Source organism: Meleagris gallopavo, chromosome 8, assembly GCF_905368555.1.
Source record: "Meleagris gallopavo chromosome 8, MGAL_WU_HG_1.1, whole genome shotgun sequence".
Lineage (NCBI taxonomy): Eukaryota > Metazoa > Chordata > Aves > Galliformes > Phasianidae > Meleagris > Meleagris gallopavo.
The window spans coordinates 30,201,229-30,341,386 of record NC_139411.1 but is presented as its reverse complement, the minus strand read 5'-3'; the positions used below and the strand labels follow the sequence as shown (position 1 = coordinate 30,341,386).

The following is a 140,158-nucleotide window of genomic DNA, read 5'->3' as shown; positions in this document are numbered from 1 at the left end:
ATCTGCCAGCAGTTTCACACAGGGCTCTGACAACGGCTTTCATTTATTCTCTCACTTCTCCCTGAAATAAGCTGAACTTTGAATGGTGGTGGATTATTCTCCCCAGCTCTGCTTCCTGGCATGGATCTTTGCGCATTGTCACCTCTCTGGCATTACAGCTCTCCATGGGCCCTGAGCCTGCAACGTTGTCTGTATTTTGTTTGTATTTTGCATCTTTCAAAGGTTATTTTTTTTAAGTCCTTTTTAAAAATTATTATTATTTTTTAAATTTTATTTTATTTTAGACAGCTTAGACCCTTCCACTGAGTTTTTGACCATAGCTTCTCTGAGCACGGGGCAGGCTGGTGAGGGTGAGAGCAGCACGGGGGCAGGGCTGGGGCCTGGTGCTGGGCTGGTGAGGGGCAGGTAAAAATTTGGTGCCAGAGGAACTGTTTCTGGAGAGAAATGGTCACATTCAGCTCCAAGAGAGGGGACGTGCCCTCAGAACTAAGCCCAGCTGTGGGGCAGCCCCAGGAGGTGCCTCAGGATCACAGCGTTACCAGGTGCCCCTAATGGAGGGTGGGTGAACCTGGCGATGGTCACCTGTGAAGTGCAGTCTGCTACGTGGAGCTGTGGAGGCTGCAAAGCAGGGAGAGGAGCAGCTTGGGGATGGTCTGCAGATCTGGCTAATGAGGGCAATAAAACAGGATTACCTGCTGGCCCTCGGCTGGTGATTGTGGCAACTGCCAGATACTTTGCTTCTCCTTTGTGAGTAAATGAAGGTGATGGCAAGTGGAAATTACTTTTCGAGGCTAATTAGCCGGGAGTTAAAGTCTCATCAGGTGCTTAACCTATCAGGTAAGTACAAGCTGCAGCCCCCACGCATTGCTTGTCCCATTGGTACCTGTCACCATAAATTACTGAATTCCCCCTTCAGTGCTTCAAATGCTTGCTTTCAGGTTGGTCTTTACCTATTTCAGATACTGCCAGAATGCATCAGGAGCTTTCCTAGCAAGAAGGAGATGTGCTTCCTGCTCCATGGGCTGCATGATGTGAAGGTAAGAGATTCAGAGAGAGTTTAGTCAGGACAGCGTGTTGATACATCTTGGCTATAACTATACAGTGTGGCTGGGAGGTTTTGAGCAGGAGAACAACCCCACCTTTGGAAGGGTTGTATTTGCAGGTTCGGATCTCACAAGGTGACTGGGAGCATGGTAAAGAAACCAGTGACTGGGGAATACTTTATTAGAGCTGATTCAGATGTTCTTGCCCTATCTTGAATTGCCCTACGTTTGCTTTTACTGCCAGTGTCTTCTTTCTGGCTGCTGTGCCTCCTCTGATATGTTTGTGGCACAAATGGTCCTCTCATGATTTCTGTGCACATCCTCTCACAAATATGTTCCTCCAGGAGAGCCTTGCTCTAGGTGATGTCTTGGCGATCTAGTTTGCAATGCTAGGTGACGCTAGTTTGGAATGAGCATTAATTGGAGAAAGCAGCAAAGAAGTGGGCTGGCACGTGAAAATCCTTCTCTTGATCTCCCTGTGCTTATCTTTAATACAGTTAAGCTTACAATATCAAAATAAGTAATTAAGGTAGCATTTCTGTGGTCAGATTGAGAGTGCTCGCTTGGCTCACAGCTCAGCACAGCTGCTCAGCTGACATGTCAGCAAGCATTGCCGTGCAGCGCATATGTGGCATGCTGCAGTCCTGGCGGCTGAGCGCAGGAGTTTATTTTGCAAACTGCTAATAGCTTTGTTTGCACATGTATTCCCTTTGCTGAGTGAGAGTTCCTACGATAAGAAGCTGTTTCGGGGGAAAGCAGGTCTTAGTGCTTTGGACACCCTTTGATAAAGCCTTCAGCCCATCCACTCAGAGGGAAGCATGATGTCGTTTGCAGCTGGGCTCCATAGGCTGGGTGATGTTTGCTAGGGTAAATATTTAGAAGTTAGGAATTTAGGAATACAAATAGACTAATGCACAGGGTTATTCAGGGCACTGGATTGCTCATCTTGAGGGTCTGGTTCTGGAGCCAGCCCCAGCTGTGCCAAGAATGCCTTAAGCTGATTTCTGAAGGAAATGGGGCAGTGTGCCTTTCTCCCAGCTTCTCTGTGCAAAGTGCCCAACTCTCAGGTACCAAAGGAGAAGGGGAATTAATGAGCCATCCCCACAATGTGTTCTTGTAGCTGTGTTTAAAAGGTGGTCTGAAGACAGACAGACACACACCCAAAGGTTTAAATATTAATGAAATATTAATATATGAAGCAAACTATAAATTGTGTTTGTTCTTTATTTTGGCACTGCATATAGAGTGTGTTGTATTGCCTTCATAAATTAGCCCAAAACAGTTAGCTCTGATTGCAAGTTTTAGTAACACTGATTCCCATATATATCTCCAGCTTCTATTAGTAAGAGAAGCTTACTTATCTGAATGATAATTGAGAAGAGGGAAAGCTGAATTATGATGGCATTTTAACTGAAAATCTTATTTAATTTTTTTAATTTGTTTTGTTGGTCAGATAGACAGCTTGTAAGTGCTCAGTTTAAAAAGGAAAAAAAAAACAGTGCTCATGGATTTTATTTTTTAATGTCTTTTTTGGATTGTGCAAATAATAATATATAAAATCAGGCATATTTCCATAGCTGCCATTATCAAGTGAACAAAGCTTGTTATCAGATGTCCAGTTTGTCTGATTTCAAACTGCAGCAGGGGAATAGTGGCTTGGCATTGTCTAAAGCAATGCCAGCCCAAGCTCCTCTATGGAAACTAGAAAAACTCAGGGCATTCACAAGCAGCAATATTCACTCTTAATAAACTTAAGTATATAATCATTTTTGGTCGCATATGCTCAATTTTTCCACTTTTTGGTTATTTGAAAAAGTGCAGGTTTTCTTAGACATGGAAACAATACTAGAAAATCCATACTTGTCTTACACAAATGATTTTGTTTATATTTCCCACAATAAGTAAGCATTATGTACCCTCTAGTGTGAGAGGAATCTTGCCTACAGCTGTTGCTGTAGAGAGGCATTACTTCAACAGATGATGGAGAAAATACAGAGAACTTTGCTGATGGGTACAGAAGTAGTGAGAATAGGACAGGGAGCAGGAACTGTGAATTGAACTCAGTTCCTTGAATCCTGAAAGGTCTCTAAGTACAACACTGAGCTGATCCCTATTGAACAAATAATGTAGGTGTCTATTTACGTTTTATTGGCTTCAGTAGGGCTTGCACGTGTTCAGTGACATATTATAATAAGTGTTTGGATGAACTGGGGCTCCAGCTGTGGTTTCTAAATTATGGATAATTGTATTTGTCCAGCTTATCCTGATAGGTACAAATAAGACTACTTTGTCTTCAAAGCGGTATTATCCATGCTTGAAAATGGGAGAGAAATAACCAAAGTTGGGTTATTACTCTTGGGTTCCCTATTGTCACTGCCAGCGCTTCTCACGTGGAAGTGTGGTTCGTTAAAAGATCTGCCACCTCCCTGTGTTAAGATAGCCCATCCTTGGTGTGAAGATATCTCCTGGTCTCAGTACAAACTCTGGTATGAAGCAGCATTTCACTGGTATTGCTGAGAAGCCACCAACCGTATGGGGTCTGAAATGAGGGCAGACCAATGTCACATAGGCTAAGAATGTAAACTCTCTCTCTTGCTAATGCTCCGTAAATTAATCAAGGAGGCATCTCTTCCCACAGCTGTGAAAAACGCCAGACCATAGAAAGCAGGGCAGATCCTCCCAGCCGCTTGATGCTGCCATGACTCAGCTAGGAGGGCCTGGCAGGTCACTGCTGGGACAGGGGAACAGCAATCTTCTGGGACATTGGCACTCTTTGTTCCTTAATTCCCCACTCACTATGGTGCATAGGATGCTCAAAGTCACACACAGCAGCAACAAGTTCAGCCAAGACCAGCGTGGCCCAAGACATCCTGGCTCTGCCTCTTTCCAGCAGCAGCAGGAAGTGGTTTCAGAGCTCCGAGTTTGGGATCGTGCCACTGAAACAGGGATATTTTTCTGGTAAATAAAGAATGCGTGCAGCTTACTTTACCTCGGTAAACACAGTGTGAGGGTATGTGTAAGCTCGATGCTAGCACAGAGTTCATGACTTTGGCAGGCTGGAAGCCAGGGAGCTACTGGCAACCACAGTCTGGTCCTTGGGTTTCACAAGCAAACAAGGCAGTATCGATGCCACTGGATAGAGCAGCACATCAAGCAGGATCTTCCATGGAGGGACAGGCTGGGATGGGCACAGAGCCCTGCCAGGCTGCCAAATGCTAAGTCTCAGTATGCCAAGTAATGGGGAAACCAATGAGAAGGGCAGATGGAGTGCAGTATGCCAGTGGTTAAACCACGCTGTTAGGTGATGCAATTCATCCGTGGTACTGTAGTGTAGCAATGAATCCATGCCTGATCTTCTAATTCTGGAAGAAGCAGCTTGGCTAGGAACTTTAAGGAAAGGGTAGTTGTAGTACTTACGGGCATGGTTTAGTGAGCAATACTGGTGATGAGTGGGTGATTGCACTAGATGATCTTAGAGGTCTTTCTCCTTTCCTGTTCCCTAATGATTCTATGAACTATAAAGGGTCTCTTACCTGGATTGTGAATACAGCACGTAGCAGAGTTGGTTTCACTTCAGGAATGAGAGCCTGTAGCACACACAGCAGAGTGGGGCTTCTCAGTCACTCAGTTGTTTTTTCTAATGGCTGGCAGCCACCACTTGGATTTTCCTGACTAACCACATTCTGCTCAAATATATTTTTCTCCTTAATCAATTTGCTATGGAAAAGAGATTGCAAACTTTATGCACAGAAATTCCTTGTCATCACTGTAAATTCGTGTTTCCCTCATGAAACCACCACTTAGGGATGTTTGTGGTGTCTTCAAGTGTCTTTTTCTCATGGACAGCTTCGAGGTTAATAGCTGCTAGTAGCAGTTTTCTGAGAGCTTCGCATCAGACACAGTAACTAATATTTTATTCTTTATTAGTTTGCTGTCTGGGGGAAATTTCACTTTTTTTTTTTTCATCCAGGCAAGCATTAATGTGAGGTAAAAGACTTCTGTAAGCAGAACTATGTTCAGTGTTTCCACTTCCAAGCAATTCTCAGCCCTCTCATTCCATCAGTGTGGGATTTCTGCTAGGTTTTGGTGTGATGTTTTCGCTCTCTGTATACGAGCAGGGAGCAGCCCTGCCATTGCTACTGCCAGGCTGCATGCATTGCTCCTCATCTCTGCTTAATTCTGTATGATACTCTGTTTGTCTGAAGATAGGTGCAGTTTTCACACACTTCCATTCCTTCTACAGACCTTTTTTTGATGTGTTTAGATTATTTGTCAGCAAACGTGTAACTGGCAGTGACAAATGGACCCTGAACTCTATCATCACGTTCTGCAAGGGAATATTCAGGAGCAGACCAGCAGCGTTAAAGGTGGGGACAGAGAAAGATAATATGGCCCCAATGAGGCAAATTGGAAAAGCTCCCATAAAGTTCAACAGGATTAGGATTTAATCTCTGCTATTTGGCAGTAGGACAATGCTACATGGGGGAGAAGCTTGGAGGGAAAAAAAAAAAAGCACCAAAAAACAAACCACCAACTCCTTATTATTAAATAACAGTTGTGATCTCATGTGCCAAATTCATTTAATTATGATTTTTCCAGTATCTCTACAGAATTTAGAGACACTGAGTGGGACCTTCTTTTCTGTTTGCAAAATACTTTGCCCATTGTGGGCACTATGGGAGGAAAAAATTGAAATAAGCTGTCTTCAATTGCAATGTAATGGAAATGTAATACAATGGGAGAGGGCCGAGACCCACAGGGAAGCCAATGGCACAACTCCCACTGACCTTAATGGGAGCTGGACCACATCCCACACGGCCTCGGAGACATTGGTGGGAAAAAAAAGTCTACTGTAAAACTGAAAGATGAGAATGAAGAAATGCATGGATTTCAAAACTTTGCGGCTCGAGTGGGAGCAGCGCCAAAACCTGGTGAAGCAAACACAGAGGCAACGGTCAGACTGACTTTGACTCGCTTCTGTCTGCCTTTGTTGTCTGGAAAGGTCTGTCAGCTCACTAGCTGCTACTGCTGGAAAATACCTGTTCATCAGGTGGACAATGCCTCACCAGCACTTTTCCTTTCTTATGCTTTGTGTAACAGATACGCTGGCTCTTAAACAAAATTGTAGCACAGAGGATATTTGTGCATTTGCAGCCCATGCTGATGAAGTCCATAAGAGCCAGCACCGTGAGTTCTGCTCTCTGGCATGCCCACTTGGAGATTCTTGTTGATGGCTAGCACATGGTGTGACATCTGTGGCCAAGGCTGGTCACCTCGCAGTGTGGGGACAGCTGGCAAAAAGGGCCCTTGCAATGGCAGGGTCTTCATCATAGTGAGACAGGCTGCGGTGGTATGTGGATGCTGGCTTCTCACTGGCTTTAGGGCCAGCAGCTAATCAGGGAGGAATTATCCTTAACAAATTTTCTAGGTTTGAGATGTAGTTGAGGAAATGCTTAATGCTGGTTAATTTGCTTTATGTAGGAGACAAGGAACTCCTAAAGGGCTGCAGGAAGGAGCTGAAAATGTCTTCTATGTTGACAGCTTAGGGTTAGCCGACACCAGAAGGCCTTCATGCTGCTGTTGTCTGCTTACCATTTTGGCAACGTATAGAAAAAATGCCCAGTTTTTCTGGCATTTCTGAAGCCCAGTGCTTCAGTTGATAGTAATCAGGTGTCTAACCTACCAGTGTGGACAGTGGGAGCTGAAGATCATATGAACATAGAGCCCAACCTTAGGTACCGGGCATGCTTTGCTCTGTGTCTCTGAGCACGCAATTCCACAAACTATATGAAACCTTTTTTTCCCAGTTTTCAGAAACTTGAATAAAGCAGTGCTTGCCAGCACCAGCTTTGTAAGGAACCCTGCTCCAAGCAGCTCTCACGGGCAAAGCCTGGTTATCAAGACTGAGCAGCAGGCAGAGGAGAGCCTGGCTCCTGAGCAAAGGGTTGCTTGTGCCTTCAGAAGAACATGCTAGAAGCCACGATGTGCCTTGGAAGGAACGGGGATCGTATTTCAGCTTCAGATTTTAGGCACACGTTGTGACAGCCCGCGGCAGACATGCCAGGAACTTCATTCCATAAATCACATTTCTTGCAAAGGAGGCCTCTGTGCTCGGTAGTAGTAGCGTTTGTTTCTTCTTTTTCTTGGCTGCTTTGCTTGGAAGTGGTGTAAAGACTTAACCCTGGTGAGAAGGACCTGCAGTGAAATAATGGAGTATGTGAGAGCTCCGGCTTTTGCCTTGTTAAATGAAACTCAGTCTATATAAACACCCTTGAAAAAACCCACTGGTAACGCTGCAAACACAGGATTCAGCAGTGGGCTGTTTTCATTTAGATTTTTGGCAGCATTTTTAACAAGAATATGTTTTTTTTGTGACTTTCAAACCAGACACATCATCTTGGATGAACTATAATGGTAATAAAAGCATTGCAAATATCTCTATTTCTAACCCAGGTTTTGCTGGAAACATCTTAATGCTTAGAGGAGCAATGGAGCCTTCTTGTGTAGTAAGAACTTGCTTAGCAGTGAGAGCATCCCAAAGTGCATTCCTGGTTTTATTCACACCCCAGCTTCACTCCTACTGTCCCTCCCTTGGTTTGCTCAGTGCCTGCCACACCATCTTGTTATGGATGGCTTCTCCTTTCATCTACCCTACTGCAGAAACTTCAGAAACTTGTGCCCTGGTGTACCTTGCCTTTTCCTTCTGAAGTACGTGGTGTGTTTGCAATGAGAGTGTTTCGTATACACTGTGACTTGTTGGAGGAGGAAAGTCTTTCAGGCAGCTGCTGAGGATGAGGAAGGTCGTAGCTGCTAGGATAGATGATGTTGCAGTCTGGAGCAAGCTCTGCTTTGAACAGGGCTGTAAAAATATTTTGCAAATAACAGCGTGTATATATAGAAGTACATTGTTCAGCTTGACTATAGTGGCAATCCTAAAAAATAAATAAAAAATAATGAAATAGTGGTGGAGGGAGTGGGTGCTCCTGTTAAATAAACCTGTTTGATGGTGACTGATGCGTGCAGCAGATATGAGTGGCTGCAGTTCAAAGTTCCTGCTGAACCCACCAGCTCTCCCAGCTGCCTGCTGCAGCCCTCGGCACGTAGATCTGGCTCTGCAGCCAGGGTGGGAACTGAAGAGCAAGCTTCTGGGGGCTCTCCTTTTTGACTCCATGCTGACAACTTGCCTCCAGGCTCAGTGGTATCTCAACTTACCTGTGCCTCTCTGCTGGACTCTGCCTGTTCTTCTGCCCAAAAGATGGTGAAGGCCACCTGTGCCTGGGGGTGCAAGTCCTGGTTTGTTCAAGCACAGCGTTCTTCTACCCCCAGTTACTGAGCAGCCTACAGAAAGGCAGTGAGGGTGGGTCACTGGATTTAGTGTGGGCAAATTCTGAGTTACTGCGATTCGTTTATTCTACACAGTACTGAAAGAATATAAAGAAGCGCTGATGAAAAGTCCCCATTTCCAGAGTAAGATATACTCCCTTGCTGTAGAAATGAGAAAAATAAGCAAGTCTTCTCTGCCTAAAAATAACTGAGAATGGACCAGAACTAGCCGAATGGGGAGAATGGGAGCATGTCTTAGGTAAGGCAACAGCTCATACCCAACCAGTAAGGCCAGTGTTTTATAGTGCCTGGAGGTGGCTGAAATATGTTGCAATCCTCTTCCACTCTTTGACACGTGAGAAGCAGTCTCTGTAGTGCAATGCCAAGAAGTACATCTTCTTAATATGAAAATGATTAGAAAATGCAGAACTCTTGGTTCCACAGCTGTCTGAGAGCCAAACACATTTGCTTGTTGTCAGCCTTAATAATCACGAGCTGGAAAATAAATTGCATCTTTCACAAAAATGTTGGGATTATAAGAATTATAGCTAAAGGCATAATAATCATCAGGATCTCGCCAGTACCTCAGATATCTTCCCTTAACTAAAGCAGAGGCTTGCTCTCTGTGATGGTCCAGATTCAGTATCTCATCATACAGCTGCTTGTTACCAGCGCGTGGCTCTCAAGTGGTGATGAATCACAGACTGCTGCAGCGTCTTTGAGTGTCACAACATGAGGAAGGAATGGGAGTGCACTAAGGTTGTTGTACCCGTCGCTATTTCACCCTGCACAGCGTGTCACGGGGCACACAGGGAGTTAACTTTGCGCTGTGCTCTCACTCAGAGTTGCAAGGCAGCAGCTCTGCATGGCTGCTACCCAACGTCGAGCTGCAACATGCAGGAGGCACCCAGGCATACCTCTTCGCCTCCCCTTTCACCTCTCGTTGCCTTAGTGCTCAAGTATTGAATGGAAAATAACGATCAGGTACTGCGTTGTTTATTTTCAGATTTTCTGTGCCAAGCACAATAAGCATTCCCCGTGCTGTGAAGCAGAGGTGGTCACAGAATCAGCCTGCTCACACTGTGTTTTTTCTGCTGGTCTGTGACTATGCTTGGCTCTGTCTTTGTGCACTTTGGGCCCATGGTGAAGACAGCAGCTCCGTACCTGTGTGCTGTGCTGTGGGGCTTCAGCATCACTTTCATCTTGTTTAATAGTGTTTGGTGTGATGTGGTCTGTTGGAAGGTGGGATGGGGGCTCTTGCAGGGGCTGTTGCTGATAGTCCTAGCATAGTGCTGGTGCAGGGTGTTGCTGGAACACAACTTCCCTCTGCATGCTGTTGGTACAACTTTGTGTCTGCTTCTGTAACCGTTTGCTGCAAATCACCTCCTTCCTAAACCCACTGGGTTGTTTAATTAAAAAAGAAAATTGCTGCAGTAATGCTATGCTGGTTCAGTGATAGGTGACAGGATGAGGGAAAATGGCCTCAGGTCGCACCAGAGTAAGTTTAGGTTGGATATCAGGAAAAGCTTCTTTACAGAAAGGGTTGTTAAGCACTGGAATGGGCTGCCCAGGGAGGTGGTTGAGTCGCCATCCCTGGATGTGTTTAAAAACCGTCTGGATGTGGTGCTCAGGGACGTGATTTAGCAGAGGGTTGTTAGAGTTAGGATAGTATGGTTAGGTCCTGGTTGGACTTGATGATCTTTAAGGTCTTTTCCAACCTGAGTGATTCTATGATTCAACTCCAGGCTTTGTTGGGAGAGATGGAGAGGGTTACAGTGTATGGAGGTAACTTCTGAGAACAAGGGCTCAGTGGTGGGAACAAGTCCCATCAGCACTGCTCTGTGTGGGGTGAGGGGCTGCAGTGCTGCTCCCACCTGGCACTGTGAGCCTGAAGCTACCAGCAGATTTGGGGCTGTGTTGTAGCTGCCGTCAGTCAGGTGGAATAGCTGGTATGTGCTGGGAGCATGCTTACCCCACTAACCATGGGTTAGTTTCTTCCAAATGTCAACTTGGTCTAGAGAAAAAAACTGACCATCATTTTGGTTACTTGGGAAATCACTCTGGAGTAAACTTATACTGCGTCTTATTCTGTGCAATATGTCAGCTTGAGTGTCACCCCAATTTTTTCTCTGTGTGGACGCACCATTTGTTCAAGGCTGCCTGTGTGGGGAAAGGGCTCTTTAATGAACCAATGTTATAATGAGGTTCTGTGGCTGAAAGCTAAAGCTGAAGAATTCAGGCCAGTAATAAGGTGTGCATTCTTGGCCACTGGAGAATTTAATATCTGAAAAAATTTGCCTAGGGACATGATGAATTCTCTCTTTGAAAACTTAAATTAAGATGGGGTTATTTTTTTTCTAAACAATCTGGTTGAACCAGAAGTTATCGTCTTGGTGCCGGAGCTACTGGGAGCAAGTATATGACCCAGGCAGTGTAAGAGTTCAGACTAGACCCTGCAAGCCTCCACTTGGGTGACATACAACATTAGAATGGTGTATTAAAGCATTGCTTACCTTAGTGTTTTGTATTTTAGCTAACTTGACCTCTCCTTTAAGAAGGGGGGATGGGGGCGAATAGGGGAGGGGAAAGAGAAGAAATGACATTGTCTGAATTTTCATGTGGGATGCATTTTTACTTCTTCTTTGCCTGTTCCTCCAATAACTGCATTGACATTTAATGAGTTTGATCTAAAAGTCACTGGATCACCTTTGTAACAGCTTTCAGACTTTTTTCCTTGTCTTGGGGAATGGGATATTGCTTACCTGGTAGAATAACAGAGCAAAGGGATAATTTACCAGGAAATACCCCAGGCCAAGCAGTGAACTGCACAGTACAGCAGCCTTCTTTCTACTCATTTTCCTGCAAAAACAATCCATGTGTTTAAGTATTTCAGGAATGCAAAATAAAGTAATGGTAATGACTTTGAGCCATTAAGAAGTATATTTTTCTACTCTTCCCTTAGCGTACCACTGCACAGAAGGGAGCTTCACAAAAGCCCTTGTGTCTGGTGTGGCTCAGAACTCCCTGGCCCCAGTGCTGCTCCTTGGGCCATCTTTGCCGTCCTTTCTCCTCCCAGCTCCCCACAGAGCAGCTGTAGCTGCGTTCAGACCTGTGCCCCAGCAGTTCCTTGTATCCATGGTTGACTGCAGCTTAGCCAGGACCACTATGGCCACAACTGGAGATGATAGTGGGCTACTGGAAATGCCTTGGGGTGGGGTCAGGAGTGAGCAGTGTCAGTACCACAGCTGTGCCGAATGGTTAGCATTGGATTTTTGATGAGAAAGAAGGAAGAGGAGAGAGAGAACATGGTCTTTGTTTGTTATAACCCTACAGGGGCATCACCTGCAACCCATGGGTACTCTGCATACTCTTGGCACTGTACAGATCTGCTAAATTAATTTGATAATGATGCTCTAGATGAACCCTTGTGCTATTACTGATAATACTGAACTAGGAGGAGCTGCTGACGCCCCTGTCGGTAGAGGGGCCTCGCAGAGGGGTCTTGACAGACCGGAGGGTGGGCAGTTGCCAACTGCAGTGAGTTTCACAGGAGCTGGTGCTGGATTCTGCACTTGGGTGGAGCAGCCCTGGCTAGATGTACAGACTGGGGGACAAGAGGCTGGAAAACAGCCCTGTGGAATGGGATCTGGGGGTTTTGGTTGACAGACAGCAAGTTGAATCTGAGCTGGCAGTATGCCCTGACAGCCAACAGGGCCACCCATAGCCTGAGGTACACTATGCCCAGCGCTGCAACTGGGGTAAGGGAAGGGGTTGTCCTGCTCTGTGCCAGAGCTCAAGGAGTGTTGGAATGCTGCTCTCAGACATTGGGTTTGGGTGGTGCTGTATGGAGCCAGGGGTTGGGCTCAGTGCTCCTTGCCTTCCAACTCAGGATGTCTATGATTATTTTAGCTGTTCCCTCATGAGAACCCTGAAGAAAAAGGAGAAGATAGGCCCATTTGCATGGTTTATTTGACTCTCCTCTGTCACTAATGATAGCGGTGAATGAGCGCATGCAGGAGCTGTGGACTGCAAAACTCGATTGTCTTGTATGTAAATTGAGGAGTCTTTTGTTAACACTCTACAATTAGTACGTAAATCAGGTTAAATCTATGAAGTTATTTGAATATGTCCCATGATTTTACATTTTAAATTTTTTTCTGTTGGCTGGCTTGACTAGCACTCAAATCATGTCACTGCAGCTCTATCAGACTCCTGTTGTAATTCAGGAAACTAATTAATGTGGATTATTTTAAAATTCTTTTTCTATAAAAATTTAAAAATTAGAGAAGTGAGTTAGCTGTTTACTTCAGGTGATGTTGTATGAAAAGCAGGTAATGCTCTAGGGTTTAGACACTGGAAAATTATTCTTTGATTATTATTATTTTTTTAATAAAGTGAAAGTCAGGAGGCATCATTTTGCCTATAGTAAATTATTCTTCGTTACATATAATGCAACTTCACAAATTCATATGGGTTTTTAAAGCTTACTGTCCAACATTCATTGAAAGTAACAGAAGTACAGACCTGGGAGCTCTGTTGGTTGGGATCCCTGGCTGAAGCTCCAGGCTGGCAGCTGGGAACATCCTTATATTCTGTCTCTGTGTCTTTCATCAACAGAGAGCAGCAGGATGGCTTTTAAAGGTTGTAGCTCACCTGGAGGCACATGCTAATTTGGGAGAAAACCCTAAAGACATGCAAGGCATTGATTTACACAATGAAGTTCAAAACATTGAATTGAGAACTTCACATAGACCATCTTTGCTGGGCAAATGTTTCCAAATTGGCCTGAGACAGACTCTGCTGCTTGGTCAGTAATTATTTAATGGAACAAACAAACAGTTGATCCTTATTGTCCCAGCCTTGACTTTGGCTCTCCGTTCTTCAGGCTTCCCTCCAGAGCAAATCTTTCTGCTGACGAGTTCTCTGTAATGTTTCACATTTTTGTCATGGTCCAACATATTTCTTCAAAGAATACATTTTTTTCCCCTTTGTATCAAAAGAGGAATATTCACCTAAAGAGAAACGGAATGAGAGATGGGGATTTTTATGTACATTCTCTCAGGTTAAGAAATTATCCTTGTTTGAGTCTGGAAAGATTTTATTGACTTTTAAACAAAACGAAAATACTCTTGATAAGGAGAAGAGCCCAGAGTAGACCTGACAAATATCTGTATATTTCTAACTTAAGTTTTTAACAATTAAGGGAATCATTTAACTTCCAGTAGATAAGGTGCATGCAATGGCAAGAAACCTTCAACGAGGGCACAGTAGATGTATTGCCAAATGGCTGCCGACCGATGGCTTCTTTTAGTGTTTTTGTAAGATGTAGAGGGCCTGGGTGCTGGATACGTGCCAACACTGTTAGAGATAGCCCCATCTCAAAGCAGTCTTTAGTGCCCCCAGTCCAGATATGGCACTGTAGAGAGCTGTGGCTCTGGCATTAGACTCAAAGTCACGTCGGTTGTTTTTGCCAGAGATGGCAAGCAGGGTCATCAACTGGAACATCCATCAGGTGTGACCCTCTTGGGATATGAGCTCCTTTGTGATGAAGAGCTTGTCACATATAACCTCTCCATGCATTGGTGCTGCTGCTAAATACTCTGCCTTGTACTGATGCTGTATGAGTAAATGAAGTCATGGTTCTGAGGGGCTCCATAGCAGCAGGGTCCACTCAGTAGGAAGAGGCCAAAACAAATGCACGTAACCGAGCCCTCCTTCCTGTGTGTGATATTTTGAGTGGAAATCTGATCTCAGGGAGATCAGACACTCTGCCCTCACAAGGAAAAAATTTCCATTGCTTATCTGTGAACCCCTCTGCAGTATGGATGAGCCGAAGTCAAATATTACACTTTAAAAGACAATTACGTGTCCTTCACTTCCTCGAACCCCTCAAAAGCCAAACAGCACTATCTAATCTAAACCACCCCAGCTCTTCTCCAGCCCCTCAGACATATGCTGCACATTATGTTTCTACAGAAATCTATTGCAATCTGGCTCAGCAATCCCTTTGAAGTCCTCGGGAGCTTATCTGTACTCCAGTGAGACAAGGTGTGTCTCCCGGGCAGCTTGCATGCGGCCGCAAAGCAGCAATCTACCCAGAGGCCACAGGTGCCTGGGTTTTGTTTTGTTTTTCTGATTATCGAGAAATCCCCAGAATCCATCCCAGAATGAAGGGCTGCATCCTGAGGCTGTCGATTTGCTGAGGGTGCTGTATGAGAAGGGCTACAGCGTGGGGCACATCACCGTGTCCTGCAGGCTGAGGCACCGTGTGCTGCCTTACACAGGGCAAGGAGGGGAAGTGAGCTGCAGATGCTTTGTGCCCACCCGGCTGTGGGTTCCCTGTCCTGGTCTCCACAGATCCCTCCCAAAAAGTGATGGATGGTTCACTGCCACAGCTCAGCAGAAAAAAATGTATCAGACATCAATCTTTAGATGGAGATGGCCAAGCAGGTCTGTTTATGTAGGTTTAGGGCTGTTCTTGTTATCTCGTAATCCATCTGAATTACAGCCTGTGACATTTTAAGCTAATTTTCAATCCTGCTGCATTTGACTGTTCTTTCCCTCTGGCCTCCCTGTATGTGCAGGAGAATGCACATTGTTTTTTGAATCCCCTGAATGTCTGAGGACTATGCATTAACAAATGGAGACAGGGCCCTCCTTGAGAACAGAAATTTGGAGGGGGCTGATAAGACCTTCCTGAAAGGTGACAGCTTTACCGTGCTGGTCTTGGGGTGGATGAGGGCTCAGCTGAGCAGCACTCCTGCTTATTTTCTGACTGATTTGAGTGAATGCATGTCTCTATCTGTGTTTAGAGAGTGGCAGCACTGACAATGGTGTTTATTTATCCACAAGATATGCATCATGCAAACAGCTGCTTCTCCCCACAGCTCTGCCTTCAGCCCCAGCAGACCACCCCTGGCACCCAGCGGGCACAGCCCCCTCCCTGGGAGGCCGCAGCAATCTGTGCTGCCTCTCCTCAAGCAAGAAGCACACTGTTAGGCATCTCTGCTGCATGAAGCAGAAGGATGTTCTGCCAACCATGCACTTTCTGTTAAGTGTCCAAACACTTCTTTGGCTTGCCAGCCAGCACCTTCCTGGGTGTAAACAGACGGGCAAATCTGACTTGCACCACATGTCCCAAAGCCTTTTCTGCAGTGTCCATTTGCTGCTCAAATGACATATTTTAAAAAGCAACAATAGTCCTACCCGCCTCTGAAGGACCCAGAACTGCTTCTGGCTATGAACATTTCCCATTGCTGGAGTTCTGTGCAGCAAGCAAGAACAAGCTTTTGGAAGATTCTTTTTTTTCTATACTGACTTTAATTTCCTTCTCTCACCATTAATAGGAGAACTTCAAATGGCTAACAGCTTTGTCAGGTCTTGTGCAAGCCATAGGGAGCTTTCTCCTGGGTCTGTTTGGTGACCGTCTCAGCATCTCATCCCTGAAACGTGGATGTGACATCTGAGGAGTGAGCAGATTTTCCTAGAGGATGAAGCAGCCATTCAGGTGGCTATTAATCTCTTCTGAGGAAGACTGGCAATGCAGTGGCACTGCTGCCCAGGGAGTGGTGGGGTTACCATCCCTGGAGGTATTGAAGAACCACAGAGATGGGGCACTGAAGGACATGGTTAATGGGCAAGGTGAGAATGAGTCGATGGCTGGATTTGATGATCTTCATGGTCTTTTCCAACCTTAGCGATTCTATCATTTGGATCTCTCTCGTGTGATGGAATCACAGCATGATTTTCCAATGGGATCTTTTGTAAACCATCTGTCTGCAGCAGATGGGGTTAACCAAAGGGATAACAGAGCATCCTCTGCTTTAGAAGAGCCAAGGACACATTCTCATTCCTGGTGAACTTTTTGTCGCTTCCTTTTGACTGCTATAAGAACCATCACTTGCAACTCTCCCAAGCTCTCTTTTCCTTCTTAAGCAAGATCCAAACCTGCGCTTCTACCCTGCATGGAAATAAAACCCTCTGGACATTAACCTGCCTAGGCAGTTACTGGCATTGCTACACCATGCTGTTTCCATGCACATAATTTTAAGTTCACATGAATCTAATGCCGACTATTGCTTGTAGTTACTGGTGTCTCTTTGAGGAGGCAGGGTTAAACAGTGCATTATTCCTTATCTGTAAGTAAAGTTTTCCCTACTGAGCACAATTCCAAATGCAGCTCCTTTGCTTTTGGTTTAATTTTTCACTGTTTGCTCTCCCCCTCCCCACTCCCTCTTAGTTGTACTGTGCAGATCACAGTAGTTTCTATTTAAAACATTTCAGCCTCTCTGTTTTCCAGACTTTAATTGGGAGCCTGTTGCTACATGCTGAGCAGGGTAAGGCTAAGAGTCTTTTTTTTTTTTCCCCCCCCCTCCCATCAGAAAATAGATCGCTGAACGTAAAGCTTCAGGGAATAACATTTAAAGGAGAGCAATTGCCTTGTGTGTTTTTACTGTATAGACACCTCGTTGGCCAGCACAGCGTTCCACCCTTTGCATGCCATGGAAAGCTGTTGTTAGCACTGATGCTTTCTGAAACTGAGTGTGCAATTGTCCAGCTCTGCAAAGGAAGCTCTGTGGAGGATCAGGCAGATGCTTTGCCTCTGTCTGTGCTCTCAGGTCCTGCTCTTTCCAAGCAGCACAGGGTCGGAAGCACTGCTCCTGCCTTACAGGGCCAGCTGGAAGGCAGCACGCAGTGAGGTCCCTTGGTACTCACTCTTCACTCAACACCTCCCAGCCAAGGGGAAAGCGTGTGCTGCAAGGTGGGAGAAGCAGGAGCCAGATGAGCTGTGACCCAGCCACCACCTTGCCATGGCTGGGCTGGGGGGGAAGACTGTGTGACTTTCTCAGCCTCAGAGCTTTTGTGCAGCTTGCTCTCACTGATTATTTCAGATTGAGTGAGCAACAGACCTAAGACTTTAGGCACCTTGTCTCTGACATTCCTTTTGCCTAAAATGCTCGTGTTGCCAAATGCAAGGTCATCAGATAATCAAGCCCCTTTGGCTCTGCAAGGCTCCATTTGACAAATTAACCCTAACAAAGAAGAAGAGCTAGCAGAAGAGTTTCTGCACATCTACCAGACCTGCCATATTCCTTCCACTAGAGGACGGCAACTCTTCTATGCAGCTTTCAGCAGCATTTTACAACAGAAGCTAGGATAAAACAGCCCAACCCTTCCTGTAGAAACACGTTCCTTTCTAGTGGTTTTCACATAATGAATTCCAGTGAATATTTAACTAAGTCTCCCCTGTAATCAAGTTTCTGTCCTCCTCGCTTCCATCCACAATGTAAGACGTTTCCTGATCGATTGCACTTAGCAGCCCAGAAAATCTCCCCCTATGTCTGTTTCTCTGCTCAGCTGGCTCCAGAAGAGCCATGTTTGATTGTTTTTGGGTTTCCTCACCCAGCAAGCACTGATACAAACTGCTCTACCTGGTAAGGGATGGAAAGGATCTTTAGGACCTCACTTTGGCCATCTAAATCAAAAGCAGGCCTTCTCAGAAGCCCTGAAATGCTACTGTACGTTCATACATATATGCATGCCCATTGCTTTGGGCATGAATATTCAGCAATCCAATTCTGGATTTCATGCAAACTGAGCTGTCCTGCAACCCTCCCTTTAAAATACAGGAATGTGAAGAGAAAAGGTGCATGTCTGGGTCTGTGTGAGGGTGGGGTGGGCTTGTAGTGGCATGGGAAATTTTTCTGTGATAAAACCTATGGCCTTTGCTTAAGGAACTTCATGTATATGTAACAAACAGTTCTGTTTGTGCTTGGCCTTTGTCTGCTGGACAATTACCTTTTAGTCCCAGTTACGGATGGCAGCTTATAAATGTAGTTACAGAGTCAACCAGCACGGGCTGTTAAACCTCGAGGCACCTCTGTTTACATGGAGGTAGAATGCTGGCTTCACTCCAGGGCACTCCAGCTTCTCAAATGCAGTTGTGGGCACCTCAATCACCTGGCAAAGTGGGCAAGGAGGTCTTCCCTCCCACGTGGGGACTGGTGAGAGTAAGGGCATGATTTTCACTGGGGGAGACAAATCAAAGTCCTGTGAGAACTCTACTAGGAGACAGAGATTGTGTGCAAAAGATGGGGAGTACATGTAGTGTGAAGGGCTTGCAGAAGTTTGAGGGCTGAGAAGAACGAGAAAGGATGTTAGTTGTAGACATTTAATACTTTATTACCAACGTATGCTCCAGGGTTATAGAAAGTTAAAAAAAAAAAAATGACTTTATCTTGCTTTTGTGACTATTTCATCTGCTAAGCCTAGCTGATGTTTGCAGATGGGCCTCCATGGTGAAGCTGGAGATAGAACCATTGAGAAAAGACCTCTGAGATCCCCAAGCCCACAACCACCAGTCCGTCTGCTTGGACTGCAGAGCTTTAGTGAAACAAACCTGCACCTATTGATCAACTGGCCACAGAAATGAAAAGCGTGCTGGCCAGCAAAGATTCAAGAGCTGCAGTGGAATGACAAATGGTCTTGGCAACCTTTGTCTCCTTGTTTTCATAAGTCTGCCTCTGTCTTGCTCAGCACTGAGATTTTTATTCATTTTATTTCTGCTTGGAGGATTCAATGCTCAAAGACATTCACCAATGGGTGCTGCTTTCCTCTGTTTTAGAAGAGATGCTGTTCCCCAGCAGCCGGGAGTGCTCTGCAGGACAATGTGTAACAAATTCTTTATGAGGGAATACATAATAAATTGAGGATTTTCTTTTATTTTGATAATTTAGTGCTCAATATCTGCATTATGGAAGTGCCTGGAGGTTCCAGCTGAGCTCAGTGTCTTATTGTTCTAAGCCGTGCATAAAAGCATTGTCTGAGATGAGGAGCTTACCATCTAAATAGATGAGATGAATAAAGGGTGGGAGACAGGAAATAGCCATTATCCTCATTTCATAGCTGGAAAGTTTGGACATGAGCAAATTAAGTGACTTTCCTAGGGGTTGTATAGGAAAGCTGATGTAGAAAGGCAGAAAGCACCAAATGGCCACTACCCAGGGTAATACCCTGACCGAAACATGCCACGTTTCCTGTTTCAATATATCTCACAGCATTGAATAATCACAACTGTTATGTTTTGACTTTTTACCTTAGGACATAAAACTGAGTAGTACTGAAGAGGTTATATGGCTACAAGGCATAACAATCTGGAGGTAGTGCTAGTACTCAAGTGCACAGTGGTGAAGAACTCTTTTCTCCATCTGCCTGGCATTTCTCTCAGATTCTGTTGTGCACAATGGAGAGGGAGATCAAACCAAAATGAGTTTGGTTGTTGTAAAACAGTTCCTTTATGAAAACTCTGTTCCCATACAAGTTTTGCTGCAAAAGAACTTGGGAGCCAATGGTTTACACTTTCATGGGTAATTACTGGGTCTATTTACTTTAAATAAATCTTTGTTTTTTCATTTAGCAGCATCTTGAAATAACAGCAGCAAGGATTGGTGATGGAAGTGGCAGTTTTTAACATTAGAATGGACTCATTTTTACAACAGCATGAAATTATTTTCCCCCAAGTCTCTGACAAACGCGTGGAGCAACTTCGCCTACCTTTGAAAAGAATGTGAGCTACTGAGCCCAGATTTTCAGAAGTGGTTTGTTTTGGCATCCTAAAAAACTGTTTGCTGGTACCAGGGAAGGGCCCAGAGAGGTTGTGGATGCCCTGTCTCTGGAGGTGTTCAAGGCCAGCTTGGATGGGGCCTTGGACAGCCTGGTCTAGTGTTAGATATGGAGGTTGATGGCCCTGCCTGTGGCAGGGGTTTGGAATGTAGTGATCCTTGGAGTTCCAACCCAAGCCATTCTGTGAGTCTGTGAAATACTTTGTAAAACCAGGTAAATATTTTAGCTGCCAAAGTTTGGGTTTGGGCACTTAGCTGTAGAAGAACTTCAAAGAAAATATATCTTGGACAAATATTTACTTGTATCCAGCAGGGTCAAGAAGAAATTTTAGAGTGGACCAAAATAACAGGGAAGAAATGTTGCTTTCCCATTGTCCTCTGTGGAGTAGCTGAGCCCTCGATCATGTGCATGGCTCGGTTGGGTTGCAGGTGATTTTTCCCTGTAATCCTGTAGAGCTTTAATGTGTGGCCTTTTCTTCTTTCTTTTTTTTTTTTTTTTTTTTTTTTTTACTTTATTCGTCTTCCTCTCTTCTTTCTTTTTATTTTTTTCTTGGTTGGATTCCCTTTTTCTTTGTTCTCTGTACTATTTCTGTTTCCATCCGATAGAGACGTGGCACGTAGCGAGCCTGGAGGGCGGGTTGGTATTGGAGGAGCGCTCGCTGCGCTGCGCGGAGCCGTGCCTTGCGCTTCACTGCAGCTCCGTGGAGGAGCACATCTCCTGACTTCACCTCTCAGGGAGGCTGCGAAGAGCCGAGCAGAGGAGCTCTCAGCAGCTTTGCCTTGCGCTTCTTTCTAAGGTGGCTTTTCCCACGTTGCTCCACGGAATTAGCCTCCTGCCTCACCTCACCTCTCAACAGACACAAGTTCTTTGTTTTCCGCTTCGGTTCCGTTCTAGAGTTGGGCTCCGGCACCACGGAGTCCGGCACGTTCCCAGCGCGGGGCCGCACCGTGTGAGAGCATCCCCGGCTCTCCGGCCCGGCTGTGCCCCGCAGCTGGGAGCGCCGCGCTGCCCCGCACCGCCGCTGCCTTCGGGTGGGACCCGCGGCCCAGCTGACAGCGGTGACAAAGGGCTGGCAGCTCTGAAAGATTCAATTTAACTTGCTTTCTCCTCCCCCCCCCCCCGCCTCCGTGTGCGCGGGGACGGCACCGCTGGCGCTTTTGAAAGTAGCGGCGCAAAGGAGCATTGGTGTCCTCATTTTCCTTCCTCCCTATTGATGTATCATTGCCAGGATGAAAAAGGACGTCTCAAGAGCTTTTGAAAAAAGGGGTGACTACTCAAGACATTTTATAAAGGAGGAAGAATGGGGAAGAAAATAGAACTCGGTAGGGGGTAGAAGGAGTCTGAATGCGCGCCTTGTCTGTCCTTTCTTTCGCCTGAAACCTGGAGCTGTTGTTCCTATTCCAGTTCAAACTGTCACCTTTAGTTCGTGATGGCTTTACTGCCCTTGCTCCTGAACCTCAACAGATTGGGGCTTATTTACCTATTCACACTCCTCTGTGGAACCTCATTAATAGGCTTATTAGCCACACCATTCACGTGCAGGAGGGCTCACAAAAAGGATCCCAGCCACTTTGAGAGGAGGAGGAAAAAACTGTAAAGAGATTATGCCCTCATTCAGCGGCCTCGCTGCTGTGAAAGGCTCCCTGGGCCCACTGAGATCTCTTGAAGCCTAAATATGATGACAGAATTGATCCCCCCTGCACCCCCCCCCCCCCCCTTTTTAATTCCAAACATGCTTCTGCTTTTCTCAGATGGAGGACTCCGGCCGCTGTGGGCCACTTTAGGAGAATGAGGCTCCTTGGAGAGAATAGGGTGCCATTGATAGACTGCTATCTTTTCATCCCGAAAAAGAATAAATTCTGACAAGTGCTTCCAGACATTGGGGATAGGTGTTCTGATTTGTCATTTTTAGTGGAATGCTTCCTTTTCTTTCAGAGCATGCAAAGATACCGATGAATGGGGAAAGGTATTGCAGCTTCCTGTGTCGGGCAATAATTTATGTGAGAATGCATTAAAGGGTGTTTTCAAAGGGCAGTGGACATGCCTGGAGCTGGGGTAAAAAAAAAAAAAGAGATCTGGACTGTGACATTGCAGCTCCTCAACTAGAACATTGAAATGTCTCTTGCTTTAGGAACAGCAGCAACAAAATAAGAATGAAAGCTGTGCTTCTAATGGGCTACAAATTCATCTGCTGCCCCTCGCTGCTGCTGGTGGCAGTGGGAAAGCACTATTTGGGAGGTAAGCACACGGTGCACACAAAACTTGTTTTCAGCTTTCGGTGCTTGAAAGTGTGTAAATACAGAGCAGCACTGCTGTGCGGCGGCAGTCCACGAGAGCCTCCAATCAATATTGCACAGAACAGATCCAGTGGACAGCAGAGCTGCGCTCACATAAAGTAACGTTACATTGATCAGCACTGATTTAATTTGAGGCGAGCAGCATTTATCGATTCAGTTGTCAGGCTGATTCTAAAGAGCAACCTTTTAGTTAATGGTATCTAAAGTAAAAGCTTTATTAAGTCATGCTCAATTTTAGATACCGATATTATGCACCGCCTTAAATAAGTGTGTGCAGAACTACCCGACAGCCGTCCTTCTGCGGGCACCGCCGCTGCTCTCGAACATCACCCACACGCACAGCCGACCCCACGCTGTGCATACAGGCGGTGTTTGCTGGGTGTCACCAGTAACCCCTCAGGATCCCCAAACCCTGCCGGGTACCACCCTCGCAGTCAGGTGGCGGCGGTGGTACCGGGAGGAGTGCGGGTGTCGGCAGGGCGTGAGGGCTGCGTGCGGGCTGGGGGCGGCCGCCTCGCCCTCCCCGCCGGGCCGAGCAATGCCCGCGACCGGAGCCGGGCAGGAGCCGGGACCGAGGGCGCAGCGCTGCGGGCCGGGTTGGGCGGCGGGGGCAGGGGCTCCGTACCGCGGCCGCAGCGATTGGCAGAGCCGAGCAGCGCCGTCCAGGAAACGGCTCGGGTTGCAGTGGGGGGAGTGACCAGGGGAGGAGGGAGGAAGGAGTCGGAGGAGCGTGTGGAGTGAGAGAGAGGGAGGGAGGCAGGCAGGGAGGGAGGAGGAAAAAGAGGGGAAAAAAAAAAAAAAAAAAAGGAGGGGGGTTGTCGACTTGACAAAGCTGCGGCGGCACGGGGAGGGCGGCTGGATGGAGCGGAGCGGGACCCGCGGCGATGCCCGCGCGGGGGAGGAGGCTGCTGGCGCCGGGCACGGCGGGCTCGCCCCTGTGAGGCGGTAGCGCCGCAGCGCAGCGAGGGGACGGGACGGGACGCCGGGCGGGCTCCTGCCTCGCCGCCCCGCCGCCGCCAGCCCCGCGCCCCGCGGGGGATGCGCCGCGCTGCCCTGCGGGGCCCCCAGCCCGCCCCGCCGGGGCTACCCGCCGAGTGAGCGCGGCCGCGGAGCGCTTCGTTCCCCCCCGGTCCCGCGGAGCCGCCGCTCGGCGCCTCGCCTCGGCGGAGCCTTCCCGCGGAGTCCTTCGGCTGCAGGTAATGGCACGGCCGGGGTGGGGAGGAGGGGGAGATGGGGTGAAGGCGAGGAGGCGAGGGCTCGCGGCGCTCCCGACGGGACGGGGAGGCTCGGGATGCTGCGCTCCCCCCGCGGCTCGGACTGCGGTCCCGTCCGGTGCGGCGAAACCTTTAGGGGACGGTGACAGCGGGTCTGAGGGCAGAGGCCCTCTCGGGAGCTCCCCACGGAGCGATGCTCGGCGGAACCGCCCCCGTCCCGCACCGGGAAAGAAAAAAAAAAAAGAAATCCTCGGTGATATATAGGTTTAAATGCAAAACGGCGCGTTCAAACAGTGAGCCATTATGCGGTCGGTGTGAAACGCTATCAACATTTAAAACTTCATTGTCTCCTTTGTACCAAATCCCTGTAAATCTTCCACTAGCCTTTACTCATTTTCATCTGAAAAGCCTGTTTGGGCTGAATAGACAGCAATCAACAGCCTCTGGACTTCTCTCTCTCTCTCTGGAATGTCAATTAAAATGCAGATTTTTTTTTCCCCCCTCCTCATCTCTTAGTGGTAAAAGACTTGAGAAAAACAGGATAGTCTTGGAAAGCGAATGAAAGAAGTTCAAACAATGCGAAAGTACGGAGGCTGCCAGCCGGTTCCCATTAGTCGTCCAGAATTAATGTTTAATAGCTGTGATGCTCAGATTTGCGCGGGGATGGAGACGCGTGCGTACGTATGGCTGCATCTCTGTATAAATAGGTGTCGGTATTTAAACGCATCGGCGCTGGTCGGGGAGCTCGGTGTGCATGGATGGTTGTGGGCAAGGCTGCTGGGTGCTGGCACTGGGGGAAGGTCCGTATTTCATTCAGATTTCGCTATTCCCCACCTAATAGAGAGCACTGCTAAGAGCTGCCCGATGAGCAGCGTATTGATTTGGTTAACATGCTCTACAAATTGGACTCTCCCTGGGGAGTGATAAACATCTTATAAACAACAATGGGAGTAGATTAAAAAGAACGCTGAGCGTTGAATTTAATTAATGCCACTGCTGAACAAGAACTACTTGTTTGTGCGCGAGTGTGCTCGAAGTGGAGGAGAGCTTGGAGGAATTTGGTTGGGCTCCCAAACCAGTCTGCGTTCCCATGCTCGTCAGTTTGGCACAGAAATTTGGGCAGGTATGTGACGAGGTGAAAATTGACTTGATGAGCGAGTGGCAAGGAGAGCCATCAATCATTGGGGGCTGACAACTCCTCCCCGAAGTGTAGGCTGAGAGGAGAGACAGAGTTCCCTTTCAAGGGGAAAAATAAACACTACGTGTGGCTTTCACTGAGTCTGAGACTCCAGGAGGGATTATGGTATTGTAGTCAGGAAGCCAGAATTGTGGAGGCCAAAAAGCATGCTGGGGCTGTGTTCCAAACATTGAGATAGAGGTACATAATTACCCAGCACAGGAGGTCCTTCCAGGGATCCGTCCCCTGGTGACTGTGGCTATCAAACTATGAAAAGAATTTGGGTTCGTTTTGTCTTCGTTGGACTCTGCTCGATTTGGGAACGGGCAGCACTCGACCTGTGATTGTAGAGTTGGGTTCTGTGGATGGACCGTTGCTTTGCTGCACTATTTTGAGCCTCTGCTTTGAATTTGGTGTTGCCCTGCGGAGGAAGAGTCCCTCCGTGCTGCTGTTGGATGCTCAGTGCAGGAGCTGGCAGCCGCCTCCAGGTGAGCAGTACTGTCAGGTGGCCTTGGGCTGCCATTCGGGATGGGCGCTGGGGCAGGACCAGGCACACTCTCTAAATGGCATTGAATGCAGCCTGAAAGTCCTGTGCTGCTGAATTGTAGGTGGGATTAACGCTGTTTAGAAAAAAGTCTGGGATGTATGCTAGCGTTCTGGTATGTTTTCTTTTTGCAAAAATATGGTTAAGCTTTGCATTTATATACATAGCCTTTAATCAGGCTTTACAGGATGATTTATGGAAATTAAATTAGCTTTACCTCCAGCCTGTTAATTAGGATTTATACCTGCTTTACAGCTGGATAAACTGAGCTGCAGAGCTGGGGCCGTGGGGCTGTGAGTCAGAGGCTGGGACCCGTCCTGGGGGCAGAACTTCAGCTCCACACCTGCATTGCCCTCTCATAGGAAGGTGCTCTGTGGGCTCTTCTCCAGTGTCTGTGAAGTGGTCTGGTGGTGGTTCAGCTGGAGGTGGAACAGTTGCGCGCTTGTGGTCTCATGCTCTGCTTCAATCTCTGAAGGACCAACGGCGCATTGAGCTGGGATGGGAAAAGATTGCCCCAGAGCGTCAGAGGTTCATCTGAAATGCTGTGTATGAACCGTTTCCCCAACTTGATCTCTTCTAAAATCTGCTTCTGCTGACCCTGGGAGTTCCAAGGGTGCCCTGCAGAATGCCTGTCCTCCGTGCTGGGAGCTGGGGTTGGGTTCCAGCCCTGAGCTAGAGGTTGAAGAAGTCTGAATTCACTCCTTAATGCTGGACTCCATAAAGGGAGAAGGTTTGTTTTTGTTTGTTTTGCTGAGTTCTGCACGCTGTGGTACTGCAGCTCAGGCTTCTTTTTTCCTCCTCTATTTAAGGATGGGGGCGGGAGGGGACAAAAGAGGTTTTATGCTATTCTTTCCCCAAGACCAGTGCTTCTAAGCTTCAGTTGTGTCTCATTACTTCTGAGATGAATTGTTGGCTGATTTGAACGGCTTGCTTGATTTATCCATTGACAGTGGTGTACCACCTTGTACTTTTTGGGGGGAGAATACAGTGTAGTTGTCAGGGTGAGCTGTTGGGTCACCCTGTGAGGATGATCTTGGTGTGGTGCTTGTGAGGTCCCCAAAGTATCTTTGGCACTGCTTCTCATCTCTCTTCCATCAGCCCATGGCAGTGCTAACAAAATAGTCAGCTCCATCTATTGAAATTCATTTAGCTTCACCTATTGAAATTAATTTTACGGGAATGAAATGAACTTCTATCTGAAACATGTATTAATGAAGACCTTTGAAAAGAGGATGCTTGTGTTCGTGTGTGTGTGTGCTGTACAGTTGAGCATGTGTAATTGATGCTGGGGAGGTCTTGTGTGCAATTCCTGCCCAGGTTTATATGGCTTTCAATTGCTGGAACGCAGCGTAGTTAACCAGTACCTCTGTGAAGATGGGTCCCTGTTACCTGCATGGGGCGCTCAGATGTTAAAAGGCACTGAACTGAGGTGGAATAGGGTACACCTATAGGAGAGCTGGAATTGTTGAGGCAAAGTGAGGTTTTATGGGCTGTCTGAGCCTACGGAGTGTTTTTCAACTGTTATTATAGTGGAAAACTACTGAATTATTGAAACTTCAGCTGCCTGCAGAGCTGCCTCGGTGAGGGAATGAAAAAACTTACATAAACCTTCAAACAATAACAAGAATATAATTTGTATAATTGTGGTAATTTTGCAGCATTACAGGTTATGTGTCTGTACATGTGTGCGCCTTTATTATTTTTTTTAAACTGTATATTTTTTCTGTCAGTAAAATAGCTCTCTAAATACGTGCTGAGAAGTGATTTTGTGAAAACAAGGAGGACTTGGTTACACCTCGGGTGATGATGGAAACTGCTAACAGAAAATGAAAAGTCACTCACTTTTCACATATACTTGAAGCTGGAAAAGTATTTTTCCCATCCTCCTCCTCCTCCTCCCCTCTTCTCCTCAGCTCTGTTTGGGGCTTTGTGGGGTTTTTCGGTTTGCATGTAGGATGGTTTTGCTGACAGCATTTAATCTCTCTCCCTGCAGCCGCCGCCGTTCCCGGTGAGGAGGGATTGCCCTGGCCGAAGGCACTGCGTTCTGTCCATGCTCCTGTAGAGGTGCTCAGATGGGATTAAAGTCCACATGGAGATATGGAAACGGACCAGGAACTTGCTCTAAAAAGATGGTCAGCTGGGATTTGGGTTGCCTTATCTGCCTGGTGGTGGTCACCATGGCTGGACTTTCCCTGGCTCGACCGTCATTTAACTTAGTTGTTGAAGATGCCACTTTGGAACCCGAAGGTAAATCATTCTAGAGTACTTAATTCTGCAAAAGGAGTTAATTTTAAATACGTCAACATCTGAAATTGAAGTTAACAGCTTTACGTGCGTTGGTAAATAGAAGGCAAGTAACAGATTTGCCCTCAAGAGTTATGTTTTCCAACTTTCCCTATTCACATGCAGACTGTGTTCATGCAAGCATGTGTTTATTTAATCTTGGGCAAGCAGTAGTGTCAATGATTTCACTTGGGACTGTCATCGCGTTGTATAATCACAGTGTACAGCTGAAAGCTTTCAGGAATGGGTCTTTAAGGAAACCTGCTGCGCTTATGTACCTGTTAGGTATTGCTCAAGAAAGGACACTGCTGGGTAGCTGTACGTCACTGTGATTTGAACTACCTGGAAAGCTGGGAGGAAAAAGAAACGCCAGTTGTTTTTAATCACGCGCCCTGATTGTTTAGCTTTGCAGGGCACTCTGCAAAGGCAGGTGTCACAGCCCTATTGGTGTTTGTGGCTGGTTGCTATAAATTTCCCTATTGTTGTTAATGTCCAAGAACAATCAGTACGCTGTCTGGATCGCAGGGTCTGAAAGTGCACATGAGATCTGAATAGCAAGGAGAGATTATTGCTGTGAAAGCAAAAACTAATTGAAACCTTTGCACTGAAAGAGAGGTTCCGATAAAATCTCCTACTTTGAGCCTGCACCTGTTGGTATGTTCTTTTAGGTTATCCCACCCTCAAACTTCCCAAAGTGTTTTTCTTTATAGAGCTAAGGAAGGGCTGCTTTTCTTCTTGTCCTGAGCTGCTTGTACTGTGATTTTATGAGAGTATAGGATCGTTTCTGCCCGCTGAACGCCCCGGAGAAAAGCAAGGCTTCCTTCTTAGAGTTTTATTTGTCATTTGGAGAGCTGATTGCATTTCTATTAGCTGTCAAAACAATGTAATAACCCATAAACCATATTTCATCCGGCAAACTTTCTGGGGGGAATTTGGCCTATACGCGTCCTGCTACCCATGTCCAGGGATACAGCCTTGTTTTTATTTAATCTACTTTCATGCAAAACGTATTTGTTTCTATCCACTGCCTCTAAAAATAGACGTCACCAGCTAACGCATTTCTAGAATCTCTTCCAAGTACATTTTTATTGATGGCAGGGGAAAAATTATTTAGAGACGATGAGCCCTCCTCCCTAGCAAGCATTCCTGAAAAAAAAATTAATGCAGTGTAGCAATATTGTCATCTGTCATGGACAGAGACTGTTGATAGCAAAGCCTCTTTGGTTCATCCCTTCCCCTTTTGTAGGTAACATGAGAATTTGAGAAAGCTCAACTCTCATCACCACTTACTGTATGATTTGTTAATTGCACATCTGGTGCCTTTTTGGCTTTTCAGAGGAGAGACAAAATAGGGATGATTCTGGTTTCAGATGAGCTGTTTATAGGGAAGTCCACTAGTTTTAGGGGTAAATGGGTAAGAATGTGATTGCATGAATCATGCGGGGAGAAGGATTAAAGTTTTTGACTTATGCCTTAACAGCTTTCTTTTAAAAATATGCTTCTTCCATGAGGAATACCCAGTGGGTGAGAATCGAAGTGTAAATTGCTAAAAACTGCTGAAAACTTCTTCCCTGGGCAGGAATGTTAACTTACATGAGATGATCTTAGACGTAAGAACTTGAATCATTACCAGAAAGGGGGAAAAAGAGCTTCTCAGTTAATGGTATAATATTAATGGTATAATAAGAGCTTTTATGCTGTAGAATACAGGCAATTGTGTGGGATTTATATCTGAGATTTGGGAAATAAAACCTCTTTTATGTACTTTGTTAAACCCTTCTCTAAAAAAAAAAAAGTACCCACTCTTTACTGAATCACCTTCATTGGTTCCATCACTGCCACCCACAAGCTCTCCGTGCTGAAAGGAGAACAAAACGCTCTTTTAAAAAATCTCTTCAAAGACAAAGCTGACTTTTATTGTTACTATTTTTTTAATTTAGTGAATGCCAAACTTTTTGGTCACAGCTAATTTGAGGCAGTCAGGTGCTCCAAAAACGTATGCTTTTGGTTGGGTTGCTGACTGAGCAGTCATTAGAGCAGTGACATTTTGGACCAGCTGAGAAGGTCGCCAGGGCTGTGACCTTTTGTGACATACTTTGATCTGTTCCTTAGTCTTCCTTCGTGGACATGCCCTGGATTTTGTCTTTTTTTGGTGCTAAGTGCTTGTATTGTTGTTCTTTATTGTCTTAGTGACTCAGAATATTCAAGAAGCTGCATGCAATGTTAACAGGAATTGAGATTGTGGCTTTTGTTCTTTTGGCTGTAATAAATAACCCCTGGTTGAAATACAGTCATCTCCTAGCTAAACACAACTTTAGGGACATTGCAACCACTTTCTTCAGGGTCTGTAGTTAAATACGTGCTTTAGCACAAGCAGTATTCATCTCTCGGGGGATTCAGCTGCATAGCTGTGTGTACACATGCACGGAGGTGCTTTGCTTTGTTACCTGCAGTATATCTGATCCCTTTGGTAGCACCCTTCTCAGAGCTGCTTTCATACAGCGTCGGGCTCTGGATCTGATCTGTGCCCATTCGCTGTTACTCTGGGACACGTAAAGATGCTCATGCTGAGAGGGAATCTTGAGCCATAGTAAACTATATTGTCAATATTGATATCATGGATGCCCACTAAGGACTGGGTCCTGGGTCTCTTTATCATTGGTTGCAGTGCTTGCTTTCTTATTCTGTGATGGCAAGATCAAGGCTGAGGTGGTGTAAGCAGAAGCAGGACCTGTAGGAGCTGGTTTGGAGACTGTCAGCAATCGATTTCTGCCTTGTATCAAGTGTTTACAGATATGTTTTTTTATCCCGGGGAGCACAAAGACTTTCTGCTTCTAAATATTTAGAAATGAGTCTGCCCCAGTGTGCATAAAGGAGCCATTCTCTTTCTGTGTACCCAGCCCGTGAAGGCCTTTGACAGCCAGTGTTACAAAAGGGCTTTGACCGCACACATGGCTTGAAGGGTTACTTTGTGAACTGAATAATTAGTTTAGACATAAATTTGATAAATAGCAAGCTCTCCCTTGACCTTTCCTTGCCCAGGCTGTGTGTTATCGTTCTGCTGGGCAGCTAATTTAGCCTCTTCCCCATGCAGTGATGCTAGCCTTGGAGTGCCCGCTCGGAGCCCTCGCCTGGTGCAACAACAGCGTGTTTCAGTTCTTTTAATTTAGGTCAAATTTCAAAGGACTGATTTAAGCTTTCCACAAGGGACAGCCTAATTCTGTGTCCTGTGAAAAAAACAAAAAACAAAAAACAAAAAACAAAAAAACCCCCCACAAAAACATCATAGCTTAAAATGGCCCTGAATGCTTGTTTGGGTATCTGCTAGGAGCCGTGGTGAGCGATGCCTTCTGTGGACTCCAGAGCGACCAAAGATTTGTCACCTGAGCTCTGTCTCAGTTCATGGACACTGAACAGCATCCAAACACATTCAGTGTGGTACCCAGAAGAGTATGGAGCTTTTTGTAAGCACACTGCTTTATCCGCAGGCTTGAAGGGTCGCGTTGCAGGCAGTCACAGCGTGGTGAGCTGATTGGGGTTGCTTCGTTAAGTGTTGTGCCCCACCTGATGAGGCCATGGGGTCCTGCAGGGTGTCTCTCAGGAACCATTCTATGATGATTCTATGACCATGCAGCAGATGGAAGGAGGGCTGCATGGCAGTGGGATGTCTGCTGTCACCCAGAGCAGTGTGCACACTCGGTGCAGCTGGCCCTCTCTATGCTATGGGCTCTAAGGCCTGGATGCACCTCTGGGTCAGGTAGGGAAAATAAAGCAAAAGCATCCAACCAGAATTCCCTTGCAATGTTGCAATTTTCAGAAGATAAGCGCTTGTAAGTTGTGATTAACACTTCAAACTGATTAGTTAAATCTGGGGGTAATTACTGCAGGCCGTTACAGGGGGATGTTCCATCCCCACAGATTCAGGTGTGGGTTGGATGTCCTTTTACAGATCCAGTTCCGTAAGTTATTTGGCCCAGTGTAGGAAATTACTAGGTGAGATTCTGGGGAATTGGACAGGTAATCAGATTTAATTGGTTTTAGTGCTTCCATTCTGCCCTGAAAATCCACTGTCCATCAGCAGCACCGCGGCCTGGAGCTGCAGGCAGATGGGCTGCAGGCATGGCTGCTATTTATGTTTGGTGTTGGTAGTCATTGCAAACTGGTAATGGGTCAGCATGGCAACTGTTTTGCAAAGCAGCACAAATAATTGGATATTTCAAACTTAACTGCCAATTTAGAAGTCATATTTTTTTGGTGCGTGTTTTTGTAGGGGGGAGGGCTAATTTTCTGGAATTTGATTCCTTCAGTGTTTTTTTGGAGCCAGAAGGTTTTCAAACATGCTGAGCTTTTTTTTCTTTTTTTCTTCCTTTGACTGACTCCAATGGCAACACAGTTTTAATTTTGAAATAGTTGTTCCTTGGCAGAGGATGTGCAGTGAATTTCAGGCTATCGTAATTTTTTACAGGCAAGTTGCAAGCCTTTGAGAGCAGCGTTTACAATGGAAATGCTGACAGCCCTGGTTATGCAAGGTTGTGTATGCATGAGATGATGGACTATTGTGGTGTTGCAATAACAACTGTCGTATAGCCCTTAATGAGTGTATGGCTATATCCAGCTTCAGCATGAATGATTGCTTGCCTTTTAGGAAATAAGTTCAAAGACCTTTTTTTTTTCTTTTTTTTCTTAGTGTGAATATCAAATTTAGGTAGAGAAGGAAATGTGAGAAAAATACATAGCAACCCTTAACTGTCAGATTTTAATCTGTGAAGCATTTTGTGAGTCCTTATGATTGAAGCTTTACAGTGAAAGCAGAGACTTTCCCTTTTGGAGGCAGCACTCTTTAGTGATACAAATCCATATTTTTTCAAAAGAACCATCATTCACTTAGGCAAGTTGCATCTTGTCTGCTTGCAGTAGCACACCTGGCTTACCTAAAAGAGAGAGCTTATTTCAGTGCAGTTAAATGCAAAATCTGTGCTGAAAATTTGCCAGAAACCCCAAGCAAGTCTGAAAAGATGAGACGTGTTGCAGCAGTGTGACCTTATTCCCTGTTTTTTGCCCAGGCCTGGACAGATACGAGCGTTTTTTGGTCGGAGCGTGGTAATTTGTGCTTGGAATGGCTGTGGGGAGCAGGGCAGTGCTCAGCACAGAGCCTGTGGGGTAAACTTAGTGAGTAATGTTCATCTTCAGTGCGTCCTGTCTCATCTCTTAACTATCACTGGTGTTTTTATAAGATGAACCCCTGTTTTGTAGGAACACTGAGCGCTGGCTTCCTGCTTTAGAGGATCAGAGCATCCAGCACCTAGCACAGAGATGTGCCCCATGGATTTCAGTTTGTGCTGGCTCAGGTCCTTGCACTGCTTGTGGCCTCACAAATGACATTATCCATATCAAGGAGAGGGACAGAAGGGCAAGCTCAGTGCTGGCAGAATTCTACTGTGCAGCTTCCATGCTATTTTTATTTTAATTGTATTTTTAAAATTACTGTAGTGAAAGCATTTGGTGAACCTCAGAGAAGCCGAGGAGCTCGGAGATGTGACCTACTTTAATTCCCTTCCTCACATGCCATTGCAAGTTCTGTGTAATTATTGCTTTTCCTCCCCCACAAAAGAACTGGCTCATCAGTTTGGGACATTGACTGATTTCGAGCTGCCTCGCCTCACAAGCTGAGAGGAAAGGAAAATCAGTTTGTACAAGGGGAAAATAGCATCGTTTTGGAAAGTTTAATGGGGTAGGCAGTGTCGTGTGCTGGGGGATTGGTGAGGAGGAAAGGGAGAGGATGAGACGTTGGTTGAGGAGGAGAAAATCGTGTTTTTTTTTTTTTTTCCCCCCACTGTTTTCTCTCCCTCTTAGTTTTGTTTGGAACAGGGTTCTGTGACATCGGAGTTATCATTTCAGACTTTCTCCCGGGGGGGCTTGTCCAAATTGTGGCCAAGTTTAAATGGGATTTGAGGCTGGATGCTGTAGCAGTCTGTGCTATGCAGGATGTGTCCGTAGGAGGTTAAATCGCGGTTGGGTGGAAGAGAAGTGGATCAGAACACCGTGCTACGACTCAGTTCTTGCACGTAATAAAATGATGCGGTATAGAAAGAAAACAACAACTACGTAAGGTTCACTATATTCTTTAGGATGGCCTGGAGGAGCCCACTGGGCCGAGGTGAGCAGCTGGCAAGACGGGACAGCCGGGCATCCAACCAGCTCTGCCAGTTTGCAAAGTGCCCTGCTCAGTGTCTGTGTTGCAATGTTTAATTTGTTTCAAGAAAAGCAACATTTATAATTGTGAAGGCTGCTTTAGGCCACCCAGCTGTTTTTAATAATTATTTAAAGGGGGGAAAAAAAAAAAAGTTTAAATGTTGAGGAGTTCCTGAGCTTGGTTGCGTTAAGCATTGTTTAATCACAAAAAAATAGCTGTGCTTAGATCCTATGGTGTTGAAGTACCCAGGTTCAGCTGATGTTGTTTACTCAGCCGGGGAGCACAGGTATTTCAGCCGTGCGGGATTAGCACGGAGGCATTGTAATAAATCTGCGGTGCGTGGCTGCTCGCTAATAGCCCTTCTACTAACAATTCAGAAACATTCGAACCATCTTCCATTAGTATGGCACAGTGCCCAGGAGTGGCTGCTACAATAACGAGTGACCCTGGTGCCTGCAAGTTCAGAATAACCCTTTGTGGGGCACCTGGAAGGGCAGCCCTCCAGCCCGGCTTTGATTCTGGGGCTTGCTCAGCGCTCCTCCTTGCTGCCAGCTACGTGGTTCGTACTTTGCAGAGCTCCACTGCCTGCTGATTAAATACTACCATCAGTTAAGAGTCTTTTTTTTTTTTTTTTTTTCTCCAAATCCCACCTTAGGAAGTGGGGAAGATGAATTTCAGTGGCAGAGCGGGGAATAAACGAGATGAGACTTCCAGACGAGCTGCTGAAATTAAAGAGGATTTGTATAGTCAAGTAAAAATGGGATTGTGTACAAAAGAAACAACTGCTGACTTGCTTATAGGGAATCTGAATAGATGTTCTCAGCCTCCAGAACTAGTGCTCGAAGGTGAAATTGTGCAATTTTTAACTTCTTGGTTGTAATTTACTACTTTTACATGTTGAATAGTAATAGTCCCAAGCACAGCCTTTGGCAAACCTGGAAAAGAAGTAGGGTTGTGTTTTTATTGTCTGGATTTATACTGTGTTCTGTTTTGTTTTTATGCTGCTCTTGAAATGCAAATAAGGGACCTGGAGAAAAGCTGTAGATGAGAATGGATGCAAGAAAATATGGAAAACAGTAAAACTCTATTCAACTAAATATATATGCTCATACCTTTTGCCTAGGCTGTCTGTAATAAACAGCCTTTCCCAAGCAAACTCTAGCACTAAGCTGGACAATGAAGTTGGTTAAATTGCTTTGCTAACTTGGTTGTATGTAGAATATGGGAAGATTTCTTATTCTGCTGTTGCTGAAAGTAAAAACACCGAGCAAATGATCCCAGCCTCTTCCTGAATTTTACTTTAATGATATAGAAGTTTCTTCTTTTTTTTTTTTTTCTCTCCCCTGTTCTTCATTTGAGATTCTGGAAAAAGGTGATCCGTTTCCTTCCCCTTTGTATTGTGTGATAGATGAGAAGATTCTTCTGTAATGACTCTTCAGTAGTTAATTATTTTTGAGATTGCGTTACAGATATATTACATTCATATTGTACTTCCCAGTACTCTCAGTTAGCTTAGGGACCAGAACTCTGTTGCTTTGTGCATCTAATGGAGTTTTTGTCTTGAAGTGCAATTTGATGCATGGAACCAAAGGTTCAAATCCTGAAGGTGACCTGTAGCTTCTCATCATGTCAGTGACATACTGAAAGGCAGTGTAATCATTTGAGGGTTTTTGGTGTGGCGATTCAAGCTTGGGGGTGATTTCTCTCTCCCTTGTTATCAAGCCTTTGTGCAGAAGACATACTAATGCTGATGTTTTACTGCCTCTTACTTTGTCCCTTGTCTGGAACCATGTCTTGCACTGGCTATTGTATAAAGAAGTCTTCATCCTGTAAGGAGCAGACCGTGAAGAACTGGGACAAACAGGAAGAAATCACAGGGCCGTTCCCAGCAGCAGGAGGTGGCCTCGCTGGTCTCTCTGCTGTTTACTTTGAACTTGGCATGCTCCATGTCTTCCCTGGCTTGGCTTCCAGAAACATGAAGCACACAGCCAAGCCCATGAGCATGTGATAGTTGGCATTTTTGATGTGTGTTATGTGGTTGTGCAGCCGTAACTCAACGATCACAACCATAAAGACAGGTAGGAGCAAGCAGGCTACAAGTTGTAGGAATCTTAATCTCAGTACAAAGCCTGGACACGTACAGTTTTTTTTTTTTCTTTTTCTGCTTCTGAGGAGCAGTCTGCTTGCTTTAAACACGGATATGGGGTGTGAAGTGTCAGCATGACTGCTTTGCAGCCATGACAGCTGGGCTGTAACAACTCAAGAACCTTGGGCACCACAGGAAAATGGGGCTGAGGTCCAGTTTATCCCCACAGCTCAGTCCAGCTGGGCCTGACACAGGTCCTTGGGGTTCAATTTCCCCGAGGGTGCTGCAGTTCTGAAACTGCTGGCATGCTACGGAACACGATGCATAGCAGCTAGATGTATTCATCTGTTGATAACTTTTTGGTGCATCTTTGCTCTTGGCCCAGGGATCTGCAAGTGATGGAACTCTGCTGATCACCAGAATTATTTGTTTTTCTAAGTCTTCGAAGCTTAGGAAAACAAGTTAGGGCCACGTAATATTTTCCCTTAGCAGTGATGACATTGGCAAGTATTTCAATTGGAGCCAATTCTTTTATTTCATTTTTCTTAATGATCTTGGTATATGTAACCCTCAGTAGGATATTGGCACAGTGCTGTGGGTTCAGAGCAGGTCAGGGTGGCTGGAAGCTCTACGCTTGCTGGGATACCCTGCATGTATAACATGGCAATGCTTGCTTCATTTTGCAAGTCTTCACTTCCAGAGCAAAAGGATTCTCTCTGCACTTCACATTTTCACCCCAACCCAACTTTTGCCTGGCTTTATCTCCCATGCAACCATCGGATGACTCGATCCTTATAGAGCAGGGATAATAGGGTTAAAGAAGATGCCAGGAGAAACACCTCGGTTTATTTTGGAGTCTGCTGCATGATGTTTTTGGAAGTTGCTGTGTTTTCAAATAGAACATCCCAGGAGCTTGTTTTAAAGCAAGAAGGGAAGACTTAGGCCCTGCCACTTCTTTATGTTTGTAGCTGTGACATGTATCCCCTGTTTGTTGGTGCTGTGCATTTGGTGAAGGTTTCTATAAGGCCTGTATGGTTTCTATCAGATTTGAACAATTACTATTTTTAAACAGTGAAGGGGAGAAAAAATGATTTGCGCTCTTTAGAGTGCTGTTCATAATGACAGGAGATGTTTTTATGTTTTAAAATTATGAAAGGAAGATGAACAGCTTTGAAAGGAAAGTATTTTATCAGAGCACAGAGACTTCCTGATTTCCTGGCCGAGGCAGAGCCTGGCATAGCTGGCAGCTAGCTGGCATAAGCACGGCACAAATAGGACAGCAGGGAATCCAGTGACTTCAGAGAAAAAGATGGATGAATTGCAAACACTGTGTTGTCCCCCTTTGTGTAAGGAGACGTGCTCAGCCTTTGTGACTTCGGTTCCCTGTTGGCTAACAGCAGTTAGTCACAGCTGCCAGGGGCCACTCTGCTAAGTGGCCATTGCTTTTGTAAGTTGAGTTTGCTATCTGTCATCCTATGAGAAGAAGTCATGGAGCTGCTGTTAACATTAGCCTGGCACCTTGTACCATAGGCTTGTACCAGGGAGATGAGAAGGTTGCAAACCTGGTTGATACCTGGGCTTTCATTAGCTCCAGAGGCTACCTCCTGCAGAGAAGCAGGAAGTTTTGGTGTTTGTCTCAGTCGCTGGGGTCTTTGGCTATTCTGCTTCAGGCATAGTTCAGTGTTTCCATTCCATGTAGCTCACCCAGAGTGGTTTTGGATCTTCTGCAATTGTCAGAAGAACAGCAGGGCAGGAGAAGCAGCGGGAGGAGTGTTTGCCAGCCTGGCATCTCCCATGGGGACATTCAATTTTGCAATGAACCTCTTGGATTCGTGACAGGTCAGGTCTGTTGACCCTTCTGGGCATGCTGTAGTGAGTGTTTAGTTATTTACTAAAGCTTTTGAAGCGAAAGTGGCTTGATGGGATCTAAGGCTTTTGTGTTATGGAGAGTTGTGTGAGAATCTTTGCTGGGGTTAGCTATTAGCTGATTGTTTAATTATTTGGCTCTGTAACTAAGTAACTAAATGCCTTGAGCTTTAAGATAAGCAGCTCTTTGTTAACGTTTTAATAAATGGAGACAATTAATAATTATTTAAAATCTAAGGAAGTATAAATCTCTCGTTTCAGTGACCAGTCTTGAATAGAAATGTGACTTGGAATAGAATTCTGCACCTCATAATAATATTTAATGGGGCTTTCAGAATGTTCTCAGTCCTCCGTTGTGGTCGTGGCTTTCATACAAACAGTATTTACTCCATTTGATGGCTGGATTGCGTGAACCATGCTGTGACCATGTGTGAGCAGGTGAACAAAAAGTTCCCATCATGTGTTTATTTATCAGGGACTTAGTTTTCCATGGGGTGCTGTTCAGTGGCTCCACCTATAAAGTTTCAATATGCTTACGTTGATTGCAGCACTATTACAAATAAGGATGTAGCTGGGAGTAAACAATAGCAGAAGCAGTGTTCCTTGCCTTGTCCTCCAGTGCTTTAGAATGTCAACAGAAATGTTACACATCCTTTTGTTTGTTTGTTTTTTAAGGGTGACAGGCAGGTGTTAAAGCACCTTTGCAGTGGGAACTGATGCCACAATTATAGGATTTGCAGGTGAAGTCCCTAAAAGAGGAATCCTGGGCTGTGCAGAGCTCACCAAACGAAGTGTTGGGTGATGACTAGCAGTTTATGGGGATGGCTCAGGGATAGAGTTTTAGGCAGAAGGAGCATCAACGCGTTACGGAGTCATCAGATGTGATGCCAGGTCATCAAGCCTTGCTTGGCAGCTCGTGCTCTCCTGGGCCATTTCCTCCCTCCTCCTGCCTGAGATGTAGCTGGTTCTTTTTGCTTAGGATCTTTAGGTTTGGAAGAACTGCAGAAGACAGTGCCCCAAACAGCAGAGGATGGGTGCAAGTGAAGGCTGAGCGTGGCTCATTTCTTTGGTACGCTGCAAAGATGTGCAAGTGGGGAAATAATCCTCGTGTGATCCTCAGGGGCGGCATTGCTGTGATTATTATACAGTGTGCAAATGTGTCCCTAAATCTTAGAGCAGTGTACAAATGGCTTGTGAAGGGGTGGTGTCCCGGGGGAGTTGACTTTGCAGGGTATGGCTGTTTATGCACTGCTGGGAATTTGTTAACAGTTTGAACCCATCAATTTTCATTGTGAAGCTATTGGACAGGCTAATAATGCCTCTGAATCCCACCTGTTCTCTGTTTGCATTTGGGCACCATTTCAAACCCACACTGGAAAAGTTTATAGGCAAACATTATAAAAAGTGACAGTCTTAAGTGCTGCTACATTCTAGTTTGGCAACACAAAGGCTCACCTGAAAGAGCTCACTATTTCCAAACATGACTTCATTACTTCATGACAACGCTCGGTGATGGATCTTCTCTGATACTCTGATGAGAGAGACATGCAGCAAGATTGCATTTACTAAACTCTAATTCCTTAATACCTACTTTTTTTTTTTCTTCTTTTTTTTTAATGTTTTGCTGCTAGTTTTCCTTTTAAAACTGTATTTGAGTTTGGATTTGTGTTGGAAGAGTTGAATTAAATTGGGGATAGTCATTTTAGAAATCAAGGATGAGAAGTAGAAAATGATTTTTCTTGCAACCTGTGTGAGCATCCTGCAAGTGTCCCAGTGCTGCTCAGCACAGCCTCACAGGCACTTGGGGGAGGGCTGAGCTGTCCTCACCCATGGTGGCTTTGACAAAGACCTTTTAAAAGACTCTGGGTACGTTTTCAGCACAGTGTAAACTCTGTAAAAGAAATGTACTTTGCAGGTGGAGTGCTTACAAAGTAAACGTCAAAGTAAATTAGCAAGCCAGTGTCAGCTTTTTTTTTTTTTTTTAAAGTTTATTTTGACACTGGATTCTGTATTACAAATATTCTCCAGTATACTCAAATGTATTTATTACAGATGTATGTGCAGCAACAGCCCATGCTTGTTCTGGAAATGAGAGTTTGAGCAGCACAGTGCAGCGCTCAGTGAAACACCTGCACTGCAGACCCATGGATTCCTGGCTGCATCAGCAAGACTGAATGAGTTTGTAAAATGTGAAGCTGTATTGTAACGGCTTGTTGTAGGCTTCGAGATGGAGTTTTGGGAAATGCAGAGACCCAGTTATAAAATCTAAATCTGTGAAATGTTATAGTGCCCATAAACGGTCTAGCTCAGGTTTTGCTGAAATGGTTCTCCCAGCCACTGCCCTGCTGTGACATGTGCCACTTCAGCTGTCTGAAAAACACACTTGCCTCAGGGGAAGAGATGGGAGGAGCTTTGCAGGGGCTCATCCCTGGATCTGGTCTCTTTTTGCATCAGGCAAACTACCATCCAGCTCCCTGAAAATGTGTGGTTTCCGAATGAGCGGGAGGACAAACTGGGTTCTCTGCTTTCAAGTAGAACGAAAGATTGAACAGCCCAATGAATGGGGTTCTGACAGAGCTTCAGCATGACCAAGCACCCACATGATGGCTAGCTTGGACCTGGCGCTTGTTTCAGCCTTCTCTGTTGAACGTGCAATGTGAGAAATGAGCACACGGGAGGAATGTGGTTTTCAGGGCATGGTATTCTTAGAAGCAAGGGTGGACACTGAGGGAATATTAAAAGGGGTGACTCCCAACAAACAGAAAGCAGCGTGTGTTGTGTTTATTTGCACACCCATGGGAGCACAGTTGGTGTCTGTGTAGAACATGTGTCAGGATGAGAGCGGCAGCCAGCTGGGAGACGTGACCATCAGGAGCAAGCAGAAAACGTGTTCGTGTTTTTCTCCCATATTTACTTTTTTGCCTTGACGAGGGGAGGAGGCTGGTGGGAGAGGGATGCTGTGGCTGTCAGGTGAAACCAGTGACAAAATCAGTCCCTAATGCATGGCACTGTCCAGGTGCTTCATAGGGGTGGCTTGGAGAGGTCCCTCCACCCCATACAGCTGCCCCATGGGGATGACGCAGCTGTAGTAACTACAGGCAGATGTCATTTTCCAAGGATTTTTTTGATTTTTATTTTAAAGACTGTGGTTTGATGCGCTCAATGTTTAGTTACAAAAGGGAACTGATGGATGAGCAGATTTGCTCTGAATGGCTGGGAAAAACATGCCTTCAGAAGTTTTCTGTTTCTAGGTGTCTGCTGTGCTCTGCTCGGGGAGGTTGTAAAGTAGGGAATGAAGAGGAGAAAATAAAAAGGAAAAAGTTACTGTTGCTTGGAGCAGAGTTGGCAGTGTAGAGAGCAAATGTTGAGGCTTTGGAAAAGGTGAAAACTAAAGGGCACCATATAGGCTGTGTGTGGAACTTCATGTTTACGAGTTTAGTGTGGTTTTCTTGGCTATTTTTCTCTAAAATAGCTCTTTTCAGGTTTAGAAAGAACCCGAAATCTAAAATCAGACGAGGACAGATAAATGTTGAATTACAGACACAAAAGCTGTGATATGAAACTGAAGTTTTTGTTTCAAGCTCTTCCTGCCTCCTCCAAGCTCTCTTTGTGCCTTTAGGTTCAGTTCTCATCTCATTGGGGTTGGCATGGTGTGGCTGTGGGGTGGATTCTGACTCTGTGGCAGCTGAGATAAAGGACATGACAAGGGGCCTATCGAAGGGGAATGAGTTTTCTGTGTGGTGAATTTTTTTTTGAAAACGCAGCTTATCTGTATCTTCACGTGATTCAGTTTTACAAGTCAGGTTGCTGGGCTAATCTGGATGAAACTTTTTATTGAACGTGATTTCTGTGGATAAAAAGGGCCTTCACTGACTTGTGTTGGAAATTCTCTCCTTTCCTTCTTTCTTCTTTTTCCTCCTTCCCTTCAACCTTCGCAGAGCCGCCAACCAAATACCAAATCTCTCAGCCAGATGTACACTCAGCACTTCCAGGAGAACCACTTGAGTTGCGCTGTCAATTGAAAGACGCCGTCATGATCAGTTGGACTAAGGATGGGGTCCCTTTGGGGCCCGACAATAGGACAGTGATTATTGGGGAGTACTTACAAATTAAAGATGCTTCACCCAGAGATTCGGGCCTCTATGCTTGCACTGCTATTAGGACCCTAGACAGTGATACTCTGTACTTCATTGTAAATGTTACAGGTGAGTGAGCTAAACATAGGTTTTGCATGTAGAAGCTGTAAAATGTCATATAAAGATATATAATAATATAACTTGAAACAGTCCAGTTGGGCACAGAAAGTTTAGCTGAGTTCTGCAGTTGAGGTATTTCGGGTATTTTCCCCTTTGTCCTGATTCTAAAATGGCATTGGTTTGTATATACAACTTCTGCTTCGTGGGGTCTGTACTAATAGCTGCCGAGTAGCCCTCTGTTTTATGCCTCCATGACAGGTTTAAATTGTACAGAGTTGCTGTTATGATGATGATAAAACCAGTAAAATGAATATGAGGTTTTTCCCCCCAGTCCAAAGAGAAAAAAGGCTGTCCTACATCCTTTTACGTGGCTTTGTTTAGAGACAAATTGCTCTCCAGGCACTCAGTTCTGGTCAGCTGAATGTCTCAAAGAGAAGCAAAGCTTTTTCAGTCCAAAGATTTTTGGAGTTAACGAGCTCTCTTTGGAAGCTTCTGTAGCATTTAAGGTTTATTAGCTAGTTTTGTTAGGATTTTGTAAGAACACGCATTCATGCATTTTCTATAGTTTCTGCACAACTAACGTAACTTGGTAGATAATATAAGATGTAGCATATTTGTTTGTCTATAAAATACTCTCTTTTAATGTCTTGGTTATTTTTAATGTGCAGATGCTCTTTCTTCTGGGGATGATGAAGATGACAATGATGGGTCTGAGGACTTTGTGAATGACAGCAACCAGATGAGTAAGTAGCAGCACGCTGCCGGAGGTGCCTGGCAAGATAAGCTTCACATGGAAAATAGCATCCAGTTTCTTGCACTCCTGCCTTCAGAGCTCCTCGACTGTTAACTGCATGTGCTATCAAATAGTGGTATCTTCTGTCCTCTTCCATTTTCTGTTTCTCCTGGTTCGTAATTTGGAGCAAAAAGAAAAAATAAACTAATATTCTTTTAAACACGCTTTCCTGGTCTGTACTTTCTGTCTCTCTTCTTGCTTGCATTTCTGAAGTTTCCTGTCTTCTTAAATTGAAATTTGGTCTTTATCTGTTTTAGTTAATCTTTGAGAATCTTACCTTTCTCTGAACCTGGGCTGAAATCTAGAAGAAGCAAAAATCCAACTCACGTTGTTAAAAGGTGGTAGTGTGGAAGCCTTAAAAATGAAACTGAGGTTTTTCTGAGGCAAATCCCTTCCGTCCTGGACAGAAATCTCGTGGGAAAGAATGGGTTTGGAAGCAATGGTTTTGTTGTTGCCTTTTTTTTTTTTTTTTTTTTTTTTTTTTTTTTTTTTTTTTTTTTTTGGTCTGCAAAGGACTTCAAGGTTTGTCACAAATAAGGCAGTCTCTCACCAAAACCACGTTTTGTGTTACTTACCCATGATGAAAATAAGGCTAAAAGAATCTTAAGCCTAGCTGGATGTTCAACTTCGATCCCTTTGGAGAATTTGGAAAGCTGTTAATAGACTCTAAATAGAACAGCCGCTAAGAAAAAAAAGAAAGTAAAATTCATATTGGTTCCTTATGTTCCCATGCACCATTGCAAAGATCCCATTGGATGGCTGGTAGCTTGCTACTACTCATGCTTTGGAAAGTCAATAACACAACAAACACAGAAGCCCTCCATTAGAAATGTCGGCTGGTTGCAGAAGCAGTAGCCAGGAGTGTGTTTGCTCCGTGGACGTGTTAGCAATTGGCAGTGATACTAAATACTTGAAGCACTTGTTGGGATGAAGGAGCACGTGCCTTATTTCAGCTACCCTAGTTAGTTACTACTGTATACGACTGCCTTGTTCTGAAGCTGTGAAACATTAGATGCTATTTAAAGTGATATAAGCAGTGAGCTGCTGGTGTGGCCCCTGCCATCTGTTAGTGCATTACCCCAGTCTGATGCACAGGTGCAGCTTGAAGTGGCTGGAGTTAAGCAGATGTAGGCTGTTTGGACAAAGGAATGCAGTGGCAGAGATAATTGGTGAGTTTGGATAGGAGACATTGCTTTTAAAAGAAATTGTATGGGCAAAACCTCCAAGCCCAGGCAGTGTTAGTATTCCCGTGAAAAGGGCTTGTGGGGAGGAATTCCTTTTAGGAAACATCCCTGTATCGGTTATCACTTCAGGGTTTTACTGGTGCCTGTCAGAAAAGGGCTTGCAAGATTTTCAGAACACGGTTGTTCTTAGGAGCTTTGGAGATGAACTGAGAACAAATGGGTTTTGGAAGTACGTGTAGCAAGAGAAAGGCAAGGACCTGATTTCAAGGCAGCTGAGTGATGTGGTAGCCATTGCTCCCCTTTCATTGAATGGGGATAGCTACCCTGTGATATCTCCAGTAACGCTGCTGATACTGTGGTAATACCAGCATCATTTTGCGCCACTGTGAATGTATCTTTATTCAGGAGCTGTTGGAAGGGCGCTGACAACTTCTGCTTGCTGGGGATGGGTTGAGTCAGTCACACTTTCCCTGCTCAGAATGAAAGCTGCCTCTGAAGCGTGACTCTTCAGGCTTCTCAGGTGGTGGGGAGCATGCAAACTTCTGCAAACTGGAACTGAGGCAACACCAGCTGGGTAGATGGCACCCAAGCAGAGTATTTCCCAGACAAGAGCTCATAAGAGTGTCTTTCACAAGGTGCCCAAAGACTGCTGCTCCCCTTGTGAGCTGCAGGTAGGCACAGGGTGCAGCCCAGCCTTCCTTCTGCTGTATGAGCACTCAAAAGGAAGCGTGGGAGCCAGAAAAAGGATTGTGGCACAGCATTCCTGCAAACAGTCTGTTTTCAATGAAAAGTTGCATCATAGTAACTCAGTTGGTTTAATACAACTTTGCTGAAAGATGATTATGATTTGGCATGATCAGAGCTGCCTGAAAGTTAGGGGTGGGACTCAGTTTTGATCCTTTTGAAAACCACTGAAGCTTGCCTATCTGATACCTTGTGAGCCTTCCCATCAGCATTCTTGGCCGTTACTCTTGTGCTACTCTTGTAGTGTGTTGCACCTGAAAGGCCACATCTAATTTAAGAAATGGAGTTGCAAGCCTGATTGAAAAGTGAATGTGAAGCTGAAGAGTAGTTTAAGTCCACGCTGAGAGTGCCGTGGGGGAGGCAGTGGTGTGCAATGCTCAAACTCCCTTCCCACCTTCCTGCTGTTGGGCACAGCCTGGGGAAGACCGGATCCCACCAGTCGCTGGTTGCTGCTCCTTAAGAGAGGAGCTCCTTAAGTGTTTCCTGAACAGGGTTTGAGCATTGCAGATCCAAAACTATTTAACTGATAATTTACATGCAAATTACAGCTGTGATCATTAAGGATAAGCAATGGAAATTGGCCTGGTTATGCCTTTAGTGATGGAAACAAAAGGCCATGGTCTTCAAAGGTTGTTGCTTTTTGATGAAACAATTCTGATAAAGTCCAGCTGTCTTGGCATGTTAATTATAATGTGATGAGGCAGGAAATGGCTGCAGTGCCTTCCACGGGAAGCTGAACCTTGGCATCCTCATTCCTGCATATTTAAACCCAAAGCAAACCTTTTAGAACTGTTTTATTTACTAGTTCAAGTGCTCTTTTAAGCTTTTTGAGAATTTTTCTTTGCCTCTGTTACAAATGTGTTTACCGAGGCCAAGGTTTTCAAATGCAGGCGAAGGGATTGAGGAGGAAATCCGGCCTGTGCTCCAAGGCTGCCCTGGGAACACAACTGCTCCTGGAGGACTGAGGTGTGGGTGCTCAGGAGCCCGAGCAGCAGCCTGCTCTCAGGAGACAGGGGCACTCGTGTTGCACACGTGTGCATTCATTCAGCCATTTGGCCTGTGTGTATTTTTAAGTAAAAGGCATGCATAGCAGATTTCACACTGTGTTTGGTGTCCTCCTAGCCTGACAGATATCTTAACTGTCTGAAAAAAAAACCCAATGTGGTAGATTTGTTCCAGACTGCATCCTGAATAGCTTTTTATTACTTCCAGCTTTTGTTGAAGTGATTAGCGCTCACAGGGAAGGTGCAGGGCTGGTTCCACTGCAAAACCAGTCCTCTCTGTCCATAAAACAGCTGTGTTGGATGCTCAGTTCTGCTCCTAGTGAGGTGCCTCAGCCTCTGCTCCTAGTGAGGTGCCATCTCTAGATATAGGCCTAGATTTCCTATCACAAAGCTAAGGGCTGCTCTCCATCAGTTCTTACTGGTTGTGGCTCTTTGTTGGTGCTTGTTGCCTTGTCATCACTGGGATTTTGAGAAATAACCCTAACTTCAAGAGTTCCTATAGGACAAGGCTGCACTGATATTGGGGTTGCACCAAGGCCTGCCAACAGTATTTTGCTGGGTAACACAGGGTAGCCCTAAGGATGCTTCTGTTCTGCCTTCAACTCTGATCGGGTTGGGAAGTTTATAGTTTTTTTTTTTTTTCTTTCCTTATCATCTTTTAAACAAATTCTTCTGGGCCAAGCAATGGTAAATTGGCACTAAGAACAAAAAGTATCTAAATGTAATCCACATGCTGTGCTTTTCATGCCTTGAAGAGTTTCGGAAAGGATAAAACAAGGTTCAAATTCATCAGATCCTGCAGAGTGGAAACCCGCTCAAGGGAGCAGCAAAAATTGGATGCTGCCTAGAAGTGTTTTTTAATTAAAGGTCAAATACAATTGCACTGAAAAGCTCGGGGTGGCTTGGTGTGGTCATTCCAGGTGCACTGAGTGGCTCAAGGTGCTCCTCGGGCTAGTTTGGAATGGACTACTCCTTTATTTCTTTGTATTAGGTGTGTTCAGAGAAAAAAAATAATCAAGAAATTCTGAAGTGGTCCCCTGGGCCGCCTAATTTCAATTTCACATGCAGGAGATTTGCCTGATTAGATGTAATGTATTTGCAGCAGAGTGCAGTGAGGGTCAGCAGGATATTTTCTTCGCTAATGAGAGCTCTAAAAGCGATCAGGAATTCCCACTCCTTCCCCTGCTGCTCGCTGCTGCTGCTTATGGGACTGGCACTGGTTGTTAGTGGGAGCTTCTTCCAGGGGTGTGTCCTTCATCCTATAAGCAGGGTGGCATGTCACAGAGATGGTCTGTAAGGGGTCAGCCCGTGCTGGTACATTACATGTATTCTTCGTTTTAAGATGGAATTGCTCTCAAAACAAAAGCAGAAATATGCTTTTAGGTTTTGTTAAGTTTCTCTATGAAGAGAAAGACCATGCATCGCTGTAAGAAACCACAAAAGGAGTGCGAGTGGTACAGTTTGTGGATATTGCTGCCTTTCTTGTTTTCCTTAAATGTGCTGGTGAGCTGCCAATATGCATTGCTGGTATCCTAGTGAAAAATGGCAGGGTATCCTACATGATCTCAGATAGTGGTTTCAGCATGTCATGTCTACATGTTTTTCTCAGAGTACCCCTGTAATCGGGAGCTCTAGAGGGTATGCTGATGTGAGGCTTGTGTGAGGGAAAGCTTTCCAAGCACAGCCCTTGCCCCTAGCCTGGAGTTTCCCTCCCTCTCTCCATTCCTCCCTCTTTCCCTCTGTGGCTGCTTTTCTTTATTCCTGCCAGCATCCTCCCAACCTGTTCTCTGCTCCCACCTTTTCCATGGAGTAAATTGTTTCTTCACTGTGTATTTCTTGTACGTGAGAATTATTTGGACACTTCCATGGACTTTTCAAGGATGGGGGGACAAGGGAATAATGCGCAAGACAACCATAGGATGAGCTGCACTGTAATGCAATACACGCTAGTACTTGCATAGAGTACTTTTATAAAAACTTGACTGCATGAGGTATTTGAATACTGACCTACTCATATGCCTTGATCCTCAGTTGTGTCCCATGGAGAGCTTCCCACTGAGCTGGGTGCAGGCTGCAGGGCATTGCTGCCTTCGAGGAGTTGTGGAACCTGAGCTTAGAGCTCCTGCTTGTCCATTGGTGCTTCCTGAGCCATCAGTGCTTTGGACACGTGCAAATGCATGAGATGGATGTGATAAGCAGGGACAATGATTGCTGCAAAGCTTCTGAGTCAGAGGTGCCTATTTGGGGCATAGAATCAATTAATAGTTTGGGTTGGAGGGGCTTCAAAGGCCACTGCAGGGCAGGGACACCTCCCACCAGGCTGTCCAAAGCCTTATCCAGCCTGGCCTTGAACACCTCCAGGGAAGGGACATCCATTGCTTTCCTAAATCTACTCTCTTTTAGTTTAAACTCATTACCCCATGTCCTGTCACTACATATGCTGCTGAAGAGTCCCTCCCCATTTCTCCTGTAGACCCCTTCAGGTGCTGGAAAAACAGAATGATGTCACACTGCTCATTCTCCAGGCTGAATAAGCCCAGCTTCCTCATCTTTTCTCCATAGGAGAGGTGCTCCAGCCCTCTGATCAGCCTCGTGGCTTCCTCTGAATCCTTTTCAACAGCTCCATATCTTTTTTGCTGCTCTGAGATGGCAATACAACCAGTTAGGGTGGTCTGACGTGCTACAGTTTGGTATTGGTCACCTTACATTGCCCTGTGAGATGTATCTACCCATCCAGGGAAAATATCCCTGTAACACATCACCACCAGCCTGTAATTCTGCCCTCGTTGCATACAGACCTAATGTAATTTGGTCTTTGAGTGTAGTATGTAATTCCTTTGGTTGCCTTTGTTTAAACTCTTCTGTTGGTTTAATGTGATCCTGGTTTTAGCAAATAACATTAGCAGTAATTTTCCTTGCATTTCTAATTCACTTTAGTCTGTGTAACAATTTCTTAGCGTGCTAGTTAAATTTCCAATAGTTACCTGATTTTCTGTTTTGATTACATGCACAAATTTGCTTTGCTTTTCTACTTCATTAGTTTTAACTCTAATTGCCACTTCAGGCAAAAAAAAAAAAAAAAAAAAATCACTTATCGTTCTTAGCATCATTTTAAGACTTGCTTTTGGAATGTTTTCTTTATACAGAAAGAGATGTTGTTAAAGAATTTATTCCTGTATTTTCTATCCAGCTGTATTTTTATTTAGGGAGGGGGGTGGCAGGATTTCTGAGTTTACACTGATTGTAAGAGCTGCTATAAATATTTGAGGAACGGAAGAGTTTATTTATAGTCGAGTGTAAGGCTGCTAATGAAGGAAATGAAACAGGGCTGAGAGAAATAGAGTTCTTTTTCTGGACCCCTCTAGTCCTCAAAATTCCACAGTAATCTGATTTGCTTCGGGAAAATGCCATTGTAAAATAAATTAATGTTTCCTAGTGTTAAACAGATCTTGAATACTTTTTTATTTTTTTTCAGCTGTAATGGGGATATAACCAAAGTGTTGTCAGGAAAGCACTGTGCAATGTAACCAAAGTGGCATATGGGTCCAGAGCATGGGCTGATCTTCGATGTTTTGGGTAAAAATGTATTGGGTAAAGGAAGATAGTTAGACGTGTTCTGTTGTGCTGTGTTGGTCATTCTAGTACATGACAGAGGATTGATGTTTCGGACAAAAGAGGCATTTTCCACACTTCTCTGTGCTGGTGGGCACTAAATGACAAACTCTTGCTGAGTTTTGCTGATCCTCTCTCCTTTTTGGTTAAGTTTTTTGGCAATATATTCCATTTGCAGATAGATTTTAATGGCATCTCAACAGCACAATCAGCCTTGCCATGTTGCTCTGCGACAGATAGTTGTGCTTGTTCCCCTTCAGATGGGGAGAAGATTAAGGCTGAGACTTCAAATGGTTCTGCCTTTGTCCAGCTTCACAACTGGGGTTTGTTGAGTACTTGCAGTAACTCAAATGGGGATCCTGATCAGTGGAATCTGCTGAAGGCTTGGTCCCTCTGTCTCACTCAACACCCACAAAGCGAGGAATATCTGTGCTTAATTATTGGAATTCTCTCATAAATCGTGTATTCAAGGCTGCAGACTGAGCTGTTTGCAAAACTCTGATCAACGCTTGCAGCAGATGATTTCCAGTCCTGTACCCTTCCTAGAACACACTGTCCCCACTAAAACAAATGCAGCTTCCATCCATGGAACGGACTGGAAAGGGAGGTTGGGTGCCAAGCTCTGACTTTTCTGGATGTTTCTCCTTGCAACAGGGGCGCCTTATTGGACACACACAGATAAAATGGAGAAAAGGTTACACGCAGTGCCAGCAGCAAACACTGTCAAGTTTCGTTGCCCGGCTATGGGAAACCCAACACCAACCATGAGATGGCTGAAAAACGGGAAAGAGTTTAAACAAGAACATCGTATTGGCGGCTATAAGGTAAGATCTCATTAAGTTATTTTGCAATTTCTGATCTTGACCAATGCTGAAAAAAAAAAACCAAAAACCCACAACAACAACTTGCTGAAGTCAACAGAAAGTCTTTAAATGGACTTGGATCAAATTTAAAAGCAAAAAAATAATAATTGTTTTCTTCTGAGGAAGGGAGGGTGGTTTCTTTGGCTGTTACTGAGTTTTAATTCTGATTTTTTTTTTTTCTAACATTCAATACAAGTGCAACTAAAGTTTGTTTATAAAGACTTATTTGGAAGACTAAAGACTGACGCTGCAAAATGCAGTAAGATCTGAAGATTTTGCTTCATTCATTTTCAGCTGCATTGTTAAAGCCACGACCATCCGCAGTGATGATTATAGGCAATTTAATAAAAGAAGGGTCAGAAGTCAAAAGTTATTATTTTCTATAGAGTTTATGGTCTATGAAACTGAAATGGGAAGCAGAATTTGAGAGAAAGCAACAATTACTTAGAAGGGTTTGTTTGAATTTTAAATAGGTTCAGATTAGATGTCTCATTCGAAGCTGGTGGTTACTTATTGTGAGAGTGGTTTGGGAAGGCCAGCTTGTTCTCTGGCTTAGTGCATGGACCTTTAACCTCCAGATATCTGCCTGGGTCAGGTCAGAAGTCAGAATGGGGTCATCTTATCCCAGCGAATAGGAGCTCAAGGCTTGGATGCCAGGTTGGGTTCGTGCATGCACTGTGCCGTCCTACGCCAGATTTCTGAGCCACCCTAATCTCTGTTATGGGCTTTCTGACTGTGTCCCTGGTATGAGGTACGAAATGAGAAGTTTCTGAGTTTGACTCGCTTTGTCAAGTTGGTTGTAAGTTGCAATGTACTGCTGAGGAGCCCAGAGCAATCTGCAGCCATCACTTCATGGTCCAGCGCCGAGCTTTGAAGCGCGTGGATGGAGTGAGCGTGGATGTTGCTTTGTGTGCTGTTGACTCAGATCCTGCTCATTACAAAAAATGTTTTCCAGTGCGGAGGAGGACAAGCCATAGCCTCCTTTCCTCTCTAACTAGATTTACTGTAGAAAGTGTCAGTTTTTCCAACGTTTGTGTTAGCAGAGGGTGAAGCCCAGTAAATCTCCCCGCACGAACGCTAATTATCCAAGTAGACTTTTCCATCTATTTGCTTACACCATAAATTGCTGTTGCTTATGAGTGTACACCTGGCAGCACCTTCTGCCTTTCATAATACTATGGAGTGTTAACGAATTGGCTACAATTCAGTGGCTTTTACCTTTCTCACAGTGCTTATTTAAAAAAAAAAAAAAAAAATCAATTAAAAAAACCCTTAATCCTGTCTTGGAAAATAATAGTAATCACTTCAGTACAGACTGAGATGTTGTTTGTACACTCTGCATCTCATGAAGGGGAAATGCAGATATCACACTTGAAAACCACGAAGGAAAGTTGGTGTCTTGTCAGATACCTGTCTGCTTTGGGAGAGCGGTCTGTAAAGGGCTGAATCCCTGCTGCTGCTGTTGGCCTGGGTGAGAGACCTGGGTGAGCTCATTCCTGCTCTACAGTAGACATACATAAAGCAGCACAAATTAAATTTTTGGTCATGTATATTAAATGTGTACAATTTCCTAGGTACGTATGTGCTTTGGAAAGAAACTACAGATGCCTATTTCTAAAGCCAGCTGGATAAGTGAAGTATGTACCTATAATTCTAAATCATAAAAACTTCTTACATCTCCAGTATAAAGGAAAAAAGGAGGGCATGCAGCTGCGGGTTTTAGGCTTTCTTCTTGCTCATAAATACATCAGCTTTAAAATGATCTGGAAGCATTTACTTATCATTGTCATTCTGCTTACCAAGTCCAAGTATATTCCAGATTCTTTTGGTGTTTTGAGTAACTGTGCTTTTAAGGTGGAAACGTTATCAATGGGTGACTCCTCAAGAATGAGGTCTCCAGAGCTACTGGACACTGTGTCCTTTATTTGTTGGAGAGGCTGAGGTCACCACAGGCTTGCTCAAAATGACTGGGGAATAAGAATTGTATCTTCTCAGCAGTTTTATGCTGCATTTTCTGCAAAGGAAAACTCAGAAAAAAGTCAATCACTCTTCCTGTACTGGCCCATGTGCAGCCAGCGTTAACAGCAGCCCACAATATTTCTTGTACACCAGCTTGTCTTAAGCCTAGGCATTGCAACATATAAAGTGCTTCTGCCATAGATCTTCATACACAAATACTCTGAGCAAATAGAATAGCGTGAACCAAGTTTGGCCATATCTGCCATGACCAGACTTAATGCTTCCTTTTGGAAGGCTTTAAGAACAAAGAAAGGGAAGGAAGAAGTGAAGTTCTCCAGTAATCCTCCAGCCACCTCTCCCCTGCTGCTCTGAGCCACGATATCTCTGCTTTGTATGCTCTGTATCGCAATCAGATAGCAGCCTGTAGCACTTTGTCCCTCCGACTGGGGAATGTCTTGAGTCAATTTACATTCAGGCAGGCTAGCAGAAGGGTGTATGCACTGGCCAAGATAGCTCCCAGTGCGAAATTCCTCCATCGTGACTAATTCTGGGTGGTGAAATTCAAGATTCTGTTTTTCAGAGCATTACCTGCAGTAAGGAGGATTGGTTATTGAATTTCTAAGCACCTTTTTTTTAATGCCTCCTCAAGTAGTGATTCTTGCTTGTGTGTTTAAAGGTATTTTATGAGGTTTTTTTTTTAGAGTGAATGCTCTAAACCCTCCTTGTGAGAATACAGCAGCCTTCACTTTTCTATACACCACCCGGAAAGTAAATGTACTTCTATCAGTGGATGCTGTTTAAGTATTAACAGGTGTGTGTTTTCACATATGTCTTTTGATAAGCTTCATCTCTACGGTGGTCTTTTCCACGTTTAAATTCAGCCATATATACATATAGAGTAAAGGAAAGAATGCTGGCTCCTTAGGAACTACAGAAACCTGTGGCTTTTCTGTAGGTATTCTGTATTTCTTCTCATTCCCTGAGCAATACTTGTTTGACTGAACTGTGCAGACTTTGTGGGGAAATGCATTTTGGTTTCTGACCTTTTTTCTTTGAAATTCATTTAGTATTGACTCATTTATACTATTTTTGTTTTTCTTGCTAGATGAAAACTTCTAATCATGCATCTAGTTACTGAGATGATTTTATTATTAAAATTAAACAATTGTCCACAATTACTGCATATGCAAAAAAACAAAGTATTTCTGTGACAATCTCCTCACCCATTGTGTTTTGATTCCAGTTAGGTTTGCTGACCACCAAGTTATGCTTCAGAGGTAGCTGTATATATTTCACATTGGTGATTTAGTTTAAAAATTAGATTATTTGGAGAGACTATCTGAAAGGATTGGCTAAAAATGTCATGGAGAAGATTGCCCAAAAAAGCATGTCAGTGATTTGCTAGAAGTGTCAACACCTGATTTTCAGGAATTCAGTACTGAATGGTGGTGGTCTTTCAGTACTTAAAAGGAGTTTACAAACAGGAGATAGGCATTTTACAGTCTGGTAGTGATCAGGCTGTGCAGAGAGGTGTGGGTGCCCCATCTCTGGAGGTGCCCAAGGCTATGGATGGGGCACTGGCCAGCTTGAGCTGCCCCTACGGCACGCGGTTGGAACAGGGTGGGCTTTAGTGTATCTTCCAACACAAGTTATTGTATGACTCAGAATGAGGGCTTCAGTTTGGGAGTCTTTGTTGGGAGAAGCTGCCCTCATCCCTGGCAGATGCATTCAGCTGGGCTTTGCGGTGCTACACTCGTAAACAGAAAGCAATCGGCCAAAGCTGAATCTCGCTGAATCCAGATTCACAACATAAATCCAGTAGTATGATAATCTGTCATAAATGCTTTGTGCTGTCATAGCAGTTGTTTAGCTTAAACTAAAGAGACTTTATTTTTTTATATAAAAACATCACTTGCAACTCATTGGATTTGCTGAATTACTACTTACTGGCATTGCAAGAAGGGAAATTACACAAATAGATTCTAATATTTCCATGTAATATATGCACTTACTAAAAGCAAGATACTATCTTATTGAATACTACTCAACTTCTTGTGTTCTCCGTCAGTTAATTACTTATAGCTTGTTACCTTTTTTGTTTTAACTTTTCTGGAACTCTGTCCTGTCCTTTCTGTTTCGTGACCAAATAAGTTAAAAACTCTTGTTCTAATTCTGAATTTATAAATTTGTAATGGCAAAAAAAAAAAAGGTTTGATCAAGTTTCCCAAAACAAGTCATAAATTAGTAAAATATTGGTTTTATTGATATTGATTGTTCTAGAGTAATTCTTTCTGAGCAAATGCTGACTTAGTGTTCTGTTATCTCCTTATTCAATCTTTGAACTGATTCTGTCTTGTTAAACTTATTTCTAAGCTCCTAATGCTGTGGGGGAAAAAAAAAAAAAAAAAAAAAAAACAACACAAAAAAACAAACACCAATGTATTGTTTTGATGCATAGCCCCAAAAGGGGAAGCTGGGGAGAGGGGCTGTGATTTGGGGCTGGAGGTCTTGGGTCTTGTTGTCACACACCCGGCAATGCAGTGTTTAGCATCCATGCCCTCCACCAGCTGCTGGGGGATCACCTGCATTTTATTTCCTATTCCAAGCCCACATGGCCAATCAGGACTCCTAAGCTTTGGACTGAAGGGATTTTTACTTACGCTGTTGGCAGCAGCCCTGAGCAGCCCCTCCCTTCTGTAGGGACCTACAGAACAGCAGAGCAAGGAGCAGGATTTCAGACCTATGGTTGTAATGATCTTTCAAGAACATACAGTTACTGGAAGTGTTGCTGATGGTCAGTACATTTTTCTGGTGTACTGCACTGAATTACTACTTTCAATTTGGACGATTAAAATCACTGTACCAGACCGTGTTTTATTTTATTTGCTAAAACGTGTACTTTGTGGTTTAAAAACTGTACATCACAGCTATGTGATATCAAGGTTCGTGAGCACCTTGTCAAAAGGGTAATTCTGAAATAAGGAAGTATTGGATAGCAAGCAAGAGGTCATTTTGGGCCTTCATTTCTGATGCAGAGAATATATATACGCTTTTTATCCTTCTGGTATTGGGCTGGATCCTATTTTCTGTGAGACCATTGCCAACACTCCTTTAGAATTCAAATGGGAGCAGAACCAGCACCTTCAATGCATCACACCCAAGAAATGTGTGGAATTAGTGCATATCCTTATATTCTATTTCAGTGAGGGTTTTCTTTTCAGACGTTTCTTTGGGGAGGTGCCACCATTTCTTCCAGCTGTGGTATCCCATGGCATTAGATGTGATTCCTTGTGTCCCTGGGAGGCAGCCCAGGCACTGCCCTTCTGCACTGTGTTTCTCCAAAAGGCGGGCTGTGTAATTGAGCTATCAGAGCACAACACAGACCTGGATGATATGGGATCATATCCATCCCATCTTGCTCGTGCGTAGCTAATATTATCAGATGATTGTTTGGAGACAGATGGGTAATATCTGGAGGGTGTGAATTCATGTTGGAGTATATTGAGAGGTAAGCCTGGTAAGACAACCGCTGCTAATTGGTGCTGCTGTTTTAAGCCTGATCGAACTGGATGTGCACTGAAGGCTGAAGTGCTCAAATTAGGGCTGAGGGAACGTTCATAACTGAGTGCATGAAAGCTTCCACTGCTGCAGCCATGCTGTACCTGATCAGGCGTGAAGTATTTCAAAGTCCTGATGAACACAGGGGACACTAATTTTGAACACGGACTACAAAAGACTGCGGTACAGCTGTTTTGGATGGGGTGAGGGGTATGCTGTGCTGGGGAAGTTCTCAGTTTCTGTTTATAACTCTCCAGGTCCGTAACCAGCACTGGAGTCTCATCATGGAGAGCGTAGTCCCGTCTGACAAAGGAAATTACACGTGCATCGTGGAAAACCAGTACGGCTCCATCAACCACACTTACCATCTCGATGTTGTCGGTAAGTAATGCTCCGTCAAACACGTGAGGATGCTGTTAGTTAATGGCCAAGCTTCTTTATAAAAGCATTTAGAACTAAGCTGATAGATTTTACTTAAGTTTGGCGACGATTTTGTGGTATTTGGAAGAAAAGAATTCACTGCATAAACAACTCCTGCATAACTTAAATATATTATCTGTCTTTGTTGTGTCTATAGGACTAATTTGCCTATATCTCGGCAAAGCTGTAGTGTCTGCACAAGGAAGCTCTTGGTAATTGCATGTTGCTGCAATACACCTACAAGCTTACCGTAAAGAGCAAATAATAAATGCTAATGCAGTTCTAAGTATTAGTGTTACAACTTAATTTTTGCTGGTACAACTAATATTGGCAGAGATTTTGTCCCGATTATACCCTTGGTGATCAGCCTTGGATAGGTGTAGAATAGTTGTATTGAATCTGCAGAGGTTGCTATTCAAAATAATCAGTTTGGCTGTTATAACAGGACTTGGTAGTGGTACCTTTTGAGGTCTGAACTGCTATTTCTGAAGTATGTCTGAGTGGGCTTTGCTCTCCTTAGCTCGTGGTGCCATCTGAGTGTTGTAAGCTCTGGGAATAAACTAATTTCAGTACAGAGTGAAATTAAAAATGAATGTTATTATTGTAAGCTATTTCTGGCTGGTGACTGGCAGCCCAACTTGTTTTCTAGAGTGAATCTTAATGTAAGTTTCAGTGTATTTGGTCAGAGCAAGACAAAGTTTTCATTTCCCTGCCTGTTGATTATTTTTACATGAATAAAAGTGCATCCCTTTTAGGTTTAGGACCACTTAAATCTGCGGAAACCCCCAAAATTAGAGGGTTTAGCCTTCATGCAGTAGGAGAGGAAGAAGGGAATTTTGTGATGAGGATGCTGTCAGTCTGAAGCCACAGCACAGCCTCTATATAGTCAACCAAGTGGCTGACAAAGCCATTTTTGCCTGAACATTTGTTTAGACACAATTTGCTGAGGGTGCAGCAGTGGTGGCTGCTGGTGCAGGCAGTGCATGGTGCCCTACGTGCTGCTTACCCTGCCTGGCCTTACAGAGGTGGGATGAGCACCTGGGGACTTTTGGAAGTTCTGTAGAAATTATTTAGCTATTTTCTTAATCGTTTTGGGAATCTAGATTGGTTCAGCTTTGTTTTTGCTTAAAGCTGCATAAGAGGAAAGAAGCCTCTTTTGCAATAGTGGAATTTTTCTTTGCTCTAAAGAAACTGAAAAATTCCCCTTCTTTCCCCTGTTCCTTTTCCTCGTTGCTGCCCCAGTCCCAGCCTGGCATGCTTCAAGGTGACTATAGATTTCTTCACCCATTTCTTTCTAGCAAATCTGTTCATGGACGGTGTGGTCACTTGAGCAAATATTTGTCAGAAGTCCTCTCACCTCCTCTCTCCCTTTGAGCTTTTTGAATGGCTTACATTGAGGAACATTGTGTAGACATTTATTTTTCCTGGCAATAAATTACAGTGACTTGTGTGAATGAGTGGAATGGCAATAAAGGTGATGTCACTTAGTGAAATGTCTATTCCTTTCCTATAGAGAGGCAGAAACGTAAATAGTGAGGTCAAGTTCTTCAAAAGTGACTGCTGACCTGGGGTGCTGGGTACTCAGCTCATGGCACCCAAAGGACACTTGATTTTCCCTGGGTGTAAATTCACCTTTTTGTGATATTTGGGCCCTAGGAGATGGGAAAGCCAAAGCCACTTCTGCAGATCACAGTCAGCATTGTGGAACTCAGCACACTTCATCGTTTCACTCCCTTTTTTGCATTTGTTTTGGTGTGTGAAAGGGTATCATTGTTAGTTTAATTTGAAAGCATACTTATAGGATTGTATACCCTAAGATAAAATACTGCGTGCTGAATTTACTGAGAATCTCTCAAGAGATTCTGCACTGGGGCTTTAAGCTGAAAGGGGCATTGATGCTAGAGAGCTCAGCCATTTCTGCGGTGCTGAAAGCTTGCGATAATTGTGGAGGTTGGGCGAGAAACCATTGAAGCAGTAAATTACAACAGGCCAGAAGGGGAAACTTTGACAGTTTTCTAGTTAAGACAGTTATACAGAAGTTAATTTTCTGGATTTTTTTTTTCTCTCTTTTTTCCTTTATATGAGTTTTCCATTCCCATAGAGCTGTAGAGAGTTATGGGTGTTTGTTTAGAGGCTATTGCACATGTAGACAACATCTTACAAGCTTCAGGTCATAATTTTAGGCCAGGTTGTGTGTGGAAAACTGTCAGTTGAAAGCCTCTGAAATTGCTTTTCCTACATGGTTTAACTGATTCCAGAGTTGATTAAGTGTAAGTAATAGCAAATGGTATTAAACATGGTAATGTATTATATGAACACAAGAGTCTGACTATATGGAGTAATGTGGAGAACCCTCTGATTATGTCACAGATTTGGGAAGTATCCCAGCAAAAATCCTGCCAAGTAATGACACAATGCTAGTTAGGAATATCCAGTATGACTTGATGCCAATAATTTTCCAAACCTTGAACTCTTTCAACAATTAAAAGCCTGGAGCCAGCAGGGCTGAGAAGTTTTTCAGTGCAAATGTAGGTGTGAATTATTCTCGTTTTTACCTTGTAATTACTTGCACGAACCCTTTTAAAACAGTCAACTCTGCTCAGATGGTCTTGTTCAAATTTACAAACTTGGCAAAGCACTTGTACTGGATTTTTTACAACGCAAGTTAGAAAATACTGAAAAATAAAGCAGTGAATTGTCAGCAGCCTCTCTGTGCAACACCAAATACTCGTCCACATTGACAACATTAGGGGGAAACCATGCAGTGAAGTTGGGCAGAATGTTCTGGGCTGAACGAGGTCATTCTTGAAGTGTTTGGGACGCCCTCAAGGGCCCCTGCTCCTCGCCCTTCCTGTCTCCAGGCAGGGTCTCAGGGCTGCAGCTGTGCTGATGGCATCAGTGGCTAATGGTGACCGTGCAAAATGCTGTTGGAAAGGAAGAGGAGCAGTCTCCAGCTATTTATTGGAGTGCAACCCAGAGGCTTCAATTAATATCAGCTATTTGTTGCCCAAAGCAGCATGCCAGAATGTAGTAATTGCTTACAACCTAAATGCAGAGACCGGGAGAAGGGAATGTCACTGTCTGTTTTATAGATGTGAAAACCAGCTGTGGAGCAATGAAATTTCTTGCCCTGGGTCACACAGGAAGCTGGTGGCAGAGCAAAAAATGAAGGCTGGTACTCGAATCCTCCTCCAACACCTTAATTAAAAGAATGTACTTTCCCTTGTACAATTCAGCCCATCAGCTGCTTTCTACGTGAAACTCGAGTGCCTTTCTATTCTTTTGTGTTTAATGGCAGGTAGAAACTCACAGTTTTATAGTAAGCTTGCTAATAGACTGACTCCGTTCTCATTAAACATATATAAAATCATACAGTCTTAAGGGAGAGTGCTTGAAAACTGTGGTTTTCACTTATGGGTTGTATTGTAGTGAATCCGGGTTGTAGAAAGCAATGTGGGAATGCAGCCACTGAGACTTGTACATAATTAGATCACTGTTGGATTGCAATTATCGTTGGAGTACAATTTCAGCAGCAGCAGTTCTGCTAAGCGTGGAAGTAACTAATTGAATTTATATTTTAACAGCAAAAAAGGCTTAGTCTGTACCAGGAGTAGTGCAGGTAGCCATTTCTGTCCTATTTAATGTCATCATCCAGGGAAACAAACCTCATTTTGGTTTCAGATGAAGTTCTGCACATTACCTCATTTACGGGGTCTTACAAGCAGCTGCCATGGCACGACACATCTCCCAAGAATGTGGAGTAAGAAGACCCTGCTGTTTACTATAAAAGTGCACGTAACATGTCACAAATGTGCATATATATATTTAAAAATCCTTTTGCAACAAGTTTAACTTTACCTTGAGCTTCTAGTTTGCGTGCTAGCCACGCCTTTGGCTCACATCATTAAGGAATGAGGTCTAGAGGCATTTCAGATGGCTCTCAGCTTAATCTCGTGCCCCGGAAATTCTGCATGTGAGTGCTTTCACCGATGGTTGTGCAGAAAAGCGCTTGTATTCTGAACCCTTGGAGGTTTAGAGGGCGTTGGGGTGAATTTTACTCATGCTTTTTACAGCGTGTTATTAAACAAACAAAATCTCATTAAAATGGAATCTTCTTTTTGCTCTTGATACTTGTTCATTGTTTATATTTCCTTTTGTTTAGGCACAAGAAAAAAAAAAAACCTTCTCTTTTGTTTCTAGTCAGCTTTATTTTTGGGTTTTCCTGTGCTCTTACAGTCTCTGGCTGTGAGCATGGAATGGACATGTTTTTTTTTTTTTTAACGACATGTTTCCACTTTGCCGTTCCTGAATTCATAAAAACATATGCATTGTTATTTGTTTTCACCAAGGCTTGTTTTGTCAAAAAGAAATTCAGAATTAGTTTGACATAAGAACAAAATGTTCCTTAATTTCCAAAGAATTATTTTTAGCAGCCAGGTTACATACGAAAAGAACTGACAACAACTGAAGCAAACGCGTGCCCTGCATCACTCTTGCCTGGCAGGAGTTAAATGTAGGTATTGCAACCAAGCCCAAACTTGTGCTTCTGGCAGCTGGATTTGTAGTTGTTGATGCTCCTTGTGGGGACAAGCTTTGGCTTGACATCCTCACCCAGGTGCCTGCGGCCTGTGGCATGATGAGACGGGCTGCAAGCATGCAGGTATCCCTGCTGATGCCTGCCCTCAGGTGTTTGGTTAGACCAAGAGGGAAGACGACTTTATTTCATGTACTGATAAGGCTGAGCGTGGACTTTACACCTGGCACTTGGCTTTTGGCAAGGTGTGCACACCTGAGAAGAAATTACATAGATTGTTCAATGCTGGAGGCTGTGCAGTTTGCTCCCAAAAACAAAGGCCACAGTGTGATGGTTTAGCTGAAGGAAAAGGAAGGCTTAGGGGTCCCTCTCTTCTTTCTTAATAAGGCAAAGATTTTCCCAAACCTTAGTTTTATAGCACTAAAGCTTCTGATTTCATTGGGGTAGTCTGGCTAAATTACATTTTATGAACAAATACTGGTGTCATTACTTCATCTGCTGGGTGAACGCTGCATTTGTCATGTTTGGAGTGCTTCCTGCAGAGCCTGCTGGGGGAGGACTGGCCTCCCTGTCCCACTTTCTGTCTTATTACAGCCCCAAGGCAGGCATTTCTCTTTCTTTTGATGAATGATGAACAGGATATTGTTTCAGCCCTTTTATTATCATTTTTAATCATGCCTCCTAATTCATGCAGTATCACACTTGTGGAAATATAAGCAGGAATTTGCAATAGTTGCCCGAAGATGCTAAGCAGACTGTTGTGTTGTTCAGCTTGCAGTTGGCAAGTGTTGAGAGCCATGTCTGTGCTTGCAGATAATCTCACAGCCGCAGATTTTAGCTGGGATGCTCACCCTTGGGGGCAAGTGTTTTCCAGGGACACAAGCATCACAGGCTTTGGGGGTCAGAGTAGGGTTAAAAGAGATACAGAGTTGGTGGAAGCGGACAGGGATGGAGCTGAACAGCAGGTTGGAGTGGTTAGATGTCAAGGGTTGTTTGTGGCTGTAACAAGATGAGGTTGAGGGCAGTGGGGCTGGGAAGATGCTGCAGTGTAAGGGTGTGGGGTCTTTTGAGAGGCTTACAGTGCAGGAAAGTAAAGACCTTGAGGGACAGGTAAGAGGGTGAGACATCTAGGAGTACTGAAGTGTGGACAAATCAGTGAGATGTGGCATTCTGTGGCTATTAGAGAAAAGGTTATCCTGACAGCTTTGATGTGGGTGTCTTCTAACTGCTGTGCCAACCACTGTGTAACTTGGAATCCAGAGATGGCTGTATTTTATGAGTTTTCTGGATTTAAATTAATTTGGTCATTGTTGGATTACTCCCATTCCCATGGTGCAGCTTCAGCAGCAGTTGCTCCATTTAAACATAAAAACAAAGTGATATATAATTTAATTACGATGTAAAAGCCACATTAAAAATAGTAGTTTGTTAAGCACTTTTGGATGTTGAACTACTCTGTAAATGTAAAATGTTATGATTATTATTTCATATTACTGTTTAAAAGGTTTCATGAATATGCTGAAATTTGACTGTGTTCATGGAAGGAAAAGCACAGATACTGTCAGAGTTTGAATAATGAACTCAATGTTGACCAGTTTTTACCATTTTTACAAGATGCTTATGAAAGTTTAAAATGTGTATTTATTTTTTTTTAGTTTGCAATCACCACTGTAAAGTAGGTGATCAAAGCAATTGATTGTAATTAGTTCACGTATTCTGCATTAACAACTTAATGCATGTCTGTTTGTTCACTGTAAACATCTGAGAGATGGTCAAGTGGGAGGAAATAGCTGTGCTGATTTTACGTTTGAAGGAAGCTCTCCATTAGGGTATGTATAATCCCAATCAGAAAAACAGTCATAGAAGTGTGACTAATAACTGTAGAAAATAAGAGATAAAAGATTTCTGCTTTTGGAGCACAAACTTTGTGTCCCTGCATGGCCAGACAAAGTCCTTCTCGTTAAATCTGTTGCATGTGTCTGGAAAACTTTACCTGATAATCCAGGTAAACCTGAATTACTAGAAATATAATGGCACATATGTAATTGAGGTCTTATGTGGGAGAGATGGTATTTGGATGGCAAACCTCGGGTAGAACCTGGGGAGAGGCCCAGTTTGCTGGATGCCGCTGTTGTCTCTGTGGTTTGGTGAAGCATCTGGTGAAGGGAGCTGTGGACAGGAGAAAGAATGATGTCTCTGCACGTAAAAATTAATGCAGTCTCTGGAAACGGACAGAGCAATAAGATACTACCACTTGCCTGTGAGAAGCTGCAAGTTGGTTTTCATTATCTCTTGTAGCCTTTTTTTTGGGGGCGCAGTGGAAAGAATTTCAATGAAAATTTCCGCTATTCTTTGTTCTGTTTACGTTTTTCTCACACCAAAGTAAGACCTCTCCCCTCTTTGTTTAGACATGCATGAAGATTTTGCTTATGCATGTGCTGTGTCAGAGGTATTGCAAGCTTCAGGGTTAGCGCTGAACAACTTTGTGCTATGGCTGCTTTTGCTCCATGGTGCCAGTGAAACACACGTGTTGTGATCCTGACAGTTTTGCTTTAAGGACAAACTGGTCCTAAAGCCCTGTTGGTGCTTTTGTGTTTTACAGCAAGAACATTCATGTTGTCTGCCATAGGCCTTGGATTTCTGGATGTTTCTCTGTCTCATTTAATCCCCCAGTATACAAATTGGCTTAGTGGATAGTTTTAGCTAGTTCTGATTGTGATTTTTTTGCTGTTCTCATTGACAAGAACAGGCTTTGTGTTGAGCAACTCATTCAATCTTGTTGCAGCTTTTTCTTCCTCGGCTTGCTGCCATATGAGAAGAGGTGTGCAGATGAACTGATGCTAGAAAGGTGTTAGGCAAAGATGAATTTTAGCTAGGATGTGTATAAGCCCACAAGCTAAAGCTCTACTGTAGAGCTGTCCAAAGAGACAGATGGGAGAACATAAGTGGGAACTTTGCCTGCTGTAATAACAGTGCCATTACTTCCAATTGGAGGTGAAGGTGGTGAAGCCAAGGACAAAGAGTTTGAACACATCTGATTCGTTTCTGCAAAGTTTTAAAAAGGCACTGCCTTGTACTCGACTGATCTTGGTTAGCAGGAGGGTTTTGATGGCACGGAGAGCTTGGATAGAATGGTAAATACTTTACTTTGAGTAGGAGGCTGCCTGCTTTTGATGCTTGTGACAAAATGTCCACAGCAAGAAATACCTCACATTTATATAAAAGACTCCTGAATTAGAGGAGAAAAGACTAGAATGTAGCTGTGGATGTCAGCCACCTCACTGCCCTCCCTGTGGCCCAGTGCTGCTCTAAGCCTTGCAGGTTCCTGTGTGATGGCCGGGAGCCCTGATACCCCTCAGAGCTCCTGGCCACCGAGACCACCTCTGGAGCATGGGAAATGCTGATATATGGAGACTCATGCTGCACAGGAATGTTGGACAGCACGAGAACATGTTGGCTAGTACCTATTGGTAAAAGGTGCCAAAATTTGCAAGGCATGATTTCATCAGCACTGGTAATGCTGGTCTGATCTGCGGGCTGTTCTGCTTGTCGGTCTGAAGGCTCCTGCTCTTTATCAAGTGCTCTTGCCAGGGATGGTCGTTATCTCTCAACATTTAATGACAGTGATCTGTTATTCCTTACAGCCTTAAAATTTCTCATGGTTTTGCAGAGAGCTTGAGAAGGGAGCATTGTTCCTGTCGTGCTGTGGATGATACCTCGGTGCGCATAAATTGCCTCAGAGGTGGTGGTTTGAGGGGTGTGTATGTATGTACGTGTAAATAGAACATGACAGTTCAGCAGCACTTCTGAATTGGCTATAAACAACACGCAGTGCTTCATATTAGGCAGAAGGGAAACCAAACTGACATGCAGCTGGTAGAAGCTGCTCAGCTCCTGGCTCACGTATATACCGTGTATGACGTTCATTAGCAAAGGCATTTTGCCTGCACCTGCTCGGTTGTTTCTGATCTTCTGCAAGAGCAGCCAGCACCCAGCCTTACTCCTACACACTACTGAACAAATAGTGGGCTTACCAATGTTTGCCCTCCAGCCTTTCATAGAGTACAGCCCCCATAAGCAATTGCTTATTTCTGAAGAAGGGAAGTGAGGTTTTGGCTTGGCCCACGTGTAGAGAGCTAAGTTGAAAGAGAAAATTTCTTTGGGGACTCTGACATCTGTTTGGTTAGACTCCTCCTATGCCACTCTACCTAGGGGTATGGAAAGCAAGTGTAATTTCAAGGCAGATCCTTTGTATGAACTTGGATAAGACTGTATTTATAGGGAAACCTGAGTGGCAGTTCCTCATGCCTTGGCTGCCTCTGGAAATCTCCTCAATGGGGCTCTCTAATTCAGAGAGCAATAATTAATCCAGCCTCTGAGTGCTTGTGGACGGGGGCCAGTTTAGCAGTTTGTGTAGGTGGGATCTTTCATGAAGGACACTGACTGTTGTGTCTCTCCTTCCAAACCAGTTCATTGACTGTCAGCCAGAGTAGGCTGTTCTACTGGTAGTGTTTTCCTCATTTAATGTGAGGGATTAGGCATTCATCTCTTAATGGTTGATATTTAGCCCAAACTGGTAGTGATTGCAGACTGTGGTCAGCCCAGTGAATGTCCTTACACACTGAAATATTTCAGTCCACGTATATGATGGAAAAAGCTGTGCTTTTTTTTTTTTTTTTTTAAAGCTAAAGAGTCAATCCTGCAAGTTTGAGGTGCTAAGTGAAAGCCATGGCAAGGGCACATGATTACTGCCTAGCCTAAAAGACTTTAGGATGCTTTTAGACACCTGTAATTTACAGATCATGAACGCTTTTCAAAGCAACAGATGTTGCACAGTGATTGAGTGTACTACTCTCTATCTCTGCTGAGGTCTCTGGATCCAGAATGGTTACTGATACCATGCTTAGAGGCATCGTTGGAGTTCTCTGTAGCTTCACAGCGTCAACTGTCAAGATGATTCCTTAGGAGTTGGTAGCATTTCAAGACTGATGATAAAGGCTCTGGTAAATGTGTTTGTCTAATGAAAAGCTTACTTCTAGTTTTATTTTCCCCTTTTAATTGAGGATCTCTCCATTGTCCCCAGAACTCTTGCACTTGCTATTCAGCTTTTATTTTCTTAGCTTGCACTTAAATCACACGCTTGCAAGGAGAGGAAACAAGCACATTCAAAAGGAAAAAATAAATAGTTTCCATTTTTTTTTTTTCTTTCTGAAATGAATCAAATGCCTTATCCAAAGCCCATTGAATTCCATGTGAGCTCTTCCCCTGACTTCAATGGGCTTTGGTTCTGGCTTTTAGCTCCCATGAAAGGTCCTGAACTGTCTGTCCTGGGATGGCAGGGAGGCTTGGATAGACAATTGCCAGAACTCTTCTCAGCCCTCGATACAGCCAGGTTGCTAAGGAGACTTGGCCTTTAGATGGGACCTGGAGCTCATTGCTTCCGGGGTTATTGTCTCCTTTCCCTGCCAGCACACTCCAGGAGCGGCAGTGGCACTTTTTCAGTCACAATAGGCTCTCTCTGGCCTCTGGCAGCAGCAAGCCCTGTCCTACATCTTTCTTCAGCTGGCATGCTCAGCGAGCAGCCTCTCTTCTGTGTTTTTTCATTCCTGCACCTCCAAGATGTCAAGACCAGTGGTGCGATCAGATCTTCTGGTCACTGTTGGCTGTAAAATTTGTCTTCTAGCCCCTGTCGACCGCCTCCATCTCTTGGGATCTTCATCTCATGTCCTTGCATCATGATGTTCCTGCCTCTCACCTCTTAGATTTCCCTCTCCGTTAGTTGCTGTGGGTCAGCAAAAATATTGGAAAAGATGAAGCCAAACACTGGAGAGAGGTGACCTTCTGTAGGAACCACCTGCCCAAGGGCTTTAAACTGCTGAAAAGGCCAGTTTTCAGGAGCTCTTTGGGAAGTGTGCAGGCTCCATTAGTTGCTTCCCGGCTGGCTTCTCTGCAGTGCTGGTGGCAGGATTTGCTCCTTGCCACCCATCTCCAGTGTCCATTTGTGCCCATTTTTAGGAAACTTGGAATTTTCCAGCTGCCTTGCATTCTTTACAGTTTCCTGTCTTGGAGAAAGGCATTCTAAAGTTTTAACATTAACAGACTAAATGAGAGTTTCTTCTGAGCCATTGGGCAGCTCTCTTTGTCCGTTGTCTTTTCCGATAGCAACTCTGTTTGCCGATAGATAAGCTATCAGAACTGTTCAAGCAATTTTGAGCAGAAATGTTTAAGCCCTGGATGCTTTTATGGTGGTGTAGACTTCAGTATTCAATGCTTGTAGCATTGAATTTGACATTCCTTACACAATCAGCCAGTTTCACTGCTGTCTGTAGATAATTGTCTCCCCAAATGGAGCTGTTCTTGTTTTGAAGCAAAACTGCAAATTGGGGAAAACAAACTGATGTCTTATTTTAAGGTGGGATCCAGAATTAAGCAATCTTTCTCTCTAGGTCCCTTCCAGCCCAAGCCATTCTATGAGTATATGAAAGATAACCTACAGAGATCTATACACAGTGATTCAGTTCGGCTTGCTTTCAGATCAACAGAAAATATCACAGAAAATATTCTTCATTTTTAAACATCCATTGTGTTTTAGTAGAACCATAAAAGTCTACTCAAGCAAGCAGGGCATATCTATGAAAAAACTTGTAGATCTATATGTAGTTGACTAAGTAACTAATATTTATGGTAGCAGAACTTGTATCTACTACTTTTTATGGTCTTCATAATGTAGTGTTTAGTATGCTTGAAGACAGCTAATCTTTGGGGGCAATCTTCTGTACTATAGCATAAGCTGTTTTTGAAAGGTTGTGTTAGCAGTGAGAATGGAACACTAAATTTTAAGTAGTCAGATGGCAAAGATTTATTTCTTGAGGTTCAATTCAGCAGCAATGAAGGAAGGGCCATATTGAGACCAGTAGGGTATCAGAGTTGCAAGCTTGATTGCCAGCTTATTCAGTATGAAAATGTTGTTTGAATGAAATAACTAGGGATATACAGAGTCACTATGGTTTAGTGATGGTCCTAACTGTAATTAGTACATTATGTAACATCAGTTTCAGCAGCTTGTAAGATATTTGAGAAAGCATCTTTAACTCTTATACTAGTATTTAATAAAAAGGAAAATGTGATATTCCATATAATACTGGCATAGCCAGTTGTTTGAGTGGTGATAACTGCTTACAAATGTAAGGCTTGTATTTTAAACGTGAAAAAGTGATGTGAGATTTATGAATATGGTTTGTGACAGTACCTAAGCAAAATCCCTAAATATATGTAGTTTGCTGAGAAATAGCAAAGACAGGGTAACATCCTGGAGTGACAGTTTCCGAGCAATGATACTGTACAGAATTTAGTCATTAGTGGAAGTTCTGTCTGCATTTTGTTACTTTCCCTAACACGCATGTCATTTCTTGTGGCCCGTGGATTCCAGGATTGACATGAAAGCCCTCTGAAGTAGCATCGTGATATTTATGGTCCTCTGTGTTTCTTGGGCGCAGACAGGAGCACTCCCTTCTACTGAGGCAGGGAAGCTGAATGAATGCTAGACATGGCTCTGCATGTTGGAGGGTAACTGAAGTTTGTTTTTTAGCGCACATACCCTCAGAGCAGAAATTTCACAAACGTTTTACCTATACATATGCATACCCTCTTTAATTTTTTAAGGAATTTGGGGTAAGAATGTAAGAACTTTGCTTTTGCTTCTTTGCTTGGCCTTTTCTATTTTGGTAGAGGAGACGTTTGACAGACATCGATAAAAGATTAAATCGTTGATGGCTATCAGGATAAACTAAACACGTTTCGTGTGTTGGTGCTGCCATAGTGGGAACTTTTCCAAGATGTTTCAGGCCTCGTTCTCTGGTTTGTTTAAGGGCAGCGAGTAAGGTCACAAAGGAAATCAAACCCTGATGTGGAGAAATGAAACATGAGGCCTACTGACTTCTAAAAAACATTTTAAATAACATTCTCTAAGGTTTCATTTTATACCGAAGGCAGCTGTAATAAGTTTTGGAAGATGGTGTAAGGTTTCTATTAAAGAGAGATCTTGCTTGCTGTTTTTGTACCCAAATGAAGGGGTGAGGGAGATGGAATTAGAGCTTATTTAGGATAAGGTGAGAAACTTAAAAAGTTTTCTGTAGAACGGATAGAATAGTAATTTGTACAATCTACTGTAATTTACAAGTAAAAACACAAAGTTAAACCGTTCCTAGGTCTTTTGAAAACGACATACATAGCCATGGAATAATTTAATGACTGCAATACAAATGCACTTTTGCCACAAGTCAAATAAGACTGCTGCTTTGTAGTGTGCTGCCAGCATAGCCTCAGTGAATAAATTCCCAGTAGATGTTTGCCGCATGCCAAATATATTGGACGGTATGAAAGATCCCATTGTTCCATGGGCATCATTATTTGCTGTTACACTTGCAATGTTTGCTTGTGAAACAGTTTATTGGAAACTAGTGTGTTTAAGAAGGAGCACTTGATTTGAAATTCAGTTGATTTGGCTCTTAACGCCGAAGCTTTCGCAGCGCACAGCCTCTAAAAATAAATATTTAGATTTGCTCCTTTTTTCCTGATCTTGGAAGAAAATCCTGGAGCACCGAATCTCAGACAGTGATAAGCAATGGGCTCTTCACTTCTGATTCATAGACTGAACCCGTGTATGGGTCAGTGTTAACTTTATGTTCTCATGAAAAGATATGCGTAGAGTTAAGCTTTCATGTGGGCTGCCCAGGGAGATGGTGGAGTCACCAACCCTGGAGGTGTTCAAGGAACGTTTGGATGTTGTGTACAGGGACATGGTTTAGAGAGAACTATTGGTGATGGGCAGATAGTTGGATTGAATGGTCTTGTAGGTTTTTTCCAACCTTGGTGATTCTATGATTCTGCAAAGAAGAAATGAGTTCCCACTTACAGATGGATGAGAGCTGCAGTTGTCTGAAGGGTTGCTGTGTCCAGGCTCGTGCCCAGATCATCACCAGGGAGATTTGAGTAGCATTCAGATTGGGCTTGGTGACAGTGGTGGGAAATTGCCTCGCCTCATAACTGAGGAGAAGGCTCCCATCGATGCTTTGCTAAGAAACGTCCACAAAACCAGGCTTGGAATGTGGCTGCAATGCCTGTCTGGATGCCCGGATGGAGAATGTATTCAATGATGCCAGCTCAGTGAAGAGCATTTATGAAATGCTTAGGCTAGCAAATAAATAATAAACTACATTAGCTCACGTTAAATATATATATATATTTATTTATTTATTCTGAATAGCTCAGTATTGGTTTGAGTCCTGATCAGAATAACAAATTGGTATTTCTGCTGCTGTGTCTGAGTGTTGCTGTAGTGTATTGATCAGAGTGTTCTTAAAAACTGGAGCTGTCTGGGATGTGTCATGTATGGTGCATTCTGGTGCTGTGAGTTTTGCTGCTGCATTTGGGAAATATCTTTTGATTTACTGTAATACCTTATTGGTTCAGTTAAAAAAAAAAAAAACGAAACACCTGATTGTTTGCCCCTAATTTGGTGGAGGCTTAGCGTTTCGAAACTCAGAGGTACTTCTTCAGAGTAACTCTCGAAAAAGAAGATATTTTACTTGTTTGTCTGCACTACAAAAAATGCACAAAGCTTTTAGTCAAGGTTTCTCCCCTCCCCCCAAATAACTATTCTTTACATTACAAGTGTAGTGCTCAAGTCATCTCCTTTGAACTGTAGCTTTCGTTATACGTTTTGGCTGCAGTGTTATTTCGGAGGAGTCAGCCAACAGGCTTACAGGGCTTTTTGGCTCGAGTTCACTTACAGTTTTCTTGGCAGCTCTGCTTATTTATGCATCTTTATTTCTCTCTCTTGCTCCTCACCCTCCCCACTGGAACAGAGCGATCACCGCACCGGCCCATTCTCCAAGCTGGCCTTCCAGCAAATGCCTCAGCTGTAGTCGGAGGTGATGTCGAGTTTGTCTGCAAAGTCTACAGTGATGCTCAACCCCACATTCAGTGGATAAAACACGTAGAGAAGAATGGCAGTAAATACGGACCAGATGGACTGCCTTACCTTCAGGTTTTAAAGGTGAGGCGTTGCAGATGCTGCTACTGCTGGTGACAGCTTCTTTAAAGAGTTACATTTATTTGATGTAAATCCAAGGATTCTGAGATCGGAACTTCTTTTGAAATTGGAAGTGTTTGTTACAAATGAAAAGTTAGATAAACATTTGTAGCCTGAATGCTAATTATGCAGCTTATAGATGCTTTTGATTTGATTTTTTTAATTTTTTTTTTTTAAAAACTTCCTTGAAGTCCTTTATCTCTAAACATTTCAGGCACGGCTCGTTCAGAAAAGAACGAAAACCCTCTTAAATAACTTCACTGATGTTCCCTCACCCTGTTTGTTTCAAAGACTGTTTAGACACTTGACACCTGTTGCCAAAAGTTTGTCGGAGGGTTGGGTTTTCTGGATGCTGAGCCTGTGAGGATGTCCATTTGTCCCCAGTGTGATGTGGCATATTGGTGGCACCGGGTTGTTCTGCACCGTGGAGTTTTCCAAGCTGGTTGGCGATGCTTCGGATTAAAAAACAAGCGAAAAAAAATCAGACCCTAAATGTCTTGCCCCTGGTGCTTGCATGAAGTGGAAGTCATATTCGTATGAGGTGTTGGTGGTGGGACCTTAGACAGATTTGTGTCCTTTTTGGACATCAGTTACATTGTTCTCCTGTGTTATTGGTCTATTCTAGCATTCGGGGATAAATAGTTCCAATGCTGAAGTGCTGACACTGTACAATGTGACAGAGGCGGATGCTGGAGAATATATTTGTAAGGTCTCCAATTATATAGGGGAGGCCAACCAGTCTGCCTGGCTCTCTGTTCTGCCGAGTTTACAAGGTAACAATGTTTTTTAAAGAAAGCTGGATGTAGAAGCTCGAAAAAAAAAAATAAAATAAAAATGGTGCTTTGGGAGACTGCAGGCAGCTTGTAGGATAACTCCTTGGCCTTGTGGTGTATTTGTAATCCTCCTTTGGTGTTGCAACTGGTATTACACCAGCAGCCATGGAAAAATTCCCACAATATTCTGTGTGCTATACTCAGTGGTTTCTGATGTTGGTCTTTATTCTCTCTTGTGTCTGGTGTCTGTGTGTTCATTTGTGTTCAGTTTTGTTGTTAATCCTGCATACTGTGCAGTTCTCATCTAAGGTACTTGATAAATAGTGTAATTACAGTCTAATTGGTGTATCACATGCACACACGTGTGCGTGTATATGTATATATGAAATGTTCACATAAGTGCCCATTGAAGCACTTATGGCCTCCATTCATCCATTCCTGGTGGGGTAATAACCCATCATGAGCAGTGAAGATTGGCAACAGTGTGACTGCAACTCACAACTAAATTTACTCAGAAATGGTCTTGTAAAAATATTTTTATTCTATCATCACATACTTCAAAGTAATGTTTTTGGATGGAATAAAGATAACAAACAACAACCAATTCTACTTAAAATAATTTCTCTAAATCTCGAGAACAGAAGCATTGGCATGGATTCTTGTTGTACTCTTGGACATCTACATCTTGGGACATCTAGAGAGTTCCATGTCTAAGAGTCTCTGGGTTTTGGATTCTGTCTACTTGTAAAAGATTGGAGAAGCACTGAATCCCTGATAGGTTTGGTGCGTAATGACCCAACAGTGCTTCTTGATTTAACTTCAGTGCAGCAGGTGATGCAGGGACCATCGGCTGCTTGAGACTTCTGCCAAGTGGTGTCATTTGGACTAGAATTTACCCTCTTCTGATTTTTCAATAAATATAAATATATATATATATATTTGTAAATTAATTCTTCTGATGCAGGTAACTACATATAAAGGATACCACATTCTGTGTCTGTTTTCTCTTTGCTTTTCTTTCAACACTCTTTTATCGAAAACAAGGGAGAAGGAAAAAAAAAAAAAAAAAGATTTGTGGGTTAATTTTTCCATGTCATATGATTGCATGCATGTCTAGGTGGTGAGTTTTGGTCTGGTGAAGGGTGTTGATTACTTTCTGAGGTGAGCTGGGACCTGTTGGTAAACGCCTTTTGGAAGAGGGACTGTGGATGGGGAAGGAGCTTTGCATCTCTCCACCTCTGCCTTTCCGAAGCGCAAAGCCCTGTGGCTCCATCTCCCTATCCACAAGAGTTCTCTCAGTGTCTAGCTTTTTCTCTTGCTTCCCTCTTTTTTTTTTCTAGGCTGCCGGTGTTAACACTACGGACAAAGAAATTGAGGTTCTCTATATACGGAATGTAACTTTTGAGGATGCTGGGGAGTATACATGCTTGGCGGGTAATTCTATTGGGATATCCTTTCACACTGCATGGTTGACAGTTCTGCCAGGTATACACTGCTTTCTTTCAGTGGTTTTTCCTCTTTTTTTTCCCCCTTGTTGAGTGCTGCAGAATTAGCACAGCTTCTGTCTCAGAAAATGACTTCGGGCTTCCTCAACATTTTTTTGATGAGTATGCAATGATTGTATGTACAGACACTTGTTGCAAGCCAGTGGATTGTCTTGTGACACATTCTAGTCTACAAGTCCAAATCTTTAAAAAAGAGAAAATACAAAGCAAAATCCAGACAACTTCTGTTGCACTTAACTTATGTTTACATCTGTTAAACGTTTATCAGAAATGTTGAGGAACTGCATTTCTTTCTCACTTCAGTGAGATAACTGAAAATCAGCACATAAATCATTGCAAACTTCAAGAGGAGGAAATTCAAATTTATCCTAAGAAACTTGGGGACTGATTTGGCCATAATCATGTAATGCTTCCTCTGAATACACAAGCTATTCAGGATGCTTAATTCACTGTTACTTATCATCCAAACCTTTTATGAGAATTCTAATTTTGATGGCCATGGATTTTGTACAGAAGCAGTGCCCTTCATCTCTTGGGAATCAGCTCCATGCATCTTTGAATATCGCATGCTCTAAGAAAACAAGTAGTCATTTGCTTTTACTGCAAAGCATGTCTTGCTTTTCTGGGGTTGATGATGTTTCTGTCCTGAAAAGAAACAAACATCAACGTGCTTTATTGCCTGAAAATTGTTATCAGCTGTTAGAAGATGTAACCATAGTTGGTTTTGACGTTAGTCAAATGTTCTTGTTTATAGCTGCTGGCAGCTGCCTTAGGAGTTCCTTTGAAAAAATGTGAACCACCTGAGGTTTGCTGGGTCATCTTGTGCTTACCGTTTATTAATTGTTAATCCTGAGTAAGAGGTACAAAGCCTGCATGTACATAATGCTGAGATTCATGGTACACGAGTGAAATTTTCTGCAGATATTAACCGTTATCAAAATATATCGAATGGCGCAATGTTGTTACATCTCATTCTTACATGAACGCCAAGCCTGCGTGGTCTGCCACCAATCAGGCAGGCAGTGCCTGTGTAAATCTTGCTTCTGCTAGCAGTGTTTGCATTTTGCAAGTGCTTGAACAGCATATTTTAAGCAATTTTCTTGAATGAAATATTTTGTTGGCCTAGAACAAGGCACAAGAAAATTTTGGCTTGAACGTGCATTGCTTGTGGAGTGACTGCTGATTGCTGTGGAATGCTGCCTATCCGGGGGATGAACCCCAGATAAAGGATTAGGGACTGTGTTTGTACATATAAGTATCCTGAAGATTGTTTCAAAGTTGTTTGTCAGAGTGACATCTAGGTAGAACCACTCCCTCTGCAACCAATCTCATAGACTAGCAACCACATTTCTTAAATATGCAGCTTTAGTGTGGCTGACAAAGGAGGACTCAAAAGGCATATTGCTAGCAGTTCAATTGAATTTAAAAGTATGGTGAGGGACCAATTTATCCTTCTGTATTATAAGAGCCCAGTGAGAATTTTGGATAAACAAGCAATGCAGACTCAAGCCCCATCTTCTGTTTGCACGTTGTGATATAATACTTTTAGACTAGCAAATTCTTTTTTTTTTTTTATCTTTAAATATGCCTTTATGTGGTTAAAAGGAAGTACAGTGCTTTTGAAGGTTGACTTGAGCAATAAAATGAACATGTACCTAGTTTGAGCACTTCAATTCCTTCTTCTCCCCTAAAATAATAGGGGATAATTTGATATTTTGGTGAATGTGTCTCCTCAGCAGGCAGACACAAGTGTTATGTGATAACATAACATAAATAGACCTATGGTCTATGTGATATCTATGTGATAACATAACATAAATAGACCTATATATAGGTCTATTTATGAACATACCCACTATGGCTAACTGAGATGTTAAAATGGTGATCTTTAGAGAGGAACAGCTCTCAGATTTCAAGGTGGCCTAACTATCCACAGTGATCTTTATGTCGCAAAGTCACTGCTAGAACTGCTGATGTTTTAACTGTTTCATGTTGTTCCATGCACTGTGCTGAGCTGTGCTTGTACTGTGTGCTAACTCTGCGGCATGATTATTCCCTCCCGAAATCCTGCAATCCAGCTCCTGAAAAGGAAAAGGAATATCCAACATCTCCAGACTACCTGGAAATAGCAATTTACTGCATAGGGGTCTTCCTGATCGCCTGCATGGTGCTGACGGTCATCCTGTGCCGCATGAAGAACACCACCAAGAAGCCTGACTTCAGCAGCCAGCCTGCTGTCCACAAGCTGACAAAGCGAATCCCTCTGCGCAGACAGGTAACAGAAAGTAGATAAAGAGTTTGAAGAACTTTTACCAATACCCAAAGCCAGCACATCCTTTAATAGGAACGTTGGAAGGAGGAATAAGGGAGCGTGAAAGCAAATTGAAATGAGGGTTGGATTTGGCACCAAGGAGACTGGCATAGGAATACAGTGCATCTTGCTGCAGCAGTCTCAAGGCAAGAAAGTCAGGGATGTTGGAGCAAAAATGTGAAAGATGGAATATATTCTGTATTAGCAGTCCTATAGATGGAAAAAAATGTATTGCAAGTAATTTGGGGCCTGACCCCACAGCTTGCTGAAGTCAATGGAAAAATTTTTGCTGACTTTGGAACAGAATCCTGTTTAATTGTGTATTTATGATGTTTCTAAGGTGACTTCTATTGTAGTAACTAGGTATCAGATACAGAGAGGTATTTTTCAGGACGAGGAGGAAATTTCGTAGCCTAGCACCCTCAAAATGGAAAAGCTGCAATAAAGTAAAAACAGGGGCAATATTAAATCAGATCTCAGGCAGCTGATAAAACTGCTTGTGTTTCTGAGTGAGGAACAGAAGTTAAAGTCAGATGTGAAATGCACACAACGGGATTGCACAAAGCATAATTTGCAATTGCTTGTTGCTGGCAGTGAGCATTGCTGGAGAGGGCAACACTGTGAGCAGCTACCCAGCTGAGCAGGTAACATGCCTTTGGGTTTGTCACAGGCCATCACCTGCCAGAACAGCCTCTATTCTACAAAGTACGGCCTCCTAAAGACTTTGGATCCAGGTCTGGTCAGGGCAGTGTGGATCTGAGTGTTTAGTTCAGGTCCATCTGCAACCTCATGCGTTGGGTTGAATTTCTGTTTGTGGTTCTTGCAGCCAACCTGGGATGTTTTCAGTATCATAGTAATACTCCTTTCCTCTTCATTGTAGGTGTTTGAAAGTTTGGATGCACACTTAGGGGGGGATCTTGGTCTTGGGATTTCAAATGCATGGCTAGAAATATGGCAGAGAAATCCCTGCGTTAATGTGTTGAAGGTTGTCCCCTAAGTTGTGGTTGCTAACAATGTTTTGGTGTGAGGGACATGACCTAATGTGAAAAATATTTGGTTTGTTTTATAAGCAAAAATGATAATTCTTATTTTCTCTGGCTTGCTTTGCCACTTAAAAAAAAATAAAAAATAAAAAAGTGGTTTTAGTCATTTGCTTGAAAATCACCAGAAAGGAGAGGTACGTTGGGCTATGAGTATATCCCAAAGAGATGAGAAGCCCTCAGCTCAATTTATGTCTCTGTAGCTAAAACTCAATTTTCTGGATTATGAGGGCTTTTCAGAAGTTGTACACTTAACTAGTTAGAGAATGATAAATATCAGCTGCTTAGAGAAAAGACATTTATTAGACTTCTGCTTGAATATAAGAGTATCGTAATAACCCAGAGATGAATAGATGGCATAAAAACTGCTTGAGGTTTGGTGTGAGCTCAGTTGTGTCAGTTGCAAATGGTTCCTCGATGGGAGAGTGTTATTTCACTGTGTGTGACCCCGGTGCCAATCACTGCCCTCAGCTTTGCTGTTTATCATTAAATGATGCAATATGGAACTTCTCCAAAGCTATTGTTCTCACAGAGGACAACATCCTTGTCATAAAACATGCTTGTCAAGTCTGTCATTTCACTTGCTTTTCCTCAGCTATAGCAAAAAAAACGGCATTTTGCTTTTAAAAGTGGGAGTATATATTTGAAAAACAGTACGTGTTTGAAAGTGAGAACCCCTAAGCAAACCCACTGCAGAAATTCCACCGCTCTCAATTCTCCGGATTACTCCCTCACTAACAGGAGCTTCTCATTCAAGGGCTCTCTGCAAGCATGTCTTCACAGAGGAAAAGAGCTACTGAAAATGTTGAGAAGAAATCTGCATCTTTGTTCTGATGATTTCACTGATCAGCTCACTGTCAGGTTAAGAGAGCAGGACGAGGCGAGCAGTCCCTGGTGGCTTGCCTGTCTGCCGTGAAGATTCCTTAGGCATGGGTGCAGCAGGCTTTCCTTTGCCTGTGTGCTGTGCTCTGCAGGAGAGGGACAGAGGAATGGCCAAAAAGCTGAGAGGATAAGTGTGAGTGAGCAGGGGGAAGTGCTTGTGACAGGTAGATGGTGTGAGCGCGGCAGAGAGCCTGGCCACTGGATGATTTGGTGGGATTCCAGGGAAATGAGGCCATGGTTTGGGGAATTCATGATATTGTCTTGGAAGCTCTCTGCTGTGAGGTGAGGCTCCCTAAGGATGTGGGTATGAAAAGAATACTGGTTCAAGAGGAGGGATTTGCGTGGCTGTGATGCCATCTCGTTTAGGAGTCTTGTTTGGTAACATGTGGTTTGATTTGCAGGCCTGGACTCTCACACATTGGCTATTTAGTCTGAGCTACTACGGGATTTTATCACTTCTCACATGCAGGCATTCTTTTCCTGCCAAAACACGGTTCTCTTCACATTCATAGGAAGGATCATGATGAAGTTGGGAATTATCAGTTCCCTCCCCTTGCAGTCCTACCCCTCACTCAGCTCTGGTTCTTGCTTTTCAAGATAGAAACTGCTTACAGGGAAATGTAGCGAGCAGTTGCAGATATTCCACTGGTACTGGCTTTGTTCTGCTTGGGAGTGCCAGCTCAACAGGCAGTGGGAAGAAGCACTGCAGGACTGAGCTCACACACCAATCTGCAGCACGGGCTGCAGCTGATAGATTCTCTGAACTGACGGGCAAAGTGCAGGCATTGCTAGGAGGTGCAGTTATTTTGTAAAGCTTTGGGGCTGCTCAGTTGTATGTTTGTGTGCGTGTGCGCCTTAGGAGGAAGAATGATTTCTTTTACTGTATCTTAATGACATTAATGTTAATTTACACGTACAGGGGTTGGTTGTTCTAACCCTATATAAAGATATGGTGCATGCATTTGTGATGAGCAAAGGCTGATCTAGAGCAAGACTTCAGCTCACCAGGCAAAATGGCTGTGTTCAAAACGATGATGGCAGCTGGAGCCAAGGAGAAATCTGGATCAAGTAAAGCATGTAGGATCGAGCTGTGGAAGTTTAATTCACTTCACAGAATAGACTCTGAAATTCAAAGATAGATACATAACTTGTAGTAAGACATGTTCCAAGGAATTTACTGCCTTACATTCTTTAGTTTCTTGCTTTATCCTTTGGTTTCGCTATATGGAAACTATTGCCTAGTTGTGTCCTTTGTTAGTTTGTTGCTGTGTGTTTTGAAAAGAAAGCTGTTCCTGAAGGAGTTGTGCTATGCCAGTGCTTACCTTAGGAATCCTCAGGCTCCTGTAGCAAATTTACCTTATTTTGCTAGATCCAGGCACTCAGATGGACCGTTTTTAACTGCACTACTTACCAATTATATTTATATACATATATGCAGATGACTTCAAATTAACTTCTACAGCAGAGCCTTCAAAAAAGACTGACGATTATAGGAAGTCTCTGCATGGCTGCTAAAATCTCACAGTGTGAGTGCCAGAGCTGACAGATCCAGGCTTCAGGATATAGCATAAATCATCAGTGGAGGAAAACACCCTTCATAATCAATTACAGACAATTACACACTGCTCCGCAGCTGATTTTTCCACATAGCATCTGAAGATTCATTTAAGCTTTAAATGCTGCTCTGCTTAAAAATGCTTGTGAAGTATTTATCTCAAAGCTGATTAAATGCAGCATGTTGGCTGAGGGACAAATACTTAGTTAAAATGGGGATATAATGATGCTAAGTACATGAGGTTTGGAGACAGTGGGCTTTTCTCTTTCTGAAGTGCAGGAATGGAGTTTGGGATGTGTCTGAGGCTGATATTCTGCTTGGTTCTGGCCTCCTAAAAGCAGAAGGCACACAGGAAACATGTATAATGGAAGACTGCCTTCCTCTTGAGATTAACATATAGCACAGTAGCTCTTCCAGTGTTCTGCTCAAGTGGACTTCTGCCTTCCTTTCTTTAATCAAGCACCCGATTAACCCCACAGGGTAATGTAACCACTTAAAACAGGCACTATAAATGTGGTGAGTAGGCACTGGAGATGTCTCATTCACCTCCATCAGGTGCCCCTCCTTGCTTCCTTCCTTCTGACTAGCGATGTGCTAAGAGAGAAGCACTTCTTGGTGGGCTGGGTGGTTGACCAAGAAGGTTGAGCGTTTTGGACGGACGTCTGCTTTCTGCTTTGTGGCAGGCACCCAGTAGACCCAGTAGACGAGGTGGCTTTGGGTCTGTACCCAAATATAATTGCAAGCTTGTTGGGAAAAACTCAACGTGGCCTACGTTACCCCTTTGTTGCTTTGAATTGTTGCATAACTGAAAGCAAAAAGAGTACACGGAACTCAGGAGAAAGCAGCTCTGCACCCTGAGGTGTGGGCGTCATGGCAGGATCACCACTGGTTCTCTAACCTGTGTGAACATGGGAGAGCAGCAGGCTGGAAAAAGGCTTCCTACATCCTCTTACTTAAGCATACCCACATAGACTAAAATTGACCATGCCTACTGAGCTTTGAGTATGTAAGACTTTCCTCGTTGTTTTATAGTGCACTCTGAAGCAGTGAGAAGAGATGCTAAAAGATGTGTTTGAAGGTTAATTATTTACTATTGTGTGAGAGGGAAAGGGCTGTTTTAAAACAGAAAATCTCTTTTAACTGAAGCCTAGGTTGGCTGAGCCTTTTCTGGAGCAGGCTTTTATAGCCCTTCAGCTCCTGTAAGACTTGCTCTGCTCCAGCCAGTCAATCAGGAGAACGTTCCCTGGGAGTGCAGTCCATTTTTCTTCTCCCAAACACTTGAAGAGTTCCTCTGGATTTCTCATCATTCCTATCCAAGTGAGTGTACTTTGTTTATCTCCAGCATCTCCAGTCAATCTTTTATTTATTGTGCAAAGTAAACATGTTCAGTTTTGTTGAATGGGAAATCGACTGTCATTTATCTGTTTTTCTATAGTATTATTGTTATTATTTAATGTCTGTGTTTGAAATGTCTCACCAGGGTATTTCAGTTTATTGCAAGTTTACATTTCCCAGTTTTTACTACTGTAAGGCTGCTGAATTGTGAGTGTTAGAGAAAAGACGGAGCTTTTGCAGAGATCTAAACAGTGTCAGTAAAAAATACTCTATTATGAGGAAAATGACCCTGGAACGTTTTTGGCCAACTTCTGATGCACAAGGGGCATCATCTAAATTTGCCTTTATGTTGTCCCATGGAAAGACATTAGATATATATAAATGTCAGGACTTGAATAAATATAATGGTAGAATGGCCGGAGAACAGTGGGTGGATTTTGAAAGTATGAGGAAGTGGTCATAGGGAATTTAGTAGTAGGTTTCCAGTGAGAGAGATGGAAAGATGAATGAAACAGGAGAAAACTGAAGTGCAGGGGAAGACTTGCTGTTGATGGAGATTTGCACATTTCTTAGTGCTGAGCTGATTCATTCTGTGAAGCATCACTTTTAAATTGTAGTGAAATCATGAAAATGAGTAGAAGTCTATTTCTGGTGCTGGTTCTCCAGCTGACTTGCCATGCAGATCTGAATGAGCAGTTCAGCGTCAGCAGGTGTGTTCCTGCTGTGGGCTGGGCATGGCAGCATCCCTCTCCAAGGGCTCTGTTTAGTATTCATTTACTGATTTATTTACAGCTCCGCAGTCTGCATTAATAGCAGTTTTCTGTTTGGATCCCAAGCGGTCGCTGTATTTATTATTCTAGAGGAATGTGTCAGGTACTTTTATTTGCTGAGAGTAAATACTAAGGCTAATGATGGTGGGATGGATGGGGGGAGGAGGTCCACCTTCCCTGGCTGAATGGCAGCTTTATTTGTGCAGCTGTACTTCTTGTTCCTGGGCATATCTCAGGAGTAGAAGCTGGGGTTTCTCATCTCAAGGAAGGTCTATCAGTCAGCTTCAAAACCAGTTACCAAAGTTAGCCTTTTGAAAGCAGCCCTTAATGCTTATGAAACCCTTTTCTAGGCTTAGTCTCTGATCTGTGACAAAAACTTGTCAAGAACCTGAACCTGTTTGATGGGATGGTCTTGAAGTTGTCTACCTGCAAAAAGGCATCTAAACCAAAAAATGTAACAAGGTCATCATGAGAAATTTGAGAGCTTTAACCTTGTCAAAATACATTGTGCAAGAGTGTGTCATGGTCACAGAAGCCTTTCAGCCATGCTCTGAGGAGCTTGAGTCATTCAGTCGGCTGTGAGTGTAATTGTTAGTTGGACTTAATATAACTGAGCACTTATCAGGTGTCATAGACACAAGAGGATTTTGTGTTCGTGTCACTGTGTATCGCTGACAGGATCTGTTTGCTTACAAGAGCTTTTTTATCTAGCTATAAGACCTCTGGCACAAAACTGTGGCCCGGTAACATTTTACATAAGCAAACCTGGTGCTCAAGTTGATTCCAGGTGATAAGGAGAAAGGCCAAGAGCGATGGTTATAGCTCTGAGCTTCCAGCTTGGGAGAGGCCCTGGTGATGCTGCCCAAGACGTGTCTTCTACCACCTGATGTGAGGATGGGTCCCAGGGATGGCATTGCAACAGCCTTTGCCCCACCATGGTCGCCAGCTTTGGGCTTGGCCTGAAGAGAGGTGGAGGATTCACGTTTCAAGGAGAGGACAGATTGGTCATACAACCAATTTTGGATGTATTTCTGCCATTTTTAAGACAGCGGGTTGTTTGCTGGTGTAAGGGAAGATGCACCTTCTGGAAGATGTGCCATTTTCACCAACACAATTTTTGTTATGTGGATGGAGCAGCTGGTGCTTCCATTTTCAGAGTAGTTTATAACTAAGTGGTGCTCTGAGAAAAATGTAGTGTTTTTTTTTTTTTTGAGGCCAATGATGAATTCCAAAGTGAATTGTATTTTGAAGCATTGGACGTGAAACGTTTCGTTTTTTAACGAATTCTTCTCTGCCTTGCCTTCAGAATCTTTACTTCAGTTTTAAATGAACTAAATTCTTAAGTACCCCCTTAATATTGTGATAGCTTTTTGATAGTTTCAATATTCAACATTTAGGAAACATAGGAGAGGAGCCTACATTTCTTACACATGCACATGACCTTGGTCATTGATGCTAGTGGATTAAATAGGGGAACTTTTGTGAAAATGCCATTTGTCAATTAAAAAATGAAAATTTTGGTTTAATAGCAACACCTAGAAACACTAAATTGTGTACTGATTTCAGAAAACAAATGGTGACAAGGGAAACAAAAAGTGAATGGAAAATGCTGGTTAGTAATTTCTGCTCATGGTATAGGCTGCCCACTTAGATATCTAAGGTTGGTGATGTAAATACTTGATTTAAAAAAAAAAAAAAAAATCCAGTAAATTGGGAGGAAAATTTATTTTAATTCCCTTCTGAATGAATGCTTTTAGAACTCTTCATCTGTGGGCTTGAAACTCTGAGACAGACCTATATCTGGGGCAGTAATCGGAGTCAGTGTTGTGCTAACATGGGAGGGTAAATGTAGGATAGTGCTCTACACATGAGTTCAGATTCAGCCACTCTTTTCCCTAGCACCACTGTTCTTAGCTGGCTTGGTTCTTATATGTCACTGCTTTTCAGATATTGGGCCAAGATTACATGTCTGCCTTTCTGTTTTTTGCATCTTGCATTGCAATAACAGGTGTCGGCTGACTCGAGCTCCTCCATGAACTCCAACACACCCCTGGTGAGGATAACTACTCGTCTCTCCTCCACTGCTGATGCCCCAATGCTGGCAGGGGTCTCGGAATATGAACTACCAGAGGACCCGAAATGGGAGTTTCCAAGAGATAAGTAAGTTGCCTTTTTTCCTTACCACTGCCTCACGTGCACCTGTAAAACATGACATGGTACGAGAGGAAGCTTCCTGCTGAATGTGTATCATGGCTGCTTTTGTTAAGAGAAAATCTCGATTACTTGAACCTTCCCTGAAGATCAAGATGTATTCAATTATCTACGCTTTGATTTTTCAATAGAAATGGAATTTTCTCTGCATGTTGTTCGGGTTTATTTTCACTGCAAAAGAGCAGTTGAGATAAGCCCAAGCAACGCCTCTGTATGCTAAGCCATATTTCTCAGTAGTTCAGTGCATAATTGATCAATGTTTATTAAAGATGTGATACGGTATAAAATAGGAGATGGAAAAGTCTAGAAAATGGTTTTAGACAAACATGCAAAATGAGCTGCTGAATGAGCAGAGGCATAACCACATTTCTTAATGTGAAATGGACATGTAGAAGAGATGGTATTAACACAGGTAAGGACCATGATGATATATTGAAGTTGATACTAATTTTAAGAAGTTTTTTCAGGAGGCTTTGAGAAACTGACACCTTCTGTCCTGAGCAGTGTTCTTTGAAAGCTCAGTGCTGTGCCTTTTGGATAGTAGAGCTGTAATTTTGAACCTTCTGACAACTGTTCTGGAAATTACTTTTAATTATGTAGCTGAAAACTAGTGGAAAACACAGTAATTGCCACCTGCAGTATTCTAGTCAACAGGGGGGCCTGTATACATACCCCATACCCTTGGGGGATACACTAAATGCGGAAAATTTTAGTGTGCTAAACATTTAAAACTGGCATTCAGCACAAATGTAGGTGGAGCGGATTTCCAATGAAAGGAAGCTATTTAGAGGCAGTTTATTAAGTTGGGGGGCAGCAGGCACACAATGAGGGGTTTGTTACATTAGTCCTAGCAGGGCAATAGCACATAAATTAATCAGTTTCCAATGCAAATGTTTGTTCTCTGCCAAGATCCTAAATTCAAATTCAGTTCTGAGGATGACCTCAGCATAGCATTTGCTGCCCTTCAGTCTTTGCACCTTTTTAAGCCAACGTTTGCTTTAGAAACCAATCCAAAACAGATTGAGGAGTTCTCACCATGGCTAAGACTGCACTTGATACAGCGTCTACAAGTTGCTCTGGGGAGGAAGTGCCCTTCACCTCTCCTTTATGCCTGAGCAGATAAGCAAGTGGGGTTTGCAAGCCGCTTGCCCCCAGTCTAAGAGCCTTCTTTTGGTGCGTGCCAGTGTGGGAAAATATAAATCCATGATTTTCACAACCAGCTTTACCTACATTGTACTTGTGAGTCCTGCTTGTGGCCATGGAAAGCCACGACTATAGCAGCTTGGTTATGAAAATGTTTGCCCAAATCTGGCCAACGCGTTGGATAATGCTGACTATTACAAGTTCATCAAACATCCTTCATGACATCTGCTGCAGCATCGCTCTGCAGTTCAACAGCATTATCTATGGGTGAAGGAGACAGAATCTGGCCCATGAGCAATGTGCTGGAACCCAAAAGATTTGGCTCAGAGGCTTTGAAGTTTGTTGTATTTTATTTTTTTTTATCCTCCTCAAGTTGAGATGGAAGCCTGTGTGCCTATTACAGCTGAGCAGGCATCTTCTGCTGCCCTCATTCATGACATCTGTGGCAGCAGTGAGCCTGCAGCCAAAAACCAGCCTGTGGGTGGATAAAGGCTCCCGTCTCGACCCTTCAAAGGATCAAAGCGCTGGGGGAATGTGTGAAGATGTAAGAAGAGCGATCTTGCTGTGGACAGGAGGTTGTGGAGAGAGCGGCGTGCAGGGTGCACCAAGCCTGCCAAGTGCTTTGTCCTGAGGAAGGTGCTGCCTTTTGTTGCTGGTCGTGTGGCTGGGGAATCGGGGCCCCGGGGCAGCAGGACTGCAGAACAGAGCTGGCAGTGGCTCAAGGCACACGAGCATCCCCTTGGCTCCCCCTCATCTTTGTCCTCCCGCCCCTTTCCTGCAAGAAGACGGCTGTCTGGCTGCTTCCTCAGCTGCAGGGAGGAGGACAGGGGTGATAACGTGGCTGATAACCACCCACAGCTGAGCTCAAGCACAGCCGCTGCTGGGCTGTTCTCTGTCCTGGCCGATCCCTTAGGTGCAAGAGATCATTAGGCAAACATTCATGACCCACATCCACAGGCAGAAAGCAAAAACAGGAATTCTGAGCAAAAGTTAGGCTGACAGTATGTTTGACTGCTCCCTCTCTATGCTGGTATATCCCAGGGTTAGTGATCCCGAAAACACCCACCTGGTTTTGATACCACCCTCACCCACACAAACCATCAGCTGCCTGAGGTTAAACAGATGATGATGTGCACAAAGAAACCTTTCTTCCATCTCCTCACAGTCTGCGTGAAGAAGCAGAAGATGTGCCACACCAACCACCACAAGAAGACAGGCTGTGCCTTTCATTCCTGCACTCTGAGCTTCGGTTGCACCCGGATGCTCTGCAAGTTCAGCCCATGCACCATGGAGTGCAGCCTCTCCTGTTAGAGGCAAAAGGGCAGCTTAAAAGCTGGGTTTAGCAACTGATCTGCTGGTATTAGATGTTCATTATAGTTTCACTAAGAAAACAGACCGTGGTGTGTGTGAAAACCGACACACGCCGTGCATCTCATTAGTTCCATATGATAATTGCTTAGTGCTGCAGCAAGTTGTTGAAAGCCTTTTATATTTAGCTCTGGAATTGTGTCGGCTGTGCCCCTGCCCCAGATGCTGTGTGTTAATCCCCCGTTTACACCTCCAGGCTGACGCTGGGTAAACCCCTGGGGGAAGGTTGCTTTGGGCAAGTGGTGATGGCCGAAGCGGTGGGAATTGACAAAGACCGGCCCAAAGAAGCAGTGACTGTGGCAGTGAAGATGCTGAAAGGTAAGAAAATGGGCTGAGCAAGGTTTCAGCCTGCTTTCAGCCATGAAAAGTTTCCCTTGTAGTGTCTGAGCTCTGTCGTTGTGGGGGGGTCAGAGTGCACATAGCTGACCTCAGCCTTCGGTGGTTTGTGGTGTAAATCTGGGCTCTTGACAGCCTGTTTATCTTTAGCCGCGAGTATTTGGACGTATTGGCGTTGTGCGAGTTCGTAGCAGCAGCTGTCTGCATGCAGATCCTAGCCCAGGTGGTTAGTGCCTATTGGTTTTGAATTTTATTATGAAGTCAACTTCTAGGAAAGACATGGTTTTTAAAGGTTGATAGTTAAGGACAGGATTTTAATCTTTTGTACTGCTTAACATATGATTGAAGAAGCAGTCAGTCTGTCAAAGAGGCTGAGACTAATTTTTATTAGGACATAACACATGGCTTTGTACAGCGTACAATGTGCAGTGTATGCTAGAAAACCAACCCCATGTTCTACATGTCAAATCACGTGCTGGTGAGCCATAGAGACGCTCAGGCTGGCACAACAGAAAGTAGGAACTGAACTTGTGTCTTGTGCAGATGATGCTACAGAAAAGGATCTATCCGACCTGGTGTCAGAGATGGAGATGATGAAGATGATTGGGAAACATAAAAATATCATCAATCTTCTTGGAGCCTGTACCCAGGATGGTGAGTAGAGAAAAGAAACTAAGCCAGGGCTTTCACACGGGTCTCCAGAACTCTCGTTAATCATCGTTTTTCAAGAGTTTTTAAGGAAATTGTCATGCTGTGATGGGATTTTTAGATATTTCCCTAGCTTAGCAGTGATATTTTAACTCCTGTGTCTCATTGTATTTGCAGCTTTAATATAGAAAGGGTACTATATCATGTGAAAACTCGAATCCCTTGCTGTAGGGAAAAATGACATTTTATAGTGACTTTACCCACATCTGTCATTCTGAATGGTCAGTCTTGTTTTAGTAAAACTTGTGCCCTTTGAATTTGAAATGAGTAATTTTATTCTTTAAAGACCACGATGTTTTTGTTAAATGATAATTATATATTAAAAGTCATGCAGAAAGACATACAAATTCTGGAAATTAGAAAATCTGTCAAACACAGCGAAAGTATTTCTTTAGATCTTGTGACACTTTGGGTCTGAAAATGTCTGTGTTTCAGTACATGGCATGGTCTGGAAGGAATAGGATTTAGGTACTTTCAGTTGCTAATGCAGCTCTTCCACTATCCTTCTAAAGCAGCCTTAGCCAGCCACTTACCGAAGCCCAGTCCTCCTTTTTGTTCAAGTTGTGCTTACTGGATTCACAGTTAAACATTTATTAATCCAGTTTGTTTATTATAGAGCACCAGAAGATTCTCTACAGAAAATCATTTTACCTTTTGACCTTACTCCAGTTTTGACACACTTCTGTTTATCCAAAGGTCCACTGTATGTGATTGTAGAATATGCTTCCAAAGGAAATCTGCGTGAGTACCTGCGAGCACGCCGGCCTCCTGGGATGGAGTACTCCTTTGATATTAACAGGGTCCCAGAGGAGCAGATGACATTCAAGGACTTGGTATCCTGCACGTACCAGTTGGCAAGAGGCATGGAGTACTTGGCTTCACAAAAAGTAGGTAGAACTCAGCAAATAGTACATGAAGCACTTGGTACATATTTGGTTGTAGGTTAAGTTTTGTTCTCGTGTTATTTATGGTCAATAATGTGCTGGGAGAATGACTTTTCTGCATACCTATGTGTATTTTGAGTATGTAAGCACAGGTGATCACATAATTATACAAGTCTCATTATTCCACCCACGAGACAGCAAGGCATCGTTTGCCTTCTGTTTCTAGTCAGTCTTAACAAAATTGGTTCAGATAATGGGTATTAGGGAGTATTTCTTCTCGGAAAGGGTGGTTAGGCATTGGAACAAGTTGGAAGGTGATGGAGTCCCTGTCCCTGGAGTTCTTTAAAGAAAGAGTAGATGCACTTAAGGATATGGTTTAGTGGACAGCATTGGTGGTAGGTGGATGGTTGAACTAAATGATCTTAGGAGGTCATTTCCAACCTTAATGATTCTATGATAGTGATGTAAAGTAAATGAATTCTGTTACTGAAAGGATTTACAGAATGATAACAGACAGTGTGGAGAACATCACAAGGTGCATGGGCAGAAATTGTGAACAAGAGAGTTAAAAATAAAGGTAAATGGAGTGCACTAGTCACTGTAAATTAAGTACCGTGCTTGAAACTTGCCTTTGTTAGGCTAACAAGCTTGTTGAAATAAGTTAGCATCATGGGATGTCTCTAGACTCTTATTTCTTCAGCTTTTCTTTGGACAGATTTTCTCAGGTCGTACCTCAGTTAAATTACATTTATGGAACCTTAACTAGCCCTGTACAGTGGACTCCATAAGCATGTTGTGCCTTAATATGAAGGCAATCTTGGGTATTCTGGGCACTGTTTAGACCCAGTGTCTAAACCAGAGCACCAGATACTGATGCTAAGTACCCCAGGAAAGCATGGCGTGCCTAGTGGGATTTGTACCAATTTCCAGTTCAGACCACTCCCATCTATGGAGCTGGTTTTAACCAAAGTTTAGAGCTGAGTTTGAACTCCAGTCCTATTGTGCAGAGTTATGGGATTTTATTGCTTCTCTGCAATTGTAGAGATAGGGGTGGGGAGTAGGAATTGAAGTCTAATTTTGCATTTATTCTTTTGTTTGGAAATAGTAATTCTTCAGTAGAGTAGACAGGGAGACAAGCATGACAGTAGGACAAAATCTATAGAGCGAGCATGAGTATTGTATTAGGTAAAGCACTTTAGAATATCCCTTTTGTAAGACTAATGAAACATTTGCCTGGCAATGAGCCACAGCCCAAGAAAAAAAGGACCATTGTGAAAGGAAAAAATAAATCTTTTGGTTGGCAAATCTTGAAAAGCTCTGATACACTGCTGCAGGATACTGCAAGAAAGTGTGCGCTCACACAGATATACACAGCAGCATCATTTCTTCTGTGGTCCAGTTCCTTTGCAAAAACACTCATCGGTGCTGTGCTGAACTTGACTGAACGCAATGCATTGCATGAGGCACAGGGAAGAAGAAAAACAAAGGCAGCACATAGTAAAAACTTTGCATTCCCGTTCTTCAGACATCCCACCATTTCTGTTTGTATTTCTCTAATTCTTTTCCCCTTTGGGATCCCTTTACTGAGCTGGAATAATAAGAGATCTAGTCTTCTCATGGTATTTTCACCATGCAGGCGCTGTGAGAGAGCCAGTGTTCTTGTTATTTCAGGCTAATAAAAGGCTCACAGAGACTTAATAGAATATATATAGAATATGATTTTAATAAGTAAAGAAGATACTCGGGTGTCAATTCCAGTTTTTGCCTTACAAACAATTGTATGTTGGTTCCAAACTGGATAAATACTTTCAAAAATTCTGTTGCTGTGTCCTCTCTGACGTGCCAGTATAGCACAAGAGCTGCAGGGGGTAGCCCCAGTCACTGCAAAGGGACAGCAAATCACTGGGGCCGGAGAGCTGGCTGCAAAGCCTGGCAGACATGGCTGTGAGTCATGGCACCATTTTGAAATAGCAAAATTGCAGGGTGTGAGAGAGCGGAAATACCCTGAGAGAAGGTAGTGGGATTTTATTCACTTGCTGGATTCACCTGGAGGTGCTGCCTGCTGTTTGAAATGTTCTGCCCTCTGGCTTGCTGTTCTAGAATGGCAGAAAATCTGCTCTAGATCCTGTGCCACACTCATTAAGATGCCTTGCCTTATCAGTGGACATTAGCTATGTGTACTTGGGCAAGCGCCTTGAGGAGTTCTTTCTGTCTCATACCAGGTAGGGTTTGAGGACAAGGACAGGGTGGGAAGGCTGCCCATGTTATTTCTGCTACTGTGACATTGCTGATGCTGAGTTTGAAGCCTGATTTGACTATGAAGGTGTACTCTTGTCTAGTCTCATCTGTGTGAAGGCACTGCTGGTGCAGTTTTTCCTGGCAGCTCCCCACGGCTCACCCAGTAAGGAGCAGAAACTTCGTAGACTCATTTTACACGTGCAGGATGAGAGATCTCAGAAAACCACTGGGACAAATTATAATGCGAGAAAAGATGTGGGCCCTTACTAATTGTTATGTAGTGGTTCTGTCCAGCATGTCCATGCAGAGGCTGAAATAAGGGGGGCAACATAGAGTAAACTGAAATTGAGCAGGAAAAGAAGAAGAAACACAACTATTTGACTTAAGAAGTAGTAGAATATCCTAGGAGGACTCCAAATGCAACACTGATTACCACGACCCTACTGCCACTCTGTATAAACCCCAAAAGTGTTCCTTAAAGGTAGGAATAATACCCAGAGCTGCCACAACTTCCTTTCAGTGTCAGGAATATCAGCTCCAAGTTTTCAGGATAATGCTGGCATGAAGAAAGAAAAAATCTGAGGAAATACTGGTTGGAGTTTTAGTATCAAAGCTGTTTGAAAAGCAAACAGCCGAGCCCAAATTGCCTTTATTTTTTTCCAAAGTGAAATTGCTGTAGTCTCATGGTTGAAGTAAACATACACACCCTAGACTTCTGGCTAAAAATGATTTACTGGAGATCTCTTAAGAAGATCTTTCATATTGATGAAGGTTGCACTGATCCAGACTGTCAGGTTTTAGTCCAGTTGATACAACATAATGTAAGAAGCAACACGGTGACACTCATTAACAGACATTTGCAATGAAAATGCTGTGTTACCTGTTTCTGGGGTTTGTGTAACAAAGAGTGGGTCACAAACATCTTAGAACGTTTGAGTTCAACACCCAAGCTCTCATCCTTGGTAAAGTACAAGGCTTCAAAGGGAGGCTTTTCAAAGAGACTTTTGGGCAGCTGTTCAACCTGGAAGCACCTGGCTGGACCTGAATAGGTTGCAATGGGGTAACCACAGCAATCTTACTGCACGGACTTGGAGTAAAACTGTGGCTTTACAACCTAAGAATTTGGGTTCAGATCTTTAAAGGAGACTTAAGTATGTTAGAAATAATTCCGTTTTTTTGCAACGGTGTATTTCAGTGGGTGTTTTTGTCTTGTCTTTCTCTCCAGTGTATCCACCGAGACCTAGCTGCAAGAAATGTTTTGGTAACTGAAAATAATGTCATGAAAATAGCAGACTTCGGTTTAGCCAGAGACATCAACAATATAGATTATTATAAAAAGACTACTAATGTAAGTGGATGGTTTTCTTATCTCTGGAAACAAGCGTTTCTTTCAATGTTTCACTTCAAAACTATGGTTATAATCTTAATGGGCTTCTTGTCCAGGAGACTCGCTTTTAATCAGACAGAAAACAGACATCAAGGACATAAGCAATTCTTTCCCCCTCTTACACTGATGTTTAGTTTAAAAAGATAAACAAATAGGCTCTATTTTTTATGATTTATTATAACTGCTAGAATATAACTATCCATGTTGTGTGTCCTTGACTCCAATCATTTGAAATAGGTGGAAATTTGATTGTAGCTTGTTTTGAACCAGTCCTAGGATCTCAAAAAACACTGCATAAACATTGATAGCAGTAACCATAATAAAAATCCTGTTTGTGTGGTAGTGCCACAATACAGGATTATGCATTTCGCCTTTGCTTGGATGTAAATAACTGTAGTATTAAAGTTGGTCTAGAGCTTGAGAAAATGGATTTTCAGTACCTGTTGTTGTTTTTCTGTTAAAGCTGTCCCAAATCAAGATGGGAACTTTGCAGAATTCTTTCAGTTCTTCAGACTCTGTTAATACTAAATAGGTTAATACAAAATATTAATTAATCACATCGCCTGGCTCATTTACAAAAATAAAGCACTGAGCGATGAATGGCATTTGAACAGTAATTATCAGAGTCTGCATAGTTCCAAAAGGCAGAGCAGCCAGGTGGGGATTTGTTGGCACTGGAGGGGATCTGAACACATTTCATATCAAATTTGGTACAACTCCTTGGCTCGAGCAAAGCAGAGCTTTTATGCAAAGCTACAGGCAGTTGTGGCTGCAAGCTTTGGGAAAAGGAAAACAAAATTCTTGGGTTCAGTGATGAACTTTGTGCAAGCAGACCTGATTTTAAGAGTTTTTTTTGTTTCTTATTTCTACTCTTTAAAAACCTGTAGTGAAATGATCTTTTTCCACTTAGATTTGCTTATCCTATGCGTATTTACAAGCAGCATTTTTTTGGAGCCCTACACATTTTAAATTTTATCTTCAGTGTTCATATCTATTTTTTCTTAATAACCTTCCTCCTTACATCCATTTTATTAATATTTTTTTAATGAAAGTTTTCGAAATAAACTATGTGTTTGCATTATAGGACCGATCTCTGAGAACTGATTTATTAGAAGCAAAAATCAGTATTAAAATCATCCAGCCAATGGCTTCCATTTTCATTTCTCTTTCCTTCCCCCCCAACTATACAGGGACGGCTTCCAGTTAAGTGGATGGCTCCAGAAGCTCTGTTTGACAGAGTTTACACACACCAAAGTGACGTGTAAGTGACTTTATTTGTGTAGTCTGGAAGGGCAGGAGAGGAGACTGATTCACATTCCTTGAAGTTTGGGGTTCTTTGAAATGTATTTTCCTGCTGTCCTTTCCCTTTAAGCGTTTTCATTTTGTTTCACGTATTAATAGATGGAACAGGACTTGCCCTTAGAAAGTGAGGATTTTATGGTAGACTGCTAACCAGCGCTCTGTTACTAATCTGCCTGGCTTCAAAGCACATGAAAGGTGGAAAATGCTAACCTCCTTCTGTCAGTGCGGAAGTTTCCCCCCTTGAACTTATTTACGGATGTGCAGCTACAAAGAGTCTATCTAATTTGCTTGGCTTTCCACATACTCTGCACTTCCTTCAGGTTAAAAAAATAAAAAAAAAAACCAAACTGAAAAGAAAGAAGGAAAGAAGAAGGAAAAAAAAACAAAAAAAACCTTGACAAAATTTGTGCTGTGGTTATGTACAGTAAAACATAGCCTGGATATACCAGAGGTGTTTTCCCTGATTTTTAGAGATTCTTTTTTTTGCTTCCCAGCAGTGCTTCACATACAGAAGGAAATCATTGGACTCTGGCACTTCAGGATCTTGTAATGTGCGTGGTGTAGCTGGCTGATGCAACAGCTCCCATAATTCTGCTTCCTATTAAAGTTCCCTGGGCCCATCCTCAGTGCTCGCATGCACTGAGCTCGAAGTAGATGTCTGTTTTTTACTCAGTGCAGATGAAGATCTTATTTCTCCAAGAGAAGATGTTAGCCTTAAGAGGCTGGATGCTTCCCAGCACAGGTGTAAAAGCTTATGCATGACAGTGCAGAGTTAAAATAGAAAGGAACAGGGTGGAGAAAATAAGAGGTGCCTCCTCCTCCTTTAACTTGGATGCTCTTCCCAAGTTGTTCTCTCCTTAAGAAAAGCATTTACTGAGGCCTTTCCTGCCATCTTTACATTATTTATGAAGGAAATTATATACACAGGTTAAGGGTGGAGCCAACTTTTTGCTTTAAAATAACATCTTGACAAAATATTTAAGTGAATGCGAAGTAAACGGCTTGGCTGGTTTAGAGCTGGAAGTCATTGTGAGCTCCCAACAAGCACGGAGCACAGGCATTTCAGTGTTGGAACTAAGAGGCTTTTTGGCCCCGTGGTGCCTTTGGATAATATTATTATAAGTTTGTGCAAACAGTTTGCTAAAATACATTGCTGCAAAGCTAGCAGAACTGCAGAGCAGCTCGGGGCCAGGGCAGGCTCTGTGCTGTTGCTCACCTGGCAGAGCAGCCTGGCAGTGGGCCTGTGGCTGCCAGCGGGACGTGGCGAGGCAGCTCTGGAGGTGGGGAGCAGGCAGGAAAACTGGCTGAAGTTTTCCCTCCTTCATTTCCTTACCAAATAATAATAATAATAATAATAATAAAATTAAAAGGAGCAGAATGATGCAAACTATTTTTGTTTTGAACAGCCTTTTTTTTTTTTTTTTCTTCCAAAATATCTCTCCATATATTTGCAAGCCAGCTCGGTGGTGTGGACGTTCTGTAAATATCTTAACTTTGAAGATGCAGGTTTTATTTTGTAGTAGCTCTGGTGTGCATCCACTGCAAAAACATCTCTGTTTACAGCAGTAAGGCAATTTTACTAATGCAATTTTCTCTTCGTTTTGCAGATGGTCGTTTGGTGTGCTAATGTGGGAGATCTTCACCTTAGGAGGATCGCCCTACCCAGGAATCCCAGTGGAGGAACTTTTTAAGCTGCTTAAAGAAGGGCACCGAATGGATAAACCTGCCAACTGCACCAATGAACTGTAAGGACCGAGGGCTGCAAACTGCACTGAAATCATAGAATATCCCAACTTGGAAGGGGCCCATCACACAGTTAATGCTACCCCAGCAGAATATAGCATTTTCAGAATTGCTGGCTCTGAAATAGTGGATGTGTGTGCGTATAGATGTGTATGGAAACGCTATGGAAAGGTCTCCAGGAAATGTTTGGTGGAGGACACTTTACACACCCTGCTGTGATCCCTTTGAAAATGGATGAGATCATCTGTAGGCCAGTCTTTGTCAATGCTTTTACACCCTTATTTTCTCAGTTTTGGTTCATTAAACATGAAAATTCATAAATGGCACACATAGCCATACCACACACAGACTCTTATCCTGTATAAGCTACATCCAGCTGGTTTTGTACACAAAAAAGTGTATTTGGGAACTTTTGCATTAACACAGCATTATCTACCAGGGATAGTGGAAGAGTGCTTTCCCTTTCTGATGCTTCAGTATTGCTCTTGATAGTTTTTGCTTTTATCTCCCATTTTAATTTCTTCACAAAGGCTGCAGTCGCTTACATGATAAAATATTTAAGCACGTGCAATTTAATACTACTGAAATGCCACAGAAGAATGCAGACTCAGGTTCACAAAGAGGAAATTCAGATGCTGGGCAAGCAGAGATACAGAAATAGAAATGCACCTTTGAGGGAAGTGACAGCATTGTATGGGCAACAACATTGGTCCATGTTTAAAGCTTTGGAGTGCTCACTGCTTTATTTGTGATGAAGAATATTGGTTGTGTATGAAAAGGCTTATCAGAAGGATGTGTGATTTTAATTAACCCAGGAAAATGTGCATTTCTTACAGCTATATGATGATGAGAGATTGCTGGCAGGCTGTGCCTTCACAAAGACCAACTTTTAAACAGTTGGTAGAAGACTTGGATCGGATCCTTATTCTCACAACTAATGAGGTAGGTAGATTGTTTCCTTCCACAAGCTACCAATCGGGATGAATGATTCAGGAAGCAGATGGAAATTATACAGTTATGAAATCCTGTTCAAGTTCTCATTCTGTTTGTCGCCATCCTCTGAAGTTAGAAGCATCTTAACTATTTATCCTATGAAATCCTCGGTTTCTTGTCATTATATCTTGGTTTATGTAACAAAACAAACACATCTTTAAAATGTTTTTGTTAATTTCTCTTTGTATTTTTTATGTTTTTAGCATAGTGTTTCTGAGAAAATACACGTGGCAGACCGAGAGGCAATGTTTATATTTCAGCATGAGTTTCGTGTGGAGGAGTGTAGGAGAGTTCATGATGTTTTTCATTTATCAGCTCAGTTTGATTCCCAGCCATGATATCTAGGTCAGAAAAGGAGAAATTGTCAATAGTAGATTTCAGATTGTTTCTGAGAGTGAATTAGGTTCACTGAAGTAGCTCTCAGTGGAGGGAAGAAGGGTCCGCTGGGAGCACGTGAGCAGCCATCCAATTATCCAAAGGTCCTGCCTACCACTGCTTCAGGTTGGGCTATATGAATGCAAAAGGGTTTCAGCATTCTTTCAGAGGACTGAAATATGATTAGTTCTAGCAAGAAACACAGTGATTAGCGTATCCACACAGGAATCAGTTCTCTTACTTATCACGTGTACTTTAGAGGAAGATCACGAGTAATGGAAATATTGATTCTTCTGGTGGAAACTTTGAGAGAAAATGTTTTTGAGGTACCAAACATGTTACAAATTTCTTTCGTTTTGGGTAAGTTATACAGATGGGGGCTGAGGGAGATGAAAACACTGCAATACTTTTTGGTATATAATATTATAACACTTCTATATATTGAGTGGGGGGGGGGGAATGTAGATTAAAGGTTTGGATCGTGTTGTGTGTGTCACTGTTACTTTCTAATTTTTCAGAATTCTCAGATTTATTTTTCTTAAACAAGATATTAATAGGCTTTAGGAAAGCCTATTGCAATAAAGATGGCAGGAGACCTCGAGTAAGAAAATGCTATTTTTTTATGGGCATCACTTGTCTAGTAGAGTAGGTTTACATTTCTAGTTGAGAAGATTCTTTGGCTTCAGTAGCAGCTATAAATTTATCAAGATTATTCTTCTCCAAAACATGGCACTTTCAGGAATGGTTTGGGAATGGGGCAGGAATATGTGCTCCCAACAAAGCCAGCAGCATAGCTCTGTGTACCATGACAGTTTTCCCCCCCATCCAACACTAACTGAATCCTTTCGTGCATCATTTACACGCGATTTCACAAGAGCGGTTGGCGGCGGGCTGGCTGCCATCAGAGTGCTTGGTGGCTTGGATTGCATCTGCATTTGCAAAGTCTAGAGGGAAACTCTGGGCTGTAATTCTAAGCCTGGAAGAGGATATTTCTTCCTCTTCTTGTATGTTTAAGCATCTTGCCTTCCAGTTGTGTAGCGCTCATGGGCCTGGAAGGATCTCAAAGGTAACCTGAAAAGGCCTTTAGGGTTATGTAAATGACTTTAGGCTCAAATTGTAGGGGAAAAAAGTCTGGAAAAACCTCAGGAACACATCCAGTCCATCTGATCAGCCTGCAGCAGGATCCTCTGTACATTTATCTTGCCTGATGTGTTTGTGTAACTTTGTCCTTGAAGGTCTCCAGTGCTGCATTTCTGCGTTGCCCCACGACGACCCATTGCTCTGTTTCATTAGCTTTAGCTCTTGAAGGCTTTTCCTAACAGCTTCCTTCAGTTTAATCCAGGGCAAAAGCAGTATCTTAAGAAAGCAAGTTAATTCTCATCTATGAGCTCAGGTGTGTCCCATCTTCTGCCACTGCATGTGGCTTCAAGACCTGATTTCAAGTAAGCTGTGCAGCTTTGCTGAAGCACAGCTCCTCCATGCTTCAATCTGACCATACTTTTGCTCATCCACTCCACCATGGTACCTTGTCTTTCCCACACATGCCACTGTTGATAGAGGGTCAACCTGGTTTGCCCAGCAGTTCCAAAATTGATTAGCCAATAATATGTTCTGCATTTGTGTAAGTGATTATTTTGCCTAAGTCCCCCTCTTTTTTTTCCTCATTGAAATCCGAGAGCTGGAGACATGCCCCTACATGACTGTGGCCCTTTATGCTGAACAAAGAGGCTTGAGGGAAGATGAGAATCCCACCTTCAGTTCTGAGCTCATAGCTGAATTATATCCAGCCTTTCAGTATGACAAGCTGTGTCTGCAGTCCCACAAGAAAGCTTCAAATGCTTGAAGGCTTTCCTCTGTCTGTCTAGAAAGTCTCAATCATTTCTGGTCACATAGGGCTGCATTGCTTATACATAAATACATGCCAGGATTGTTCTTGTGGATCTTCTGAACACCTAGGGAGCAAGATAGGAAGTAATCATTGATCCAGACTGCATTCCTTTGCTGCCTATTACATTTGTCAGCATTTAAAAGCTTATTTTCCTCCTTTTTAAAACGGTGACCATTTTTTAAGCAATAACATGGTAACGATCAGATTTCTGACTTAGGGGAAAAAAAAAAAAAAAGTCAACCAAAGAACAAAATTACCCCAACCCAAAGCACAGCAGCATAAAGCACTGACTGAGGTGGAGGACTCGTCTCGTCAGTGTGATCATAACTTGTGGGTTAGCAAATGAAGAGATTGCATTTAAATGAATGCAGCTGCCTTTAGAAGTTGAAAGAGAAGGAACATTTCAAGGGAGAAAATAACTTTCTTCTCCTGCCAAAACTGTTGTTTCTAGCAAAAGAGCCTTAACCCAAAACTTGGATTCAGCAGATATTATTTCCTTTTTTAATGACTGCTTTGGTCATGGCTACTATGGGGCATGCAGGCATGAGCACAGACACACAGAGAAGAAAATGTAGTATAAAGAACCCAGTCGAGTGAATTTAATTTTCTTTCAGTTCTTTCTTTGCACGTATGTCTGCCACTGCATGTTTAAACGCAAAGTTAATATCACAGAATATAAAACAGACATTTAAATTGACCGAAGGAATACAAAGTTGGAAGTATCTTTCCCTCTCCAAATCATTACCACGTGCTGAAGAAAAATGGTTCTATTTAGGATGAAATTTCATTTTTATCATTGTAAGTGGAAAGTCCTCTTTTGATGTGGTTGGCATGTTTATTTCCACTGACGAGGCTAATGTGGATGCTGTTGGACTTCACAAAAGTACTGTGTTATTGGCTTGGCTTTCCTTTCTTTATTCAGGCTCCTTGTTTTATGAGATATTTGAGCTACAGGCAGTTTAGAATGCAATTGCATTAGGCAAATGAGTATTGTTTTTAAGCTGTTCTTTTACCCACTGCATGATCGAGCCAAATCAGAGCACTTGGAACATGCTATTGCCAGTTCTACTCGCTGGTTAAAAACTCAATTTATTTCTTTTGTCACAGGAGTATCTGGACCTCAGCGGACCTCTGGAGCAGTATTCACCTAGCTACCCTGACACCAGGAGTTCGTGTTCTTCAGGTGATGACTCTGTTTTTTCTCCTGATCCAATGCCTTATGAACCTTGTCTTCCCAAGTACCAACACATGAATGGAAGCGTTAAAACATGAAAAGAAGCAAGAACATCAAGCTACCTACAACATACAAAACAACATCATTTCTCCAGGACCCTAAAGATTCTGCTTGTACATATGAAATATGGGAGAAAAAAAAAAAGGAAGAAAAAAACAAAAAAAAGAAAACTTGGAGGAAAGCAGTCAGATTGTACATTAAAGATCTCATAATGTGCAACTTTAATTAAATGTTCCAACGAAGAAGAATGTTTATGAGCTGTGTCTAGATACCCATCACTATCAGTTTTCTGGCTTACCCTCAGCTGTGACAGACTTTGTTTGTACAATGGACCAGTTGGACTTGAGGCAAACTCTGGGTCTGCCTTTCTTGTTTATTTTGTAATATTTGGAGAAAATATATGTTGGCACACACTTACAGAGCACAAATGCAGTATATAGGTGCTGGATGTATGTAAATATATTCAAAATATGTATAAATATATATTATATATATTTACAATGAATTATTTTTTGTATTGATTTTAAAAATGGATGTCCCAATCCACCTAGCAAATTAGTCTCTTTTTTAACAGCTATTTGCTAAATGCTGTTCTTACACAGAATTTCTTAATTTTCACCATCCAAGGGTGGAAAATACTTTGCTTTCAGGGAAAATGGTATATCATTAATTTATTAACTAATTGGTAATGTACAAAACAATTAATCGTTTATAGGGTTGTTGTGTTTTTGTAATTTAAATGGCATTTCTATGCAGGCAGCACAGAGAACTAGTAGATATATTGCTCAGACTTTACTAGTTTTCAGATCTTTTTTTTAAAAAAAGAAATATTTACAGTATATAACTAATTTGGGGGAATTAAACTTTTGATTTATTTGTGTTTGAAAACTGCAGTGTCAGATGATTATTCTTATCGAAACCAAATCCTTTAACAAGAATGTCTTTTATTCTCAATACTTGTCACTTTAACAACTTAACTCTTTAGGCAATGTTTCCCATGGTGAAAAACCAATCATTCCACCAAGAAAGAAGGAAAGAAAAAATTAGAATGGGTTCCTAAAGTAAGGCAAGTCATTAACTTGTCTCTAACCATAGCAGGACATACTGCTCTGAAGTGAGCTGAGCTTCTACCCCGGGTTGCACATGCAACAGATTAAATAGATTTCTCTTCACTGGGTTGGGTAATAGGTTCCAGATCTTTTGGCCTGGATCTTTTGCCTTTTAGACTATCCCTCTATTGTAACTTAAGTTTAAAAAGAGAGAGGTTGTTTATAATGACAGTTTGCCATAGGAATATCAGCATCTTTTTAAAGGATTAATTCATGCTGACTCCAGTATTTCCTTCTGATTCATTCCATAACAGTAGGTATAGCACTGGCCTCTGCTAAAATATCACTGTTGTTTGTATCTTTGTACGGAAGTCTTGTGTTTGTACTTTCAGAGCCCTCACACTGATACGGCCATGCAATATGAATGCAAATTACACTGTTCTATGTGTGTGTTTTTTTTAATTGGGTAAAAGAAGTATTAAAATCTGTTAACTTTTGTACTGACAATAAAATGTTTCTACAGATATTAATGTTAAAATTACAAAATAAATGTCATGCAGCTTATTTTTCCTAATCCTTTGTGTCATACAAAATGGTTTCCTGAACATCAAGTGATGGAACGCATCCAGAAGCACTTCCTTCTGCCCTTATGATAGAATACTATATCCCCAAGCAGTTCCTTCAGTCATAGTATTTTTGCTTCTGCCTTGTAGAATATTGGCTCATGAATAATGTGGCTCATTTGAGTAGATATACAAACAATCTCTGCTGTTTGTGGGATGAGATGCTATGCTGGAAAATGGTTTGCAGTGTCCATAGTGTAGGCAAAATATATTTCTTTTTTCATTTTTTCAGTCTGTATCTTTTATCTAGTGAGTTATTCATATGGGAGAGTTTGGTGGATGATTTCTGTGGGAGATTTAAACAAAAAAAGAAAAAAAAACTGATGGAAAGACAGTCTTCATGGAAAGAATATATATATATATATATTTTCCTTTTTTCTTGAAAATGAGTAAAAGGAAGACTGACTGAAGTAGCTCATGCTACTTGAGTGAGGGAACATTCTAGTCATGCTACTCTTGCAGCTTACTCAGAGAAGAGTCTTCTCCACATGCTATAGAAGTGTGTCAAGGCTGACCAATATAATGGAAAGGAGTCATTTAAGAATGTAGGATTGTGTATTTAATACGTTTTTGTTCTAGGTTGTTGGTTTTTTTTGGCCTTTTTGGTGTTCGTATCTGTTTTAACTCACAAAGATAAAGATTTGGACCTTGGAGATGGAGCACAACTTTACAAACTGGCTGAAGTATGTTGGGCCATTTTCCTTTTTCCAGTTTTATAGTGTGACCCCTGGATTAAGGTTTCATTATTTACTGTTGTCTGAAGATTTTCTTCTCGTCTTCGAGTATACTGTTTATATAGAGTAGGACACAGAAGCACTCAGTTTTTGATGGAAAAGAAAACTGCATGTGGAATTGCAAAAGGAGACTAGAGAGCAGGAAATAAAGCCTAGAATTTGTCCAAAGAGGGCATGTTCTTTATTGACACAATACCTTGGGCTCTTTCAGTGAGAAGGAGGGGTTAGTAATTTAAATTGCTATCTCATCTAAAAATAAAATCACCATTGATAAAATAGGAGCAATAATGAAGAGTAGCCCTATGTCAGAAAACGAATTTATATTGATGTGGATAATGAGATTTATGCTCTGTGTATAATTACTGTTTCCTGCAGCATCTAATTGTCTTGACTCCCATTGAAGTATTGATTCAATTCAACTCTGCAGTGTGTGAGAAAATACGGATGTAGAAGCCAGGTTACTGTGGCTGAAATACATGAATAAGTTATTGTGTATTTTGTTTTTCACAATTTTATTGTAATACAGCAAGTAGTGTCGGCTTTATACAGCAAACAAGAAGATAACTTTTGTCATTCTATCTGTTGATTTGATGTCATTTGGTATCTGTTCTGTGCTATGCTTTTACAGAATTTAATCGTTGAACTGCGTTGTGCATTTCAAAGTTGTCCAAGGATGAGTAGGTTTACTAATCTTATTTCAGGAATAACGTGAGCAAAACTGTAGAAAGTACTTTCTATGTCTGTTGAAAGGATATCCAGAAAAGAGCACCGGAATAAGGATGAGAGCCATCAGTTCTTTTAGGGAATTTCTATCTGGTAGGAAAAAAAAAAAACAAACAAATGATTGACAGTGAGAGCAACATGACATTAGGATAAGCTGCCTGGAGAAACACTGGAGTCTGTCTCGCTGTAGATAGTCAAGACTTGGCTTGGCAGTGTTTGGGTATCCTCATCTGAGGCTGTATTTCAACACAAGGCTGGCCAAGATCATCTCCAGGGTCCTTTCCAGCTGACAATTTCTATGATCCTGCAAATCTGCATTATTGGCCAAAGGAAAGCTGGCTCGTGTTAAATTTGTCAGTGGGATGTATTGTTCGGTAAATTCAGTTCAGTGATGCATTTAACGAGACAGATTCCTCTCTATTAAGATATTTGGATTTTAAGAACCAGGTCCTAACTTGCCTGTGATTATGATGGCTGCCAAAGACTTTCTGACTTTGAATAATTATGCAGTGAAAAGCCCTGTTTTGTCAAAAAACTCTAAAGCATGAGTGCCTTGCAGAAGATAAAGTATTTTGACCTTATCAGAGTGGCATGACCCTATCAGAGTTATCTTGTCAGAAGGAAATGAAGTCATTTTATGTTGAGTTTATTTCACAGTAGGAGATAATATATGAAGTCAAAATGGAATATGTTGATTTTTGTCCAAACAGAACGATTAGCCTAACTCAAAGCGACACAAACTCCTGCAAGCTCAAAAGTCCTACAAATAGTTTCACTTTTAAAATGTTTTCTTTTCAGTTCAGATTGAAAATCAGGTTTTGTTTTGTTTGTTTGTTTTTCCAAGGATTTCTTGATGAAATTTCTGATGAACCAGCTGTGGCACAAAGCCCATTGCCCCTGCCCAGGCTGCCGTGAGCGAGGGCAGAGCTGGTGACTTGGATTGTGAGGAGTCTGACAGAGCAACAGGATGGGACAAACTATTCCAAAGCCTCACAGGATTCCAAAGGAGGACTAATATTTCCCAGTGGCAGTGGAGGAACTCATCTCCTCTGCTATGGTATCATGCCTTAGCATTGTCTGAGGCAACAAGGAGAGACTGGAGGCACAGGACAGTGAATGAGAGCCCTGGTGCTTTACAGAGAAATCTCTGATTTGATATACTGGAACCAGAATGAATTAAAATCTATGGAAAATAGAACAGTCCCTGGCAGTACTGATTTTTAAGACATCTCAAAGAAGAAAGTAGCCAAGGTGCAGTGTTGTGCCAAGGCACGTTTCCCTGGCATAGCTATAATTTTAAGTCTATTCAGTAGCATACATCCCTTTCTTTTCCAGAAGCTTGCTGCCGCAGGGATGCACAAACTGAAAGCTGAATACTGCTAAATTCAGTAGGTGAGAGATCTGAGATGGGAGCGGTGCTGGGAGCATGCAGAACAGCAGGAGGTGTCCTGGTCCGTAAGAGCAGGTGTGGCACGGCTGGAGAAAATGGCATTGCATCTTCCTACATCATTTCCAATGATCCTTCAGAAGGAGCCCAGGTGTGATGTGCTAAGGCCCAAGTACCAGCTGTGTTTGGGAGCAGCTTGTTGCTGCAGAGGCCCCGTGCCCATGCACCTGGGGAAGCCCTGGCCAAGGCCTGTGGCCTGCAGTGGGGTTTCCTGGCGAGCCACCAAGCGTGGTGACATGAGCAAATTGTTGTTCCTTGCTCTCCTTGACAGTGGACAAAACTTCACACATAACACGTTCATTGACGTCTAGTAAAGTTGTTCCATCTAAGCTTTCAGTAGCAGCTTTCTCCATTACAGCCGCCTGCTCCTCCCACCACAATTATAAGGGGTACTGGTGGTTTTGCAGAGGATAGGACAAGGCTTGCAGTGTGCAAGGTCCACCTGTGCACAGCTAGTTCAGAGATGAGGGATTCTGGGGGACTGCCTTCCTGCTGGTGGTGAGAAGATGCATACAGAGGGCTTCAGCTGAATGGAGAGTGATGATCAGCCCCAAGCAATAAATTGGAGGGGAGGATCCTTCACAGCTGGTACTGGCTGTTAATTCAAAGTGTTTCCTTGGGAAACTGCTCATTTTCTCCTCACCAGCTCCAGGAAGCCACCAGCTTCTGAAGACTTGTGTGTGCTCATCTCCTCAGGAGCTGCCAATAGGCTTGGAATAAAACGGCTGTCATGCAACATGCCTGCTGCATCCAGCTTTTCTGAAGCATTTTCTTTCATGAACATTCCCTCTTCTTACCAGCTTCCTTAGCTATTTTTATTTACTTTTATTAAGGTAATTTAAGAAGAATTTACATTTTTCAGATCACAGATTTTAGGGAAATAAACAAAATACTGTGCTAGGGAGATGTAAATAAATAAAAAAAATTCTAAATGTATACTTTTTCCTCTCATTTAAAATTTTCACAGTTCTTATTCCTGACAGCTTTTGTGCCAAACAATGGGCTTCTTCAGCTGATATAATCCAAGACACAATTCACAGGAGAGGAGATGTAATACTCTACTTATCAGCCAGTCAATGAATTATGATCCACTGGTTTATTTGTTAATGCTCAGTAGCCTTTTGGGATGATTTTTCAGAAAGAATAAAATGTTTATCTCTCATTATCTATAAAGACTGGATCGGTACAAGAATTCTTCTAGGTCCGGCCCTACAGATTGCTAAATCCTGAGGCTAATGTCATATAAATGTTCAGTAGTCGTGTAATAGATGTAGTCATGACAGAGTTTTGGAAGATTCAATAAAACTGTTACAAAGCAGAAGAAATTCTAAGGGAGAAATGTTTTTATTATGTAAGTAAAAAGCAGTTTTTCCCTCAGTATTTGGCAGTGCTTGCTCGCTCCTCTCATTTGACTTTTTGCTTCATTGTTCACAAATACTCTGCAGATTCTCATCTGGTTCAGTAATTGGGAAACAACAATCACATCCAGAGTGGTTCCAGCAAGTCTTAAAATCACCCCCAGAATTTCATGCCTAGTCTGCCTTTCTGACCCAACTGTCCTAAAGATGAAGGATCCAACTTGGATCCAAACTTGAAGAAATCATCAGTTTCTGGGCCCATCTAAAGCCTACAATCTTTATTTTTCTGCTGTCTCTGCAGTTTCGTGATAGGGCAATAAACAAGAAGAGAAAATCTACTCTGGGTTTCCTTATGCCTTCTTTCCCTGGTTGCAGGCAGACGAGAAGTGAGAGCTGCTTTCCATGGCCCGGCTCCACTTGCTGCTCCTGCTGGAGCTTCCCACACCTCCTGCCCTCGCACCCACGGCCTGGAGCACACGTCACATCGCTGGTTAGACAGCATACAGCCTCAAAGACGTGCGTGTTTGTTGAGATTTCTTTGTAACTCAACTGAGGACAACCACTGCTCCATTAATCAACCCCCTCTGTTTGACAGTCGGTAGATTTATGACACCGAGTCTATGAAACCAAAATGCAATTAAACGCAATCACTCAGTTCAGCTGGAGTTGCCAGATACTGCTAGTGAAATCTTTTGCAAACGTCACTCGAGCTGAGGCTTCGACAAGCATGGAGTGAAAACAAAGGATGAAAGGTTTCCATGATTCTTTTTCAGTCACTTAAAAAAAGCCACCAAATGTTCTGAAAGCATTTTTTTAAGCAGTAAGGACCTAGGAGTCCCTTTGCCATTTCAGACTTAGGGCTTTGCTTTCACTCATGGGGCAGAAGTGGGAGCAAAAGAAACACCAAATGACAAAGTGGGAAGTCAGAGGGTTTTTTTGGTTTCTGCAGGCACGATGTCTGCTTTCAGTGCGAGTGGAGCAGCAGGCATGAATGGCATGTTCCTATTGGGGGGAACATTCCCACTTAATTAATTCATAGCAAAGATATGATCCCAACATAGCCATGCTGCATGCTGAATTTGTAAACACTTTCTTAAATAGCTTTGGGTTTCTTCTTTTCCACGTTGTTTCTCAGCACACCCATACCCCAGCAAGTGACCTCCAGAAAAATACCAAGCATCATAAGTAACTATTATTACTACTGGTTGCAATTGTTTTCCCTCAAATTGAGGGCAGTAGTTGTGTAATGAGTCCCAAACATTTGGAGGTTTTACTCTTCCATCCATTTTAAATCTTTTGAGAAAGAAACGCTTGGTATTCCTTGCGGTTAGGCACATTAACAAATGCAGTGGCAATAATGTTGTTGCTATATCTGTTGCTGCTAGAAGCATGTATGATTAAAATGTGCTCCTCATTTAGTTGCAAAAGGGAAAGATGCTGAAATATTAGTGCCTGTGCTCCTTATGCTGGCTGCATACTGAGTTGATTCTCATTTGGGATCAAGAATATATTCCTGCACTCACTGGGGGAGGATGTCCCAACATATTTTAACCCAGTGGAAATAACCCAACATTTTTCTGACAGTGAAAGAAGATGAGACTCAACTTCCAAAGAGATAAACAAGTTAAACAAACAAGCAAAAAATCCACAGGTTTCTCTTTTTGCTGTGTCCATGTGTTAAGTCACTTAAATCTTTCGGTGTTTCTGGCACCTACGTGTCTTAGTTCTGTGGTTAATAATTATGAAAGGGCAGTAATAATTCTCATAAATTTATTATAAATTATAATCCTATCTTCATCTGAACTTCTGTTTTGACTCTGTTATGGAGCGAGCAACTAAGGCTCAACTTTGAGAAGTAACAAGGGTCCTTCTCGGCAAAATCTTGGTGCGTTTGCTGCCACTGAGAATCATCCTTTTGCTACTAACGATGTCGTTAAGTTTCTCATGGTGTCAGAGCAGTGCAGTGAGGAAGTTGTCCCCTTCTATAAATCCCCGCTCTGAGCTATTGTTTAAGAGCAAATGTTGAAAGGTGCAATGCTTGTTTTCAGCATACCATTTTGAGAAACGTGCATCACTGACCAGTAAGCTTCTCCTGAAAAAGGGCTGGCCGTGTATGCCTAAATAAGTGCCAGCATTTTGAATGCTGAGGCCATCAGTTGGATTCTGTGTTGAGGGACATGGTTTAGCAAGTCCTACTGGTGACAGGTGGATGGTTTGACTGGATGATCTTGAAGGTCTTTTCCAACCTTGGTGATTCTGTGATTCTGAGATCAATCTGAAGGGAACTACTGCTGTGTACTTACCCTCCATGTACTTGGCCATTTCATTACAATAATTTGCTAGAGAGAAGCTTCACATAAAAGGAATGTGTTTACTTCTTCTAAACCACCAGCTGCATGACAGATACTCTGGCAGGTGTGCTATTTCCTACCTCATGTGGCCATGGGCCTGGCAGTCAGCAGTTACCAACTGGAGCTGCATTGCCATCGTTGTTTCCCAGATCTAACAGAAAAATGTTGGTTTCTCCCAGAATCTTGTGGTAGCTGGAAAGACATGGCGAGCATGTCTACTGTCTCTCCACTGAGAGACCTTGGAGAAAAGGCACTGTAAGTCCAAAACTAAGTCCCTGAGAAGAATGTTGTATGAGAATCACCTTCTCTGCTCTCCAGGCTGCTCTTCCTACAGCAGCACTATCAGAAGAAGCAGCAGCAGATGGGGTAAAAGTACATTCTCTCCCATTTGCTTTCTCCCTCAGAAGGGCCCCCCATCCTTGTTGAAGCTCCGCAGATCACGTGTACCTGATCCACGTCAACACTGCTGGCTGCAGGAGCAAGCAGCTTTCATCCTGGCTGCGTTGGCTGCCACTTGACCTCCTTAAAAAATGAATCTCAATTTTGCTTTAGAACAAATAACCACCTTCCAGAGCTTCTGCAATATGATCTCCTAGAGACAGCTACTGCACTGACTGTATAACCTGGACACTGCACTCTAGATTTTGGATGTGTTTTGATTTTGCCAATTATTAATCTTATAATGCGTCCCTCCGGTCCGTATTAATGGACAGCTTACAGAGGAGGTCTGGGTTACTGTTTATCACAGCCCTCAATACTTTGGCATCCCTTGAGTCAAATTTAGCTCTCCGGCTTCTGCTTGCCAAGTTAAAGCCTTTAGCATTTTTATAATCTCCAAACACACGTTTCTTCATCTCTCGGACTCAGCCTTGGTGATTCAGTACGTGTTCGCTGTTTGAAATCAAACCATGATGAAATCTCTTAATAGCCACTCTACGAAAATATTTTGTTTCAAAAACACTCAAAACTTAATTGGAATGAAAACACCAGCAGCTGGATTGTAGTTTGAAGCCGTAAGTCTGAGGCGCAGCTGGAACAGCAGGAATCAGAGAGACACTGCTAAATCTTCCTCTTCCTACAGGAACATTTCAAGGCTGCTGCGTTTTGGCAGGCAATGAAAAGCACCCATTTGGGTTCAGCCTTCTTTGACCAATATCGTATGCTGCTGTCACATGTGTCACTTAGATTTGCAGATAGCCAAAGAGCACAAATAAAGGACTGTATCTTTTCCTAAGTTCCACAAAGGGTGCTCATGAATATGAGCCAAAACATCATTACTGCCAGCTCTGAATAATGACTTTAGTAAAGTAGTTAATTTCTTCTCAGCACCTCTAATGAGACTTACTAAAAGATATGATGTAAAAAAAAAGATTATGGATAACTTGTTAATTGGAGGAGTTGTATTTATCCTTTATCTGCATCGTCTGGCTCTTAGTTTCATCCTAAAACTGAGATCTAATTAAATTAATGTAAACATTCATGAACTTCTTAGACAATTTGTGCTGTGTTTTATTTACACTAGGTCAGTTATCCAAACGGTTTCAAATCTTGTATATTCACAGTGATGTTCCTGCTATGAGTTCAACTGGCAAAACGCTCTAAGTTTTCAGACCAGTTCCCTGTTCAATTTCTGCTAGATAAAATTCCTTCCACCTCAAGAACAAATTGATAAGGATGGAATTAAGTGCCTGGAGGCATTGCCATTGCCTAGTAGAGTGAATATTTACACGCAGCATAGCAGCACCTTGTTTATAGCTGGAAACACTGGCTCTTCAATTTGATCAGAAGAACATTTTGGTTTAGATAAAGAGGAGAACAAATTTATGAAAAATGTAGTTTCAACACTGATGCTGTAGGAGGGACATGTGGAAAAAAAAAAAAGCCCTTAAATTAATGCAAATGCATTGGAGCCGCTTTTGGATAAATTCTTCTATTTGGATGTTTACTTTTAAGTTACGACAAGCAAGCTATCAGGATGCATATGGCATTTTTCAAAATTATAGATACAATGGTACAAACTTAGCTCATAATGCAGCGAAAATATCAGCAGCCTCACGGGTCAGAAAGGAGGCAGTCCCTGCTTCTGGAGGAGGGCACAGCCCTACCAGCAGCAATACAGCAAATCTACTGAGTGCTTTGGAAGTCTAAAAAGGCATCAAAAGGCATTTAGCCATGACTGCAATCTTAATGCTGCTGACAGGTCTTTTGTTTTATTTTGGTTTTTGATAACGTGGCATGAAAACTGAGATCAGGTGGTCCTAACCAGCTGACTGTGATTGCAAAGCAGTGTAAATCGTTAAGGATTTAAAGCAGACTTTCAGCTTGAAGAAATTGTCCTTGCTTGAACTACTACAGAACCACGTAGTTATTTTAAGACAATTACTGCTACGAGAATAAGGGGAGTTGGAGGCAGAATGTTTTAAAGCAGAAAGGGAAAGGATATCTCCTATCACTCTGGGCCACTACACCTTTACAATACCATAAATAGTTTATTAGAGTATAACTCATGCTCTCTTTATACGTATTGCTTATTCTTTACCAATGGTATTATTTCAGTGTTTTCTGTGTAAATGAGATGGAGATGACCTGTGGGGAAGAGGTTTTAGGTGTCTTGACTGCTTCATGTCAAGCAAGATCAGCCCACAGTGACAAAGCAGCTGTCTCCTCACAGACAGGAGTGTGTCTGGTGCAAGCAGGACATCCCACAGCTCTCCACTCCCTACCACTAATCACCTTTGCTAGGGCCAAAGTTACCCAGAGGAGGAGAAACTCCATAGCAAATATAAACAAATCCATTTTAATAGTTGGCAGATATTGTTAATTTTTTTTTTTCTTTTTTTTTTTTCATCCAGCTTCCAAACTCTGTATTGTGAAGTTGTCTTTCTGGACAGTGCTGAGGACAGCAGGAGTCTCTCACTCATTTGACCATGTGAGAGGATCACAAATCAAATGTAGATATGAACTAGATCTGGCAAATATTTGCCAAAATAGTTGAATATTTGTTTGGATTTTGAACAGAATTCACTTTGGCCTCATTCTCTCTTCTTTGGCACTCTTGCATGATGAGTCCTGAATTCTTACTATCTCTGGACATTTAGAAAAACAACCTTTAAAGTCATTGGCTTCAGCAGAAGCTACATTCTGTGTTTTCTTTGTTTGGATCAGAGGTGCTTGCCCAGGTGTATGGTAACTGCTGAGTCAAAGCCTGTACCACTGATTGAGCACCTGGGGAAAGGACCTGGTCAGCCCTGGGAGCACAGGTGAAGGCAATTCAGCTGTGTGACCAGAAGGGATGGAGCCTGGCTGCACCTCTCTTAGACCCCATTTAAGGGCTGAGTGTCACTGGGGAAGGTTCTCTTCCTGGAGATCCCTTCTTGGTGAAGTTTTCTCATGTGAACCTAGAATTTTCTGATACAGGTGAGCAATCATCTTCCCTTCCTTTATAGTCCATTTTCATTACGCCAGTCTTTTTGTCATCACATCTCTGTTGTAATGCCTTTCCCATCATATTAACCTGTCTGATTGCTACACCAGGTCTCTGAAAGGAAGAGAGGGAAAAAGCAAATGCAGCACTTCTGGCTGACTGTAGCAATGTTAATGACTAAAAAGTTCATGTTGATCATTTTATCTCATAATCATAACGTAAGATTAATTTTAGGAAGAAAAAGGTATAGGGAAATACAGTTGGTCTTCCTTTTGCTGAATGTGAAGTTTTGGTGTGAATGGGGCAAAAGATCTAGTAGCAGGATGGAAATACCCCTGGGGAGGTGGGGTAAGGAGCAGCTATGTATTTATTAGTAGGTGTCAGTTGATGTGGCTTTAGCATAGAGCATCCAGCAGTTTTCTGAGCAGTTGAATGGCGAACAAAGGAGAGAAAGGAGAATGTCAGAACAGAAATCCTGGCCTATGTTTAATAACAGCATCCAATTGGGATGTAGTCTGTCTGTGGATTCTCTGCATTCAGGTAAGCTAAATCTGTCAAATATTGTATCAAATATTAGTTAGGGCAATGAGGAATTTATTCCAATCCTAAATAAGCACACGAAGCAACAGACAGACATTGTTTTGAAACATAGTTAACTGTCAAACTGTTGAAAGGTGAGCTCCCAATGAAGTCTGGTAAACATGCTTTCCTTTATCATTCTGGAGTAGCCAGATTCACAGTCCCAGATATGGTTTATCTTCCAAAGGACAGAAATTGGGGAAAAAGATATTTTACCACACATATCTTAAGGCTAACGAGCAAACTGTCATTGGGATTCAGATGCCATATCATCATTGGGTTGATCAGCCATAATGCGCTCAAGGCACAGAATTTTTTCTTGAGGTTGTATTAAATGTTAGAATAAGGACTCTCAGAATGGTTGAGGTTGGAAGGGGCCTCTGAAGGGCCTGACTAAGTAATGTGTTTGCATTGGCAAGATAAATGAGAGCATCAGCAAGTGTCAATGAACATAGTAATATAAGCTAATAATGAGGATGTTTGCATCCATACATGCACAGAGAGTCTGTGAATTGGACTTTATTCTGTACTAGTGGAACCTTCCTACATCATGTTTCTAAAGCAGGATTAAGTTGCTGTTATGGTTTCTGGTTGTAGCTATTTGATTACAAACTAACTCTGTCCTAACCAAAGCTGTCTTTAACACAAATGGTGTATTTGGTGTTCAAAGCTTTCCTCTGTTGTGAAGGGATCAAGTAACCAGCAAACCTCCATTTCATCATTCTGAGTATAGCCTGTACTATAGCAGGTTCTAAAATCTGCTCTAATGGCTATTGGAAGACAGCATAGTAGGGGGCATGTATGTTAAGTAATAGCTCAGGGGAGGCAAGATTATTGCTCTTAGAGCTATTTTTAAATTAACTTTTTAAAGTGTGGTGTTTGAGGAACTGCTCAATCCCTACCAGTACTGGACTACGTGTAAAGTCTTTCTGGCATCTATGATTATGTGAGAAAAATTATGTTAACGTCTTTCCTGGATATGTCTAATTGGGAATAAAAAAGCCAAAAGTGCCAACCTACTGATGTCTTCTAGGAGGTATTACAGGTTTCAAGTGTCAGTTTGAGTCAATACTCTCAGAAGCAATACTGTAAACTCAAGGGCTATAGCAGTAGTCATTGAATTTACAGTATGCTGTAGCAGTTGATAATATTTCCTACACAAGCATTAAACCACTGTTACAAATGATTTTGTGACCTCCTTGCCATACCCCCTTACTTATCCTTATTATTAGATTTTTCTCCCATTTGCATTTCTTTCCCATGCTAAAGCTGTTATCTTAATTACCATAAGTCAGATGAGAAACACCTGCTCAGTATGCTGCTCCAAAGCAGAATAAATACGAAGGGTATTTGCTGGAAGTAGAATTAGGTGGATTTTAGGGTGGATGTGTGTGCTTAGTGTCTTTAGTAGAGTCTCTTGTGTAATTATTGTTGTTTAGGTGTTGGTAAGTCCTTTTTTTGAGTTGAGATACTTTCCTGTGAGGAACTTGAAATGCCAGAGAGCAACAGAGAAATCTGCTTTTACTTCGTTTCTTATTCAGAGGGAGCATTTCCTTTGCTATTTTTTTTTAAATCATAAGATGAAGACAACAAAGGATATCTTAAACATATTATTTAATAGTTACAGAAGTTAGTGCAGCTCTATAAGAACTAATAGTCAGTAGATCTCGCTCTCCATTTAACTTTATGGTAATCCCAATTCTTTGATATTTCCCAATGATAGTGAGATTTCCAAAGCAATACTCTAAAGGCTGAAATGCTTTTTGGATCTTGGGGTTATGAAGAACCCCTGCAGAAAGCAGCCACCTCTTGCTATGAACTTTGGTGATCAGGTTCAGCAGGTGCAAGGAGCTGAGTGGTTTGGTAATTGTAGAGGGGCTGCAGCTGGGTTGCTGCTGGGTCAGGGTGCCTCCCTGGTGGGATTACTTCACTATGGTGTGGGAATACACCAAGTAAAGTGTAGTAGCAGCAATTCTGAGGAGTACTGGTGAGTGTGAGCTGTGTCTTGGGCTGAGGCTGTGTGAGGTTTCCAGAGATGCAGCTTAAAGCAGGGGAGCAGGTAAGGCTGCACCCAGGCCTGCTCCAGGAAGGGCTTCTGTTGAATTGTTTGCCTGGAGAAATGCTATGAGGAAGAGAAGGAAAACCTCTGTTTTCCTGGAGCAGCTGGCTGTTCTTTTTTGGTTGCAGTTCTGCTTTTGTGCCTGCTCATGGCTGTGTGAGAAGTGCATCAGGAGCAGCTGTGTAAGCTGGGTGTACATCCCCATGGGCTGGAGGGTCTGCATGGCTGTATTCCTCACTCTGAGGATGATTCCGCAGTATGTGTTAGGATGCTGCAATGTATGTTAGGCCTCTTCACCTGTACACTGAAATTGCACAGTGGCAAAAAAATGTGGTGAAGAAGTAAAGGGGCTGAGCAAGGGGTATGTGCTGTGGCAAGGCATTGACCTGGCATGGGCTGTGGCTGTTGGCCCATGCTAACAGCAAGGGCCTCCATTTCCTGCAGTCACTCCAGCCTTGTGCTTTCTCCATGAGCTGATTTGTCTTTCTTGTCATTTTTGTTATTTCTTCTCTTTAACAGGGGAACAGACTTGCCCTTGTGGTCTGGAAGGTCAGGCACATGCTAGCTGCCTGTTGATGGGGATGAGAGCAGAGCAGCAGGCTGGAGGAGCTGCTTCGCACTGTGCCACATCCACCTGCCCTGAGGTGAGTGTCCATGGACCTCTGTGTGAATGTGCTGCGAGTCTCTGCATTGTCGGGGCAGTGCTTCAGCTCTTGAGAGCTCGGTCAGTGTTTGCATAGGGTGCTCCTTGTGCTGGCTGCCGGCCCAGTGCTGTGATGTTTTTTATCCCATGTTGCTCTGTTGGCACCAGGCAGGCGCTGGCAGTGGCTGTGTTTGGGGCACCGTGCAGCTGGGCTTCATGGCGCCTGTTGGGAAGGACCTTTGAAGTGTTGTGCAGAAGTGTTTGTTTCTGTGAAGTGTGAGATAGTGCTGAGGCCCTGGGCTGTCGATGGTAAAAATATGCACTTTGGGCTGTGGATGGTAAAAATTGTAACATCTGATAACTTCTTTTAATGGTGAAGTGATTGAACTCTCTCCTGCCAGTTCTTTCTCTGTCATGAAAACTTATGTATGATTTTCTTATGAAAGCTATATAAATATAGACCTTCTGTTGCATTGCAGTAGAGTTGCATTTCTAAGTGTGTATCAGTTTGTTCCTTTAGCTTACGCTGATGAAAAACTGACTTTTGAGCCTGATGGCCACTGAGGGCTGGGCACTGCGGCAGCTGTGTGCTCCTGCAGTGTCACCAAGGTGTTCTGGCTCCCTACAGAACAGTTCATTTGATCTGTTGCTGAGGAATGGACCTGTGAATTCTAATATTGCTGCATCACTCCAGCTAGTTAGCACTCACAAGTTAGGAGGCATTGGTTGGATTTGTTTGCTGAGTCAGATTTCTATCCATCTCTTTAATTTATGCTGCCTTCTGTTATAAGCTTATGACTATTTCTGTGATGTGTGCTTTCTAAGAATACATACAAATACTTGTTTTCACAAGTCAGTGTGTCTAGAGCATCCAAACATGAGAGTCATGTTAGACTTTATTTCTGTTGTAAGTGTTCTGCCAGCCTGATCCTGACTTTACTGTCTTGCTATATTCCAATTGCATTCCTATTCCAGCTCCTGTGCTGGGTTGGCTAGAAAAAAGAGGTACAGGGGCAGGGAGGATTGAGGGTGTATCTAGTATCTATCTGCAAAGAGCTTTGGTGGAATACTGTGAGCAGGGCAGTGCTGCTGCTCAGGCATGGGCAGGATGGCTTAATTGAGACAGTTTTGCTTGTAGGTAGTGCTTGGAAAGCACAGGTCCTTGTTATGGAGGCAAGGGAGCAACACTGCTCGCAGAGCTGTCCTCTTGTGAGGAGCTACAGGCCAACATATCATTTGGCCCTGGGGGCTTTGCCAAAAAGGAACTCTCACAGGGCTTTGAAAGATCTTCTCTGACTACCCACAGAGCTTGTAGGTGATTTTAATTAAATGTAATAAGCTCTGCTGTCATGTTGAAGGAAGATTAAGGGTGATCAAGCCATGCAAGAGCTGCCCCTGAGCTCCAGGGCTACTAGTGGGGCAGGTCCAAAATACCTCTGTAGTGCCTATAAGAGGTGCTTCTGCTGTCCCTGTGGAATGCTCTCTTCAATTCATGCTGTCTATGAGGTACATCAGAACTAAGAATTTAGTTCCTTGCTGAAGAACCCTGGTTTTAATCCTGTGCTTTCTTAAGTCTGTTTATTAATTGCATTTAAGTGCTGCTTTGTGAAATGCATGTTAAGTGAAGGAAGACATGCTGTTAAATAGGACCATAAACCCTAACTTGTTTTATGATGGATCTTTCTCACAAATTATCAAGTAAACATGGAGTTCAGAGAATTAAAATAATGAGTCCAGTACACCCTGGTCAGTCCATGTAGCTTTGAACTGCACTTGGAGGAAGCTGCGTTCATTTTTTGTGGTCACAAATGGAGAAACAAATTTGTTCTCTTTAAGACCAGATGCTTTTCTGGCAGTCAACAAGACCCATGCAGTTGGTCATCTTGTCCCCGAAATCCATCCCTTAAATTGGAGGGATGCATACCATGCCACCATGTCGAGCTCATCTCTCAGCTTCTCATTGTATTGTGAAACCTGTGTGATCCTATTAAACCTAAGAGGTCTGTTGAAATGCTCAATGAACAGTTATCAGTTACCTTATGTGCTTGGTTCACTGTGTAATTTGCTAATAATATTTTCAATACGTAGCCAGGGAAGTGAGTGGGACTGTCTGACCTCCTGACCTCACAGCTGTACTCAGTGAAATCTATAGTTCAATGATTTCTTTTATACAAACCTGTGTTTGGTTAATTTTTAAAATAATATTCTGAGTTTTCACAGGAATGAGTTGGAGACGCAGTATGTTCCAAGTGGCAAGTTAGCAAGAAAGCCTTCTCAATTGAACTGAAAGAACTTTAATTCGACAGGACATAAATATTGTTTATGGCTCTCTGTCCTAATCAATGTGAACATGGTTAAATATGTTATTTGTAACTAAGCTTTGCTGTTCTTTGAGTAATATCCCATGAAATATAATAATATCCCATGAAATAGAGTTTCAGCATGTTGTAGTCTAATGTTCATTCTCAAATATTGAGAGGCTTGGATGATCTATTCTGAAATGAAAGTTCTTATTCTGTAATGAGGCATCGGGTCAGCTGACAAACAGTTCCTTTTGCATCTGAGTAATGCAGAATCACCTCAGTCCTGTTAGGGTTCTCTGAGAATTCCATTCTACTGAAAACTCTATATAATACTTCCACCTTTTTCTTGTTTTGCAACTTATCACTGAGAAGCACGACTGATAGTGTATATCAGATGTTGCTGCACTGGTGTGAGTGATGAGCAGTGAACAGGAGTGTAGGGAAGGTTTGTGTGTGTTGAAGTTGAATCCTTTTGAAAGGGCTTTGATTTTCGGCAGATACCTGGGGACCAAGACCGCAGTCTTAAGCAATATTAGGCAATGTCTTGGTCAGGTCCCCTGCCTATCTAGTCTGTGAGGTTTTGCCCAGTTGTCATGGCATTCACACAGGTTACTTCTGGGGCTCGGGAGAAATAAGGAATAAACCCAACGTCCCTATTCATATCTAGTATTGTCATATGCTTGACATGTTTCTTTATGTAGTACCTAGTAAAATGAGACTTTACAAATTGTATGGGTACAAAAATTAGCATTACATAGTCAATAAATCATGCAAGAAATGTGGTATCTGTATACTTAATCTAAATTTGTTAACACTGGCAAGATAGAAGTCATTTTGACACGATGCCGACACTTGAATCTGGAACACAGCTCAGAAGTTTGAGGTTTCTTCATCCAGCTGTGTACATGTGCCTTGTTATCTAATACTTTAATTGCTAACTAAACAGTGGGTAGTAGAGAATATACTGTTCTATGTCAATATTTAAGCAGGACTTTACTTATGGCTTAAGTTTATTCACCTTGGAGAGAGAACTTTTGCTTTGCTTCAATAATTGGGCAAAGAAAAAGCAGGGTTTCAACTTGCTTCTGTGGTCTGTAGTTAGTGTAGGCAAATAAAGTATGTGAGCTATTTCTGTCATCCGTGTCTTTCACATCTAGTGTTTTTGGAAAGCTCAGGAGCTGTTGAGACCTCTCAAACATCTGGGACCTTTCCCCTTTTCTTTTCCCTTCCCAATGGATGAGGCAAATTAAACTATCTGACTTGTTTGGACAAGTATTTGTTAGAAACTCCTAAAATTCTTCTGCAGTGGAAATTTGGAAGTGTCATTCTCTCAATTCACTTTGTGAAAAGCTAAAAATGTGGATAGGGACATCTGTCCTGTCACTGTGAACCATAAAAAATTATTGCAATGACAATTAAGGAGAGGCTTTTAAGATTTGAGGCCTGCATGTGCAGAGGCTCAGTTGGGATAGTTTTGCCTGGAATCTGTTCACATGTTAAAAAGAGTTATGTCCTTTTAATACCTTGCATTCACAAACGTGGTAGGATTAACAAACCAAATCTTGAAGTTGCATACTTTGATCATTTTTTCTGTGCTTCCTGAAAGCATCTCCTGAGCCAATCTTGCTTCCAACTTCCCTTTACATACATGGGTTCAAATTGCTGTATCATCTTTTCAACAGTTTGTGTTATGTTGGGACGTGAAATAAATAGTGAAAAGAAATAGATTAAGGCAAAAAAAGGGATACTAATTTCATAGTGCTTTTGTTTTATGAAAAAAGACAACACTGTAAGCCAAATGTAGGATACTTATAGCTATACTTTGCATTGCAGGACCATAGATACTAGGAATCAAGATGTCAGGCTGTTCCTTCTAATACAAGTCTCATTATTAGATGAGTAGCTTACAGCCATACAGATACAAAGTGGAAGAAGCGAGCAAAGCACACATACACCATAACTCAAAGCTACTCGAAGACAATTGAGGAGAGGAAGAAGAGGCAGCAAGCTTTGAGCAAAGAATGTTTTCTGTGCAGAAGCGTTGCACACATGCCATGCCTTTATAATCTCTACTGAATCTGGCCGGGGTTGTTCAGGAAGCTGACTGGAACTTGGGTCATCCGGGAGATCTACAGACAAGACCCAAACTAACTCTACTGCAGGGAAAAGGGAACGGCTGTTACCCAGTAGTGTCTGGTGTCTGCATTGCTGTTTCTGTTGCAGGAAAATATAAAGAAGTAGAATCGAGCATTTGGGCTGTGCTTAGTAAGTGGGCCAACAGTTTTCAGGCTTTTACTCAGATAGATCTCAATTTTCTTTCAAGGTGAGTTTTGGAAGCATTTTAGTTAGTTTCAAGCTGTGGCAAATCCCATCCTGGCTGCTGTTTGTGAAATACTTTTCCTTCCATATCCGGTTTCTAATCCAGATTTTCCAGTAGCTCAGAGCAATTATTACTGACAAGTCCAATGCCAAAACACTACATTTAAATACGTAATTGTTTTATAGTCACTTCGGTTCTTCTGTGTTTCCAGTAGGAGTACTTACGAAAGGGCAGTATTTATTTTGCCAGGACACAATGTTATGGCATTATGTGCAAGGTAGTCACGTTATCTGCTCTGAGGATAAAAATGGATCCTGTAGTTCACTGCTGTTCAACCTGAATATGTAAAATGTTCCATCTTCTCTGTCTCTATATTTAGTTATATGCTAGACCAGCTAAAGTCTGAGATCCTTTTTATTATACTTAAAAACTGCATTTGGGATCTTTACAGTATGTGTGTTTTTCTGAAGCTTTTTGGAAGAGCGTGCAGCAGAAAACTACTCTCTAAGATAGGCTGATGTTCTTTTATGATCGCTCTAACCTCTGGGGGAGAAAATACCAAACATGGATTAGAATGACGAGTATGGGATGTCATCTAAAAGGATGAAATTAGAAAAAATATTTCCAGATGTGAAAGAATGAAATACATTGGGTTACAGAAAGCTTGAAACCCAACCAAATCCAGCCATGTTCTGTATCATGTCATATTCCTATAACATTAATTCTGAATGTATTCTTTTCTCCCAGTTTTGAGTATCAGCAGGTTGCAAAGAACCATGTGCCAGTTGTTCTCAATCATTCTTGTGATAATATTATCCCTGTAATGTGGTCAAAATAGAGTCTATATGCATGTATGAATATTTACATGACATATGCTCCTACGTATCCTCTTAGTAATGTTCTAAGAGTCTTTATAGTACTGCAAGGTATCTTCTTTCTTTTTCCAAATCTGAATGTAGTCTTAATAGGTGCAGAATTCTCTTCTCTGTGTTACAAACAATTCTTAGACAATTTATTCCAGATAATGGAATTTAAAACAAACGGTTTGACTTGCGAAGTCTATCATTTAGGGTCAAAATCATGCCAAACTTTGTGTTCCTTTGGGGCTTTAATCAGCCACTTTGGTATTTAATTGTTATTTTGGCAGACTAGAGGAAAGAAATTGGGATTTTTAAAATTTCGTATCAGAGTGAACTGAAAACAATTTGAGATAAAAGTTCTTTTTGACATAGAGCATCTCTGAGTGACAACTGTCAAACCTTCTTTGAAAATACCAGAAGTTTTTACTTATTTTTATAGCTTGTTAGGCTCCTTTATGATTTCAATGGCACGCTCCCACTTAGACTGCATCTTGCCTAACATCTCATCTACCAACTGTTTCGTCCCAATGGACCTGCTTCATGGATGGCTTTGTGGATCTTTGAAAAGTAACACACCCAGTATCCCCTTTGCCTAGCTAAATGCTCCTGTATGTCCCTACCCTGGGTTGTATTTCCTACAGCAGCCATGAGCGACAGTCTCGCTGACTTTGACCTCACTGCTTAGTATCACAGGTACAACCTTGGCCAAATGTATCGTTATCAAATATCTGTCCTCTGCTGATTCATCCACTAAAAAGCAACGGTATGGTTCTCAATCTAGAAGGTTGCTGTTTGTCATCAATATTCACTCTACTTTAAACATTTTTAAGTGTTGGAAACCTCAGAAGCCGCTATTCCAGTTGCTTATAATGTGTTCTTTGTTTTCTGCTTGGCTTATCTTTAGGCACAATACAATCTTAAGGAAGCACGCCCACTCTCTAATGTTTTCCTTGGGAGCCAGAAATGTGTGCTGCAGTGTATTTGTGCAGTTGCAAGTCAAAGAGAAGTGTATATTATGAAAGCAGGAGGTGTGGGGGATGGTAGTGGTGGGATGCAGGAAATTATATGTGGACTAAAAACATTTGAGACATTCTGATTCAAAAGCGTGCAGCTGAAGTAAAAAAAAAAAACTCAGCTAGCAAATGCAAAAATGCTGAGCTTCCCTTGTTTAATGGATGGCTTTTTAAGGCTGGTACACCTTGTGTTAGTACAGCCAGTCTGCTAAAATGATCAGCATTATAATCAGCAGCTAAAATGAAACTAACCATTGTTCAAATACTTTTGTAATGAGAGTATCTTGTTTACTTTAATGGCTTCCTTTCCTAACAGGCATGCTGTTTGTTCCAACCTGCAACGATTCTTCCTTTTCTGACGTTTCTAAAAGTGACTGTTTCAGTTTCCTCAAATACTTGTTTTCTTTGAGATTGTTTTGAGAAGAATAGTTTAACTCCTAGATCTTATTTTAGCTAATGCTAAAAGACTTTGTGTGTAGAAGGCTTCATGCACGGCTGGTTTGGGAGATAAGTAGTTCAGATGTATGTGTATGAGGAGTAAAACTGTAAAAGCAAAGTATGATGTCTGATGATGCTGCAGGTATGAGACACAGCAAGACTGTGCATCATGTCAATCACAGCTACATGTGGCAAATATGGGGTACTGTGGCCAAAACCCAATCTGAACGTGAATTCAAACTTATGCATATATGTGACCTCCAATGGTTCATCTGTGACGGGACAGCAGATATTAAGGTGTTATCACTGTGGGGGTATTCCCCTTCCCAGCCCTGAGGTGCTTACTGTTTGCTCTGAACGTCTCACTGCTCTTCAAAGCCACATGGGGCCAAGGTGGTGAAGAAAGTGATTGAAAATGCATGAATTTGAAGTCATGCAGTTGTTTTACATCCCTCTTTAAAACAAATGACAGCAGAAACCAAACTGAATTTTAGAATCACCATGCAAGAAACCTCAGTTCAGAATCCCATCAAATGTCACTGTGGTTTAATCTTAATGCTATTACAGTGAAATAGCTTGTGATTTTTGTTGATACTTGAAGGCAGACTTTCTTGGGTTCTACTCAGATGCTGCTGAAAATGCAATTGAAAAGCTGATTTTTGGAAGACCTCTGATTTAACAGATATCATACAAATGATGTAAGGAGTTTTTCTCCAAATAAAGATCATAAGCTTTGATTTACGCTTAAATTTCTTAAAGCTGAATGCTGTTTATGAACAACTGCTGATGTCCTGCTCCATGTAAAGTGAAACAAGTTAGGTTCAAGGCTGTTTCTCTACTGAGTAAATAGGCATTAATATTTTACTGAGAGTTTTCAACTGAAAAGATGGGTCCCACTGTTCCTAAAGCAGCAGCATACGTATCTGAAATGTAATTCTTTGATATTAACAGCAACAAGTGTGGTCTAGTTGAGCATTTGTTACAATGAATGGAGAAATAAACAAGTAGTTCCCCCAAGATCTCTGTCCTATTTAGATCTGGAAGAAATATTCATTGACTAAATTAATCCATTTGACTGTTGTTATGGGAATGCTATTCTTCTATAGAGATTATATTTTCCTGAGAGGTAGCTTGTAACCAAGTAGTTCTTGAATTTAAGTAAAACAGGAAAAAAAACAAAACAAACTCTCTAATTGAGAGATTAAGCATTAAAAATAGCTTTCTTTAATCTCATTTTTATGCTAATTTAATATTTCCCTTTTTGTTCTAGCTTAAAAATCTTAGAGGAAAAATATGGTTTTCCTTGTATTTCTGATTCCTCATTTTTCCTGATCCTTTCTGGAGAGGGAAAGAAATAGCAGGAAAGAGAGAAAACCAGAAACAGAAAATAGGGAAAAATAACGTTGTTCGGAAGCTGAGCTGAAATATTTTGAGCAGAAATTGAAGTGTTTTGTTAAGTGAAGATGAAGGAAAAACTCCCACAAGTAGATCTTTAGGTGTTGGTCAACCTCTTCCTTCTGCAGCTCTGTATGCTATGAGTACAGCAGTTCTCTCTTATTTTCTTTCTGTCCTGGTACAGAAAAGCACTACAAGACAGAACTTCCATTTGACCACCTCTTTTCTTTGAGCATATTCCTTTACTACTTATAAACTCACACATAAATATTTCTAGAAGTGAAAATGTGAAAGACTGTGGGATGCTCCTGTCTGTGCACTGTCATGTACATTTGTGAAGAGTTTTAGGCTGGGACTACCACTACTTTGATGCTGTTTCCTAGCAGTTGGGTGGACTAAAATCTATACTGATAAAAAGTTGAAAGTAGTACTTTATTTTTCTGCATTTAAAAAAAACTTGGGTTGTAGGTATTCCCCCTACTCACGGACTTCTATCATCGCAGCTACAGCTTTTATATTCAATTTCCAGGTTTTCTTTTGTATGGCAGTGGAGGAGGACGTTTTCTTTTCCCCTTCCAACTCTTATTGCTAAGTATTATTTCGACTGATTTTTTTTTTTTAAAGTATTGAATTAGGAAAGGTAAGCAGAAATGGTGTGTAGTGGATGGTGTTAAATATTGGTCCCACTCCTTTGGTTGGTTCTATGTGATCCAGTAGAGCTGCCGGTGTCTGTTGGTCTCCATGACAGTGCTCACGGCAGGACGTTGCCAGTGTGACAGTCTGTCACACCTGCTGGTGTTCACGTCAGGTAGGTCTGTCCTTTAGGTGTTCTCTTGTTTTTTATTGTTTATGCCTTTTTCCCTAAAAGTAACAGTTGTCTCCTTTGCTGCTTTCTACTCAGGCCAGCACAGAAGTGTTTTTTTTCCTGTATTATTCACTAAATGACTGATTATAGAAATGTTACAATACTTTTTACTTAAATCTCATTACTGAAAACAGTGCACTTCTGCTCTTGACATTATGTACCGCCTTGATAGAAGGGGAAATGGTTTCAAACCTAAAGAGGGGGATATAAACTGCATATAAGAAAAAGGTGGCTTGTTTTTGTTGTTTTTTTTTTTTTTTTACAGTAGAGGTGGTGAGGCAGGAGTGCAGGTTGCCCAGAGAAGGTAAGGTGAGCTTGAGATGAGCTTGCCCAAAGATTAGCAACAGCTCAACATCAACTAGAGCAGCATCCATCACAGACAGTGGGGATACAGCAGCATTGGTTTGTCTTATCTTCTCTTTCCCGGCAGTTGTGTGTTCTCATACCTAGACGATTGGCTCATTAAAATGAGTGTGTTACTGCTGAGCACAAAAAAAAAAGACAGCCTTTTTTTAAGACTTGAATTTATAGCTCTGTGTTGTAATCGGGTGCCACAAATTCTTTCACAAGCCACCATAAAACAAGTTTTCTCATGAGAGGAGGGGGAAGGGAGTAAAAAGGCGAGTATGCTGTCGTACATTAAACAATTGTGAATTTCTAGTTTAATGCAAGCTGAAGGGAAAATGGGGACCTAGCAGTAAATCATCTGTGCAGCTCTCAGCCATAAAGTTTCTTGAGCAGTCAAAAGTGCCAGGACTTGTTTGGATGACTTATTCTTAGGCAGAGGGGGATGGAAGAAAGTTTATAATACAGCTGCAAACTTTTGCTGTCTCTGGTGTCATTGCTGTTTATATTACGTGATAATGTGCTACAGAAACCTCCTCTCATTTCAGAGGTGACATTTTCCTCTCTGACCTTGCACTGAGATAATTTCAACCAGCCCACAGAGCAGAAAGCTGTAATTGTCCAGCACTGGTACGTGTCGGTGGGGTTGTTACAGAGAAGGAGGGAATTGGTAAGTGTCACAGCAGCAAAGCCTGTCAAGCGTAGTTGGAGTGAGGAGAGAGGACTGTGAGTCTGCTTGGGTTTGGATCAGGCCCTGAAGTACTTTGATGACAGCAGAGGTGGTGTGGGTTGGTATCCAAGTGAGGGGAATGATTACAGCAATGCTTGGTGCTGAGGTTGGTAGGGACAAGGGTGCCACTTGGCTTGGGAGGCCCATAGCCTTTGTGTAACCTGCTGCTCTGGAAAGGCTGCCAGCCTAAATCATTAGATCCTTGATGCTGATGTTTTCTTGCTCATCTTAATTGAGAAAATATGATAAAAGAGCTCTGGCATTGTAAAATATTTCAAATTGTTCTCTCTGAAACTGCGTACTGTAGGAGGGTTTATTTTCAGTAGGAAGCAATGCTTCAGTGATGTAGTGTTGCATCTGATAGCAGCATGCCTTGGGGAGCAGATCACAGTAACATATGCATGCATTGATCTGCTTATGCAGATGGCCACTGCCTGAGCTATACGAGTGCTGATGTGTGAGAAAAATACTACTGCAGGGCAGCACAAATTGCCCCAGTATAACATCACATAGGGCACACGAACATAACTACTTGTCTCTCATAAATCTGAACTTGGATAACAGTTCTTCGCTCTGGAGAGAGTCAAGGAAGAAAAGGGCCTTTCTTCTGCAGAGGAGTAGCACAGAACATTAACACACTGCACCATCATTGCCTTTCCCCAAGAGCCAGAATTAAGATGTGCTGTTTAAGTCAGGAGGGCTTTCCAGAGTACAGGAATTTCAAGTAAATGCTTGCTTAGTGTGTCTTGTCTGTTGACATAAGTCAACTGGCAAGTTAGGGGAGGTTAAATATGTCTCAACTGTGTGTTTTGGATGAGCAACCTGTAAATTTGATTATTAATTTACGGTTTGAAGGGGAACTGGGGGGGAATCGGAAGAAACGAGGCCTTAATCAGGACCGTATTCCTTGTGCTTCTCCTGGTTGTTTTTTTCCCCCCTCGCTTTCCTGTGTGCAGTTACAAGAAAGGCACACAGTACCCTGAGACTTCTGACTGAGACTTAACAGATGAGTATCTTTTAAATTAAATAAAATTCAGCCTGACCTGGCTCTGTCTTAAATTTCTTAATGGTATGAAATCTACCCCTCAAATGATTTTAGCCCTGTGGTTCTCCCTTCTCTCCTTATTCTAAGGTATGATTAGTGCTTAATGGACCCTGAAAAGCCCCTTTTTTTATAATTGCCACAGGTTGCTCTTGTCTAGATATTATCTCCATTTTTTTTTTTCTTGAAACAAAACCCAAAATAATGGGTCACATACTTGGTTATGATGCTCACATATGCTGCTATTTCTTTTTACAACCATGTTATATATATATATGTATACACACATACACACACTTTCTTTATGCCAAAAACAATGGACCTCTTTATGCTGAGCAGAGTTGATAACAAGATATCCATTACGCAGACACCCCAGGGTTTCAGGTGGCAAGAAGCACTTTTCATGGAGGACATCTGAGTCCAGGGCACTTACTCTGCACATGTGGAGGTGCAGTGGGAGCAAGAGATAACATTCTTGTGCTCACTATGTTTTGCTACACAAAGAGCTCAGAAATGATCAAAATATCAGCCTCTATGAGAGTCAGAGCTAGTTATCTGCCTTGCATTACTTGCTGAAATCCAAAGATAGAAGTCCTTAGGCTCAGGGTTTTAAGAAAGGCAACCCAACAACCAACCCAAAGTCTGATTTCTGCAGCATTTCCTCTGTTGAAATAAAGGCTTGTGAGTCAGGCTTGAGATTTAAAAAGAGAAATCTGCACCAGTGATACCTGTGCATATGGTTGAGTACAGTTAAAAACATTTATTAAGCGAACTTCCAAGTCACATCCACTCTAAGAACTCTTCTAACTCTGTGCAGACTAACAAACAGGATGTGAAGTTTTTGAAGCTAGTAGATCTTGTGTGGCAAAATAGTAATTACCTTTCCTAATGATGTTGAATCCCTGTGATATGCTAATGATGAAACATCAGCATGCACATCATCTACCTAATTAAATTCCTTGGGAATGGGTTACTGTGAAGCTGTTTTTTTTTTTTTTTTTTTCCCATAATGGCATCAAATCCTAATACAAACTGTTCAAAGTTCAGATACTCATATGTTGGTAGTATAGCTGGGACACATTTCTGTTCTATCAACAACAGTATTATGGCAATATTAGCATTCCAGCTGAGATAGGCTGCATCACCCTCTGTAGTGCCTGCAATATGAAGCAAACTAAGGAACAAAAGGTGTCTGTGTTAGATCTGGAATGAGCAGCAATGCTCTCCTGAGTTCCTGCTGAATTACTTAATCAGACAATAATCTTTTTCAATGTATTGTTTATTATTTTGAATAATGTTCAATCTTTAATGTACAGTAGACATTCACCTCCATTGTATCATTTTCAGCTATGCTGATTTTTCCAGTAACTAGAACCCCAAGGGCTGGATACCATCTGATTTATAGTTCCAAACATCCTGATGTATAAGGACAGATTTAAGGAAAGCTTTAAAGGGATTTAAGTGCCTATAAAACATAGATTTTCATGCTCATCTTGCTATTTAGACGTTCAGGGTGTGATGGCTTTTGTTGTTGCGAAAGAGGTTCAAAAAAAGCCCTCAAAAAACCAACAGAGCTAATGTGCTGTCCTTTTCTGCCTGATCTGTGCCAAATCATGAAAGGTGATTCAATCTGTTGATTGAGAGTCCTTCATCATTATTCTCTAAGCTTCGGTACATGACTCAACAGATAAATATTCAAAAACAAAGCAATTTCTCAGTGTGTTTTCACGCTGTGAGGGTGATGAGGCCAGGGAAGTTTTGAGTTTAGCAGATCAAAGTATAATGTATGGTGAGGCAGTGCAGTGTGAAGGTGGTGCTGAGAAATTGCTGCCTGGTTATACAACACATCCACCATTTAATTGAGTATATCTGGACTCTCCATAACTGAAATATTTCAGAAATGTTCTCTTTTTTAGTTATACAGATAATTGGTGCTGTTCTTGAGTGCACTGATGCTGCATGATTTAGTCTATAGAACAAACACACTAGTAGGTGAAAATTGTGTAGAAGAATAAAGCAATGAAAAACATGATATGAATGGAGGAAAATATATTCACATTTAATATCTTCTGAGTAGCAGTCTGGGGAGACTTAAGGAATGTAAAAGTCAAGGAATTAATGATCATAATAGACTGTAAAGATGAAATAATAAATGAGGTCAACAAACAGTGAGATGTGTTGTGCAAAGTCATGAGAAATAAGGCTTTTTTAATGTAGTTTCATTCTTCCATTCCTAGAGCACATCATCTTTGATTCTATCCAATAGTACTCCCTGATTATTTCCTTTTCTAAATGCTCTCCTTAATCACTGCAAAGCATTCATAGAATAATCACACATTTTTACTTTGCATTTGGAATAACATTAGCACAGTGCTGTAACACAGAGGCAGTGTACTTCCTTTCTCAGAAGAAGGGAAGGTTGTGCAGGTGTGCCTCTTATTGATTGCACTGTTGGATACTTCATATGCAGCAGAAATTCCCAGTAAACTTTTAATAAATTCTGCTGAAGAGATGAAAGCTGGAAACCTGCATATGGCAGGAAACAGGCATATGGCAGTGATGCCCAAGTGGGAGCCTTGTCAAGTCAGGATCAGACAGTGGAACCCTAAAAGGGTTCCATGTAACCATATAAGGTTATAAGGTATATATGGTTCTGGAAGTCTTCGCTGCAGGAAATGGGGCTGTGAAGTGTCTGCAGTGGCTCCTCTTTTAATGATATCCTCTCAATATCTGAAAAAAAGCGCACAGCAACCATTGACTTGATGTTTACATGTGTACATTTGTATATAGGTATTTGTATTTCAGCTTGTATAATAAAGATGTTTGGTTCTTTTTATTACTAGCTGCAGATATTTGAAGTATTTAAAGTATTCTCTGCACTGCTGTTTTTAGAGTAATGCTCGTTGTTTACACATAAATTACTGATAAGGCCAAGGATCTTATTCTCACTGCTTGCTGAGAAATGTGAAAAATGTGAATCCTTTAGACCTACTTGCATTATCTGGTGGGAAATTAAAAAGCAAACAAATCTGCTCCTATCCTCCCTGCTCTCATACAAGAAATGGAGCTGGTATGCTGTAATACTTTTTGCCAGCGCATGGTCAGAGGATTGAAGGGGTGGATGGTATTTCCATACTTGATCCTGACTGCAATCACTTTCATTTTTATTATTTGTAGAAAAATTTGATGCAATAAGATCAACTGGAGCAGAGTTTTAATGTTGATAATACTGGACTGTGCAAAAAAAAAAAAATTCTAGTGCAAGTAGCTTAATTCCCCAAGTGGGACAGAGCTGAAGTGAATAAATCCTGCAAGTTGCTTACCAGAACAGAGAAGGGGTACTTAAAGAGGATCTGCCCCTGAATACCCAATGTTTTTTCTCCAGACAGGAGAGAAGAGCAGCAGGTGTGTTGGAAATGCTCAGCCTGGATTGCTTTGCTTCAGATCTAGATCTGAAGGAGTCACAGCTAGGGTGCGGAGTAGGAAGGCTGGAGAAGTTTTGCTGTCGTCATCTTTGTTTTTATGCCCAAAGTCTGTACCAAATAAATCAGAAATTTGTCTGCTGCACTCATAACTTTCTGGATAGAGACTGTGCTCGGCGCAGGTTGCAGACAGAAATGCTTACGGTGGGGTTGCTGAGAATCAAAAGCATGATTTGTAATTGAGGTAGGACCGTTTCAGATTAACCACCTGGATACCGTGTATCTCTCATTGATTCGTATTTACAGAATTTAGTTTCTTTATTTTGCTTTTTGATTGTTGATACACCATCGCTCCTTCAACTGTCTTGGTGAGCACAGCAGCTTACACAGGGGGCAGAGCACTCCTTTTAAAGGGTGAAATCTTCACGGGCCTCTCCTGGAGAGCAGAGTTGCAGCCACTTAAGTACCTTGGATTTAGTGACTTGAAACTGTCAGATATTTGATATTTATTGTGGCAGTGGTTATATGACCACAGAAATACTTTCTGTTGTGCATCAGTGGTGAGTTAACACGGCCCAGCATGAGCTAGAAGAGCTGCACCTCACGTGGTGCTTTATTTTGCAAAGTATTTGTAGAGTAAAGCAGGAGTGACACCGTACTTTGTAATTTCACATTTTATCTGGTGCTGGTTGCTTTCACAAATTCATATTAAACAGAATACTGTTGATACTAATTGTTGTTTTAGAGCTGGCTAGCACTTGGTATGCAGCGAGCTGCAGCTCTACCACCATCCTTTTGCTGGTCAGACCAGTTGCCCTCAGCAAATTATTATTGGTGGGTTTGTAAATAATTCAGCAATCCCATGCTATAGAGTCCAGGGCACCTTAAATGGGTGCTTTACCTACATCACATCAATATTAGTGCAGTGCTGTACTGACTAATTGCTGTTCTGACAGTGGGAAGAGGTCACGTGTATTTCCAACACATAATTTGCCCAGTGAGAGATTACAGAGGTCAAAAGAAGCAATTGCTTCGTTTCTGCTTTGCCTCTCTTTGAGGACGACTTCCTAAACAATTTTGCTGCTCTGAGCATCTATTGTAAACCTGGGTTGATCTGTTGGTGGCTCTGCAACAGGCAGAGTGCGGGATGGCAGCAGAGCCCGTCTGGTGCTGAGGGCAGAGAGCTCAGAGCAGGGCAGAGGAAAACCCTGCGAACCAAACGTTAGTGTGGGGTGGTGAAAGAGCTCAATTTTTATTTTGTTTTCACACATTAGGTTTTGTTTAGAGCAGACAAGTACCAGGGAGAGCGTTCTGAAAAGGGGCTTTGTATAGGAGCCGGGGCTCTATCCATCAGATTTGTCATTTCAGGAATGCAGCCAGATGTATTGACTTACTAGCAATTGCATTGGTGCCATCTGGCCTGCTAGAGGCTGTATTAAAGATGGAAAAAACGGAGCAGAAAGAAGTGAAATTTGTTCATCATGCCATTACCCTAGCTGCTTGTTTAAAGAGGGGAAAAAATGTAACTACTTGGCAGGGGGGCATGCTGTTTGAAAATAAAATATAAGGTTTTCAGGACCACGAGCTTCAAAACCAAGTGCTGGTGTTTATAAGTTGACTTGAAAGTTGGGTCTCTCTGTTGTCATTTTGTGTTTTTTGGGACGGAAAAATATTCTCAAATCTTACTGTTCTGAGTCAGAATGCAAAGGACAGCCCAAGCTCCTGCCTGGACCACTGTGGCATTTATACTCAGCTATCCACAGTAGTAGTTTTGCTGTCTGAATGCTGGCCCCTCCCAGGAGCTGAGGTTTGGATGTGCTGAGCTTTCTGTTGCCACACGCTGCCTTGTAACCTTTGAATCATTTCTTTTCCGACTTGTACCTTCTATGCATTCTAAACAGAAAACTCGTTGCTAGTTGCTAATAGAATCGCATCACTTCTTTTTATGCTTACCCTCATAAATGCTCTTATTTTAAGAAACAAATACAAGATCTTAGGGATTTCCATACTCTTCATCTAGCAAGGTGCTGTTCTTAATATTAGCTTGAAAACAGCTGTTGTTATTTATTTGCATTTTTAATCTTGATAGGAGCAAAACCCTTTCAATCTAGCAGTGCACTGGGGCTGTATGGCACTCCCCAGCTTTTTAGAAGTGTGACTTTTATGCCCATGTTCATTTCCAGTTCTACAGTCAGTCTTTCTGAGCCAAAAGCTGGGGCTGCTGCCTTTCTGGGCAGCAGTTCCATTTGTATCATAAGAGAGCTGTGGGGCTGAGCCCTCTCCCACTGAAGATGATGAGGAAAGTCGAAGTTGGACCTTCTCCTGTAAGAGAAGTTCTTCAGTACTTTCATAGTTGTGCTAGATAATTTACTGTCATAATAAAAGTTGTTTACAACTACTGACAAAAATGGAACAATGGAAGTTTCCTTTTTTCTATTTTTAATTTTTTTCTGCTCTGTTCTTTTTACTTCTATTGGTTTTGTAATTTAAGATAGAAAACCCCTGAGGGCAGGGAAGTAGAACTTAGTAAAAAGCTGAACTACTTGTGGGTGAAGTCAGTGTTTTAGCACTCTAAAGCACATATTTTAGAGGAACACACAATAGTTTTAGGATTCTGACAATCATAAAACCTCCTGTCTAGCATTGCCTGGGTCTTCTCTGTGTGTTTTTAATATTTCCAATGAGATGAGAAATGCTGGCACCAACGCTGGAAAAGTCAACAGTGACCAAATACACTTAGAGGAAGATGTAATGTTCTTACTCATAGCAAGTATAGCTGTAGGTGAAAAAAAGACCCAGTTCAACCCTTGTGAAAGAAGAAAGACTCCAAGCTACACCTAGCTGGGATGGTCATGGGAAACTTCCCCTGTATGTGATGTGCTTCATCTCCTGAATTTGGGGGTTGCTTACCATGTGCTTATCATAACTCCCTATGTCAGGATGGAAAGATGCACCTTAGCTTTTAAAGTTAGGGTTGGCCTGAGCAGCTGCTGCTTCAGCACACATGGCAATTTCAGTGCCTTGAAGAGCACCAGGAGGTTCACAGAACCAATGGCGTGGGTTGGAAGGGACCTCAAGCTTCAACATGGGGTTTTGTAACTACTCAGCTTTTAGCTATTGGAAATATTCAGGAAATTTTAATGTTTTTTTTTTTCCTAAGTAAAAATGGTATCTCCCTTCAAAGGATTAATTAAAAGACCTAATCTCTGTAGCTTTTGTTTTGTAAATTCTGAATGTTGACATTATTGTTAGCAGTAAAGTCATGCTTAGCAGGAAAACAGGACAGCTCAAGCTTATGCCACATGGGAGAAAATGCTCTCTGGGCCAGGAAGCACACACTGAACACAACAGTAAGGGTAGAAAATCTTCTGGGAAAGGAGAAATGTTGCCATTTCTCTGCAGGGGATTTCTGCCCGTGCAGAAGTTGCCACCAGACATTGGTATTTCTGCCAGGAACAGAAACTTTTCCAAAACCCTGTGGATACAGGGAAAGGCGAATATCCTGGGCCTTAAAGAAGAAATGAAGTGACAGGAGGAGTTCTTGGATTTACAAGAAATAGGTTGCACAATTGGTTTGAGGAAAAATAATTTTCTTCTCTGCATTTCTCACTCTTATACTGGTACAGTAGGAAATAGGGCAGCTGGCTTGAAATTGGGAGGATCTTCAGAAGTGTTGTTTTCCTTTTTAATCTGTCAGATTGCACAAGTACGATGTGCATCTAAGCACGTACACTGCACGTGTGTATGTATCAGTTTTAGGTGCAGGTTGTGAGTATGACTGGTATTCCAGTGTTAAAGCTTATTGTGTAAGAGAAGCTACTCACTGCTTCACTCAGTAATGTCAATGCATGTAACAGAATTCCATGAGAAGAATAAATTAAGAAACAATTCTAAATAAAAGCAAGTAATTAAGTATATTAACTAGAAAATGTAAAGTGATGTCTTCCTTTTTTTTTAATCTTTCATTAGCATGAATGTTAATGGTGTGTTATTACATGCAGGTATATTAAACCTGCACATAACTTTTAGGAGCTTTTATTTGTTTTTTTTTTTTTTTAGGCAATATAGCATTTACAAAGAAAAGCAAAGTCAGGGAGAAGGCAAGAAAGGTTTTTCTTGTTGTCTAGAGTGATTTCTTTGCTTTCTATTTTACTGCACTTCTAGCATCTAGTAACAGCATGTGACATTTGCTGGTGCTCAGAAGGCACAGATACCATTTCATTTGGTGAGTTAGATGGGATCTTAGTAAGTCCCATCTTATTAAAATGTCTTTATACACCAGAAATTTTAAGAGAAGACCGTGTGGGGAAAAACTCCTTTGAGAAGTTTCTAACAACCTGTGGCAGCACAGCACTTGTATGTTAATAGTTAAGCCAGCAGCACTGTAGCAGCCAGGGACAACTGTGAAATCAGTAGATGTTTTCTCCATGAATCTGAGAACAGCATTGTGTCAGTCTGTTTTATATTAACACAAGCAGGTTAGTGGCAGTGACATAGGTAGTGACATAAGGTGTACTTACGATAAAGAATGGACTGCCAAAGGGGAGAACCGTGCAAAGGACAACTTTCATCTGTTGTTTCTGGTGATGCATAACCTACTCTCACTCTACACACCTTTTATCATTCTTACATGAAAGAAACATGTTTGAGCCAAGTTCATGTGGACTTGATAGCTCTATCTTTGTAGCCTTTTATATAGCACTCCCCAGTGGGCTGGTAATAATGTGTAGTCATGCACCTTTAGGGCATTGCTGGGTCAAATCAGACAAAATATGCTGCTTTCCAAGACTTCAAGAACTTTGTATAGCTGACAGGAGAAATGAAAGCAAATATACATCCAGGCAAAATAGCTGAAGGTAATGAGGAGTTGCAGTGGCAATCTGCGGGGCAGTCTGAACGGATTGAATGCCTCTTTCAGATAGGGTTTCCACCAGGACTTGTTGACAGCTGCCACTTTATGTTCTTGTTGTTGCCTTTCTGCATGCCGAGTCCTGCTGCCCGTGAAGGTAAGTACAGTCAGATACTCTAAAACGTGGTATCTAAGAAGAGTGGAGGAAACTTGGCTTGTTATTCTGGAACTCTAAAGCTGAATACTATGTGGAACTTATACCATGACTCCAGCTGCACCAACACTTCACCCCTTCTTGAATGAATGAAGCTGCAGTCCTTAAACAACACAAACCATCAGTTTTGTGTACTAGGCGTGCAGTTAAGACGTTACAGTCTAACAAGGAATGTATTCTTCTACACTGCCAAAAGCAGATCCTGAAAACAGCAATGGTAGCAGTCCTTGCTGAAGTTCAGATTCCTATGTTAAGTGGCATATTGTGCTTAGGTGTTGGAATACATTTTGCTGTTGTTATTGTTGTTTAATTGAAATTTTAAAAAATAGTCCCTTTAGTTCACTGCTTTTTAAAGCGTATATACAAATCACTGCCAGCGTACCTTGAGTGTCAGGAGACCTAGCTGCCCTTATTCTTGCACTGCTCTTTATTCAGTGATAGCTCCAGTATCCGTGTGTTAAGCAGGAAGACAACCTTAGTTTTGAAATAAGAAAAAGTAATTTGATGATACACACACGGACCAGTGGGACACGTGTGTGTGCATGCAAACAGTGCAGTATCACATGGAAGCTCTTAATGAAATCCATATGATACAAATAAGACTCAAGTTACAAGTGTTACAGCTTATCTACTGTGTGGTAGGTGATAATAACTCTGCAATTCAATCAAAGTAGGAAAGCAATTATAGTAAACGTAATATCTGATGGCAATTTTCAGGTTAATTCCTGAGTTCTAATGTGTAGTAGTCTCCAAAATCATCAGGTTATTTTCCAAATCCAATTTCCAGTTGGTGTTTGTGGTTTTTAATCATTAGTACCACTTTGCCCGCCAGTTCAAATCCTTGTTTCCTCATGTTCTAAGTATGCTGTATTGATAAGGTTATAATTTTCTGAGCAAGCTGTCAGAATGTACCTCATACTGGAAACTGAAATGTGATGTGGAAATTTGGAATATGATACAGATTGACCTGTATGTATTTGAAGCAGAAGCCTGAAGACATAGCAGGTCTGTCTGCAGAACTTCCACATGTAATATTTGCTATGTCTTACTGTAGGGGATCTTAGGGATGTCCAAGCCCAATTGCTGCCTAGTGGGTTTGCAACAGGTATGGCAATGAACTTCACAGATACAAAAGATATTGTAAAGCCAAATACATTCAGGATGTCAAAAACACTTGGCAGTTCTTTGCCTCTCTGGCCACGTCCGCTGAAGTCTATTAAGTCTATTTGGTTGCAGTCCCTGGTGCAGAAGATGCACCAGCTATTGGCTGCTATGAGGTGAGGAGAATCACTCTCCTTCTCACTTTCCTGTTAGCCAACACCCCTGGCTGTTGATTCAGATTAAATAAGCTTCACTGGACTGAAAGCCTTCAAGGCTTTTCTTCATCACAAGAGAGCTACTGAAGACACAAATAGATTGATTTTGAGTTCAGTCTCTGGCCACTCCTCCTTGGCTTTTCCTATTAAAAAGTAAAGCTCACTAGATAATGGAGAAATTTCATCCCTCTTAAGAACTATTCTGCAAGTTTCCCTGCGCTGGTGGCAGACTTACCTCCTCCAAAGGCTAGTATGTGGTTGAAGAGAAGAATCACACCCCTACACCTCTTTACTCTCCTCTCTCTTTCTGTACTATTTGCCTACAGATGGGGAATGATGGTCCTTAATGCGTGTGGAGGATGGGGAATGCTGCTCCTCCCCTCCCTTAAGTACCCACAGGGACAATCCAGCTTTTCACTATTGCAATCACCGAGTCAGGCACTCAGCAACAGAACAGTATCAATGTCATTCGAAAAGACACATTTTTATTATCTTGACATAAAGGCCTCAGTCTATGAAAATTCTTCTTTAACCATGCCAGGAAAATAATTGGAAGCATATTTAGATGTATGTATGTAGAAACTTAAAGGAATTTCAATGGTTTTGTGGTTAGCTAAGGAAAGATGCAGAGAGACGTTTAGAGGAGAGCTTGTACAAGCCATGCATTCATGTTCCTGAAATTTGAGAGAATACATTTGACAATAGGATTCATTTTAAAAATGGAGTATGTTCTTTAGGATAGCTCTTGCGTGCCTCTGGCTGCCTCAGTAATAGGTTTTGGAGAGAGAATTTCAGTCACGGTTGAGATTTGTTCAGGGAAGGCAGCCTGGACCTTTTTGATGTTGATGCACTTCTATCCACAATCACACGCTCCTTAGGTAACGTTTCAGTGATTCTTTTCCAAAAAGAATCTCTCTCCAACTAGTGCAGTCAATACAAACTTTCCATTCAGATCAAAGCCCATGGGCTGGCTCTGTGTTATCACCTGACAACATTATCATTGGGAATATTAAGCTGTCAGCAGCAGATCTGAAGGAATCGTTTACCCAATCTGCAGTGAATTACAGAGGATGGGAGTCTATCACACATGAAAGACTTTCCATTTTCTAAGTCTGCATCTAATTCTTTCAATCTGATCTCAGACTGGATTTTCCTCTTGTTTTAAGCCACGATCAAGACACCTTCTAATAGGCTTAGTTACACGATTTGTAAAAATTCAACACATTTGCATACTTTCTTATGCGATCTCATCAGCTGTATGTAAGCCTCTAAGAACCATTTTTATGTCTGGGGAGAGTGGCATCTTTCTTTTTGCTGCCACAAATGCTACTGCTGTTTTATACATCTTTCACTTTCCTGTTGCATTTCTGATTAATGTGTTGTTTGCCTGGCTTTATGCTAACGTACACATCATTGGGGACTGAGTGGGTCAGTGTCAAGTGTTACAGGATTAGGATGTGGGAGGCTGCTAACATTAATGCTTAGCTACTAGGGTTAGGATAAAGCTGTAATTGAACAGTTCAGCTGACCTGGGATTCATCAAGAGATTTGCAAAAGTGCTTCACAGTAGTATGTCAGTGAAAGGAACTTTTACACTTCCAAGGCAATGCCACATTGCAAAGCTCTAATTGCAAAGAAGCAGGCTTAAGCTGTTATCTGTTATTGATGTACAAACGAAAAAGTCTCTGCTGTTTTTGGCATCACAGTCTGTTCTGAATGTTTAGAAGATAGGAGGACTGCAAGAAATTATAAAGTATTTTGTCTGAGAAAATTCACAAAATGGCAGGGAGACGATGGTATTTTGTGAAATCCCACTAAAAGACAGTATCTGGTGGAATTTGAAGGGAGTTGGGAGTGATAAAGAAAATATATATATATATATATATATAAACCTTAGGGCACATTTGAAAAAGATATTTTAAGTGAATGACTAACTCCAGCAAGTTACAATTTTGTAGAGACAGAATTTCACACACTTCTCTCTTCCTGCCAGTTTCTGGGCTGGAGAGGTAATGCTGGCTTGAAGAAATACATCAAAGATAAAACTAATCACTATGCACACATTTAAATAATTATGAGTAGGAGATGAGCAGTACATAGGCTTTATGGCTGTCTTCTGTTACAGGGATGATGTGATAATACACAGTAAAGATGGTCTCCCCAGTCTTGATTGGTCGCCCAAAACTGTAATGGACTATTCTGTTGAAATGTTCAAAATGTTGATACGTTCCTAAAAATTGCATTGTTTTCACCTAAATCTGTGTTCCAGCCACCACACTCTTGGCATGCGTTATTGTAGGGAGAGAAATCTCATTTGTCTTGGCTTTTTTTTTGGGGGGGGGCAGGGGAAGGGGGAGCAGGAATGAAATAATAGCTTTTGATGACATCATAGCTATGGCTAAGATTAAAACTACTCCCCTGGGGAGTGGTGATGGGATTTTTGCTCTTTCAGTTTCATGGACATGTATATTTGTACTGTGCTGGCAGCAGGCCAGTTTCTATGATTGTTTTATTGGGTGTCCAGTGTTATTAAGTCTCTCTGTGTTTTTTCCCCTTTCACTTTTTACTCCTGAATTGCATTTCTGTAACCAATTTGCATTACTTTACGTTAAGTTTCACGTGCCATGTGTCAGATAAATTATACACCAGATCTAAAGAATCAGAGCCCTTTGAATTCGTCTCAGTGGCTATGCTATATTTACTATTAATTCACTTGTACGCCATTGAGGAATTTCACAAGTTTTCAAATGTTTTCTATGTCTGAAAACTTACATACAGGATGGATTAAAAGATATATACGTAAAGGGAACGCTTTTAGGGATATCTAGCAATACAATTTATATCCTGCTGTACAACAAACCTCTTATATGTTGACTTTTATGTACATTCAGCAATTGCATTATTCTGTTGATTTGTGAGGACAAAAAAGTCTCTTCTTTGTCTCTGAAATACATAGCACAGATAAGTCTTGATGTCATCCCAAGAGAACCAGAGGAGCACTGATATATACAAATCATTGATGAATTATTGCTGTAATATTGTCAGATTGCTGTACGTTCATCTCCTTGAAATTCGTAGTAAGCTTGAGGTTGTAAAAATACATATCATAAAGTTTTAAAATACTTTTACTATTATTTTTGTTATAACGTAGCAATGTTGATGTATTCCCAAGGCTTGGTAAAAATAACGCGATCATGTGGACTGCACTGCAGTGGGCTCTGTCCCGTTCCCAGAAAGCACGAATTTCTGAAGATTCAGCAATATCACCAGAGCTGACATCTTACTTTTCATCAGTTCACTCAATTCCTGCTGGGCCACCCGTGAAGATTCCCCAGTGTAGCTTAGCATTTTGTCCGATTTTTTTCTAAACTGTTCTTTGTTGAAAGAAGAAGAGATGTATCAAGCGTGATCTCCTTTCTTTCTTTTTCTTTTTCTTTTTTTTAATGTTTCGTTAATCATGGAGAACAGAGATAGCCCGGAATGACTTAATTCTGATCTTCCATCCAGCTGAAGTCAGCAGAGTAATGATGATGTAAACAAGGTCAGAGTCAGTCTCTCAGTCACGATAAATTTCCGTATGCTGGTGGCAGTATGTTCAGAATGCTTTGAAGTGCTACTCTGTCAGAGTTCACAACAGTTCATTTCAGCTCCAAATAAAATATTATCTGACTTTGCTGGCTTTCCAGCACCAGTCGATGAAACAGTAGAGCTGTTCTAATTCATTTTATGAATCCAGTTTTCTTATACTAGTTTTTTTTATTGGAATTCATACAGAGCTTTCTTTAAACACAGCTTTTCACTGAAGAATAACAAAAGAGTGTTTACATAAGACAATAGGGCAGACATCATTTACTGTATGGGGTTGATTTGAGTTTATGCAACTAAGACAAAGGGAAATGAACACCTCTGTGTGGTATAACCCTTACAAGAGGTTATAACTTTGTTATTTTAAGGTTTGAAATGCTGCATCTTTTAAAGTTTGAGTTATCAAAGAATATATTCTATAACACGTACTTTGTTCTGCAGAATGCAAGCACAATAGTTTCCTTATGTTTTTTAATTTAGTATGCATTCAAAGCAAGACAACTTCCACTTTCTCTGATGCAGTTTGCAATGGGCATTTATCCCAGTTCTGAGGTTTAAAGAACTTTCAGCAGCTGTTGATTTTTATCAGTCTAAAAAAATGTCCATGCTAACACTTAAGCAACTGCTGAACAGAACTATTTGAACATTTGGCCTTAAATTCTCTATCTTTCCTTCTCATAGTCTGCCTTGTGAAGTTCTGAGCTAAATAGTCCCTTGAGGCTCTTTCAAAGATTGTGAAGCTATGTGCAGGAGTGGTGAGGACAAGGCCTAAGTACAAGGGATAATCCAATGGATTGCAAATTTTTCACTTTTCACTTCCAAATTTATATAGTTTTTGGATTAAGAGTGTATCCTAAAGTAAATTGATTAAGATGCAGAAAATGTTTGCAAGTTATATATCTGATTGCAAAGAGTATATTATATTGTGAGAGCTGGCAATCATGCAACTCCATGAGACTGGCCTTGGTAAAACACTACTATGAAGCTAAAATAAATCAAAAGAAATTAGTGAATGACGTTGGCAAGATTAAGAATTTGTTTTCCAAATTTTTGTTTGTGATAGAATCTTAAAAAAAAAAAAAAAAAGGAAAAGAAGAAAAAGGAAGAAAAAGAAAGGAAAAAATTAAAGGACAGAAAGATAAACATGAAGAGAGCTATTATCTGGGAGAAGGATAGTTACATGGCACAATAGTGACTTGGTTTTGTTCTAGAACAGACTCTCTCTGTCTTTCAAAGTAAAGCCTGTGTAGTTGCTCAGGTGTGATCTTTCCAATACGAGAACAAAGGGATGGGAATCTCTTCTCTTATGAATGACCCTCTGAACTTTCTTTCTTTCTTCTGCCCTGCAGGTCATTAATTCGTTATCCCGAATGCCTTTCTGTGCAGAGGTTATGTGCATCGCTAGTTCGGGGATGTCTTTATGTGTAGCTCAGGAGCCAACATCCAGGCATGAGAGCATTGGTTGCTCTAGTCTGACTTCAACTGTGTAAAAGACATTTGAATTAGCAGTGCTGTGTGTATTTATTTAAGCAGAGGATTTCTATTGTGGAAATTCTTACTAACTTGAGAGTAAATGGGGACTGGAAGAGTTCATCTAGTCCCAGAGCAGTCAGGTAACAAAAACCATTTCTGACAGAATTTGGACTATTTTTTGAAGCTTGGAATGAGGAAAGATATTTTATATTCTCTCATGTTCAGTCTGGAGTCAAGACTTCAAACCCTATGCTACATTCCTCATGCTGGGATATGACAGTCCCTGTTTTTGCTTCCAGAAAATTTTGAAGGATCTCACCTATGCAGTGAGAAAAGTGGGAATGCATTGACAGACTAGTAACAGATAAATAATGCAGCCCACAGCTATCCGGCTAACAGAATAACTGCT

At 42.3% G+C, this 140,158-nt stretch overlaps 1 protein-coding gene across 11 annotated transcripts; it reads left to right on the top strand.

Annotated features, from left to right (window-relative positions):
• The first annotated feature begins 23,341 nt into the window (after positions 1 to 23,341).
• FGFR2 (fibroblast growth factor receptor 2) lies at positions 23,342 to 100,212 on the top strand. Of its 11 annotated transcripts, none has more exons than XM_085230244.1 (18): positions 23,342 to 23,481; positions 27,214 to 27,467; positions 41,587 to 41,853; positions 42,513 to 42,587; positions 49,836 to 50,005; positions 55,819 to 55,942; positions 70,382 to 70,572; positions 72,722 to 72,866; positions 74,965 to 75,161; positions 82,788 to 82,939; positions 85,698 to 85,819; positions 86,381 to 86,491; positions 87,242 to 87,432; positions 90,893 to 91,015; positions 92,245 to 92,315; positions 93,964 to 94,101; positions 94,936 to 95,041; positions 98,463 to 100,212. In XM_085230244.1, exons 2-18 carry the CDS (start codon positions 27,293 to 27,295, stop codon positions 98,625 to 98,627), a joined length of 2,523 nt encoding a protein of 840 aa, XP_085086370.1. In that variant the 5' UTR covers positions 23,342 to 23,481; positions 27,214 to 27,292; the 3' UTR covers positions 98,628 to 100,212. The 11 variants fall into 11 exon arrangements, with proteins under 11 accessions (XP_085086370.1, XP_085086367.1, XP_085086368.1 ...); XM_085230241.1 differs by having other exon boundaries at positions 74,965 to 75,168; positions 82,789 to 82,939; XM_085230242.1 differs by lacking the exon at positions 72,722 to 72,866 and adding an exon at positions 71,234 to 71,381.
• The last annotated feature ends 39,946 nt before the right edge of the window (positions 100,213 to 140,158 follow it).

Excerpts from the sequence above, each read along its gene's own strand:
- FGFR2 (XM_085230238.1), top strand. The coding sequence starts at position 27,293 with ATGGGATTAAAGTCCACATGGAGATATGGAAACGGACCAGGAACTTGC. Across the intron at positions 41,854-42,512 it reads CTTCATTGTAAATGTTACAG|ATGCTCTTTCTTCTGGGGAT; the intron begins GTGAGTGAGCTA and ends TTTAATGTGCAG. Across the intron at positions 50,006-55,818 it reads ATCGTATTGGCGGCTATAAG|GTCCGTAACCAGCACTGGAG; the intron begins GTAAGATCTCAT and ends ATAACTCTCCAG.